General features: G+C 41.9%; 3 protein-coding genes and 2 pseudogenes across 5 annotated transcripts; 2 read left to right on the top strand and 3 right to left on the bottom strand.

The window, feature by feature from the left end:
- Positions 1 to 33,022: 33,022 nt before the first annotated feature.
- Positions 33,023 to 44,232, bottom strand: LOC131192477 (zinc finger protein 420-like). Of its 3 annotated transcripts, XM_058171655.1 has the most exons (5): positions 43,788 to 44,232; positions 43,010 to 43,123; positions 41,981 to 42,107; positions 40,573 to 41,620; positions 33,023 to 34,433 (listed from the first exon to the last, which is right to left on the bottom strand). In XM_058171655.1, the coding sequence occupies exons 1-5, from the start codon at positions 44,103 to 44,105 to the stop codon at positions 33,500 to 33,502; spliced, it is 2,541 nt and encodes an 846-aa protein (XP_058027638.1). In that variant the 5' UTR covers positions 44,106 to 44,232; the 3' UTR covers positions 33,023 to 33,499. The 3 variants fall into 3 exon arrangements, with proteins under 3 accessions (XP_058027638.1, XP_058027635.1, XP_058027637.1); XM_058171652.1 differs by lacking the exons at positions 40,573 to 41,620; positions 41,981 to 42,107; positions 43,010 to 43,123; positions 43,788 to 44,232 and adding exons at positions 35,214 to 35,340; positions 36,862 to 36,969; positions 37,775 to 40,528 and having other exon boundaries at positions 33,023 to 34,818; XM_058171654.1 differs by lacking the exons at positions 40,573 to 41,620; positions 41,981 to 42,107; positions 43,010 to 43,123; positions 43,788 to 44,232 and adding exons at positions 35,214 to 35,340; positions 36,862 to 36,969; positions 37,775 to 40,528 and having other exon boundaries at positions 33,023 to 34,815.
- A 4,968-nt stretch (positions 44,233 to 49,200) lies between these two features.
- On the bottom strand, positions 49,201 to 57,194 carry LOC131192484 (zinc finger protein with KRAB and SCAN domains 7-like; annotated as a pseudogene).
- A 3,228-nt stretch (positions 57,195 to 60,422) lies between these two features.
- LOC131190368 (zinc finger and SCAN domain-containing protein 21-like) lies at positions 60,423 to 69,429 on the bottom strand. Its single transcript, XM_058167687.1, has 5 exons — positions 69,421 to 69,429; positions 68,161 to 69,171; positions 63,585 to 63,698; positions 62,734 to 62,860; positions 60,423 to 62,421 (listed from the first exon to the last, which is right to left on the bottom strand). The coding sequence occupies exons 1-5, from the start codon at positions 69,427 to 69,429 to the stop codon at positions 61,448 to 61,450; spliced, it is 2,235 nt and encodes a 744-aa protein (XP_058023670.1). The 3' UTR covers positions 60,423 to 61,447.
- Positions 69,430 to 72,878: 3,449 nt separating this feature from the next.
- On the top strand, positions 72,879 to 92,673 carry LOC131192524 (zinc finger protein 883-like). The gene is made up of 4 exons (XM_058171730.1): positions 72,879 to 73,018; positions 76,962 to 77,071; positions 80,002 to 80,928; positions 90,918 to 92,673. Exons 2-4 carry the CDS (start codon positions 76,996 to 76,998, stop codon positions 91,886 to 91,888), a joined length of 1,974 nt encoding a protein of 657 aa, XP_058027713.1. The 5' UTR covers positions 72,879 to 73,018; positions 76,962 to 76,995; the 3' UTR covers positions 91,889 to 92,673.
- On the top strand, positions 72,886 to 124,573 carry LOC131192522 (zinc finger protein 850-like; annotated as a pseudogene).
- Positions 124,574 to 128,353: the final 3,780 nt, after the last annotated feature.

The following is a 128,353-nucleotide window of genomic DNA, read 5'->3' as shown; positions in this document are numbered from 1 at the left end:
GGAAAAGGGGAGGAGGGAGAAATGCTTGCAAGATTCTGTATTGTCCTCTTACAGTGAGAGATGGAGCTCCTATTAATTCTCCTGATGTCGTCTGGACCGCCTTGAAGGGCTGACCAAGGTCTCCTCCCATCAGGATTCCCAGATCAGGGATGGAGCACACCTAGCCCCCTAATCCAAAGGGCTTCTGTACCCACCGAAGGCCTTTGCCTGTTGTGGTCAGTCAACAGCCTACGGAGCTGGCAACGCAGTCAGACAGCCAGCGATTTATTTATTTATTTATTTATTATTTAAATTTTTATACCGCCCTTCTCCCGAAGGACTCAGGGCGGTTCACAGCCAATTAAAATACACAATGATACAATAAATACAATTAAAATACAGTTAAAAAACTTATTGAATTGGCCAAGATTAAAATTTAGAATAAAAACCCATTAAAAAACCCATAAATTTAAAACTAACCCAGTCCAGCGCAGATGAATAAGTGAGTTTTAAGCTCGCGACGAAAGGTTCGGAGGTCCGGAAGTTGACGGAGTCCTGGGGGGAGTTTGTTCCAGAGGGCGGGAGCCCCCACAGAGAAGGCCCTTCCCCTGGGCGTCGCCAGACGACACTGTCGCGCCGACGGCACCCTGAGGAGTCCCTCTCTGTGAGAGCGCACGGGTCGGTGAGAGGTATCCGGTAGCAGCAGGCGGTCCCGTAAATAGCCCGGCCCTATGCCATGAGGCTGCAGTGAGTCCAGGGCCATTGGGAAGTGAGGTGCGGACTCCAGAGTCTCCAGAGCCTGATAATAGTGAGGCAGAGGCAGAGGAGGAGCCTTTTCCTAATGCATGCGTGAGAAGAGCTGGCAGAAGGCAAGAGCAGCTCAAGCAGAAAGGACAACTCGGGAGTAGGACCAAGAGATGTTTGGCCCCTTCCATAAGGCTTAAAACAGACCAGATTTGCTGGAAAACAACGTCGTAGGTGCATCTTCTGCTTCGTCTTCTACTTCTGGATGTTTGCCAGAAAGGGCCTTTGGCAGTTTGCCTAATTGGATTTGGTGGACCCCAGTTCTGTGATTATTTAGAAATGTTAACGACAAATTAACACACCTTTTTATGGACAGAAGGTGACTCAATGACTCCAGATTTTGTCCATTGGGATCTTTTAGTTTTTTTCAATATTTCATTGAACAAGTGCTGAAAATTGGTCTTCCAAAGAGCTCTGCTATAACATGTCCCATGATAATCCTGAGTCCCTCCTTCAATATTTTAACAAGTTTCCTAAGGTTAGAAAGAAGCAAATACAAATTTATGTGTGCTCCGGAACTAAAATAATTAAAATTTAATTCTACTAAGCTTTCATCAGCCATCTGCTGACATCGTCAGAGTATTAAAATACCATTACAGAGATCTCTGTCTTTATATGCCATCAATCAATTTGCCCTATTGTTTCCTCCCTCCTAGCCTGCTTATCAGTAAGGGATGATGTTAGCCTGTCAATTGGGGCAATTTGCTGTATTATCCATGATCTTGTGGTAAGTCCAGTTTGTTTCACATTAATCCTGAGATAACCCTTTGAGATAACCCTGCCGGGTTGCTTTGTGTTTGGTCAGGGCTGAATGTGCCTTCACAGGCTGAGTCTGCATGGTCAGGGGGAGCGTGCCACTGGCCTCTGCTCTCTGATGGGAAGCCATCTCATCCTGCAGGGTCTTTCCTGGTGTTCCAATGCCTAGTAGACCAGGCATTATAAATATATAATAATAATTCGTAGGTTTTCACGAGTATAGGTATGTAGGTCTTGGCATATTCAGGCCTTTTCTGTGTAAGGTTGAGAGTAAGATTTTGGCGACATTTCGAAGAGGTCTCACTCATCATCTTCAGGCTGGTGCTTTCGGCTTCGTGCTTGTGCGAGCAAAGCAACAAAGCAGCAAAGCGTGGTCAGAGCTGCCATCTCTCTATAAATACTGGTGGGGAGTGTTGCTGTGAACGGGTTGGTTGGCTGTGTGGTTGCATCTTGATTGGTAGATGGAGTGGGTGTTTGCTCAAGACATCACATCACAGAACTCCAGAGGCCACAACACCAAAACTCAGGAACAAAAGACTAGGACCACACCCAGACAGGATGCTACAAAACAGCCGTACCTCCCCACCTCCCCACCAGTATTTAGAGAGAGACGGCAGCTCTGACCACACTTTGCTCGCACAAATACGAAGCCGAAAGCACCAGCCTGACGATGATGAGTGAGACCTCATTGAAAGGTCCCCAAGATACTCTCAACCTTACAGGGGAAAAGACACGAATAGAATAGAATAGAATAGAATTTTTATTGGCCAAGTGTGATTGGACACACAAGGAATTTGTCTTGGTGCATATGCTCTCAGTGTACATAAAAGAAAAGATACGTTCATCAAGGTACAACATTTACCACACAATTGATGGTCAATATATCAATATAAATCATAAGGATTGCCAGCAACAAGTTATAGTCATACAGTCATAAATGGAAAGAGATTGGTGATGGGAACTATGAGAAGATTAATAGTAGTGCAGATTTAGTAAATAGTTTGACCGTGTTGATGGAATGATTTGTTTAGCAGAGTGATGGCCTTCGGGGAAAAACTGTTCTTGTGTCTAGTTGTTCTGGTGTGCAGTGCTCTATAGCGTCGTTTGGAGGGTAGGAGTTGAAACAGTTTATGTCCTGGATGCGAGGAGTCTGTAAATATTTTCACGGCCCTCTTCTTGATTCGTGCAGTATACAGGTCCTCAATGGAAGGCAGGTTGGTAGCAATTATTTTTTCTGCAGTTCTAATTATCCTCTGAAGTCTGTGTCTTTCTTGTTGGGTTTCAGAACCGAACCAGACAGTTATAGAGGTGCAAATGAAAGACTCAATAATTCCTCTGTAGAACTGAATCAGCAGCTCCTTGGGCAGTTTGAGCTTACTGAGTTGGCGCAGAAAGAACATTCTTTGCTGTCCTTTTTTAATATGCCAAGACCTACATACAGGGTGTGTGTGTGTGTGTGTGTGTGTGTGCATGTGTGTGTGTGTGTGTGTGTGTGTGTGTTCTGAGGTTTTCGCGGGTGTTTGTATGTTGGTCTTTGGTTATTCGGGTTTTCTCCCACGTAAAATTGGAAGTGTCTTGGCGACTTCAATGAAGTCTCATTCGTCATCTTCAGGCTTCAGCTTCATGCTTCTGGGAGCAATGTGTGATTGCAGCTGTTTCTTCCAAGGAATTCCAAGGATTGCAGCTGTTTCTTCCTTTCTTCCAAAGGAAGAAACAGCTGCAATCACACATTGCTCCCAGAAGCACGAAGCTGAAGCCTAAAGATGACGAATGAGACTTCATCTATCTATCTATCTATCTATCTATCTATCTATCTATCTATCTATCTATCTATCTATCTATCTTTGTTTGTTTTCTTAGGTTTTCGCGGGTGTTTGTATGTAGGTCTTTGGTGATTCAGGGTTTCTCCCACGTAAAATTGGAAGTGTCTTGGCGACTTCAATGAAGTCTCATTCGTCATCTTCAGGCTTCAGCTTCATGCTTCTGGGAGCAATGTGTGATTGCAGCTGTTTCTTCCAAGGAATTCCAAGGATTGCAGCTGTTTCTTCCTTTCTTCCAAAGGAAGAAACAGCTGCAATCACACATTGCTCCCAGAAGCACGAAGCTGAAGCCTAAAGATGACGAATGAGACTTCATCTATCTATCTATCTATCTATCTATCTATCTATCTATCTATCTATCTATCTATCTATCTTTGTTTGTTTTCTTAGGTTTTCGCGGGTGTTTGTATGTAGGTCTTTGGTGATTCAGGTTTTCTCCCACGTAAAATTGGAAGTGTCTTGGTGACGTTTCAATGAAGTCCCATTCGTCATCTTCTGGGTGTTTACAGCTTCCTGCTTCTAGGAGAAATGTGATCATATTTCTCCTAGAAGCACAAAGCTGTAAACACCCAGCCTGAAGATGATGAATGGGACTTGAACCTGCACTATTGCAAGCAGTTGCTGTTAATAAAGGCTGCATTAGCCTGTTGAGCCACCAGAGGCCCACCAGTTTATTTATTTATTTTATTTATTTATTTATTTTATTTGCATTTATATCCCGCCCTTCTCCGAAGACTCAGGGCGGCTTACACTATGTCGGGCAATAGTCTTCATCCTATTTGTATATTTATATAAAAAGTCAACTTATTGCCCCCAACAATCTGGGTCCTCATTTTACCTACCTTATAAAGGATGGAAGGCTGAGTCAACCTTGGGCCTGGTGGGACTTGAACCTGCACTATTGCAAGCAGTTGCTGTTAATAAAAGGCTGCATTAGCCTGTTGAGCCACCAGAGGGCCACCAGTTTATTTATTTTATTTGATTTTTATACCGCCCTTCTCCCGAAGGACTCAGGGCGGTGTACAGGCAGGATAAAACCAGCAATACAAATATACAGGTTAAAATACCATTTAAAAAACTTATTTAAAAATTAGCCTGAAATTAAAATTACCGTAAACTAAAAACCCCGTTTAAAAATTAATAAAATTTCACATTAAAAATCCAATTTAAGCCAGCCCCGCGCGAATAAAGAGATGTGTCTTCAGTTCGCGACGGAATGTCCGAAGGTCAGGTATTTGATGCGATCTTGCTTAGCTTCACCTGCTGCTTCCTGTTTGTTAGGAAGCTTGTGATCCACTTACAAGTCTGTTCTGGTACCTGTAGCTGGTTTAGCTTAGTTAGAAGAATGTTTGGAATGATGGTATTGAATGCTGAACTAAAGTCTACAAAAAGGACCCTTGCATAGGTCTTTGGAGACTCAAGATGTTGTAGGATGTAGTGCAGAGCCATATTAACAGCATCATCTGTTGATCTGTTTGCTCGGTATGCAAATTGCAAGGGGTCTAACAGCGGATCTGTGGTGGTTTTCAGGTAGGAAAGCACTAGCCTTTCAAAGGTTTTCATGACTACAGATGTTAAAGCAACTGGTCTGTAGTCATTCAGTTCCTTGATGGTGGGCTTCTTCGGCACTGGGATGATGGTAGAGCGTTTGAAGCAAGAAGGAGTTATCTTGTCTGGGCCTGGAGCTTTTCCTGGCTTTTGTCTGTGAAATAGGTCCTGCACTTCTTTTCTGTGATCACTAGGGTTGTGAACCCAATGAAATGGGGTCAGTTGTAGGAGGCTTGGCTGTTGTTGTTGTGTCTGAGATGGGGTTGTGGAGATAGGTGGCTGTAGTTTCCTTTCAAACCTGCAGTAAAACTCATTCAGGTCATCTGCCAGTTGTTGATTACCTTCAGCCTGGGAAGGAGGTTTGCCATAGCGGTGATATTTTTAAGAGTTTTCCACATGTTTGCTGGTTCATTTGCTGAAAACTGATTCTTTAGCTTTTCAGAGTAGCTTCTTTTGCTGCTCTGATCTCCTTGTTAGTGCATTTCTGGCCTGATTGTACAGCATTTTATCACCTTTTCTGTAGGCCTCCTCTTTGGAGTGTCGAGCTGCTTAAGTTTAGGTGTGAACCAAGGTTTGTTGTTGCTGTATATTCGCAAGTTCCTTGTAGGTACATAGGTCTTTGGAGACTCAAGATGTTGTAGGATGTAGTGCAGAGCCATATTAACAACATCATCTGTTGATCTATTTGCTTGGTATGCAAATTGCAAGGGGTCTAACAGCGGATCCGTGATGGTTTTCAGGTAGGAAAGCACTAGCCTTTCAAAGGTTTTCATGACGACAGCTGTTAGAGCAACTGGTCTGTAGTCATTCAGTTCCTTGATGGTGGGCTTCTTGGCACTGGGATGATGGTAGGCGTTTGAAGCAAGAAGGAGTTATCTTGTCTGGGCCTGGAGCTTTTCCTGGCTTTTGTCTGTGAAATAGGTCCTGCACTTCTTTTTCTGTGATCACTAGGGGTTGTGAACCCAATGAAATGGGATCAGTTGTAGGAGGCTTGGCTGTTGTTGGTGTGTCTGAGATGGGGGTTGTGGAGATAGGTGGCTGTAGTTTCCTTTCAAACCTGCAGTAAAACTCATTCAGGTCATCTGCCAGTTGTTGATTACCTTCAGCCTGGGAAGGAGGTTTGCCATAGCCGGTGATATTTTTAAGAGTTTTCCACATGTTTGCTGGTTCATTTGCTGAAAACTGATTCTTTAGCTTTTCAGAGTAGCTTCTTTTTGCTGCTCTGATCTCCCTTGTTAGTGCATTTCTGGCCTGATTGTACAGCATTTTATCACCTTTTCTGTAGGCCTCCTCTTTGGAGTGTCGTAGCTGCTTAAGTTTAGGTGTGAACCAAGGTTTGTTGTTGCTGTATATTCGCAAGTTCCTTGTAGGTACACATAGGTCTTCACAGAAGCTGACATATGATGTTACAGTATCTGTGAGTTCATCCAGGTCTGCAGGGCACCGCAACCATCATCAAGTCGAGTTCATTTTGAAGCACCTGAATTTTCATCAGGCGACCCTGAGGATGCTGCAAACGCTGTATGTCGTAATTCGCTTTTTTTGTTTTCAGTGCCATTGAAACATTGAATGGTCACTAAGGCAGTCATTGTCTTAGTCCTTATTCCAGGGTGACCTGTATAGGAAACTTCTCAGAGAGGAAAGTATGAAGGTGGACGGGATTTTGTCTCCGCTGATAAAAAACATTGCTGTTTGTTCCCTTGAGTGTCCAGGAGAGTCCTGAAGAAACCTAGTTAGTGTTTTGACCCAGGCCCAAGTAGGTAGTATTAGACAGAATTTATTTATTTTATTTTATTTTATTTTATTTGCATTTATATCCCGCCCTTCTCCGAAGACTCAGGGCGGCTTACACTATGTCGGGCAATAGTCTTCATCCTATTTGTATATTTATATAAAAAGTCAACTTATTGCCCCCAACAATCTGGGTCCTCATTTTACCTACCTTATAAAGGATGGAAGGCTGAGTCAACCTTGGGCCTGGTGGGACTTGAACCTGCACTATTGCAAGCAGTTGCTGTTAATAAAAGGCTGCATTAGCCTGTTGAGCCACCAGAGGCCCACCAGTTTATTTATTTTATTTGATTTTATACCGCCTTCTCCGAAGACTCAGGGCGGCTTACACTATGTCGGGCAATAGTCTTCATCCTATTTGTATATTTATATAAAAGTCAACTTATTGCCCCAACAATCTGGGTCCTCATTTTACCTACCTTATAAAGGATGGAAGGCTGAGTCAGCAGCTCCTTGGGCAGTTTGAGCTTACTGAGTTGGCAGAAAGAACATTCTTTGTTGTCCTTTTTTGATGATATTTTTGATGTTAGCTGTCCATTTTAGATCTTGCGATATGATAGAACCTAGAAATTTGAAGGTTTCTACTGTTGATACTGTGTTGTCTAGTATTGTGAGAGGTGGAAGTATGGAAGGGTTTCTCCTAAAGTCTACCACCATTTCTACGGTTTTGAGTGTGTTCAGTTCCAGATTGTTTTGGTTGCACCACAAGGCTAGTCGTTCGACCTCTCGTCTATATGCGGATTCATCATTGTCTCGAATGAGACCAATCACTGTTGTGTCATCTGCGAACTTCAGTAGCTTAACAGATGGATCATTGGAGATGCAGTCATTGGTATACAGAGAGAAGAGAAGTGGGGAGAGCACACAGCCTTGGGGGGCCCCTGTGCTAATTGTACAGGTATTTGATGTGATCTTGCTTAGCTTCACCTGCTGCTTCCTGTTTGTTAGGAAGCTTGTGATCCACTTACAAGTCTGTTCCGGTACCTGTAGCTGGTTTAGCTTAGTTAGAAGAATGTCTGGAATGATGGTATTGAATGCTGAACTAAAGTCTACAAAAAGGACCCTTGCATAGGTCTTTGGAGACTCAAGATGCTGTAGGATGTAGTGCAGAGCCATATTAACAGCATCATCTGTTGATCTGTTTGCTCGGTATGCAAATTGCAAGGGGTCTAACAGCGGATCTGTGATGGTTTTCAAGTAGGAAAGCACTAGCCTTTCAAAGGTTTTCATGACTACAGATGTTAGAGCAACTGGTCTGTAGTCATTCAGTTCCTTGATGGTGGGCTTCTTCGGCACTGGGATGATGGTAGAGCGTTTGAAGCAAGAAGGAACATAACACATCTCTAGTGATTTATTGAAAATATGGGTGAAGATGGGGGCCAATTGGTCAGCACAGACTTTTAAGCAAGGAGTTATCTTGTCTGGGCCTGGAGCTTTTCCTGGCTTTTGTCTGTGAAATAGGTCCTGCACTTCTTTTTCTGTGATCACTAGGGGTTGTGAACCCAATGAAATGGGATCAGTTGTAGGAGGCTTGGCTGTTGTTGTTGTGTCTGAGATGGGGGCTGTGGAGATAGGTGGCTGTAGTTTCCTTTCAAACCTGCAGTAAAACTCATTCAGGTCATCTGCCAGTTGTTGATTACCTTCAGCCTGGGAAGGAGGTTTGCCATAGCCGGTGATATTTTTAAGAGTTTTCCACATGTTTGCTGGTTCATTTGCTGAAAACTGATTCTTTAGCTTTTCAGAGTAGCTTCTTTTTGCTGCTCTGATCTCCCTTGTTAGTGCATTTCTGGCCTGATTGTACAGCATTTTATCACCTTTTCTGTAGGCCTCCTCTTTGGAGTGTCGTAGCTGCTTAAGTTTAGGTGTGAACCAAGGTTTGTTGTTGCTGTATATTCGCAAGTTCCTTGTAGGTACACATAGGTCTTCACAGAAGCTGACATATGATGTTACAGTATCTGTGAGTTCATCCAGGTCTGCAGGGCACCGCAGGGCACCGCAACCATCATCAAGTCGAGTTCATTTTGAAGCACCTGAATTTTCATCAGGCGACCCTGAGGATGCTGCAAACGCTGTATGTCGTAATTCGCTTTTTTTGTTTTCAGTGCCATTGAAACATTGAATGGTCACTAAGGCAGTCATTGTCTTAGTCCTTATTCCAGGGTGACCTGTATAGGAAACTTCTCAGAGAGGAAAGTATGAAGGTGGACGGGATTTTGTCTCCGCTGATAAAAAACATTGCTGTTTGTTCCCTTGAGTGTCCAGGAGAGTCCTGAAGAAACCTAGTTAGTGTTTTGACCCAGGCCCAAGTAGGTAGTATTAGACAGAATTTATTTATTTTATTTTATTTTATTTTATTTGCATTTATATCCCGCCCTTCTCCGAAGACTCAGGGCGGCTTACACTATGTCGGGCAATAGTCTTCATCCTATTTGTATATTTATATAAAAAGTCAACTTATTGCCCCCAACAATCTGGGTCCTCATTTTACCTACCTTATAAAGGATGGAAGGCTGAGTCAACCTTGGGCCTGGTGGGACTTGAACCTGCACTATTGCAAGCAGTTGCTGTTAATAAAAGGCTGCATTAGCCTGTTGAGCCACCAGAGGCCCACCAGTTTATTTATTTATTTATTTTATTTATTTTATTTGATTTTTATACCGCCCTTCTCCCGAAGGACTCAGGGCGGTGTACAGGCAGGATAAAACCAGCAATACAAATATACAGGTTAAAATACCATTTAAAAAACTTATTTAAAAATTAGCCTGAAATTAAAATTACCGTAAACTAAAAACCCCGTTTAAAAATTAATAAAATTTCACATTAAAAATCCAATTTAAGCCAGCCCCGCGCGAATAAAGAGATGTGTCTTCAGTTCGCGACGGAATGTCCGAAGGTCAGGTATTTGACGTAAACCCGGGGGAAGCTCGTTCCAGAGTGTGGGAGCCCCCACAGAGAAGGCCCTTCCCCTGGGGGCCGCCAGCCGACATTGTTTGGCGGACGGCACCCTGAGAAGTCCCTCTCTGTGAGAGCGTACGGGTCAGTGGGAGGCATGTGGTAACAGCAGGCGGTCCCGTAAGTACCCAGGTCCTAAGCCATGGAGCGCTTTAAAGGTCGTAACCAACACCTTAAAGTGCACTCGGAAGGCCACAGGCAGCCAGTGCAGTCTGCGCAGGAGCGGTGTTACGTGGGAGCTACGCGTAGCTCCCTCTATCACCCGCGCAGCTGCATTCTGGACTAACTGAAGCCTCCGAGTGCACTTCAAGGGGAGCCCCATGTAGAGAGCATTACAGTAATCCAAGCGAGAGGTAACGAGCGCATGAGTGACTGTGCATAAGGCATCCCGATCAAGGAAGGGGCGCAGCTGCCGAACCAGGCGAACCTGGTGGAAGGCCCTCCTGGAGACGGCCGTCAGATGATCTTCAAACGACAGCCGATCATCCAGGAGGACACCTAAGTTGCGCACCCTATCCTTTGGGGCCAATAACTCGCCTCCAACAGCCAGCTGCGGCTGCAGCTGACTGAATCGGGGTGCCGGCATCCACAGCCACTCCGTCTTGGAGGGATTAAGCTTGAGCCTGTTTCTCCCCATCCAGACCCGTACGGCTTCCAAACACCGGGACAGCACTTCAACAACTTCATTGGGGTGGCCCGGGGTGGAAAAGTACAGTTGGGTGTCATCAGCGTACTGCTGGTATCTCACCCCGAAACCACTGATGATCTCACCCAGCGGCTTCATGTAGATGTTGAACAGCAGGGGCGAGAGAATCGACCCCTGAGGGACCCCACAAGTGAGGCCCCTCGCGGTCGACCTCTGCCCCCCTGTCAACACCGTCTGCGACTGGTCGGAGAGATAGGAGGAGAACCACCGATATACGGTGCCTCCCACTCCCAATCCCCCCAACCGGTGCAGCAAGATACCATGGTCGATGGTATCGAACGCCGCTGAGAGGTCTAATAGGACCAGGGCAGAGGAATAACCCCTGTCCCTAGCCCTCCAGAGATCATCCACCAATGCGACCAAAGCTGTCTCCGTGCTGTATCCGGGTCGGAAGCCAGACTGGAACGGGTCTAGATAGACGTCTTCATCCAGGTATTGGGGTAGCTGTCGCGCCACGGCACTCTCTACAACCTTCGCAACAAAGCGAAGGTTGGAGACTGGACGATAATTACCCAAAATAGCTGGGTCCAGGGAGGGCTTCTTAAGGAGGGGTCTCACCACCGCCTCTTTCAAGGCGGCAGGGAAAACCCCTTCCAACAAAGAAGCGTTGATAATCCTCTGGAGCCAGCCTCGTGTCACCGCCTGAGTGGCCAGTACCAGCCAGGAAGGGCACGGGTCCAGTAAACATGTCGTGCCGTGCAGCCTCCCCAACAACCTGTCGACGTCCTCGAGAGCCACAGGGTCAAACTCATCCCAAATGGGCTCAACAAGACGTGCCTCCTCTCCCTCGCTTGGATCATCCCAAATTCGGTCCAGACCGTCCCTCAGCTGAGCGATTTTATCGTATAGATAACCACTAAACTCCTCGGCTCGTCCCTGCAAAGGGTCATCCCGCACCTCCTGATGTAGGAGAGAGCGGGTCACCCGAAACAGGGCGGCCGGGCGGTTATCTGCCGACGCAATGAGGGTGGAGGCGTAAGAACGCCTCGCTTCCCTCATTGCCACTAGGTAGGTCCTAGAATAGGACCTAACTAGTGTCCGATCAGCTTCGGAGCGACTGGACCTCCAGGTGCTCTCCAGGCGTCTTCTCCGGCGTTTCATCTCCCTCAGCCCCTCGGAGAACCAAGGGGCCGGACGAGACCTCCGCCGGGTCAGAGGCCGCAAAGGCGCGACACGGTCCAAGGCCCCGGCCGCGGCCTGTTCCCAGTTCAAAAACAAACAGACTTTATTAGAACAGCTGAGAATTAACTCATTAGCCTAAACTAAATCAAAACAAACTCTTCATAACACAATTCCTCAGTCTTATCACCAACCTTGGTCTAATTAGGCAAACTGCCAAATGTAGAAATGACACAGGAGACTGTTTCCAGTTAAAATCAAGATCTGATGATGATTCTTTATTGACCATGACACAGGGTATATATAAAGCTTCATAGTGCAGCTAACATATGTGTCACTTCATCATTGGCTAATATCATCTCCAAGACACAACAATTGGTTAGTTATTAGCTTCTGCTTTCAGGTGGATATGCATACGTGCAAGGAGAATAAGAAAAATGGATGTTCCATTCTATCATGTACATACTTTGGTTATCTATAGATTTAGGAGCTTGTCTTTGTAAGCTTACTTCTTTGCACTTTGCTTGCATCTTGTACTCTGCTGGGAACATCACTTATCTGAGGTTTGCCATCTAAGATAAGAAATATAGGTAAGATATATTTATATATAGATAAGATAAGATAAGATAAGATATATAAATAAGAAAAGAAATAACACTATAGAGTTTTCCTACTTGAACTCAACAGTCATTAAACTTTACATACCACAATCTACCACCAAAAAACAAACAAACAAACAAACAAACAAATTACCCATATCAATAAAAAAGCTTCAATCCAAAAAAAATCCCTCTGGAGAAGAAACAAAAAGGGCTATGTAGCAAATTTCAAAAAACACTACAGAAATATATGCAACCAAATAAAAACTGAATGCACCAATTACCACACCAAGCAAGACCACCTCCTATGCACAAATTCCAATCGTGCTTTTTATAATTTTGTGAACAACAAACTTAAAGACTCGAGATTCATCCCACCATTAAAAGAATCTAACAGCAAAGTACATAATGATGAAGCAGTTAAAGCAAACCTCTTTAACATATTCTTTGGCTCAGTCTTTGTCAACAGTAATGGCTCATACCCGACATTCCCCAATCGTACCAACAATGAGTACAACGACCTAACACATATTGATTTCACAGAAGATAATGTTGAAAAAGTTCTTTGTAAACTGAAACCATCCCTATCTATTGGACCTGATAGACTATGTGCATACTTCTTAAAAAAGCTTTCCACTAACATAGCAGAAGCCCTAAGCATAATCTTTGAAAAAGCTTTCACGACCAGTTCCCTTCCCAAACTTTAGTCACTAGCCACGGTCATCCCTGTCTTCAAAAAAGGAGACCCCGGCCTAGTTGAAAATTACAGACCAATCTCTCTATGCTGCGTCACCTGCAAAGTAACAGAATCTATCATCAACCGATCCATTACCCTCCACCTAGAAACAAACAACCTACTCTCTAACAAACAATTTGGTTTCAGAAAAAAATTATCATGTAATTTACAACTTGTTCATTGCAAAAACATATGGACTGCAAATCTTGATCAGGGCAAAACAATAGATGCAATCTACATAGACTTCTGTAAAAGTTTTGACTCAGTAGTACATGATAAACGTTTCCTAAAACTAAAATCCTACAGCATCTCAGGACCCCTCCACAATTGTATAACAGCTTTCCTGTCAAACAGACAAGAAGTGGTCAAAATTGGCAGTGCTCTATCAAATCCTGTTCCTGTCAAAAGTGGCGTTCCCCAAGGCAGCGTTCTTGGACCAACACTCTTCATATTATACATTAATGATCTCTGTGTGACCGTATTACAAGTAATTGTGTTCTCTTTGCTGAGGATGTCAAACTATTTAACACCAAAATACAGCTACCCTTCAAAAAGACCTTGACTTTTTATCTGAATGGTCTAAAACTTGGCAACTCCAAATCTCAACCAGCAAATGCTCAGTCTTACACATCGGAAAAAAGAACCCAAACACTAAGTACAAGCTTGATGAACATTAACTTACAGATGACCCCCACCCTGTTAAAGACCTTGGAGTTTTCATATCAAATGATCTAAGTGCCAAAGCCCACTGCAACTACATCACTACATCGCAAAAAAGGCTTTAAGAGTTGTAAACCTAATCTTGCGCAGCTTCTTCTCCAAAAACACTACACTACTAACCAGAGCATATAAAACATTAGACTCACAAGCTTAATGTTTCCCAAGAGTTCTCTTTTTGGACTGATGGAATATATGGCAGTAATTTTTGGATTCTTGGACATAAGAAATTACTAGGAAATATTGTGATTGACTTTTTAAAAGGAGCAACGAAGGAAAGACAGAGATTAATGCACCAAAAAAAATGGCAAGAGACAAAAGTATTATTCTTGAAACAAGGTTTTTTTAAAATATTAATAGACAAAAATATTAGTGTCCCGGAAAGACAATTTGTGAGGAATCTGGAAGAAATGGGTTGATTATATGTTTTATATCTATCATAAAAGACTAGATATTTGGATCTATACTGGATTTTGATGAGGAAGGACTAAAGTTGAATAGATATTGTAATTTTCTGTATTGAAATTTTATAAGGTGTTGCACTAAATTTTAAATAGAATATTTTCAAAAGATCTTATGTAAGAAAGACATGGGGGAAAAATTATATGGTTATAGAAGTTATAAGGGACATATTTTTTGAATTGGATTGGATTTTTATGCTTTAGTTGGTTTTAAATACTTTAGGATTAATTTGTTCTATTGATTTATATATTTTACTATTGTTAATTCTTAATTTTTATTTTTATTTTTTATTTTTTTTGAAGGACTTTGGTTATGTTAGGAGGAAGTCAGAGCTAGAGAGGGAAAATTGGTATAATAGTTTTGGGAGAAAATTTTCTTATGTTTGTTTTATTTTTAACTATACCTTGTGCTTGTTCCGGGAAGCCAGGGGGGAGGGGGGACGGTATTAGTGAAGGGAGGGGGGTTGGGGGAAAAGGGGGGGGAAATTTTTTTCTGTAAAACTTTTTGAATAAAAAAAAATAAAAAAAATAAAAACATTTGCTAGACCAATTCTTGAATACAGCTCAACTGTCTGGAACGCATACCACATTTCTGACATCAATACAATTGAAAGTGTCTAGAAATATTTTACAAGAGTTCTGCATTCCTTTGAATACAACAAAATACCTTATGCCACCAGACTTGAAATCCTGGGTTTAGAAAATTTAGAACTACTTCGCCTTCCCTTCCACATGACCTGAGTTAAACTCATAGAATCATCTATTACAATGTCCTTCCTGTCAAAGACTACTTCAGCTTCAATTGCAACAATACATGAGCAAACAATAGATTTAAGTTTACTGCTCCAATCTTGACTGCAGGAAATATGACTTCGATAACAGAATTGTTAATGTTTGGAATACACTACCTGACTCTGTGGTCTCTTCCCAAAATCCCCAAAGCTTCAACCAAAAACTGTCTACTATTGACTTCACCCCATTCCTAAGAGGTCTGTAAGGGGTGTGCATAAGAGCTATCCAATTAATATAGTTATTACATACTCATATATATGCTTATATATTGTATAATTATCTCATGCTTATGTATATATATACTGTGTGACAAATTAAAAAAAAATGCCTCCCGCATTCCAACACGTACAAGAGGTACAAAGTACAAACCCTACAGCCAAAGGCTTTACAAAGTAAAGAGTAAAGTCCACCTCATCCTCCTCTGAAAAGCAGCTGATTTCTCTCTTCGCCCTCAATGGGGGGGGGGAGGTTTCACATCGGTTTACAAAGTAAAGAGGTTAATGTAATCCACCACGGAAAAACGGTTGATTTCTCGTAGTCCTCTATGGGGCCGTGTTTCAGATCGTTTAACAAGCAAATTGGACGCGGTAACCCTCCAGGGAAAAACGGTTGATTTCTCGGAATCCTTTATTGGTGACGGGATTTCAGATCGTTAACAAAGTAAAGAGGTCAATGTAATCCACCACGGAAAAACGGTTGATTTCTCGGAGTCCTCTCTGGGGCGGTGTTTCAGATCGCAAATTGAACGCCGTAATTCTCCAGGGAAAAACGGTTGATTTCTCGTAGTGGTCTATGGGGCGGTGTTTCGTTTAACGAAGCAAGTTGAACGCTATAATTCTCCAGGGGAAAATGATTGATTTCTCGGATGTTGCAATATAGCCGTATGAATTCCATCTGAGAGATTGCCTATGTGCTAGATTGGCGTGGGAAGCTCCCAGCTAGTTGAATCACATAGGTAAAAACTTATTTGATGTGAAAGTCACATCAAAGGAGCAGGATATTTACCTCTATAGTGTGAAAATGCATTTACAGTTTTACATCCTTCTTCCTTTCCCCTGATAAGATCCTCCTCACAAAGATCTAAGAAATCCCTTTATGTGAAGATCAATTAGTATGCAAGGTTAGGATGTCACAGGATGTATTGCTATGTTTTGCTACATGATCTATACACAAGATTTTGTTTGATGTGTACGCTTTCTGATAGACTCTCTTTGATGTGTGTGCCTTCTGATGTTATTGTCTTTGATGCAAATGTTTTTCCTGTAAGAATCCTAATAAAAGGAGAGGCTTAGATTCTGTTCTGAGCTCTCATCCCGACGAAAACTTTGCTTTTGGCTCATTGGTTCATGAGAGACCACTCATAGTCCTCTATGGGGCGGTGTTTCAGATCGTTTAACAAAGCAAATTGGACGCTGTAACCCTCCAGGGAAAAACGTTTGATTTTTTAGTAGTCCTTTATGGGGCAGGTGATTTCAGATCGGATAACAAAGTAACGAGGTCTACCTAATCCACCACGTAAAAAACGGTTTTCAGATCGAAGGGTCGCTCCCTTCGCTGCCACCTTGCGATGCTCAAACTGGGGGGGGGCGCGTTCACAGCCCTCTTTTTGATTCATGCAGTATACAGGTCCTCAATGGAAGGCAGGTTGGTAGCCACTGTTTTTTCTGCAGTTCTAATTATCCTCTGAAGTCTGTGTCTGCCTTGCTGGCTTGCAGAACCAAACCAGACAGCTATAGAGGTGCAACAGTAACAGACGAAGTAAGAATTTAAATGTATATCGCTCATAAAAGAAAGTTGGAAGTTATTTCTTTGTGTGTCCTTTTCTTTCCTTGGCTCTGCTTTTTCTTTTTTGACCTTTTTTTTCTAGTTCCTATTATAATGATTAGTTTTTGTTGGCTTTTATCTTCCTAGATAAAAAAAAACATCTAATAAAGCTCTTTCTTTAAAAAGAAGAAGGAAACACTCCAACCCAATAGGACTCCTCCTCACCCCTCCCCACATATGAAGGCTGCGGTGGGGGCTGGAGAGGATGCAGCAAAGACCCCCAGAGGATCAGTGCCTCCCCCCCACACACAGAGCGGAGGCAGCACTGGAACTGCTTAGCTGGGAGAAAACAGGGAGTTATAAGAGGGGGTTCTAAGAAGTTGAGGGAGATGCTGCCGGATCCTAGAAGGATAAAGGAGGAGGAACTTTTCTCCTTCTGCACAAAAGGGGACTATTCTCCCCTCTCCCAAATAGCCGAGCATATTTTTCCGGGGGGGGAAAACAGCCTGTGGAATAAGCTGCCATGAGAAGGGCTAAGCATGCCTTTGGTGGGCTGCAGAAGACCCCAGCAAAATCCCCCACCGCCTGAGGACTGAGAAGTGGGACGGTCTCTGTTCTCGTGAATAAATAAATAAAAAATATCTGATTTTACACATCATAACAGCTGCACGAATAACATATGCACAAAACTGGAAACATGGAAGGACACCAACAGATGAAGAAGTGATAGAAAAAGTTTTAGAATGTGCCGAGATGGACAAATTAACGAAAGAAATTAAAGAAAAAGAAGAGACAGATTATTACATAGTTTGGAATAAATGGTATGAATGGCTTGAGACTAGAAATAAAGAACAATATGTATAGGGGAGAATCTAAAAATGTAAAATATGTATATAAGAAATCTATAGAAATGTATAAAAGTAAGGCTATTAGTGTTAAAAAATACCATGTAACCAAAGAAAAAGGGATAATGAAGAAAATAAAACAGTAAGAGAGATATGGTGGGGAAAGGTATAAAAAGGAAAGAAGACCACTAAGAAACATTGGTTAAAAAAGAGGATATATTTATATGTTTTTTTTTATTTGCATTTATACCCCGCCCTTCTCCGAAGACTCAGGGCGGCTTACACTAAGTTAGCAATAGTCGTCATTCATTTTGCATATTATATACAACGTCAACTTATTGCCCCCAACAATCTGGGTCCTCATTTTACCTACCTTATAAAGGATGGAAGGCTGAGTCAACCTTGGGCCTGGTGGGACTCGAACCTGCAGTAATTGCAAGCAGCTGTGTTTTAATAACAGGCTATCTTACAGCCTGAGCCACCAAGGCCCTTATGTTGTATGTTATGTGTTTGTCATATTGTGTCATAATAAAATATTTTTAAAATTTTTTAAAAAAGAGAAGGGGACGGTGGGTCAGTTGTCAAACTGTGGAAGCAAGAAGAAGAAGGGGGTCTCCTCAGTGGGACCCATCTGTCTCAGGGGCCAGTGGATGGATGCCTTTGGGCAACTCTCAGCCCAAAGAGTGAGAAGCTCATCTGGATCAAAGGAAGGCTTAGCTGTTCTCTGCCCCTTTACCTGCGTGCCTTATTCTGATGTTCGTAATAGTTTGGGTAATGAAGCATCTGCAAGAAAACAACTTAAGTTCAAAAAGTACCAAGGACACCTCAGTTCAAACCTGAGCTACAAATATTCTCCTTTATTGCATCAGAAAGATCTTCTGCAGTCAAGACATAAAGCCTAAGGTTGAAAATCAGGCTTGTCAGATGCTACAGTTTTTTTATACTTCTCTACAGAGTGGAGAGTTGGTCTCTGACAGAAAGCCCCTTGAAGAGACTAGAAGCATTTGAAATGTGGATTTACAGGCGGCGGGTGCGAATAAAGTGGATTGACAAAATCAGAAATGAGGAGGGGATAAGCCGCCTGGGAAAACCAAGGGAAATAATCGAAACCACACAAAAAAGCGAAAGTTAGAATATGTTGGACATGTGATGTGACACCCAGAAAAATACGCCATCCTTCTCCAGGAAAAGATTGAAGGCAAACAAGGTAAGGGCAGAAGAAGAACATAGTGGCTTCAAAATCTAAGGGACTGGTTTGGACAAAACTCAGCACTTTTTCCTGTTGATAAAGTTAGGTTCCCCAATATGATGGTTGCACATGAAGAAAAAAGATTGATGCCTTACAGTCACTCTCTTCTTGGGGAGGAGCGCCATCTAGAGCACAGTAGAGCAGTGCGCTCTCTATAGACACCTTGGAGAATTAATGCACTTTCTTCAAGTCTATGGAGATTCTCGATCATGGTTGTCTCAAAGATGCTTTTTTTTTTTTTTAAGGTAACTAGAGTTTCTTGTTTTTTTCTTTTCTAACTGAAGAAGCGAAACGTTTGCAAAGAAAAAAAGCTAAGAAAGTCCAGTTGCCTTTTGAAAAAGCAAAACAAAACACTTTTGGGACACTTGCTTTCTCCCCTAAGTAAAGATTGATGCAAAATCTATGCTCCAGTTTCCAAAATTGCATGGATAGAACACACTAAACCTTCAATTAGAGACCTTTCGGATTGCATCGATGAATTGTTTCAGGAGCTGGGGTTTCTTCAGTCCAACTGTCTCTGAAAAAATGTTTAAAAGATTGCTGGATTTTGGAGCTCGGAGAGATAGGACCACCCTCTATAACAGGGGTAGTCAACCTTTTTATACCTACCGCCCACTTTTGTATCTCTGTTAGTAGTAAAATTTTCTAACCACCCACCGGTTCCCCAGTAATGGTGATTTATAAAGTGTATCGTTGTCTGCGCATGCCTCTCGCGCATCGTGGATTGGGTTGGGGGGGGCACCAGCTACCAGCTCTGCTTGTCTGTTACAGCTGGGTGGTGTGGGGGGAGATGCGCGAGCTATTCTGGGACGAGGCTCTTTTGTTTGCGGTCGCACTAGAGCGCCATTTAGTTTCACATACGTAACGTGAACTAAACTTATGCGCGGGCGATACAAATAGTATATTTTCATAAATTTAAATTGTCACAGGGAATTTTATGAAAACCTAATGAAAATGTTTTTAAATAATGCTATGAATTTTTTTTAAAAAGTCAATTAAATTAAAAAAAAGGAAAGTGCTTCAGTATCGGACAAAACCCCTACCGCCCACCACAAAAGCTGGAATGCCCACTAGTGGGCGGTAGGGACCAGGTTGACTACCACTGCTGTAAAGTATCATCATTGGTGGTGCAGACATCCTCCTGCTCTGTCACTGGCTGATGCTTCAAGGCCAGATATTGATGCTGCTTGCATTATTTATAGGTGATTCTGGGCTACCTGCTTAGGGAAGGTCAATTGACGGGATGCACTGCATCAAAAAATTATATAACTAAAAGTGGCAACTCAAGATAAATAGGGATGGTGGAAATAAAAGTGCAATATTGTTTACTCTAGAAAGAGTGCAGAGAAGAGCAACAAAGATGATTAGGGGGCTGGAGGCTAAAACATATGAAGAACAGTTGCAGGAACTGGGTATGTCTAGTTTAATAAAAAGAAGGACTAGGGGAGACATGATAGCTGTGTTCCAATATCTCAGGGATATTGGGAGAGGAAGAGGGAGTCGGGCTGTTCTCCAAAGCACCTGAGGGTAGAACAAGAAGCAATGGGTGGAAACTGATCAAGGAAAGAAGCAAGTAAGAACTAAGGAGAAATTTCCCGACAGTTAGAACAATTAATAAGTGGAACGACTTGCCTGCAGAAGTTGTGAATGCTCCAACACTGGAAATTTTTAAGAAAATGTTGGATAACCATCTGACTGAAATGGTGTAGGGTTTCCTGCCTGGGCAGGGGGTTGGACTAGAAGGCCTCCAAGGTCCCTTCCAACTCTGTTGTTATATTATATAAAAACCATTTGTGGAAGGACCTGTCACCAGTAGTGGTGTTGGGTGCACCTCGGGAAAGCTGCAGAAGAGCCCAGTGAACCACAAGTCACTCACTGGCTAGGAGCCCAGAAGATTGGCAGGCTGAGGCAGTCAGTACAGCTAGTCCTCGACTTAAGACCACAATTGAGCCCAGAATTGGTTGTTGATAAATTTGTTAAGTGATTTTTCCCATTTTACAACTTTTCTTGTCACATTTGCTAAATGAATCACCATAGTTGTTAAATTAGCAGCACGGTTGTTAAATGAATCTGGCTTCCCCATTGACTTTGCTTGTCAGAAGTTTGCAAAGCAGGATCACATGACTCCAGGACATTACAACTGTCATAAATAAGAGTCATTTGCCAAGCATCTGGATTGTGATCATGAGACGGGGATGCTGCACGGGTCACTTGTCTGAAAAACGGTCATCGGTCACTTTTTTCAGCGCCATTGTAACTTCAAAAGGTCACTAAACAAATTGTTTTAATACGAGGATTACCTGTACAGAAAATCCCGAGGTAGCAAAAGGAGGAGAGATGAGGAGGGCATTCTCCACGCCTGTTTGAACCCCTGAGAGAGCAGTGCTGGCTGGTTAGGACGGTGCTCATGGTCACAGCATGGTGAGCGGGTGCTGCAAAATAGCTACCAGCGCCCCACCCCACTCCTCATTACAATATTAGACCACACAGTATGAACTGTAGTGACCTTCAAATTGCTAGGTTCTACCCTATCTAAAAGCAAAGTCCTAAAATGGACACCTAACATCAAAAACATCATCAAAAAAGCACAACAAAGAATGTTCTTTCTGCGCCAACTCAGAAAGCTCAAACTGCCCAAGGAGCTGCTGATACAGTTCTCTTTTTTTTTGAAATTTTTATTTTATTTTATACACAAGCAAACACATAATACATCAGTCATTCCTTCCATGTGACATCTCGGTGTTTTCTCCGCATCTTCATCTTTTTGTTGTTTCTTCTGTCTTCATTCATGCTTAATCTATTACAACATTTCTTCAAACATGCACTATTCTAATTATACCATTTTCTTACATAACTATTAATTAGTTTATCTATATCTCTTTTCCAGCCAATGGTAAAATTGATCCCACATCTTAAAATATTCTGAATCCTCTCTTTCTTTAATGATCAAAGTTAATATATTCATTTCTGCACATTCTAAAATTTTTTAAATTACGTCTTCTTCTAAATGTTGCAAGAGAACTGTTACACTGTTATATTATTTCCCTAGGGCTTTATCCTTGAGATACAGTGTTGTTTTTTGAGATACTGAGAGAGAATACTGAAGATCGTTTATTCAGGTGTTCTATTATATACTGTCAATTGAAAAAGCCTGTAAGGGAAGGGAAAAAGCCTCTTCTGTTTTTCTTTTTTTGAATGAGATTTTAGAAAGAGCTTAAAGATAGCTTCAAAAAAAAATTTTTTACCCTCCCTTCTATCTCCTTTTTATTTTTTGTTTTTCCCTCACATCCTCACTCTCTTTTCTTTCAAATTCTTTCAAATTTTTGTTTATTTGTTTTTTTTCCTCTTTTTTTCAATTTTTTCTCCTTTGGGGACTAACTCAATTTGGATTAAGACATGGAAGAGTCTGAAGACATTTTTCCTATAATCTTGGTGACTTGGATTACAATTCGGATCTTTCTTGTTTGCACTCCTACACATAAAAAATGAGTAGAAAAGATATAACATATGGTACAGCAATTCCAGCCCCCTCCTCCTCACCATCAGGATCTCAAAGAACAATACAATCGATCCTTACACAGGAAAAAGAAAGGGAGAAAGACGAAGCTTCTCTTCAGCTTATTTTACAGGGGATCCAGAAATTGCAAGTGGAAGTAGAACAGATTAAGCAAAGAACAGAAAAAACAGAAGAAAAGGCGGAAGATATTCAACAGATGTTGAAAAACTATGAGGATAGACTTCAAAAAGTAGAGGAGAGAGAGGAACAAAGAGATAAAAAAATTCAAATTATTGACAGTAGACTGGAAGAGATGGAAAAAGATAAAAGTGGTGCTTAGGTTTGGAGATTGATAGAGCAGAATTTTTTCTTAGATTTCAAAATATAGAGGAAGAGAAAAGTGAGAACTTGGCAGATAAAATGACAGAAATTTTGGCTGAACTGCTAGAAATTAGCAAGGAAAAGGCATTTGATGGCATCAATGAGATTTTTAGAGTAAATACAAGATATGCAACAAGAAATAATCTTCCTAGAGAAGTCCATGTAAAATTTACCAAAAAATCAACTAAAGCACAAATCTTACAAGCAGCAAGAGACAAAACACTGAAATATAAAGGCAAAGTAATCATTGTACTGAAACAAGTCCCAAGAAGGGTAAGAGAATTAAGAAGAGAATATCAATTTCTGTCCAAGATTTTATTGCAGAAAGGCGTGAATTACAGATGGCTGGCACCAGAGGGCTTACTGTTTACATGGCAACAGCAAAAATATAGAATAGACACAATAGATAAAGCAAAGAATTTTTATGCAGAATTCTTTAAAGAGAAAGGAGATGCAAGTGCTGAAGTTTCATTGATTGAATTACAGGAGTCAGAGCTATTAGTTTTGCTCGAGAAAGAAGGAGGTGCTGTGGGTGATGAGGTTGAAGTTAAGCCACGTTGTGAACCTAGATCGACAAGATCGATAAATCCTAATTATAAAGTATAGAAATGGAAGAGAGAAAGTGGATATCAATAAATGTAAATGGATTAAATTCGGCTATTAAGAGGAGGAAAATATTTTTTTATGTTGCAAATTTGTTGCAAATTTCAAAAACCGCTATAGAAATATATGCAACCAAATAAAAACTGAATGCACAAATTACCACACCAAGCAAGAAGAGAACCTTCTGTGCACAAATTCCAATCATGCCTTTTATAATTTTGTTAACAATAAACTTAAAGACTCAAGATCCATCCCACCACTAAAAGATTCTAACAGCAAAGAATGCAATGACGAAACAGTTAAAGCAAACCTCTTCAACATTTTCTTTGGCTCAGTTTTTGTTAACTCCGATAACACATATCCGACAATCCACAAACGTACCAGCAATGATTATGATGACTTAACTCATATAGATTTCACAGAAGATAACGTTGGAAAAGCTCTTCATAACTTAAAACCATCGCTATGTATTGGACCCGATGGACTATGTGCATACTTCTTAAACTTTCCATTAATATAGCAGAACCCCTAAGCATAATCTTTGATAAAGCTTTCACTACCAGTTCCCTTCCCAAACTTTGGTCACTAGCCACAGTCATCCCTATCTTCAAAAAAGGAGAGCCCAGCTTAGTCGAAAATTACAGACCGATCTCTCTGTGCTGCGTCACCTGCAAAGTCATGGAATCAATCATCAGCCAATCCATTACCTCACACTTAGAAACTAACAACCTACTCTCCAATAAACAATTTGGTTTCAGGAAAAAATTATCATGTAACTTACAACTTCTCCACTGTAAAAACATATGGACTACAAATCTTGATCAATGCAAAACAATAGATGCAATCTACATAGATTTCTGCAAAGCTTTTGACTCAGTAGTACACGATAAACTTCTCCTAAAACTAAAATCCTATGGCATCTCAGGACCCCTTCACAAATGGATATCTGCTTTTCTGTCTAACAGACAACAAGTGGTCAAAATTGGCAGTGCTCTATCAAATCCTGTTCCTGTCAAAAGTGGCATTCCCCAAGGCAGCTTCCTTGGACCAACACTCTTCATACTATACATTAATGATCTTTGTGACCATATCTCAAGTAATTGTGTTCTCTTTGCCGACGATGTCAAACTATTTAACACCACAGACAATACATCTATCATTCAAAAAGACCTTGATCATTTAACCGCTTGGTCTAAAAATTGGCAACTCCAAATCTCAACCAGCAAATGTTCAGTCTTACATATAGGAAAAAAGAACCCAAATACTAAGTACTTACTAGATGGACATTACCTTACAGACGACCCCCATCCTGTTAAAGACCTTGGAGTTTTCATGTCAAATGATCTAAGTGCCAAAGCCCACTGCAATTACATAGCAAAAAAAGCTCTAAGAGTTGTAAACCTAATCTTGCATAGCTTCTTTTCCAAAAACACTACACTACTAACCAGAGCATATAAAACATTTGCTAGACCAATTCTAGAATACAGCTCGCCTGTTTGGAACCCTCACCACATCTCTGACATCAATACAATTGAACGTGTCCAGAAATATTTTACAAGAAGAGTTCTCCATTCCTCTGAAAACAATAGAATACCCTATCCCACCAGACTTGAAATCCTAGGCTTAGAAAACTTGGAACTCCATCGCCTTCGACAAGACCTAAGTTTAACTCACAGAATCATCTATTGTAATGTCCTTCCTGTTAAAGACTACTTCAGCTTTAATTGCAATAATACTAGAGCAACCCATAGATTTAAACTTAATGTCAACCGCTTTAATCTAGATTGCAGAAAATATGACTTCTGTAACAGAATCATCAGTGCTTGGAACACTTTACCTGACTCTGTGGTCTCTTCCCATAATCCTAAAAGCTTTAACCAAAAACTTTTTACTATTGACCTTACCCCATTCCTAAGAGGACCATAAGGGGCGTGCATAAGCACACAAATGTGCCTACCGTTCCTGTCCTATTGTTTTTCTTTTCTTCTTCCTATATATATATATGCTTATACCTCCTAACATTTACTCATATGTTTTTATATACTATATAATCTTTTTGTATGATACCTACATATATTGTTGTGACAAAATAAATAAATAAATAAATAAATTAATTAATTAATTAATTAATTAATTCAGCTTTTTTTTTTCCCCTGCAGCACAAAGCCAGCCCTACACATCCAGGAACATGATGGAAAGGGGCATTTGGTGCACTCTAGCCCAGGGGTCTCCAACCTTGGCAACTTTTAAGACTTGTGGACTTCAACTCCCAGAATTCCTCAGCCAGCAAAGTTGAAGTCCACAAGTCTTAACGTTGCCAAGTTTGGAGACCCCTGCTCTAGCTCAATGTTTCTCAACTTTGGCAACTTTTAAGAGGAGTGGACTTCAACTCCCAGGATTCCCCAGCCAGCATGGCACTTGGAAGTCCCACACCTCTTAAGATTAAGATCACCTCCAAGATTAAGACACACTGCTTTAGCCTGATTAAAGTGGAAAACCAGCCTTGTACAGCCCAGGAGCGTGACACAAAGGGGCATTTTGGCACACTCTAGTTTAACCTGTTAACACTGCTTTTATTTCCACACACAAAGCCAGCCCCAAAATGGCCCAACTGATAGGGTAGGCACATTTTAACAGAATCAGGAGCAACAATATGGCAGCAGATGGGGCAACAGAACACAGGATGGCATGGATCTTGGAGTGCCGGTTAGCAAAGGCAATCTGGAGTGGAGCAGCCGTATGGTAAAGATACTGGGCCAGAAATCAGGAGATCAGGGGTTCTAGTTCTGTCTTAAGCATAGTGGCCTTGAGCCAGCCACACCCTCTCAGTCCTAGGAAGCAAGCAACGGCAAACCACTTCCAAAATCTTGCAAAGAAAACTGTAGGGTACAGTCCAGGCCATCATATGGACTCCACAATGATTTGAAGACACAGACAGAAAGTCAGAAAAGTTCAGACATTTCTCTGAATTTAGGGGAATTAGCACCCAAGCACAGAATGTCTTTTCTGCAGCTATTTTAACCAGCTCTTTCACCTTGCATTAAAGGAAGGCAGCACTTAACAACAGTTCATATAAGGACTGTTTGAACTTACAATAGCACTCAAAAAAGTGGCTTATGACCATTTGTCACTGTTGCAGTATCCCTGTGGGTCACGTGATCAGAATTCAAATGCTTGGCAATTAGAAGGAAAGAGTATTAGATACAGTTGCTATGTTGAGCTATTTATAAAAATAATAAAAGCAGGATTAAACTGGGTTAGGAATTCAGATTGGAAGAGAAAGGGAATGGAAAGAATCTCTAGGGATAATGGTAGCCCAGGTCTGTCATAAGCACCTTTTTTGGAGTTCTCCAATCTGCATGGCTTCCTCCATGTAATCTCTGGATATTGCCTAAGCAGCCTCTAACTGAGGTAAAGGTAAAGGTTCCCCTCGCACATACGTGCTAGTCGTTGCTGACTCTAGGGGGCGGTGCTCATCTCCATTTCAAAGCCGAAGAGCCAGCGCTGTCCGAAGAGGTCTCCGTGGTCATGTGGTCGGCATGACTCAACGCCAAAGGCGCACGGAACGCTGTTACCTTCCCACCTAGGTGGTCCCTATTTTTTCTACTTGCATTTTTACGTGCTTTCGAAACTGCTAGGTTGGCAGAAGCTGGGACAAGTAACAGGAGCTCACCCCGTTACACGGCAGCACTAGGGATTTGAACTGCTGACCTTTCAATTGACAAGCTCAACGTCCTAGCCCCTGAGCCACCGCTCAGGGGCCTCATTAAATTCAAATTTCACACAGATTGGATACAGGTAGTCCTCGACTTAAGACCACAATTAAAATTTATGTTGCTAAGCGAGACAGATGATAAATGAGTTTGCCCCATTTTACAACCTTTCTTGCCACGGTTGTTAAGTGAATCATCGCAGTTGTTAGTAACACGGTTGTTAAGCGAAACTGGTTTCCCCATTGACTTTGCTTGTCAGGTCACAAAAGGTGATCACATGACCACGGGATACTGCAACCATCATAAATATAAATTATTTTTCCCATAACAGCCACCTTGCGAAAGTGAATTAGGTTGCCCGAATGACTGGTCCAAAATCACCCAGTCGGCTTTCATTGCTAAATTGAGACCAGAACTCACAATCCCCACGTTGCTAATTGAGTGCCTTAATCACTAGACCAACCTGGCCCTCTAGTATTTTTTTTTTCTCCTACTGTCAACAGCCCAGGAGAGATGCTTTTAAGAAAACATGGAACAAATTCATTTATACAATTGGAAAACTGTTTACAAAAAAAGGGTTTACAAAAAAACCCATGCAGTTTATAGTTATGTAGGCCTTCACATATACCTAACACAGCAGCCCTAGGCAGATCCTCTCTGAAGAAATTCAGGACTTACAAGAAGATGAAAAATTAAAAATTTCCTTTTCCACTCACTTTTTTCTTTAGCTATGCAGTGTGACTTTTCTTCTTCTTCCACCTCTCTTGACTGCCACATCACACCCAGCTTGATTCTGATTTTGCTTTTGCTTTTCTTTCTTTCTCTTTCTCTCCCTCCCTCCCTCTCTCTCTTCGCCACCCATATTACTATAAGGTAACCCTGGGTGTCTTACAGACATAAAAATACATCTACATTAAATCCTGAATAAATTAAAACCAAAGATTAAGGTCAGGGACAAGGTGGGGGCGAAATGGGGTCTGTTGTTACTTGATCAATCTCCTCCACTATGCTGTTCTCCCATTAGGCCCCCAGGACAACTGACATTAGGCTCTTATGAGAGGAGGATTGGGCTAACCCAGTGGGGAAATTCAAATTTTTTTACTACTGGTTCTGTGGGCGTGGCTTGGTAGGCATGGTGTGGCTTGGGGGGCATGGCAGGGGTAGGATATTGCAAAATCTCCATTCCCACCCCATTCTGGGGCCAGCCAGAGGTGGCATTTACCGGTTCTCCGAACTACTCAAAATTTCCGCTACCAGTTCTCCAGAACCTGTCAGAACCTACTGGATTTCACCCAGGGGTGAAACCTAACATTTTCCCCTACCGGTTCTGTGGGCATGGCTTAGTGGGCGTGGCAGAGGAAGGATACTGCAAAATCTCCACTCCCACCCCACTCCAGGGGAAGGACACTGCAAAATCCCCATTCCTGCCCCTCTCCTAGGGGAAGGATATTGCAAAATCTCCATTCCCACCCCAATTTGGGGCCAGCCAGAGGCGGCATTTGCCGGTTCTCTGAACTACTCAAAATTTTCGCTATCTGTCAGAACCTGCTGGATTTCACCCCTGGGCTAACCTCACATTGATCGGGGGTTAGGGTTAGGGGGGGAAGATGTTCGAGAGAGCAGGAGCAACAGCAGAGAAGGCCCTCCTCCTGGACCCTACCAGTCGGAATAATCAGGCTGACAGGACTCGCAGCACGCCTCCGCTGCTGGCCCGAGTGGGGCAGGTCAGTCCCAGTGGGGTGAGACGGTACCTCAAGGTAACCTGGACCCACACCATGAAGGAGTTTTAAAGATGATCACCAACGCCTTAAATTACACCCTGAAGTACACTGGCAACCAATGTAGCTCGCAGAACAATAGTGTTATAGACGCCATTTTGGGGGCTCCCAAAACTGCCCATGCCATCTCACTCTGCACCGGCTGTAGCCTCCAAATACTCCTTGAGGGTACTCGTGTAGAATGCATTACAATAGTCCACCCGTGAGATGATTAGGGACCGAACCGCTGAGTGGATCACACGCCCAGCACTAAAACAATACCAAGGTAACCAACTTTCAAAGCGATTCTACGTTATGTGCCCCCATCTGAGAATAAGTGCAGAAAGTATAAGGTGAGTGAGACAATAGTGCATTTTCACTAACTCGCCCACCCTCTTTTACATCTCTATGGTGACTCTCTTGAATGGGTCATCCAATGAAAAATTAGCCCATTGATCCATCTTCAGTTCTTTCCGTATTTGAGTGCTTATACCTCTCTTGTGTGTGGCTGCTTGGATGGTAAAGAAGATTCAGGCGCAAGCCAGAGGGCCTGTTTTTTACATGGCAACAGCAAAAATATAGAATTGATACAATAGATAAAGCCAAGGATTTTTACAAGAATTCTTCAACGACAAAGGAAAGACAAGCGCTGAAGTTTCACTGATTGAACTTCAAGAGTCAGAGTTAGCGGCTTTATTACAAAAAGAAGAAGGAGCTGTAGGTGGCACGATTGAAGTTAAGCCTCATCGTGAACCAAGATCGACAAGAGCGATAAACCCTAAATATAAAACATAGAAATGGAGGAGAGGAAATTGATATCAATAAACATTAATGGATTAAATTTGGCAATTAAGAGGAGGAAAATATTTCATAAATTAGAAAAATTGAAATTGGATACAATATGCTTGCAAGAAGTTCATATTAAAAAACAACATGAACAAATATTAACACAATCAAAATTGGGGGAAGTATATACATCATTACCACAATGTAAGAAAAAAGGTATAGCCATATATGTAAAAGAGCCTATTAGGGCAAATTTAGTATATTCTGACGAGAATGGTAGAATTTTGGTACTGGAAACAATTGATGACAATAAAAAAATACTTTTAGTAGCAATATATGCTCCAAATGACAATCAAGAAGAGTTCTACAGGAAACTCCACAGATTGTTGAATTGGATTATGAAACTATATGTATCCTTAGTGATTGGAATGGCGTTGTTGATGTAAAGATGGATTATAAAACTCAGAAAACAACTAGGCAAAATAGAAAGACCCTCCCAAAGTCCTTTTTTTACAATGGTGGAAGAAATGAATTTGAAAGATGTATGGAGAGAAAGGAATCAGCAGAGTAGACAATATACCTTTTACTCAAGTAGACATTTATCCTGGTCTAGAATAGATATGGTATGGATGACAACAGAAATGAGCTTTAATATAAGAAAAATTGATATAGAAGCTAATACCTGGGCAGACCACAGCCCTATGGTGTTGATATGGAAAGGCCAAAGGAAAAGATCTAAATACTTTAAATACGATGATTCTAAAAGAGAGAGAATTTACACAAAAAATAGAGAAGGAACTGACCTTTTTCTTCAAAGAAAACAAAAAAGAAGATACCTCAATACAAAACCGTTGGGATGCGATGAAAACATATGTAAGAGGTTTGTTCATAGATTATGTAGGGAAAAGGAACTGTAAGAAAAAACAAACCTTTAAAATATTAGAAAATTACTTTAAAAAATGGGAAGAAAAATTACAAAGATTTCCAGAGAAGATAGATATTAAGATGAGAATGGATTTAATTAAACGCAAAATGGCTTTGCTTGAAAAGGAAGAGTTAGCACAAAAAATCAAAGGGGCAAAACAGAATTATTTTGAAAATGCTAACAAACCAGGTAGATGGCTAGCTCATAAACTTAAAAAAGAGAAAGAAAAACATAGAATTTCACATTTAGAAGATTGTAACGGCCAGATTCAATTTATGAACGAAGAGAAGAAAAGAATTGTTCAGAACTTTTATACGCAATTATATAAAGAAGAGGGAATCGATAAGGAAAATGTGAAACAATATTTGAATTAAGCAAATTTACCTCAGATTCCTAAAGATATTGAAGTTATGTTGGAGGGAAATGTAACAATGATGGAATTAATGCAAGCGCTGAAAAAAACAAAAAAAAAGGGAAAGCTCCAGGCCCAGATGGATTGCCAGTTGAATACTATGTGACATTTCAAGAACAACTGGGTCTCCCATTTTTAGAGATTATGAATGAAGTGATGCAGAAAGGGAAAATACCTGAGACCTGGTCAGAGGCTTATATTACTTTGATTCCAAAAGAGGACTCTTGACTTAAATCAAGTTAAAAATTACAGACCTATATTCCTGTTGAACTCAGACTATAAAATATTTGCTTTAATACTTGCAGAACATCTAAAAAGATATTTGAATGAATTTATACATTCAGATCAAAATGGATTTCTGCCTAAAAGACAAATTAGGAATAATATGAGAGTCGTCTGGGATACTTTAGAAAACAGATGGCGTTGATCTTTTTAGACGCACAAAAAGCATTTGACAACGTTAATTGACATTTTATCTTCCTACAATTGAAGCAAATGGGCTTTGGTGAAAGATTTATTAAAGCAATAGAAACTATATACTATAAACAATCAGCTAAGATAATGATAAACGGTGAATTGATGGATGCGATTCAAATTGGAAAAGATAGAAGACAAGGCTATCCACTGTCACCGCTGCTGTTTGTGTTGATCTTGGAAGTATTAAATAGAAATATTAGAGAGGAAAGGGGAATAAAAGGCATAAAAATTCAGAAGGAAGAATACAAACTTCAAGCTTTTGCTGATGATTTGGTTTTTATTATTGAGGATCCTTTGGAATCTATAATTTGTTTGTTAGAAAGAATTGATGAATATGGGAAAGTGGCAGGCTTGAAAATTAACAGAGACAAAACGAAAATTTTGACAAAAAATATGTTGATGAAGCAAAAAAATGAGTTGGTAGAATATTCTGGGATGCAGATTGCAAATAAAGTTAAATATTTGGGGATATATCTTACTCTAAGGTGAGCACTTTAAAAGAAAATAACTATGGTAAACTCAAACAGCAGATTGTGGCAGATTTGACTAAGTGGGAACATCTAATTGTCTTTGTTGGGAAGAATATCAACAATTAAGATGAATATATTACCTAGAATTCTGTATTTGTTTCAGACTATACCTATTAAATTGACCAGAGGGTACTTTGAGGAGCTGAATAAAGCGATGCTGAAGTATATTTGGCAAGGGAAAAAAGCAAGGATAAAAATAAAAATATTACAAGATAAGAGAGTTAGAGGTGGTTTTGGGCTACCCAATTGGGAACTATTTTATCAAGCAGCGAATATGTGGATTAAAGAATGGATAACCCTAAAAAATAATAGAATATTAATTCTGGAAGGCCATGATTTGTTGTTGGGATGGCACGCCTTTTTATGGTATGGACAAACTAAATCACAGGGCTATTGTAGAAGACATATAGTCAGAGAAACGTTGTTATTAAATTGGGAAAAGATTAAGAAAAGTCACTTCTTAAAAATTCCAATGTGGGTTTCACCCATTGAGGCATTCTCTTACTCAATAACATATAAAAAGGAACATATTGTTAGATATAATGAATTGCTGAATGAAAAGGGTGAGTTAAAATCCAAATTAGAATTAGAGGCAGAGGGTATAACAATGAATTGGTTTGCATACTTGCAAATACAATCCAGATATGATAATGATGTTAAAACAGAAGGCTTTTATAATAACCTAACGAGTTTTGATGAGATTTTAACAGGTTCAGATGACAACCTGATAAAGAAATTGTATGGATACTTACTAGAGGTGAAGTTAGAGGAAGAACAGGTTAAAGAGACAATGATTGCTTGGGGGAGGAATTTTGGTCATGGGATAGATCTAGATGACTGGCAAATTGTGGATGTATAATTATAAAATGACGATGTCGACAGCATTTAAAGAGAATTTGTATAAGATGTTTTACAGGTGGCATCTACCCCCGACAAGAATTGCTAGAATGTCTAAGGACAAATCTGAAAAATGTTGGAGATGTCATCAAATACCTGGATCATATTACCACATGTGGTGGACATGCATTGAAGCTAAAAGATATTGGACTAAAACACACACGTGGCTGGAAAAAATGATTAAAAAGCATATTGACTTTAAACCAGAAATCTTTCTGTTGGGAATTATACCGGAGATATATACTAGAGATATAAAATATTTGATTGTGAATATTACTACAGCAGCTAGGGTTGTATTTGCAAAAAATTGGAAAAATGAAAAGTTACCTTTGCAAGATGAAATATAGAAAAATGTTGGAATGTGCAGAGATGAGTAAATTAACATTTGAAATTAGAGAACAAGAAGATAAACAACATGGGATTTATTCTATAATTGGTTAAATGGAAAGATATGTTAGGAAAAATGAGTATAAGATATATGTATGGAAGAGATTATTATTTTGTGAATGCACAGGAAGATATGTTAATACCCTTACAGCACGTTGTAATGGAATTGATTTGATGAGGTTTTTTATTTTATGTTTAAAAATAAATAATTAAAAAAAAAAGATTCAGGCGCAAGAAAAACACCTTTGCACATTCTGTGCATTAATAAGCTGCCTGCCATGTCTGGATCCTTCGATGATCAATACGTTGACTGTTACAAATAAAGAGCAGTCTATGGATTTGTACAGCTTTTCCTGTGTGCATCCTTTTATGAGAGGTGAGCACCTACACTCCGTCAAGCTTGATCCACTTTCCATTTATTTCTAATTTTCCTGCCTGCACACAATCTGACAACTAAAGGTGCTGTACTCATTAAGATTTCTTCACACTCAAGGCATCTATATGTTCTCTCCTGCGTGGATCCTTTGGTGACGAGTAGCAGTTGTCTTGTCATAAAAGCTCTTTCCACATTCCAGGCATTTGTAAGGTCTCTCCCCTGTGTGGATCCTTTCATGAGAAATGAGATATCCTTTCCGAGTAAAGCCCTTTCCACATTCCCGGCATTTATATGGTCTCTCCCCTCTGTGGATTCTTTCATGACAATTAAGTTGTCCTTTCTGGATAAAGCTCTTTCCACACTCCATGCATTGATATGGCCTCTCTCCTGTGTGGATCCTTTCATGAGAAATAAGTGGTCCTTTCTGAGTAAAGCTCTTTCCACATTCCAGACATTTATATTGTCTCTCCCCTGTGTGGATCCTTTGGTGGCGAGTAACTTCTTTCTTATCGGAAAAGCTCTTTCCGCACTCGGTGCATTTATATGGTCTCTCCCCTGTGTGGCTCCTTTCATGAGAAATGAGATATCCTTTCCGAGTAAAGCCCTTTCCACATTCCAGGCATTTATATGGCCTCTCCCCTCTGTGGATCCTTTCATGACAATTAAGTTGTCCTTTCTGGATAAAGCTCTTTCCACACTCCATGCACTGATATGGCCTCTCTCCTGTGTGGATCCTTTCATGCGAAATAAGTGGTCCTTTCTGAGTAAAGCTCTTTCCACATTCCAGGCATTTATATGGTCTCTCCCCTGTGTGGATCCTTTGGTGGCGAGTAACTTCTTTCTTCTCGGAAAAGCTCTTTCCGCACTCGGTGCATTTATATGGTCTCTCCCCTGTGTGGATCTTGTTATGAGAATTCAGATGCCCTTTCTGGGTAAAACTTTTTCCACACTCCATGCATTTATGTGGCCTCTCCCCAGTGTGGATCCTTTGGTGGAGAATAAGTTTACTCTTGCTAATGAATCTCTTTCCACATTCCATGCATAGTTTCATCTCTCTGCTCTGACTGGAATCCCTCCCAGATTTTAAAAAGGGATGTGGTTTGCTTTCGCTGTATAGTTCCTTTAGTAAAGTAAGAGATAAAGAATGACTGACATATTTTTCATACATTTCATACATTTCCCCTTCAATCTGGTTTATGCCACATTCATCTAAAACAAATTGATTTTTCTCTTTTCCCCCATATTTTTCCTTTTTCTTTCCTTCCAGGTCTTCCTGGGATAGGAAGCTAGGGATTCCAACTGGATCAGAAGTGGATGATCTCTCCTCTCCATTCTCCATTCTTATGTCCTCTTCATGGCCAAATATCACTTCTTCAACATCACGCTTCACTGTTTGTAATCTTGCTTGCTTGCTATTCTCGTTTTCTAGCCCATCATCTCCTTGGAAAAAAGAAAAGAAATATTTCTCTTACAATTAGAATGGTGAAAAGGGGGGGTCTCCCCCCACCGTCCCAAAAACACGTGTTCTAGGTTTGGTACCAGCTATGTATCTAGCTAGGATGTGAAGGCTGCAAATTGTTATCTAGGACATCCTGATGGTATACAAAGAATTTTTTGGCCAACAAATATATGAAGGCTTTGGTGCTGATTGGTCAATCAGTTCAGCCACTGCCATGGAACGTCTACGCCATTTTCAGAGTTTATGGTGATTATTTCTGACAAGGCCTTAAGGAGGGACAATCTTAAGCTTCTGTGTATAAATAGCTATTCATCCTCCACTGGAAAAATACCTCCCCCAATGACTGGAAGCCAGAGCAGACAGAGCCTGGCCTTACCCAGGGCAGCCATATTCTTCAAATTTTCCCACATGACTTCTCTGCACAAGGTCTTCTGACCAGAATCTAGCAGCTCCCACTCCTCCAGCGTGAAGTCCACGGTCACCTCCTCAAATGGACCAGATCCCTAGTAGAGAAAGAAAATGTTCCTTGGCAGACATTACCAGCAAAGACATGGACGTTTTCTCTCTTACTGCACAAAATGGGAACAGAACTTCACAAGGAACTAAATGGACATTTTCTTGCCGGAAGCAGATTTATGCCTGCATCTCCCCGTAGTCTTTGGGGCTGGGAAGCCGTAGCTCCACAAATCATAGCTTAGGTACATCCAGGCATTGCGGAACTTCCCACTGGGCCAGAATAACTCATCAAGGAGGTTTCGGGGAGCAGAGTCCCCTAGGCTACCAAATTCCTAAGTAAACATGACACATCCACTTTTTAAACCTATTTTAAAACATTAGCAATGAGCCTAGAGATCCCAAATCACTTAGCTAACAGTCTTACTGTTGTACCTATTTAACATTCACTTAGGATTTTATCTTCATCGGATCCATGTGGTTTTTAATCTTATCTGACGGCCGTCTCCAGGAGAGCTTTCCACCAGGTTCGCCTGGTGCGCCAGTTGCGCCCCTTTCTAGACCGGGATGCCTTGTGCACAGTCACTCACGCCCTTGTGACGTCTCGTCTGGATTACTGCAATGCTCTCTACATGGGGCTCCCCTTGAGGGGCATCCGGAGGCTTCAGTTAGTCCAGAATGCGGCTGCGCGGGTGATAGAGGGAGCCCCTCGTGGCTCCCGTGTGACACCTATCCTGCGCAGACTGCACTGGCTACCTGTGGCCTTCCGGGTGCGCTTCAAGGTTTTGGTGAACGTCTTCAAAGCGCTCCATGGCATAGGGCCGGGCTATTTACGGGACCGCCTACTGCTACCGAATACCTCTCACCGACCCGTGCGCTCTCACAGAGAGGGACTCCTCAGGGTGCCGTCAGCGAGACAGTGTCGTCTGGCGACGCCCAGAGGAAGGGCCTTCTCTGTGGGGGCTCCCACCCTCTGGAACGAACTCCCCCCAGGACTTCGTCAACTTCCAGACCTCCGAATCTTTCGTCGTGAGCTTAAAACACACTTATTCATCTGCGCAGGACTGGATTAGTTTTTAAATTTGTGGGTTTTTTAATGGGTTTTTATCATTTATTCTAAATTTTTAATCTCGGCCAATTGAATAAGTCTTTTAATTGTATTTTAATAGTATTTATATTGTAATATTATTGTTTATTTTATCTGGCTGTGAACCGCCCTGAGTCCTTCGGGAGAAGGGCGGTATAAAAATTTAAATAATAATAATAATAATTATTATTATTATTTCTATTGTTTAAATTCTTGGGTTTCATTTCTAACTAGTTTTCAGCACTCTTCTGAAAAATATTAAGTTCTTTCCATCAAACAAAGTTCATTGCCTAATACAATGAAGCCTACAAATTTTCTCTTGTTTGCAACTCAAGAACAATCTTGAATGCTGAGTGTGATTCAGCAGGACATTCTGGGGAGACACTGAGTTCAAATGGTCACAGATTCAGCATTTGATGGTAAAAGCAGCTCATGAATGGATGGAGTTTGCATTCCAGTGCTCTCAGAAGAAACCTGCACTTACCTGGCAAGGAGACCCGAGTTGGATCCTCTTAAACGGCAGTTCCTGAGAAGGACTGGATGGATCTCCTCTTTCCTGGAGCTCTGTGGAGATCTCCCCCATGGACAGCTCCTGCACTTGACAGAAGAGTCTGGTTAATGATCCACTTTCAGAGAACCATAACCAAAGTAGTTTGCTTGCCTTACTTTTGCCTCTGTCCCTGTATTTCCCCATCCCAAGTCAAAGTAAGAGAACTTGGGGACCCTCCTCCATGTGGCTGCTATTTCTGGGTAAATGCTGGCCATTTTAGATAGATATTGGACTTAAGGAGCCCTGTTGCAATAACTAACTGAACTGCTATGAAAACCATAAGGACTCCCATAATGAAGAACTGTTCAGGGAGACACTATTGTTTCATTAACTTTAAAAAACAATATTCTGTGAAATGACTGAAAAAACCCCTAAAGGTTACCACCTAACATTTTAGGTAATAAAGTCAGAAATATAGGAGTGATTGAGAATTAATCATTTGAATATCATCAGCTGAACTGGAAAAAGTGCCCCAATTAATTCCTGTACACGAGGAAGAAAAAGAGATGTTGAAGAAGAAATTGTGGCCACTTCCTCAAATTCAGGACCCCCTTATATCCCTCAGGAGTGTCGGTGGTTGAAACAGGGTTGAATTCTCTTTTCTCTCACAATTATCTCCAAGAGGAAACAAGCATTTCAAGAAACCAAAAGATTCAAAGAAGAAATTAGTTCTCCAAATACTGGCAAGTCAGCTGGCTAATTCTGAGGATTGCCACAGCAAGCAGTTCAAGATTGACAGCCTTCAATCTGCCAGTGCTATCATCAGTTCATTGCAGGCATTGCAAGATCCCCGCTTCTCCCCTCCTCTGCCCGTTGAGTTGCCAGGGTGAGACCCTCCCTTCCTCACCTGCTGCCCCTTTCCCGGCTCTTCCCTCTGGGCTTGGCTGAGCAGGAAGCCTTCGGCCAGGGCCACCGCCTGGGAGCAGCTCTGGGCTCCGCACTCCCTCACCCAGCTCGCCATCTCCGGAGGCAGCAGGGCCAGCAGCTGCTCCAGCACCACCAGGTCCAGCATCTCCCCTTTGCTGCTCCTCTCCGGCCGCAGCCACCGACGGCACAGCCGGTGCAGGCGGCTGCAAAGCTCTCGGGGCCCCTCGGCCTCCTGGCGGCAGCCCTCCAGAGCGCGGAAGCGGCGGCGGTGGGTCTCTGGGCTGAGGGCGCCCTCCATCCTTGGAGATTTCTCGTCCTCCATCGCGTCTCCTGCTCGTGAGCTGCCAAAAGAAGGCCAAGACAGTCCGAAACGTCCCCCGGGCCCTCCGCACTCGCTCCTCCGCTTTCCAGGAGGGGAGAAATGAGTCTCGGCTCCCTCGGGCCTTCTGCGCCTGAGGAGAGCAACGGACAATCGTTCCCGCCACTCTTTCCCCCTCCCCAAGACCCGGCTTGCAGAGCCTCCACCAACGAGTGCGCCTTCCTAGAGGGGCCAAACGCTACAGCCGCCCGTCCTTTCCTATCACCGGCTAGAGAGTTTTTTTCCCTGGGAAACTCCGCCCCCTTCCTTCTTCTCCGCTGGGAGAGTACCGACAACGGTCTTATTGCGCATGCTCCTTTCCTGCCCAATGATGTTGGAAAGCTGCTCAGAGCCCAGGAGAGAGAAGCTGGGTGGGGAAGGGTAGAGAGAGGGTTGATATTTGCTTCTGGGCACCTGGGATTGATTGATTGCGTTTTATTTATTTTTATTTATTTCATCAAGCATGTATTAGATAACAGATAGAAGTATAAACATGATTATGAATACATTTCTCTTGCTCTTTGTCCGAATGTTCTTGGAAATGCGGATGTGTTTTTGGGACAGATGCAGTTCTGGAGAAGCGGTAGCGGAAATTTTGAGTAGTTCTGAGAAATGGTAGTAAAAATTCTGACTGGCCCCGCCCACATCTATTCTCTGCCTCCCAAGTCTCACCTGATCGGGAGGAAATGGGGATTTTGCAGTAACTTTCCCCTGGAGAATTTTTTTTTTTTTTATATTGGCCAAGTGTGATTGGACACACAAGGAATTTGTCTTGGTGCATATGCTCTCAAGGTACATACAAGTGGGGTGGGAATGGAGATTTTACAGTATCCTTCTCCTGCCACGCCCACCAAGCCACGCCCACAGAACCGGTAGTAAATATTTTTGAAACCCACCACTGAAGCATACCCACTCTTTCAAGCTAGAAAGATGTGCACATGGATTAGAGTAGGGGTCCCCAACTTGTGGGCTGCAGCCCAGTACCAGGAAGTTCCTGTTGGCCAGCAGCCCGCGCAAGTGGCTGGTCAATGCACATATGTGCGTGCATGCAACCCCCCCCCCGGCGCTAGCGTTGCCAGAAGTGTGGGGCGCTTTTTTTCGGCCAAAGAAAAAATGCTATTAAAAGAAAAAAAAAATACACCTCTGGTGATCGTGCAGCTCAGCTGGGCTTGGGGAGGGGGCAGGGATTTTTCCTACCGGTTCTCTGAACCACCCACCGCCATTGCTACTGGATCGAGTGATCCAGTCCAAACCAGGAGCATTTCACCCCTGGGTAAGACCCCCCCACCCAGGAATTACAGCTAGATGAGTCTTCACTTCTTTGAATCTTTTCTTTGTGGTTTCACTAATATGTGGTGTAAACTGGTCGAGCACTAACAAAGCAGGTTTTTTCAGAAGCCCTCCTGGACGTTTGGACCACATTTTTTCAATCCATACTTTCATTCCATGTTCGTCCATCCATCCTTTCTCATGGATATGCAAAACACCACCTCTTGGAATCACTTCTTTTGGGAAGATTTTCCTTTTGAATATTAACAATGGTGGCAATTTGGTGCCGTCTGCACAGCAGGAGAACACAACCGTGGAATGTATTTTCTCATGTCCTGAGGTTTTCACAGAGGTGGGTTTTAGCAGATTCTGACCAGTTCTGGAGAACTGGTAGAAGAAACTGAGTAGTTCGGAGAACCGGTAGTAAAAATTCTGACTGGTCCCGCCCCCATCTATTCACTGCCTCCAAATTCCCAGCTGATTGGAGCCGTGACAGGGACGGGAGCAGCCCAGTAAGCTGGGCGCCCGAAAATGGCGCAAAGGCATGGGCGAAGGCTGGGAGTGGGGTGCAACACGCAGGAGACTCCCCACAGTTCCTTGGCTGGTCTGGGATGCAACTGAGTCCGCTGCCCTGAGCCGTCGGAGGCTGCGCAAGGCACGGCTGGGAGCATGCTAACCTTGCCCTCCCTGAGTGCCAGATTCTGCTGTTGCCATCGCCCCTGGCCTGCCTGCTCCGGCTGCAACCATGGGGAAGGTCCATCAGAGGTGAGAGGGGGCCCTTTTCAGCCAGGAAGGGCAAAAAAGGGAAAGCCGAGACGACCATTGCCACCCCACCACGTCCCGCCCTGGATATGGGGCTGGAGTGTGAAAAACACAAGTGTCAAAAAGTCTCAAATATTTTTGGTGCCGTTTCGGTAGGCATGGCTTGGTGGGGGTCATGTGACTGAGTGCATGAGTGATGTCAGATTGGCCACGCCCACTCAATCATCCCCCCCCACCTAGCCACACCCACAGAACCGGTAGTAAAAAAGTTTAGAACCCACCCCTGGCGGTTGCCACTGTAACAATCAAAGATGCTGTAGCCATTATAGCTCATTTGAACACTTGGTGCTCAGTACTTTAAAAGAAAAAAACTGGCAGAGCCCAGTGACTCCCCAGTGTGTATCTTTTCATGAAAACTAAGTTTTTCTTTCTGAGTAAAGGTCTTTTCACACTCCTTGCATTTATATGGTTTCTCTCTAGTATGGATCCTTTTATGACGATTAAGATTTCCTTTTCGTGAATAGGTCTTTCCACATTCCAGGCATTTATATGGTTTCTCTCCAGTATGGATTCTTTCATGAAGATTAAGATGTCCTTTTCGTGTGTAAGTCTTTCCGCATTCCATGCATTTATATGGTCGCTCTCCTGTGTGAATTCTTTCGTGACAATTAAGTTGTCCTTTGCTTGTAAAGGTCTTTCCACATTTCATGCATTTATGTGGTCTCTCCCCTATGTGGCTCATTTGATGGCAAATAAGACAAGCGTTGGTAATGAAGCTCTTTCCACATTCCGTGCATTTATGTGGTCTCTCCCCAGTGTGGATCCTTTCGTGATAATTAAGATTTCCTTTCCGGGTAAAAGTCTTTCCACATTTGAGGCATTTATGTGGTTTCTCTCCCGTGTGGATTCTTTCGTGACGATTAAGATGTCCTTTTCGTTTATAGGTCGTTCCACATTCCATGCATTTATAGGGTCTCTCCGCAGTGTGGATCCGTTCATGAAGACTAAGATGTCCCTTCTGTGTAAAAGTCGTTCCACATTCCATGCATTTATGTGGCCTCTCCCCAGTGTGGATCCTTTGGTGGAGAATAAGTTTACTCTTGCTAGTGAATCTCTTTCCACATTCCATGCATAGTTTCATGGAGAAAGAATGACTGACATATTTTTCATACATTTTCCCTTCAGTCTGATTTATGCCACATTTATCTAAATCAAATTGATTTTTCTCCTTTCCCCCATATTTTTCCTTTTTCTTTCCTTCCAGGTCTTGCTGGGACAGGAAGCTAGGGATTCCAACAGGAACAGAAGTGGATGACCTCTCCCCTCCATCCTCCATTCTCATGTCCTCTTCATGGCCAAATATCACTTCTTCAACGTCACGCTTCACTTTCTTTAATCTTGCTTGCTTGCTATTCTCATTTTCCAGCCCATCATCTCCTTGGAAAAATGAAAAGAAATATTTATGTTACAATTTGAAAGTGAGGTGTTCTCCTCCCACTCAAAAACATGTGTTCTAGATTTGCCACCAGATACGTGTCTAGCTAAGAAGTGAAGGCTGCAAATTGTTATCTAGGACATCCTTTCAGCCAAGAAATATATGAAGGCTTTGGTGCTGATTGGTCAATCTGTTCAGCCACTGCCATGGAACATCTACACCATTTTCAGAGTTTATGGTGATTATTTCTGACAAGGCCGTAAGGAGGGACAATCTTAAGCTTCTGTGGATAAATAGCTATTCATCCTCCACTGAAAAAAACTCCCCCAATGAATGAAAGCCAGAGCAGAGCCTGGCCTTACCCAGGGCAGCCATATTCTTCAAATTTTCCCACATGACTTCTCTGCACAAGGTCTTCTGACCAGAATCTAGCAGCTCCCACTCCTCCAGCGTGAAGTCCACGGTCACCTCCTCAAATGGACCAGATCCCTGATAGAGAAAGAAAATGTTCCTGGGCAGACATTACCAGCAAAGACTTGGATGTTTTCTCTCTTATCACACAACATGGGAACAAAAGTTCACAAGGAACTAAATGAGGGGTGTCCAAAGTTGGCAACTTTAAGACTTGTGGACTGCAACTCCCAGACCTCCAGAACTCCATTCTGGGAGTTGAAGTCCACAAGTCTTAAAGTTGCCAACTTTGGACACCCCTGAACTAAATGGACATTTTCTTCCCAGAAACAAATTTATGCCTGCATGTCCATATAGTCTTTGGGCCTGGGAAGCCATAGTTCCACAAATCATGGCTTAGGTGCATCCAGGCTGTGGAATGGCAACACAGCCACCATTGCAGAACTTCCCACTGGGCCAGAATAACTCAGCAAGGAGGTTTGGGGGAGCAGAGTCCCCTTGGCTAGCAAACTCCTAAGTAAACATGACACATTCACTAGAAATTTTTCTTAATCTATTTTAAAATGTTGGCAATGAGCCTAGAAATCCCAAATTACTTAGCTGACAGTCTTACTGTTGCACCTATTTAACATTCACTTAGGGTTTTATCTTCATGGGATTCATGCAGTTTTTAACCTTATTCCTATTGTTTACATTCTTGGGCTTCATTTCTAACTAGTTTTCAGCAGTCTTCTGAAAAATATTACACACTTTCCACCAAACAATTTTTCTAATAATTTCTAATTCTCAAATTGTACAATAATAGAATGAAGCCTACAAACTTGTTTGCAACTCAAGAACAATCTTGAATGCTGATTCAGCAGGACATTCTGGGGGGACACTGAGTTCAAATGGTCACAGATTCAGCATTTGGTGGTGAAAGCAGCTCATGAACAGATGGAGTTTTTACTCCACTGCTCTCAGAAGAAACCTGCACTTACCTGGCAAGGAGACCCGAGTTGGATCCTCCTAAAAAGCAGCTCCTGACAAGGGCTGGATGGATCTCCTCTTTCCTGGAGCTCTGTGGAGATCTCCCCCATGAACGGCTCCTGCACCTGATAGAAGAGTATGATTTATGATCCACTTTCAGAGAACCATAACCATATTAGTTTCCTTGCCTTACTTTTTGCCTCTGTCCCTGAATTTCCCCAACCCAAGTCAAAGTAACAGAACTTGGGGACTCTATCTCCATGTGGCTGCTATTTCTGGGTAAGTGCTGGTCATTTTAGATAGATACTGGAATTAAGGAGCCCTGTTGCAATAACTAACAGAACTGCTATGAAAACCACAAGGACTTCCATAATGAAGAACTGTTCAGGGAGACATTAAAAAGTGCCCCAATGAACTCCTGCACCTGAGGAAAGAAAGAGAGATATTGAAGAAGAAATTGTGGCCACATCCTCAAATTCAGGACCCTCTTATATCCCTCAGGAGTGTGGGTGGTTGAAACAGGGTTGAATTCTCAGAATTATCTCCAAGAGGAAACAAGCATTTCAAGAAACCAAAAGATTCAAAGAAGAAATTAGTTCTCCAAATACTGGCAGTCAGCAAGTTAATTCTGCCACTGCAAGCAGTTCTCCAGTTTGATCCTGACCGGCTCAAGATTGACAGCCTTCAATCTGCCATTGCTATCAGCAGTTCATTGCAGGCATTGCAAGATCCCCGATTCTCCCCTCCTCTGCCCGTTGAGTTGCCAGGGTGAGACCCTCCCCTCCTCACCTGCTGCCCCTTTCCCGGCTCTTCCCTCTGGGCTTGGCTGAGCAGGAAGCCTTCGGCCAGGGCCACCGCCTGCGAACAGCTCTGGGCTCCGCACTCCCTCACCCAGCTCGCCATCTCCGGGGGAAGCAGGGCCAGCAGCTGCTCCAGCACCACCAGGTCCAGCATCTCCCCTTTGCTGCTCCTCTCCGGCCGCAGCCACCGACGGCACAGCCGGTGCAGGCGGCTGCAAAGCTCCCGGGGCCCCTCGGCCTCCTGGCGGCAGCCCTCCAGAGCGCGGAAGCGGCGGCGGTGGATCTCTGGGCTGAGGGCGCCCTCCATCCCTGGAGACCCTGTGCCTGGATGGGGTTCCTGCTCAGACCTTCTGCGCCTGGCAAGAGCAGCTGCCAATCGCTCCGCCACCCTTTCCCCCTTGGAGAGCCTCCACCAACGAGTGCTCCTTCCTAGAGGGGCCCCTCCTTTCCTATCGCTGGCTATAGCTTTTCCCTGGGAAACTCTCCCCCCGCCCCTCCTTCTTCTCCCCTCGGAGAGTACCGGCAACGGTCTTATTGCGCATGCTCCTTTCCTTGCCAATGAGGTTGGAAAGCTGCTCAGAGCCGAGAGCTGGGCTAGCCTTTTGATGGGGAACGAGAGAAGGTGCCGGGAGGGGGGGGGGAGTAGAGAAGGGTTGATGTTTGCTTCTGGGCACTTGGGATTTATTTATTTATTTTAATTTATTTCGTCAAGCATTAGATAACAGGTGGAAGTATAAATGCGATTAGAATAGAATAGAATAGAATTTTATTGGCCAAGTGTGATTGGACACACAAGGAATTTGTCTTGGTGCATATGCTCTCAGTGTACATAAAAGAAAAGATACCTTCATCAAGGTACAACATTTACAACACAATTGATGATCAATATATCAATATAAATCATAAGGATTGCCAGCAACAAGTTATAGTCATACTGTCATAAGTGGAAAGAGATTGGTGATGGGAACTATGAAACGATTAATAGTAGTGCAGCTTCAGTAAATAGTCTGACAGTGTTGAGGGAATTATTTGTTTAGCAGAGTGATGGCCTTCGGGAAAAAACTGTTCTTGTGTCTAGTTGTTCTGGTGTGCAGTGCTCTATAGCGTCATTTTGAGGGTAGGAGTTGAAACAGTTTATGTCCAGGATGCGAGGGATCTGCAAATATGAATTATGAATACATTTCTCTTGCTCTGTGCCCAAATCTTCTTGGAAATGCAGCTGCGTTCCTGGGACAGATGCAGAGGTGGCATTCGGCAGATTCTGACCAGTTCTGGAGAAATGACAGCGGAAATTTTGAGTAGTTTGGAGAACCGGTAAACACCACCTTTGACTGACCCCAGAATGGGGTGGGAATGGAGATTTTGCAATATCCTTCCTATGCCATGCCCAGCAAGCCACACCCACCAAGCCATGCCATATTCACAAAGCCACACCCCCAGAACCGGCAGTAAAAAATTTTGAAACCCACCACTGGACAAATGGAAGTAATTGGGGGGTGGAGGGGAGACTTGATGGAGGATGCTGGAAATGACAACAATGGCAAGGAGTCCTAAGACAGATGTCCCGTCAAGTCAATGTATCCATTTATTACTAAATCATCATCTTTTTTTAAGGACCCCATAATCCTTTGTAGGGTGGAGTCTGGGCAACTGAATGGAGCTAGTAGAATGTTTACTGACTGGATGCCCTTCCCAACCCACCAACGTTCAGGTGGCTGCAAAGCCCATAGTGGGGGGCGGGGGCTGGCAGCAATAGCACCTGCAGAAACACCAGCACTGAATCTCTGGGCTGAAGGTGCCCTCCATCCCTTAAGATCGCTAGGCCTCCATTGGCTCTCCTGCTCGAGAATGGACAACAGGAACCCAAGGCAGTGGTGGGTTCCAAAAATTTTTACTACCGGTTCTGTGGTCGTGGCTTGGTGGGCATGGCTTGGTGGGCGTGGCAGGGGAAGGATACTGTAAAATCTCCGTTCCCTCTCCAATCCAGGGAGAGGTTACTGCAAAATCCCATTTCCTCCCGATCAACTGGGTCTTGGGAGGCAGAGACTAGATGGGGGCAGGGCCAGTCAGAATTTTTACTATTGGTTCTCTGAACTACTCAAAATTTCCGCTACTGATTCTCCAGAACTGGTCAGAACCTGCTGAAACCCACCTCTGGCCCAAAGCAATCCGAGGTGCTTCCCCGGCTCTTCCACATCCCCTTCTCCAGTCTGGAGGAGGGGAGAAATGGCTGTCGGGTTCCTCAGGTCTTCTGCGCCTTGGGAAAAGCAATGGCAATTTTTTCACACCAATTTCCTGTGTGCTCCTGGGCTTCTGTGCCTCGTCAATGAGTTCAAACGATACATACGTGCTTACTAGAAGGACCTTGATTTTCCCACCCACCGTGTCTTACAGCTGAGAAGCCACGATAATAGGGGTTTTTTTTCTGGCTGGCCAGCGCTGTCACAATCATAAAATATTCTACCTAGATGTTGTGACTCCAGCCCCCGAACCTCGCCCCATGCCTGAAAGTGACTCCGAGAGTGAGGGGGAAGGGCCGGTAAGGCTTACCTCGGGAGCACCGATTCCTTTGGCTCGGCTCCAGGAGCCTGAACCAGACTAGTCGGAGGACATAATGAGGCTGTCATCCCCCGATTCCTCCCTTCCCCAGGCTACGCCTTCACACCCAGCTGATAATAATAATAATCAAGCTTGGATTGACCCGCGCTTCAGAAGATTAGAGAGGCGGCGTCCTCAAAGGGAAGGGTGGGGCAGGAGCCCCACCCCACAGGATATATAAGGAGTTTTGGGACTGCTTTCACTCCACGGGAAGCAAAAGTTTAGCTGAACCATTTCAAAAAGAGCTAAAAGTCTTGCTCTGTGTCATTTGTTTGAACTTTGGCAGGCAGCCGCGATTTCTCTGCCAAGACTGATAAGAGCCGTGAATCCACTGGCTGAAGGCCAGCTTGTTAATCCAAAGTGGGGAAAGAGACAGAACACTAGAGCTCTTCTCATATGGTGAATAGAAATGAATAGTTGAAAGCACACCCCACTCTTTCAAGCTAGAAAGACGTACACATGGATTAGAGTAGGGATCTTCAACTTGTGGGCTGTGGGCTCCAGCCCAGGACCAGGAAGTTCCCTGTTGGCCAGAATGCTGCGCAAGTGGCTGGTCAGTGCACATATGTGCGTGTGCACCGCCCACTTGCGCTAGTGTTGCCATGAGTGTGGGGCACTGGGGACACTGTGTGTCTTGGGGCACTGAGGATGCAGCAAGTGTCATCCAGGTGCTACCATCACCATGAGTATCATGTGGGCGCTAGCGTCACTACAAGCCTTGCATGGGCGCCAGCCTTGTTTACTTGCGTGCCTCTTTGCTCATGCATACATGGCTGCCCCTCCATCTCACTAGGCTGCCAACCCAGAAAATTTGAGCAACTCTGGATTAGAGAACAACGAAAGTATACAATATCATCCAGAGTGGAAAAGAATTGAAATGGAAATGTGCTGGGGGCATAGCAAGAAGAACTGATGGCAGGTGGACTAAGGCAGTTATAGAATAGATCCCACTTGATAAAAAGCATCCATGAAAGAAATCTAAAACAAAGTGGAGTGATGACATCAAGTATTATGGGCCTAATTCGCAAAAGAAAGCTCAGGACCGTATTGGTTGGAAACATGCGGAAGAGGCCTTTGTCTTCCAGTGGATAGACAATGGCTAAAATGATGATGCCGAGGACAAAGAAACCAAAGCATTTCCAGAAATAACTCAGACTGTAGAGACAAACCAGGGGGGATTGGCAATAGAGGAAGCAAGCATAGCTATAGAAATGATTTCATTCAGAAACAAGGCATCCTCTCCTCTGCCTCAGAAATAAAAAAAACTCTCTAACAAATATATTGAAGAATTGAAACAATAAATAACTGAGCATGTAGAAAAACATACTAAATATCTAGGATGGAAAATTAACAAAGAAGAAAAAAATCCAAACAGTTCCCACCAAAATAGAAGTTCAGACTGGAAAATAAGATCGGCAAGCTGAGATCAGATGCAAGCAAGCAAAAACATGAAAAAACAAGATGCTGAGGAATAAGAAGACTACACATTACCTAATAAAGAAATACCGCATAGAAGCAAGGAAGATCAAGGAAGAATTGGAAACAAAGCAGAAAATAACACCTTCGGTGGCTGGGGAGTTTTATATTTTGACCAAAACAAAAAACAAAAAAACACCTGCCATTGCCTCTGAGCTTTTGGCTCCACTGCTTAAAAGGTTCTTTTTTTAAAGCCACAGGGCTCTGCCAGTTTTTGTTTTCTAAAGTGCTGAGGCTCTGCAAGGTTTTTAAAAGCCCCGTAGCTTTCTAAAAAAACCATGCATAGGTTCGGCACTTTAGGGAAAAAAAACAAAACTGCAGAGCCCTATCGTTTTGTACCTTGGCATTCTTTAAGCTGACAATATCAAGCACATTGAAGTCAAGAGGAAGGTTAGAAGTGAATACATCAAGAGTGAAAAAGATCTTGAAGTCCAAGCTCAGTAGAGAAAATGCATCAAGGCAATTAACACCTTGGCAATTAAAGTCATTAGTTACACAGCTGAAATAGTGGACTGGACTCAAAGGAAGAGGACTGACTGAAAGAGCCACTCCTCAGCCTTCTCCAAATATGAAGGCCACCACATTTTCCTTCATACATTCAGCAATACCACAGGGGGAGTTTCTTCTGCAATTCTTCCAGTGCCCCACTCTCTCTGTCTTCTTCTGGGGATGAAGATATCTTTTAAATGGTGGTTGTCCAGTCTGCGACTCTTCCCCGTCTCCCAAAGTCATTTCCACATCCCTATCCGTGTTCCACAGAAGTCTTTTCTGACTGTAAAGAAGAGAGACAGAGCCTGTTCTGACCACACTGCAGGTTAGCCTGTGTGCAGCTTGACAGGCAGCTCAACCCACCAATCCTCCAATAGAACAGATCTACGTGTGCGTAGATCTGAATGCTTTATTGGAAGAACAGGGTATGGTGAAAGTGAGGGAAATAGGAATACATATAGTGAAAATCAAATGTAAAATAGACTGCAGTTTGAATCTCACCAGCCACACTCTGTGTGTGGCATGTGAGTTTGTTCTGGGATGACCATGTGCTACAGATTAAAATGGCTTCTTCTGCCTTGTCCAAATGCCAAAGGAAATGAAGTTTGGCTTCCCGGCATGCACTTGGCTTGAGGGCAAGCTGATGGGTAAATGAGCAGTCAGCTTCAGACAATATAATTGGGGCATATTTGTCTCTCCGGCCACTAGGTGGGGATAGAGAGCAACAGCAATAATATAAAGTTACCGTATTTTTTGGAGTATAAGACGCACTTGACTATAAAACACACCTAGATTTTGGAGGAGGAAAACAAGGGGGGAAAATATTCTGAACCAAATGGTGTAGGAATATATTTAATAAAATATAGCAGAATAATTTTTACAACTATGTAAAGTCAACAGCGGTATTAAGAACCGTCATCACGGTCATCAACAAATGAGGAGAGACTTTAAGGTTCAGGCACTCCTCTAATTTTCTGGAAACCCCAAGAACTCCCCATCTCTGGTGTCAGAACTTAGGAAGCTCATTTACTCACAATCACTGATCTCACTTTCTTCGTTATCTTCATAAATGATATCATCTTCAGTTTCATCTAAGGCGGGGATGTCCAAACCTGGCCCCTTGAAGAGTGGTGGACTTCAACTCCCAGAATTCCCCAGCCAGCATGAGCTATAAATATGAGCAAGTTGCTGGCTGGGGAATCTGGGAGTTGAAATCCACCACTCTTCAAGGGGCCAAGTTTGGACATCCCTGATCGAAGGCATTGCTAATGCCACATTTTTTGAAGGACCCTGTAACAATTTCGTCCTTCACTGAGTTCCATGATGTTTTCACCGATTCACAAACTTGACTGATGGTGGGCCTCCTCATTCGGCCAGTAGGTGTCAGATCATGATTACCAGCAGCCATCCATTTGTTCCACTCTTCTCGCATGTACACTTTGAATGGTTTGTTGATGAAAATGTCAAGAGGTTGCAACTGGCTGGTAAGACCCCCTCAGGAATTACAGCTAGATGAGTTTTCACTTCTTTGAATCTTTTCTTTGTGGTTTCACTAATATGTGCTGTAAACTGGTCGAGCACTAACAAAGCAGGTTTTTTCAGAAGCCCTCCTGGACGTTTGGACCACACTTTTTCAATCCATACTTTCATTCCATGTTCGTCCATCCATCCTTTCTCATGGACATGCACAACACCTCTTGGAATCACTTCTTTTGGGAAGTTTTTTCTTTTGAATATTAACATTAGTGGTAATTTGGTGCCGTCTGCATGGCAGGACAACACAACCGTGTAATGTATTTTCTCATGTCCTGAAGTTTTCACCAGAGGTGACCCGTTCTGGAGAACCGGTAGCAGAAATTCTGACTGGCCCCACCCCCATCTATTCTCTACCTCCCAATTCCCAGCTGATTGGGAGGAAATGGGGATTTTGCAGTAACCTTCCCCTGGAGTGGGGTGGGAATGGAGATTTTATGGTATCCTTCCCCTGCCACGCCCACCAAGCCACACCCACAGAACCGGTAGTAAAAAACTTTGAAACCCACCACTGGTTTTCAAAGTTATGCTTTTGGCACGTTTCACATCAACAGTCTTATTGGGTGGCACATCAAAGGTTAGCAAGACTTCATCCATATTCCCAATCTGGCCAGTTTCAAAATTATTTGTTTTCCTGGAGTCTTATCACAAAAGTATGAAAAGGCAAAATCTTAGATTCATACTCTCTTGGCACTCTTTGCGCAATTCTAGTTTTGGTGCGCATGGCAAGGCCATATCTCCTCATAAATCTGAAGCACCATGATGGTGATCCAATAAAATCCCAAATGCCTTTCTGTGCAGCAATGCGTTTGGCTTCATATATCACCATTTTTATGGAAACTGCGAAGCCACTGTTCCGCTCACATCTGGTCCAGTCTCTCATGTCCTCCTCTAACTGTGGCCCCTTTGCAGGAAACCTACGAAAGTTGTGCTTGCTTTTATCCTTTACATTTTGCAGCTGATCCACCTGTTTTCTCCACTTTCTTATCATTTTTTCAGTTGGAGGTGGTCCAAAATGTTTCTCCGCTGCTCTGTTTCCATGTTCCTCAGCATATTTCATGACTTGAAAGAGATTTTATATGCTTGCCTTTTTTGCTTTGACATCCTTATACCAGTATGTACTGTCTTTTTCTTTTTCTGTGGGAAAGAACAGTCAATATTCATCCACAAGATACCGGTATACCATATACGGTACCCGTACATACCACACTAACTCATTACGCCCCTGCCATAATTTAGAAAGCTGAGAATTTTAGGACATTGGTGATTCTTTCCTCCAGGAAAAAGTAATTTAGCCATGTTATCTTTATAAAGACAAACAGGCACCAACCCTAAACCCTAACCCTTGCCCGCCCTCTCCCACACTGGAAGCCAAGCCATACTTCTCTCTGATGGGGTCCAGCGGCGATGAAATGGCAGGTCTGGCGGCAGCAACAGAGAGGTAGGTCTGGTGGAAGGTGTGCTGGCGGCAATCTGGCGACAGGTCCGGTGGTGAGGTGGCAGATCCAGCGGTGTGGCAGGGTGCCCTCAGCTAATGGCGATAGGGCAGCAGGTCCAGTGGCAGGTCAGCTGGCAGTTCAGGTGGCAGCGATAGGGTGACAGGTCAGGGAGCAGATCTGGCAGCAGCGATCAGACAGCAGATCCAGTGGTGAGGCAGAAGGTCCGGTGGTGTGGCAAGGCATCCTCGGCTAATAGCGATCGGGCAGCAGTGTCCTTGGCTAACAACGATGGGGCAGCGGTGATGGGGCGGCAGGTCTGGTGGCAGGTCAGGCAGCAGTTCCATCAGTAATGGCACAGTGGCGATGGGGCGGTGGTGGTTGGGCAGCAGGTCAGATGGTGATGAGGCAGCAGCGATCGGGTGGCAGGTCAGGTGGCAGTTCTGGTGGCGAGGTGGCAGGTCCAGTGGTGAGGTGTGTCTGAATATTCATGAACACGGATAGACATGGCAACAGGTCAGCCATTGGGGATTGGCTGGAATAGGACATGGTAACAAGGTCAGCAATGTATAGGCATAGCAACTAAGTCAGCCAATGAGGGCTGTTTGGGAGCTGAAACAGCTTGGAGCCTGGGTGTGGCTTAGCCTTAGTTTAACTGCCCTGTACAGAGGAGGTTCTCTCTGTCTGTATTAAATTCTTTGCTAAGAACTAAACAAGTCTGGTCTTGTCTGCCTCTCTGAACTGAAACTGATCTCTCCTCTCTACCACGTTGGAAGAATCAGCCATTGGTATTGTACATTTATCTTCATGTGTTATATTGTATATAAAGAGAAGTTAATGAATCCTGCTGCATCAGTTACCTGTGTGTGCTTTCTGAATTTGATTTTCTGCAACAAACTCTGACAAGGGGGCAGTCCTGGCAGTGTGGCAGGGCGGCCTTGGCGAATGATTCAATTGGTGGAATCAGCTGATTCTCCTCAATTTAACTAACAGTTCATCCGAACAGTTTGAATCCCACCTCTCCGATTGGTGTGGTTGGATCAGTCTCCCAGAATACCGCCAATCAACTTCCTGCTGCCGCTGCCTCCCCAACTCCCTCCCTCCAGGTATGGCTGATACAATGTTCAGAGTGTAAAACGCACTCAGATTTTCACCCCCCTTTTTTGGGGGAGAAAACTGCATCTTATACTCTAAAAAATACATGACAGAGCCATGTTGTATGGCTTGTTGTATGACAGAGCCACATAAGACTTTAATAAGGTTTGCTATATTGTCAATGAGCATGAATACTTTGAAGAATATCAGCTAAAATGGCAAAAGGGCCTCAAATTTCTGCACTAGAGAAAAGAAAGGATGGGTAGAGAAACCCTTAATCTCTGTAGCTTCTTACATCCCTCAGGGAGGTGGGAGTTGAACATAGGTTTGAATTTCATGAATTATCTCAGAGAGGAAACAGAAGCGTTTTCCTCAAGAAGAAAGGCATCATCCTATGATCAATAACGTCACTTGATCCACCATCAGCAATTTTCAAATTCCACTGCTTCTACTTTTTCTCCTGTGTAGCTACATGGAAGGTAAATAAGATTCCAATACAAACCAAAGATTTGATATCTGCACATTCCATGACTTAATAAGCTTCCTGCCAAGACTGGTTCCTTGGATGATGATTAAGTTGACTCTTGAGAATAAACCTCAATCCACGGATTTCATTTATTTTTCCTGTGTGGATCCTTTTATGAGAAGAAAGCACACTTAGTGATGGTGTTTCCACTTCTCATGTATTTTCAATTTTCTCTTGTGCAGATGCCACTGTAACAATCAAAGGTGCTGTAGCCATTACAGCTCATTTGAACACTTGGTGCTCAATACTTTAAAAGAAAAAAAATGGCAGAGCCCAGTGACTCCCCAGTGTGTATCTTTTCATGACAACTAAGTTTTTCTTTCTGAGTAAAAGTCTTTTCACATTCCTTGCATTTATATGGTTTCTCTCTAGTATGGATCCTTTTATGACGATTAAGATTTGCTTTTCGTGAATAGGTCTTTCCACATTCCAGGCATTTATATGGTTTCTCTCCAGTATGGATTCTTTCATAAAAATTAAGATGTCCTTTTCATCTATAAGTCTTTCCGCATTCCATGCATTTATATGGTTTCTCTCCAGTATGGATTCTTTCACGAAGATTAAGATGTCCTTTTCGTGTGTAAGTCTTTCCGCATTCCATGCATTTATATGGTCGCTCTCCTGTGTGAATTCTTTCATGACAATTAAGTTGTCCTTTGCTTGTAAAGGTCTTTCCACATTTCATGCATTTATGTGGTCTCTCCCCTATATGGCTCATTTGATGGCAAATAAGACAAGCGTTGGTAATGAAGCTCTTTCCACATTCCGTGCATTTATGTGGTCTCTCCCCAGTGTGGATCCTTTCGTGACAATTAAGATTTCCTTTCCAGGTAAAAGTCTTTCCACATTTGAGGCATTTATGTGGTTTCTCTCCAGTGTGGATTCTTTCGTGACGATTAAGATGTCCTTTTCGTTTATAGGTCGTTCCACATTCCATGCATTTATAGGGTCTCTCCGCAGTGTGGATCCGTTCATGAAGACTAAGATGTCCCTTCTGTGTAAAGGTCGTTCCACATTCCATGCATTTATGTGGCCTCTCCCCAGTGTGGATCCTTTGGTGGAGAATAAGTTTACTCTTGCTAGTGAATCTCTTTTCACATTCCATGCATAGTTTCATGGAGAAAGAATGACTGACATATTTTTCATACATTTTCCCTTCAGTCTGATTTATGCCACATTCATCTAAAACAAATTGATTTTTCTCCTTTCCCCCATATTTTTCCTTTTTCTTTCCTTCCAAGTCTTGCTGGGACAGGAAGCTAGGCATTCCAACAGGAACAGAAGTGGATGACCTCTCCCCTCCATTCTCCATTCTCATGTCCTCTTCATGGCCAAATATCACTTCTTCAATGTCACGCTTCACTGTCTTTAATCTTGCTTGCTTGCTATTCTCATTTTCCAGCCCATCATCTCCTTGGGAAAATGAAAAGAAATATTTATGTTACAATTTGAAAGTGAGGTATCCTCCTCCCACTCAAAAACATGTGTTCTAGGTTTGCCACCAGATACGTGTCTAGCTAAGAAGTGAAGGCTGCAAATTGTTATCTAGGACATCCTTTCAGCCAAGAAATATATGAAGGCTTTGGTGCTAATTGGTCAATCTGTTCAGCCACTGCCATGGAACATCTACACCATTTTCAGAGTTTATGGTGATTATTTCTGACAAGGCCGTAAGGAGGGACAATCTTAAGCTTCTGTGGATAAATAGCTATTCATCCTCCACTGAAAAAAACTCCCCCAATGAATGAAAGCCAGAGCAGAGCCTGGCCTTACCCAGGGCAGCCATATTCTTCAAATTTTCCCACATGACTTCTCTGCACAAGGTCTTCTGACCAGAATCTAGCAGCTCCCACTCCTCCAGCATGAAGTCCACAGTCACCTCCTCAAATGGACCAGATCCCTGATAGAGAAAGAAAATGTTCTTGGGCAGACATTACCAGCAAAGACTTGGATGTTTTCTCTCTTATCACACAACATGGGAACAAAAGTTCACAAGGAACTAAATGAGGGGTGTCCAAAGTTGGCAACTTTAAGACTTGTGGACTGCAACTCCCAGACCTCCAGAACTCTATTCTGGGAGATGAAGTCCACAAGTCTTAAAGTTGCCAACTTTGGACACCCCTGAACTAAATGGACATTTTCTTCCCAGAAACAAATTTATGCCTGCATGTCCATATAGTCTTTGGGCCTGGGAAGCCATAGTTCCACAAATCATGGCTTAGGTGCATCCAGGCTGTGGAATGGCAACACAGCCACCATTGCAGAACTTCCCACTGGGCCAGAATAACTCAGCAAGGAGGTTTGGGGGAGCAGAGTCCCCTTGGCTAGCAAACTCCTAAGTAAACATGACACATTCACTAGAAATTTTCTGAAAAATATTAAACTCTTTCCACCAAACAATTTTTCTAATAATTTCTAATTTTCAAATTGTACAATAATACAATGAAGCCTACAAACTTGTTTGCAACTCAAGAACAATCTTGAATGCTGATTCAGCAGGACATTCTGGGGGGACACTGAGTTCAAATGGTCACAGATTCAGCATTTGGTGGTGAAAGCAGCTCATGAACAGATGGAGTTTGTACTCCACTGCTCTCAGAAGAAACCTGCACTTACCTGGCAAGGAGACCCGAGTTGGATCCTCCTAAAAAGCAGCTCCTGACAAGGGCTGGATGGATCTCCTCTTTCCTGGAGCACTGTGGAGATCTCCCCCATGAACGGCTCCTGCACCTGACAGAAGAGTATGATTTATGATCCACTTTCAGAGAACCATAACCATATTAGTTTCCTTGCCTTACTTTTTGCCTCTGTACCTGAATTTCCCCAACCCAAGTCAAAGTAACAGAACTTGGAGATTCTATCTCGATGTGGCTGCTATTTCTGGGTAAGTGCTGGTCATTTTAAATAGATACTGGAATTAAGGAGCCCTGTTGCAATAACTAACAGAACTGCTATGAAAACCACAAGGACTTCCATAATGAAGAACTGTTCAGGGAGACATTAAAAAGTGCCCAAATGAATTCCTGCACCTGAGGAAAGAAAGAGAGATATTGAAGAAGAAATTGTATCCACGTCCTCAAATTCAGGACCCACTTATATCCCTCAGGAGTGTCGGTGGTTGAAACAGGGTTGAATTCTCTTTTCTCTCAGAATTATCTCCAAGAGGAAACAAGCATTTCAAGAAACCAAAAGATTCAAAGAAGAAATTAGTTCTTCAAATACTGGCAGTCAGCAGGCTAATTCTGCCACTGCAAGCAGTTCTCCAGTTTGGAGATTGACAGCCTTCAATCTGCCATTGCTATCAGCAGTTCATTGCAGACATTGCAAGATCCCCGATTCTCCCCTCTTCACCTGCTGCCCCTTTCCCGGCTCTTCCCTCTGGGCTTGGCTGAGCAGGAAGCCTTCGGCCAGGGCCACCGCCTGCGAACAGCTCTGGGCTCCGCACTCCCTCACCCAGCTCGCCATCTCCGGGGGAAGCAGGGCCAGCAGCTGCTCCAGCACCACAAGGTCCAGCATCTCCCCTTTGCTGCTCCTCTCCGGCCGCAGCCACTGACGGCACAGCCGGTGCAGGCGGCTGCAAAGATCTCGGGACCCCTCGGCCTCCTGGCGGCAGCCCTCCAGAGCGCGGAAGCGGCGGCGGTGGGTCTCTGGGCTGAGGGCGCCCTCCATCCCTGGAGATTTCTCGTCCTCCATCGCGTCTCCTGCTCGTGAGCTGCCAAAAGAAGCCCAAGACAGTCCGAAACGTCCCCCGGGCCCTCCGCACTCGCTCCTCCGCTTCCCAGGAGGGGAGAAATGAGTCTCGGCTCCCTCGGGCCTTCTGCGCCTGAGGAGAGCAACGGACAATCGTTCCCGCCAATTTCTTGCGCGCTCCTGGCCTCACGTGCTTCACCAAGGATTCCGAACGATAGATAGATGCTTCCTAGAGAGGGGATCTCGTAGGAAGTAAACGAAAGACTTTCGTTTTCTGAGAAAGTAGTAGAGCGGCTGTTGAAAAGCGGAGATGCTTTAATTTTGCTGGCTGGGGAATTCTGGGAGTTGAAGTCCGCCAGGCTTCAAGTTGCCAAGGTTGGAGACCCCTGCTTTAGAGCGGCGATGAATTTAAAACGCGGGGAAAGGAGCGATGTTCTCGCCGTCGCCTTGCTAAAATATGCAGTATTTTATATTTATATTATATATAATATTGCAGGAAATATGACTTCAGTAACAGAGTGGTCAATGCCTGGAATGCACTACCTGACTCTGTAGTTTCTTCCCCAAACCCCCAAAACTTTAACCTTAGACTGTCTACTGTTCACCTCACCCCATTCCTAAGAGGTCTGTAAGGGGCGTGCATAAATACACCTGCGTGCCTACTGTCCCTGTCCTAATATTCCTTTTTACTCTTTTCATGTATCCAAATTATGTTTATACTTTTTTTATCTGTAATCTTATATATGCTTTACAAATAAATACAAATAAAATATTTATGCATTTATTTAATCAAGCATATATAAGATTACAGATAAAAAAAGTATAAACATAATTTGGATACATGAAATGTATAGATCTGATTATAAATAAATGAGATGGTTATGAATGAAAGGGGTCATTAGGACAGGGACGGTACGTTGGTGTGCTTATGCACACCCCTTACAGACCTCTTAGGATCCCTTTTCTTTTTCTTTTTTTTATAAAAAGATTTTTATTTTTCAATTACAAAGATAAACATTCCATCTTTCCTTTTCAGGGTAGACGCATCTCTGTGCAACATCGTTCCTCATTTGCCACATCTTTTATATTCACATGAACATTATTTCTCTAAGGATAGTTAGAACTGCAGAAAGACAATTGCTACCAACCTACCTTCCATTGACCCGTATACTGCACAAGTCAAAAAGAGGGATGTGAAAATATTTACAGACCCCTCACATCCTGAACATAAACTGTTTCAACTCCTATCCTCAAAACGACGCTGTAGAGCACTGCACACCAGAACAAATAGACACAAAAACAGTTTCTTCCCGAACGCCATCACTTTGCTAAACAAATAATTCCCTGAACACTGTCAAAATAGTTACTAAGTCTGCACTACTATTAATCTTCTCATAGAATAGAATAGAATAGAATAGAATTTTTTATTGGCCATCTGTCCTATCACCCATCTCCTTCCACTTATGACTGTATGACTGTAACTTTGTTGCTTGTATCCTTACGATTTATATGGATATTGTTTCCTGATTGCTTATTTGTATTCTATGACTATCAACAAGTGTTGTACTTTATGATTCTTGATGAACATATCTTTTCTTTTATGTACACTGAACATATGCACCAAGACAAATTCCTTGTGTGTCCAATCATACTTGGCCAATAAAAAAAATTATATTAATATTATAATATATTAAACCTTTAAACATTGTAAAGCTCTCTTTTAATTAACCTTTCTTCTTAATATCTTCTAGTGGTGATACCATATTAACACTAAACATCATTATTCTCATAATACATATATTAACAATTTTCATCTTATTTATATATCTATTTTAATATATTTATTTATTATTTATTCTTTAGCTTTCTTCATTTCCCAACTCCTTTTTTATTCTCTAACCATTAATAAAATACTTTTCATATAATATAATATTCAGTTTGCTCTTTCTCCTTAATTGCTAGTGTTAATCTGTTCATTTCTGCACATTCTAATATTTTCCTTATCACTTTTTCATCTATGGGAATCTCTCCACTGTTCCAATGTTGTGCAAATACAATTCTAGCTGCAGTTAATACATAATTAAATAGACATTCTCTTTATTACACATTTCTGATAAAATTCCTAGCAGAAATATTTCTGGTTTCAACTCAATACATTGTTGTATCATCTCTTCCAACCATATCTTAATCTTTGTCCAATACTTCTTTGCTTCTGTGATGCCTGTGCTTTTTCATGTCTCTGTTTAAATGCTGATCTTTGGAAGTAGTGAAAAACCAGGTGAAGGACAGATTATCTTCTTGGAGAAAATCTTACTAAGATTTACTAAGACTCTCATTAAGAGTCCACACTGATTTGATAGCCCATAATCAATTTAAATATTAGTTTATTTTAATAATAGAAGCTATGTGACTAAACTTTAGGAACAATCTAAAAAAAAAATCCTCCAATGCCAATATGGTAACAATAGACTTCTCAGAGTAGCAGTTTGTATATGTTTTGTGCAGGAATTATTCTTTTCTATAACTTTTGAATTTACAATTCAAAAATACCTACCATTATATTTAAATGAATGGAAGAACTGGATTGATTATATTCAAAATAGATATCGGATTAAGAAATTTCGGATTGCTTTTGAATGAAGGATGTTATTTTTGATTTTAATGGAAGAAGTCAGGATATGTGAGAGAGAAAGATTATAATTGTGTTAGATTTTAAAAAGTTTAATGTATGACTGTTTTGTTTAAGGAACTATACCTTGTGTTTGCTCCGGGAAGTCCAGGGGGGGGGGTTTAGGAGGGAGGGGGGGAGGGGGAAAATTTAATTGTTGTAAAACTTTTTTAATAAAAAAAAAAAATACCTACCATTTAACATCCAAAGTGCTTCAAAAATTTTCAGTTTAGGTCCTCTAATAAAAGACTACCACACACACACTCTCACGGTAAGGAGCTCCCAAGCTCCACCGTGCACCTCTGCACGCTGTGATTAGAATGCAATATTGCAGGCTACTTCTGCTGATCACTGGCTGCCAGCAGTTTGGCAGTTCAAATCTCACCAGGCTCAAGGTTGACTCAGCCTTCCATCCTTCCAAGGTGGGTAAAATGAGGACCCAGAATGTTGGGGGCAATAGGCTGACTCTGTAAACCGCTTAGAAAGGTCTGACAAGCACTGTGAAGCGGTATATAAGTCTAAGTGCTCTTGTTATTTTCCACCCGCTCTTCCTTCTGCTGGCATGGACTCAACAGGTGTGCACTTTAAGGTTTTGGTTATGACCTTTAAAGCGCTCCATGGCTTAGGGCCTGGGTACTTACGGGACCGCCTGCTGTTACCACATGCCTCCCACTGACCCGTACGCTCTCACAGAGAGGGACTTCTCAGGGTGCCGTCCGCCAATGTCGGCTGGCGGCCCCCAGGGGAAGGTCCTTCTCTGTGGGGGCTCCCACACTCTGGAACGAACTTCACCCGGGTTTACGTCAAATACCTGACCTTCGGACCTTTCGCCGCGAACTGAAGACACATCTTTTCATTCGCGCGGGGCTGGCTTAAATTTTAAATTCTATTGATTTTATAATTTTTATTACTAATTTTAAATGGGGTTTTAGTTTTCTATACATTTTAAATTTTTAGGCTAATTATAATAAGTTTTTTAATTTTGCATTTTATATTGTATATTGTCTTGTCTGTTTTTATTTGCCTGTACACTGCCCTGAGTCCTTCGGGAGAAGGGCGGTATAAAAATCAAATAAATAAATAAATAAATAAATAAAATAAACAGGGCCAGCAAAGACAAGTCTGTTTTAAGAACAGACACCCACTAGCCATCAGTGCCAGGAGGGAGGCATGTGGCATCCAGGGTAAGATGCAGAAGAAGAGGGTCTACTGCCCAACTCATCTTAATTGGCCAAGAGAGATTTTATGGGTCTGGATCCTGAGGGCTGCAGCTGTCTTGCAGTGAGGATTTTCACCGTGTCCCCTTTGCTGCCTGAGCCATTCTGGCCAGGCATTCCCTGTTGTAGCCCTCCTAGGTCTGTATATCTTGGCTGTATATACAGACAGTGTTAAGCAACAGTTCTATTTCCAGTTTTTCCATATAACTTCAAGTCGTCCATGTAAAGGAAGTGGGGTAAACTGGCAGATTTTTTTTAATGTTTGATAATCATGGCCTGAGTCGTTTAGTATGGTTCACAGAGGAATCAGTGCAATGGCAAATAGTATTGGTGATAGTGAGACTCCTTGGAAGAATCTCTTGTGACCCAGGCCCAAGTAGGCAGTAGGAAACTCAAGTCAGTGAAAAAACAAACAAACTTTATTCAAACAGCTGAAAATTACTTCATTCCCAGCGTAGTTCAACTAAATTAAAGCAAATTCCTCCCAACACAAATTCCTCAGTCCTATCGCAAACCTTGGTCCAATTAGGCAAACTGCCAGAGGCCTTTCTTGGCAAACATTCAGAAGTCACAAATACAAAAATAAATGCAAGAAGATGAAGGTACCAACGTTGTTTTCCGGCAAAGCCCAAACGCCGTTGCTGGTCTGTTTTAAGCCTTATGGGAGGGGCCAATCATCTCTTGGCTCTACTCCTGAGCCATCCTCTTTACTTGAGCTACTCTTGCCTTCTGGCAGCTCTTCTCATGCGTGCATTAGGAACAGGCTCCTCCTGTTCCTCTGCCTCACTACTGTCAGGCTCTGGAGGCTCTGGAGGCCGCACCTTACTCCCCGATGGCCTTGGTCCCACCTCAGCCTCATCGCTGTCCGACTCTTTTGCCAGCTCCGCAGGCTGCTGACGGACCACAACAGGGTATATAAGTCTAAGTGCTATTGCTATCCCTGTTGGACGGTCCCAGTTCTTCTTCCTCCTCCTCCTCCGAACTAGGCTCTGATGGGGCCATGACATTCTCCCCTCTGTGGATACTTTCATGACGATGAAGATGTCCTTTCCGGGTGAAGCTCTTTCCACACTCCAGGCATTTATATGGTCTTTCCCCAGTGTGGGTCTTTTGGTGGCGGTTCAATTTCCCCTTGGTAATTAACCTCATTCCACATTCCTTGCATTTAAACGGTCTCTCTCCCGTGTGGATCCTCTGGTGAAGAGTAAGGGCACTTTTGATTAAGAAGCTCTTGCCACACTCCAGGCATTTGTACGGTTTCTCCCCTACGTGACTCCTTTGGTGGCGACTAAAACTACTTTTGATACCGAACCTCTTTCCGCATTCCTTGCATTTATACAGTTTTTCCCCCGTGTGGATCCTTTCATGAAGAACAAGCTGGTCTTTCCGGATGAAGGTCTTTCCACATTCGAAGCATTTATACGGTTTCTCTCCTGTGTGGGTCTTTAGATGAAGATTAAAATGTCCACTCCGGCTAAAGATCTTTCCACAATACTGACATTTATGTGGTGTCTTCGCGGTGTGGATCTTTTGGTGGTTATTAAGATCACTTTCACTGCTGAAATCCTTTCCACTCTGCTTGCCAAGTTCCCTCTTTCTGCTCAGACGGGAATCCCTCCCAGATTTATTAACAGAGGTATGTAATTTGCGTTTCCTATACAGTTCCTTTGGTGAAGTAGGAGCGAAGGAGTTATTCTCCAGTGTGTCCAGAGGCATGCAGTTTTTCTTTAGTCTGGTTTCTGCCATATCTATGTAATCCAAATGCATGTTTTCTTTTTTTCTGTATTTCCCTTTTCTCTTTTCTTTCTGATCTTGCTGGGACAGGAAGCCACGAACAACAACAGGAAGAGACGTGGACGATTGCTCTCCTCCATTCTCATTCACAGACACATCAGCTGTTTGGGGGAAAAAAAAGAAAATGAACATTCCGATTAGAATTTAGAAGGGTGAAGGTGGGGGGTGTCTCCCCCCTCAAAAACATGCCAATCTGTGTTCCACTTGTCTAGCCAGGATGTAATATCTGCAAATTCTTATCCGGGAGACTCTGATGGGATTCAAGGAATTTTTCAGCCAAGAAACATATTAAGGCTTTGGTGTTGATCAGTCAATCTGCTCAGCCACTTCCATGGAGCATCTAGGATATTTCCCAAATCTATGGCGAGTATTTCTGCCATGGCCTTATGGAGAAATGAACAGCCTGGCCTTACCCAGAGCAGCCAGATTCCTAGAAAACTCCTGCATGACTTCCCAGCACAAGGCCTTCTGGTCAAGATCTAGCAGCCTCCACTCCTCCTTCGTGAAATCCACAGTCACCTCTTCAAAGGCATCAGAGCTCTAGAAAGAGAAAAAAAGGGTTCTTTAGCAGACAATCACAGGAAACAGTTAAAAGTTTTCTCTCTTCCTGCACAAAACAGACATTTGAAATAGACCAAATGGACATCTACTTTCAGGACAGCTTCATGTCTTCCTGTCCATAATAGTCCTTGGGGCTGGGAAGCTATAGCTGCCCAAATCACGGTTTAGGTCTGTGATGGCACGCGTGCTAGAGGTGGCACTCAGAGCTGTCTCTGTGGGCACGTCACCAGCTGCTCTTCCAGGTTCCGTCGTGTACATGTATGCCAGCCAGCTGGTCTGGCATGCATCCATGCAGCGGCCAGCTGCTCTTCTGGGTTCATGCCGGCGCTCATGCGCACGCCAGAACCCGGAAGAGAGCAGCTAGCCAGTGTGCATGCACATGACGGAACCCGGGAGAGCATCTGGCCACTGCACGCATGTGCACTTTTATTTCTGTCTTATTCAGACACTCTTCTGAATAGCATTAAGAAATATTAAATTCTTTCTACAAATAAATTACATTTCTAATACAAGATGCCCTGCCTGTGAATTGTCCCTTGTTTGCAACTCCAGAACAATCTTGAAAGTCAAATGTGTGACTCATCAGGATATTCTGTGGGGACCCTCTATTCAAATACATACAGATTCAGCATTTGTTGTTAAAAGCAGCTCATGAGTGGGTGGAGCTGAAACTCCACTGCTCTCAGGAGAAACCTGTGCTTACCTGGGAAAGTGGCCCAAATTGGATCCTCCTGAAAAACAGGTCCTGAATAGAACTGGATCCATCTCCTCTTTCCCGGAGCTCAGCTGAAATCTCCTCTGGGAATGGCTCCTGCACCTGAAGAACAACCTGATTCATGATCCACTTTCAGAGGATGGTATCTGTCAACCCTGAAGCTGACCTGACCGAAGCCATTTTGAAGCTTCAGTGTTGCTGAAATGGAGCTGAGGGATAGGGAGTGGAGAATAGAAATAGTTGGGATGTTGTAGCCAAAACGAAATATTTTCTCCTGGGAACCAAGGACATTCCCATAGGTGGCCAGAGAGAGAGGAGGAGTGGAATTACCAGGCAACCGGACAGCACCTTGATTGGACCATGTGACTGATTGTTTGGGAAAGGGGGAAAACTTTTACTTTTAATTAGGTGAAAACCACGGGAATTTTCAGAGTCAGTTTATATCCAATAAAACTATTCTTTGAGGAATCTACCTGCCTCAGAGTTTTGCTTGCTATGGATGTATTACTTGGAACCCTAACAGTATCAATGTTAGTTTGCATTCCTTACCTCTTGCTTCCCTAATCCAAATTCAGAGAGAATTCAGGGACTCTGCTCTGTATATAACTTATATTTCTGAGTAAGTGATGAACAGAGGAGAGTTAAGAGCATCAGGCTGTGTTTTTATGTACATAAAATGTAAGGATGTGTTAGGGTTTTTTTCTTACTATTGTGGTATTACAGAGCTTGTTAAATGTGGCTCTGTACCAGAGGCAATTCACATAATCCAGATGCTTCCCATATCTAGGTTTAGATCACAACAGATCACAACATAAACACTGATTATTATGAGGCATGTGGATAACACCAGGAAGCATACAGAGGTGTAAAGGAAGAGAAAGGTCAATTTAGGAAACAGAAGCATTTGCCTCAAGAAAAAAATAGTTCTTCAAATATGAGGAATTCCAGAAAAGGCTGTAGACTCATATTTTTAATCTCGTTGACTTCTTGCAGATGTGGCTAGATCCCTGATTTCCCAATTTGAGCAGCATTTGCCTCAAGAAGAAATTAGTTCTCCAAATGTGAGGAATTCCTGAAAAGGCTCCACAGACATATTTTTAATCTCTTCAACTTCTTGGAGACATGGATAGATGAAGGGTCCTTGGTGCTCTCTGAGCTTGTTTGTTTTCCTGCAGATGTTTCATTAATCAAACTAGGTAACATATTCAGTGCTAGTAAGGAATGGGGCTTGCTCTCAGTTTATAGACTTAGACTTAGAACTTAGAATAACTTTATTGTCATTTTGAATGTACACTAATCAGCATACATTAAAATGAAATGTTGGTGCATACAGCTCTCAAAGGGTCACAACCTCCAATATACACTACATAAACATGACAAAATAAATAATAAATAAATATGCATGTACCCACATATATTATATGACACAGAGAACCACCACAGTCTAGTTCGGATGTATACATGTACATCGTGAGAAAAACGAATCTTTACCAGATGGATGGCATAGGGAACAAAACTGTTACAGAATCTGGTAGTCCTGCTAGAAATACTTCGAAACCTCCTCCCAGAGGGGAGCAACATAAACAGACCATGAAGTGGGTGTATCCAGGCCTGCCCCTCCCTTCCTTTTGCTGACGTCGCCTCTCTACTCTCCAGAAGCACGGATCTCTCCAGCCTCCAGCTGTTGGTAATCTTAGCTCATGACTGGCTTCACATTCTTCAGGTTCACATGCTGTGGGGGAGGGGTTTAGTTGCTCCGTTTGCCTGGGCATGGTGCCAGGACTGGGGGCTGAAGGCACGTCAGGCCCTTCGTCTTGCTTGGCCTGTCCAGGCATGGTGCCAGGGCTGGGGGCTGGAGGCATTCCAGGACATTCTTCCGAACTATCAGCGTCTGGCAGGAGATAAGAGGGGCCCGGCTGCGGCAGGGGGAGCGAGCGAGACACAACAATAAGCAGTATGCTGAATAACAGGAAGTGAGCTTCCTATAATCTTGTCGGCTGTCCTCACCACTCTCTGTATGGACATTTTTCTGGGGCACTGCTGCCACCAAACCAAACAGGGATGCAGTTTGTTAAAACATTCTCAATCCTGCCTCTGTAAAAAGTGGCCAGGACAGAAGGAGAGAGATGAACTCTCCTCATCCGATGCAGGAAATGCAGTTGCTGGTGACTTGCCATTTCAGTGTTGGTGGGGGTAGTCTAAATTAAAGGGACAACTATGGGATTACCACTTTCAGGACTTATAGCGAAGGTCATCATGCAACGTCTTGTAGCCATAGCACTTCCACAAATACAACCAAAAATATGGATCATATATGTAGACGACACCTTCACCATAATAAAAAGGACCAATTAGAGAACATCCACAGGACCATCAATAACATTTTTAAAGAAATCCAGTTTACTAAAGAAGAAAACAACTCGCTACCCATCCTGGATATCCTGATCAGCAGAGGTCACAGTGGCAAACTAGAATGCGAGTGTACAGAAAAGCCACTCATTCTAACCAGTGCTTTGCTTCCAAACAACCCAACCTCCCCCAAGAGAAGCTGTGTAAGAATTTTATTTAAGTAAGTCCAAACTCACTGCAGCAACCCCAAACAGTAGAAAAAGGAAATGGAGCATCTATACAACATATTCCAACAAAGTGGATATCCATGAAACATTATCAGAAAGTCCCTGACCATCAAACCAATACAGCACAACTGACACAAACTCAAAAAAGAATTACTCTGCCATACATCAAGAATATCTCAGAAACCACCAACTACAACCACATGGAATCAGCATAGCACACAAACCAACTAAAGCCCTTCAAAACATCCTAAGCAAACCAAAAGACCCAACATCTCAGAAGAAGAAAAAACAGGAGTCATCTACAATACACAATGTAAGGACTGCAACCACCAGTATGGAGGACAAACAGGCAGAAGACTGGCAGAACGCATCCACAAACACCAACTAGCAGTCAGAAGGCATGATGAAAATTCTTTAATTTCACAATTTATGGACAGATTTAACCATAGTTTCAATTGGGAAAAATGTGACCATCCTAGACCAGGCCAAGTTCCAAAAACACCAGAGAATTTCTAGAAGCCTGGCACTCTTACACTTAAGGGTAAACACACATTTACCCTCAAAACGATGCTACAGAGCACTGCACAACAGAACAACTAGACACAAGAACAGTTTTTTCCCAAACACCATCACTCTGCTAAACAAATAATTCCCGCAACACTGTCAAATTATTTACTAAATCTGCACTATTAAACTTCTCATTGTTCCCATCACCCATCTCCTTCCACTTATGACTGTATGTCTGTAACTTTGTTGCTTGTATCCTTATGATTTATATGGATATTGATTGTTTCCTGATTGCTTATTTGTACCCTATGACTATCATTAAGTGTTGTACCTTATGATTCTTGATAAAGATATCTTTTCTTTTATGTATTCCGAGAGCATGTGCACCAAGGCAAATTTCTTGTGTGTCCAATCACACTTGGCCAATAAAAATTCTATTCTATTCTATTCTCTGACAAATTAGCCATCAACAGACACATAGACACTAATGACATCTGTAGACTGTGCAAAAGAGACAATCAACCAGCCGAAAACGGAACAAAATGACCCAAGCACCTCTCCACCAGCAATCAGCACCCAGATAAGCATTGACTAACTCCAAAATTAACATCAGACCAACAATTGAGAAGTAAACACTACCCCAATCAAGAAACTGCCAATGAGTTAACAGTAAACAGCCCAATCAAAGAATATTTAACCCACCCTCAGCAACCATGACAGCCACCAAGAATATAAACTGACAGCAAACTGCACTCCTTACTAGCACTGAGGATATTACCTAATTTGGTAATGAAACCTCTACAAGAAAACAAGAAAACTCTTGATGGGCTGGCTGCTAAAACAAAGCAAGGTTACACTTGAAAGGAGACCATGAAGCCTGTAATTGTGAGGTCTCTCTGGCAAGAACAAAGAATACTTGTTCACAGAGAATATGCACAAATAACACTTGTAGCAATTCTAGGTAGTTAGAGGACCGATAACAGTAATGAAGAGTTAGACATCCTGCATAGCTGAGCTAAACGTTAGGAATAAGGATGGCCTGCGGGAAATAAAATGTGTATTAGATAACTCCCGGAGCATTCATTAGCCAAGGATTAGGAATAGGTCCGGCTAGAGACCAATAGAACCAATTCTTAGATCATTACTAAAATGTTTATTAGACGATACCTTTTATTATCCTGCCTTCCGCTTTAATGAAAACGTCTAAAGCTTTCTTAATCTTTTGTTCTTGGTTCTTGACATTTTGGCTGGGACCCCTTTTCCTTAGAGCACTCCAATAAAAAGGCAATCAAAATCTGCACCTCGTGTCTGGCGTCCTTCATTGGCCTCGGCACCAGGCTCAGACCCGAATTGGGAACGCCAAGGACACCCCCCCTCCCCATGTCATCCCCAAGCTACAAATATTCTCCTTTATTGGTACATGGGTGGATCTTTGATCCTCCCCTCCATTCTCAGTTCCCAGGATGAGCACCCTTCCTCACCTGCCCGTTTCCGAACTCTTCCCTCTGGGCTTGGCTGAGCAGGAAGCCTTCGGCCAGGGCCACCGCCTGCGAACAGCTCTGGGCTCCGCACTCCCTCACCCAGCTCGCCATCTCCGGGGGCAGCAGGGCCAGCAGCTGCTCCAGCACCACCAGGTCCAGTATCTCCGCTTTGCTGCTCCTCTCCGGCCGCAGCCACCGACGGCACAGCCGGTGCAGGCGGCTGCAAAGCTCCCGGGGCTCCTCGGCCACTTGGCAGCGATCGCGATCGCCTGGAGCCTCTGGGACGAGGGTGCTCTCCATCCCTGGAGATCTCCTGGCTTCCAGTGGCTCTCCTGCCCCAAGGCAATCCGAGGGGGCTCCCACCAGCCTTTTCTCCGCTTTCCAGGTGGGGACAAATGGGCGGCGGCTGCTTCGGGGCTCCTGCGCCCGAGAAGAGAAACTGAGGATCGTTTCCGCCACAATTTCCCTTCCTAGTTCTGCGCGGTGCAATGAATGAGTCCGAACGATAGATACGCGCCGTGTAGAGCGGCCCTGTGGTAGCAAGAGAACAAAGGGGCACGGAGTCCGAATGATAGACACGCGCCGTCTAGAGCGGCCCTGTGGTAGCAAGAGAACGAAAGGGGAACCGGCCTCTTCCGGCCTAATTGGAGATTCTGTGCCGCTGTTCTTCTTCCCAGAGTTGGTGGGGGGGGGGAGCAGGAGCGGGGAGGGGGGAGGTCCGCGGCGGAAACGGAGGCTGGGACGGCCTTGCGTGCAAAAGGCAGGGAAGGACCGATGATCTCGGGGTCGCCCCTCTAAATCAGGCGCTTGCCGCCTTCCTGGGTCCTGCGCCGTGCAGGGAAGTCGGGGAGCCCCTCGGATTGTCCAAGATGAGGATTTTTTTTCCCGTACTATGTCGGTGAATCCAGGTGAAGGTGAAGGGAAAGGCGCCCGGTAGCACCTTTTGTTGCGTCGTTGCCGTCTAGGGTGGGTTTTCTTCGTTGACTCGTAGGATCCCCGCAGGGATGCTGTCTGCAGATGGATCAGGCCCTCGCAAGGGTGCGTGTTAGAAACACGGGCTACCTTCCCAATAAGGACTCAGACACCATTGTTCTCTCGGGATGGGGTGAGCCCAGATTGCTCTGAGCGCACGCCTTTTATTGGGGAAGCAAAGCATGATAACACAACTGCCACGTAGCAGGAACTATTATCTTAAGTTTCGTTTCTTACAACAGTATCTGTTTCCCCAAACAGGTGAGTTAAGTTATGTTTTCCTCTTACTGTGTTCATGTACTAGAAACTGCTGACAGTTGGCTCAGTTGTTTCCTTGACCAAAAATTTATAGGGCCGAATTACAGCTTATACCTCGCAATATGCACTGATTCCACAACCTTTGCCATTTATAACACGTTTCCTTATCTCGCAAGATTCGTTTCTCTCGCCAGGTACTTGTGTATCCGAATTACACTGTTGTTTCTCCGTGTCATATAATATATGTGGGTACATGCATAATTTTGTATTTATTTATCTACCTACATGTCTGTCTGTCTGTCTATCTATCTATCATCTATCTATCTATTTATCATCTATCTATCTATCTATCTATCTATCTATCTATCTATCTATCTATCTATCTATCTATCCATCCCAGTGGTAGTCAACCTGGTCCCTACCGCCCACTAGTGGGCGTTCCAGCTTTCATGGTGGGCGGTAGGGGTTTTGTCAGATACTGAAGCACTTTCCTTTTTTTGGACTTTTTAAAATTTTTTCCATAGCATTATTTAAAAACATTTTCATTAGGTTTTCATAAAATTCCCCATGACAATTTAAATTTCTGAAAATATACTATATGTATCGCCCGCGCATAAGTTTAGTTCACGTTATGTAAGTAAAACTAAATGGCGCTATAGTGTGACCGCAAACAAAAGAGCCTCGTCCCAGAATAGCTCACGCATATCCCACCAAACCACCCAACTGCAACAGACAAGCAGAGCTGGTAGCCGGCACCCCCACCCCACCCCACCCCACCCCAATCCACGATGCGCAAGAGGCATGCACAGACAACAATACACAGTGCATTACTGTGGAACCGGTGGGCGGTTAGAAAATTTTACTACTAACAGAGATGCAAAAGTGGGTGGTAGGTATAAAAAGGTTGACTACCCCTGATCTATCCTATCATCTATCTCTCTATCTATCTATCTACCATCTATCGATTCTATCTATTATCTATCTATCTATCCATCTATCTATCTTTCTTGTCATGTTTATGTAGTGTATATTGGAGGGGGAGACCCTTTTGAGAGCTGTATGCAATGAAATTTCATTTTAATGTATGCCGATTAAGGCACAATCAAAGTGACAAAGTTATTCTAAGTCTTAAATCTATGGAACAAGGGGTTTGTGAGCGCATAGAGTGGCTAGACTGATGTGGGAGTGAAATCGGGGAGGGGGATGTTGGAGGGGAAGGCAGGTTGGATTTGGGGAGCTGCAAAACAGAAGGGAAGCCTTGCGCCTCTGCCTCGCCCTTGAAGTTCGCAGTAGTGGCTGGATCAGTGGCTTTCCTTGTATCAGCAGGTTCCTCTTCTCCCAAAAGTGCTTTTTCAAGAGGCAACTGGGCTTTCTGGTTTTTCTTTGAAGATGTTTCACTTCTCATCCAAGAAGGTTCTTCAGCTCTGACTGGATGGTAGTGTTGTGACCCAGGCCCCCGGACTCGGACTCCTGGAGGAGGATGATTCAGAGAATGAGGAGGAGGACCTGGCAAGGCGTGCTTCCCCTGGGCCCTCTTCCTCCCTGGCACCGACCCAGGAGGAGGAGGAGGGGCTGGCAAGGCCTGATTTCCCCGGGCCTTCTTCTGATTTGGCAACGCCCCAAGACCAATCTTGGCTCGATGCGAGACCGCGAAGACGTGACCGGCGCGTGCAGCAGAGGAAATTTTGGGGCAGGCCCAGGGAATGATGAGTCACGGAGCGACACCCACAGGGGATAAAAGCAGGAGGAGGAGCTTCTTGGCTTTTTGTGTTGGACAAAGCTGCAAATTTGCGCGGGCAATCTGTTTCATGGATGAAAGAATCTCTTTGTGAGTGACTCTTGCTTTATCTGTAATTTTCTAGTTACCTTGATAACAGACCTTTTCAGAGATTTTGGCAGGCGCATGGGGAGACGTGGCCAGAACATTTCTGTGCCAAAAGGAATCCAGCCAAGTGTAAATAAACTGTTGGCAGAAGGCCTTTGACTGACTTTTTGTTGGGAGTGTTGGGGGGGGGGGAACAGAACAGGTGGGGAATGGAAGGGTTTATATTCTTTCCAGACAGCTGGACATTTGCATTCTTTTAGCAAGTTGTTAAGGTCACCTGGAGATTTATCTGTGTCATCAGGGTCACCTGTGTGGTGCAAATGGGTATGGAGCCTTCTTCGAACTGTTGAAAGTACTGTGGTGTAGATGATCATATCATATCCCTGCCCCCCTGTCAATTGAACACCAGTCTCTCAACAGAGGGGGATGGGGATATAACATCTATTTCTAGTCTGCAACACAGTCCTTTCAACAGTTCCAAGATGGTTGCACACCCATTTGCACCACTCAGGTGCCCCTATGACACAGATAAATCTTCAAGTGACCTTAATGGCTCACAAATGTTAACATTTGTTGTAGGAGGGCTTTATCTTGCTGGTCAAGTATTATAGGTATTGTGACTCTTCCAATGGCCTTTGGGTGTAGGCTTGCTAGGAAAAGGGAAGCCCCCTGCTAAATTGTGTATTTGCAATTTTATTATGCTTCTGGGATGGATTTTAATTTGTTTTTATTATTTCAGAGACAACGTTTTAATGGTCTTATTGCAATGTTGTTTGCGATCCACTCGGCGCCTTTATGAATTAGAGCAACAGGCAACTTCTAAAACAAATAAGCTCCTGGAAGAAAGCTCTGTGTGCATGCTAAAAATAAATAAATAATTAAATTGTATTGGTAGTTTCACATTGATTTGTTTGTCTGTCTGTCTGTTTAAATTGGGCTTCTTCAACTGTAGAATTCTAGGCCTTTTATCCAACTGTGGGTGGTCAGGGTATGAATGACTCCCAAGATTATATACTAATATTGGCTGGGAAGTTACGTTGCGGTAATTCTCAGTTTGCTTTGTTTGACTTTCCTTTAGAGAAGATACAGTCATGGCCGAAATTGTTGGCACCCCAGAAATTTTTCCAGAAAATCAAGTATTTCTCACAGAAAAGTATTGCAGTAACACGTTTTGCTATACACATGTTTATTCCCTTTATGTGTATTGGAACAAAACAAAAAAAGGCAGGAAAAAAAGCAAATTGGAAAAATTTCTGGAGTGCCAACCATTTCGGCCATGACTGTATGTGAACGCAAACAGTGAATCATGTATCTGTAGCTTAGTCCACAAGTCATGGTTAAAATGAGCTTTTTCTGTGAATTGTAAAGCCCGTTTCATCTGGAAGAGCGTGGTGTTGTTGTTGTTTCTGCTTTAATTTGTACTTTTAATTTGCTTTTATAAATTATTTTCCAGACAAGGTCTAGAGGGAACAATGCAGGATGGCGTTAGAAGCCATGTGGAAAGAAAACTGGTGGCAGAAGGAAGACAAAAGAAGTAGCTCCATTGGAAGGCTTCTGACTGGAACAAATCCAGAAGAATTTGAGAAGGGGTCAGAGGCCGGAGGCAGGCAGGGGCTGAGTGAGAAGATGGTGTCCCAAAGCTTGCTGGATCTCAGGGGAAGACCTCCAGAGGTCACTGGCAGCTTGGAGTCGTCGGTGGAAGTGAAGGAGGGGGCTTTGTATGAGGAAGAAGGACCGGATCGGAAGAGGAAATTTTGGCATTCTTGGGAATTCTGGTGCCAGAATGACAAGGGAGCTCAAAAGGTAATCGGGCAAAATGTCAGATTCCAACAGCAGCAGGAAATACAAGAGGTAGATCAGGAGGCAGGTCAGTGGATGGCCTTCCTAAGGTGCCTCAACTTACAACTGTTCATTTAGTGACCATTCAGAGTTAAACAGCACTACAAAGTGACTTATGATAATTTTTCACACTTAACGATCGTTGCCGCATTCCCCGATCATATGATCAAAATTCCAATGCAGGCAACAGACTCCTATTTATGACGCTTGTAGTGTCCAGGGGTTATGTGATCCCCTTTTGCGACAAGCAAAGTCAGTAGGGAAGCCTGATCCACTTAACGACCATGTTACTTACTTGACAGCTGCAAGGATTCCCTTAACAGTGGTGGCAAGGAAGGTCGTAAAATGGGGCAAAATTCATTTATCAGCTGTCTTGCTTAGCGAAAGAAATGTTGGGCTCAGTTGTGGTTGTAAGTTGAGGACTACATGTATTATTGGGGTAGTAATTCCCCTGTTTGGGACCGATGGAAGTCCACTGCTTTGAGAAGGACACAAGTTGCCCATCCCACTTCTAGATTCTTGTACAGGCCACTTGATCCTTGTATCAAAGTCTTTCGGAGGAGGAGCCAGATTGGGCTTCTCAGATGGGTTGCCCAAGAATGGGGAGCAGGAATAAAGGCACCTGGGAACATCATACGAATCCTGCCTGGCATTCCTTCTGCACCTAATCTTACTAGAATTAGAACAGAATAGAGCTGGAAGGGACCTTGGAGGTCTTTTAGTCCAGCCCCCTGTTCAGATAGGAGATCCTATACCAGTGATGGCTATGTCAGTTCTGGAAGGCAATTTTCTTTTTGCTTCTTAACTGCCACATATTTTAGCAGGGGAAGTTGGGAGGGGATTGTTGTTGGAGTGGTAGAAAGTTAGTCATAACAACATTCCGTATTCAAAGACGTCCTGCGTCTGATGTAGACTGCCTGAAGATTGTATCCAATTGAGTGTGAAAAGTTGATTGGACAATGTGATGAACTTGTGGGTTTGGGGCAGGGCTGTGAACTGTCAACTGGGTGTGGAAAACCTGGAAGCTTTCAGTTTTGGGTTTTCCCAGCCGTGCCAACATGACAACTCTAATAAATTGGAACACTGAGGAACCTCAAGCCTCAGAGCTTTATTTCGTTGGGGGTGTTCCTTGGAACCCTGACAGGCTAATAACCTTTTTGCTATTGTGTGCCAAAAGTGGGGGGAGCGGGGGGGCGTCGCACATGTGCGCATGCCCACACCCATAATTCACCCCGCCCTCCTGCGCATGTGCACACGACCCCCACTTTTGGCAGGCGATGGCACAGTGGACCCAGTAGGCCCGCTTTTCGCTCTCCCCAGGCACCAGAGGCTTTCTAGGAGCCTGGGAAGGGCAAAAACAGACTTCTCCACCCCTCTGGAGGCTGGAAACAACCCATTTCCTGACTTCCGGTGGGCCCGGAAGGCCCGAAAATCAGCTGGCGCTGAGCTAGGGCAATGCTTGCATGCCCACAGATATGGCTCTGGGTGCCACCTGTGCCATAGGTTCACCATCACAGTTCTATACCATTTCAGACAAGTGACTGTCCAGTCTCTTCTTAAAAACCTCCAGTGATGGAGCGCCCATGATTTCTGAAGGCAAGCTGTTCCACTGGTTTATTGTCCTCACTATTAGGCAGGTTCTTCTTCAGATCTCTCTTTCATTATTTTCCAACCATTATTTCCTATCCTGCCCTCTGCTTTGAAGAATAATTTGATCCCCTCTTCTTTGTGGCAGCCTCTCAAATACTGGAAGACTGCTATCATGTCCTCCCTAATTCTTCTTTTCTCTAAACTAGCCAAACTCAAATCCAATCGTTCTTCATATGTTTTACTCTCCAGGCCTTTGATCGTCTTAGTTGCTCTTCTCTGAAATTTTTCTAAAGTCTCAACACCTTTTTTGTAGCCTGGTGACCAAAAGTGGTTGCAGTATTCCAGGTGTGGTCTTACTAAGGGCTTTATAAAATGGTACTAATACTCATGTGATTTTGATTCTATGCCTCTGTTTATACAACCCAGGATTGTATTAGCTTTTTTGGCTGCTGCTGCACACACTGCTGGGTCATATTCAAGTGATCATCCACTAAGACTCCAAGGTCCGTGCCAATCTGAATGTGCAGATATATGTACTGCTGCTTCTATGGGTACACATGGCAACTTGCACACACTCAAAAAAGAATTGCCTAAAAAAATGTGAGGCACCTCTTATGCCACGGGTGTCCAAACTTGCAAAGCTGGCTGAGGAATTCTGGGAGTTGAAGTCCACAAGTCTTAAAGTTGCCAAGTTTGGACACCCCTGCTGTTCTGTCCCCCCCCCCCACCTCAGTCTGGGAGACACGTGAACTGACTCAGTTAGCCAGCAATTTAATCCATGGCAGCTATCAGCTCTGGCAGCAAACCAGCAATCATCTGCCAAGGTTTTCTTTATCTTCCCTGATGCCGGCGTCACAGAAGCTCGTTACTGGAGCAACCAGGAAGTCAGGAACAAACAGCAATCCAGGCCAAATGCTCAGTCAAATAGTTCAGCTCAAGTTTTCTCCAGTCAGTTTGTTTTGTCCGTCATGAAGTAGTAGAGCACCCCTCCTGCTTTTATATCCTGTGGGGTGTGGCTCCGTGACTCAGCACTCTCTAGGCCTGCCTCACCCCTTCTTTTGTTGTTCCCGCCTCTCTTGTCTACGAAACCTGGGATCTAACCAGGACTGATTGTCCACAGCTGGGTCTGGAAGTGTTGCCTGGGCGGGGGGAGATACAGGAGACAGAGGCCTCATCACCTCCTCCACCTGGCCTGCCTCTGGGACCGGGAGCTGAGGCCGGCCCTGCAGAGGGGAGCCCTGACGGCCCTTCCGCCTCACTCTGAGTCACTTTCTGGCAGGGGGCCAGGCCCGGTGGGGGGGGGGCTGGAGCCACAACACCTGCCTTAGTCTTTTAGAAATACGAATTCCCTCAACATGACCCCATGGGAGAGTACAGGTGGTCCTCAATTTACGACCACAATTGAGCCCAAAATCTCTGTTGCTAAGCAAGAAAGCTGTTACATGAGTTTTGCCCTGTTTTATGACCTTTTTTTGCCACAGTTGAATCACTGCAGCTGTTAAGTTAAGCAACAGGGTTGTTAAGCGAATCTGGTTTCCCTGTTGACTTTGCTTGTCAGACAGTCACAAACCGTGATCTCCTGACCCCGGGACATACTAAAACCGTCATCAATACATGGCCAATTGCCAAGTATCTGAATTTTGATCACGAGACCACAGGGATGCCGCTACGGTCGTAAGTGCGAAAAACGGTCATCGGTAAGTTTTTTCCAGGGCTGTTATAACTTCGAACTGTCACTAAATGAATTTGTTATAAATCAAGGCGTACCTGTAACTGCTAAAGGATCGTATGAATGACTGACAGAAATTGGGTGATACCATTCAAGTTCCATCTATCTTCATTCAATGACCTTTTGCTTCAGGCCCATGATACGCTGTGTTGAATTCGTGTAGGGCTTGACACTGTGTAGCTGTAAACTTGACAGCCAGTTTGGTTAAGTGTTTAAGGCACCAGGCTAGAATTTGGGAGAGTGTGAGTTCTAGTCCTGCCATTGGCATGAAGCCAGTTGGGCCTCTCAGTCCAAGGAAGAAGAAAGCCAGGGCAAACCACTTTTGTACCTTGATGAATGTATCTTTTCTTCTAATTCTAATTCTAATCTAATTCTTATTCTATTCTATTCCCCAAAAAAACCTTATTCTGGCAGGAGTCAACAGACGCACACGCAAAAGCTTGACAAAAATTTTCATTTCCATAAATCACCACAGGGGGATTAACTATGAGAACATCATATGAAAGAGTGCTGTCAACGTAGGATTTGAACTGGGGACTTGGTAGAGTTATAGCCCTGTGCGTTTTGCTTTCATTTTTATTTTTATAGCAAGTCCAGGTATTTTTCTCCAACTTGAAAAAGGATGTGGGAGAATCAGAGAAGATGCAGCCACCTGACAAAACTCAATCAAGAAGGAAACAGAAAGACCACCGTTTCGGGTAAGTGTTCTTGGATTTCTCGTGTTATCTTAATGTAAAATTAGGACAGCTGCAGGAATGGATGAAGGTAAACAAACCTAATGAGTTTTTAAACACATTATACAGGTAGTCCTCATCTTACGAACGAAATGTACGGTGCTGAAACATTTGGTCAGTGACTCTTGCCCCAGTTTCCAACTTTTCTTGCCCCTCTTGGTTAAGTGAATCATTGCCATTGTTCATTCAGTAACGCGGTTGTTAAGTGAACCTTGCTTCCCCATTGACTTTGGTTGTCAGAAGGTCGCACAAGGGCAGTGGTCCTCAACCTTTATAGTGCTGCGACCCCTTTAATACAATTCCCCACGATGTGGCGACCCCAACCATAAAATTATTTTCGTTTTGAATTTATCGCGCCTGAAGTCAGACATAGCGATCTGAACTGCTTCATTGCCTTGAGGACAGAGGCATTAAAGCGGAGACTCCTCCTCCCTATTAAATTTATCACGCCTGAAGCCAGATTAGGCTAGCGATCGGGAGTGTTTGCAGCTGGCTTGAGAGGGAGACATCAGAGCAAAGATTTCTCTCTTTTTAAATTCATCGCGCCTGAAGCCGAATTTGGCTAGCGATTTGAAGACCCTGCAGCTGGCTTGTGGAGTCAACCATTGGAGCGCGATTCTTCGACTCGCAAGTATACTTCCCATATTTCTGATGGTCTTAAGCGACCCCTGGCAAATCTTCATTCGACCCCCAACGGGGTCGCGACCCACAGGTTGAGAACCCCTGCACAAGGGGATCGCGTGACCTTGGGACACAGCAACCGTTATCAATAGGAACCGGTTGCCAAGTGTCTGAATTTTGATCACGAGACTACAAGGATGCTGCAATGGTTGTAAGTGTGAAAAATGGTCGTAAGTCACTTTTTCCAGTGCTGTTGTAACTTTGAACGGTCATTAAATGAGCTGTTGTAAATTGTAGATTACCTCAATTTACAACATTACATGAGGTATTTGTAACTTGCCTCAATTTTACGTGTAACAGAAAATAAGCATTCTGTTTCCCCCTTTTACCAGGCCTCCAGTGGCACCACTACAATGTGGCTAGGTGGGTATGCCTTATGGAGGATGGGTGGGCGGGGGTGTGTGGGGGCTGCAGACACGCATACATTGTGGAACATGAGTTATCTGGGATCTTGTACTTTGTAGCTGTTCCGTAGGAGAAGAAGTGGTGGGGGTGGCAGCGAGTTACAGGACCAATCTGCAACCTTCTTTGTTGCTTCCCCATTGACTTTGTTTGTGGGAAACCAGCAGGGAAGGTCCCAAATGATGATCACATGATTACCAGACTGTACAACATTTGTGAACTGGTTGCCAAGTACCCGGATTGCAATCACGTGAACCTGGGCTTGCTAGGACAGCCGGAACATCAGTTATTACGGACTTTCTATCTGAGGCAGCAATGCCTCAGATAGAAAGTCCATACAGAGAGTGTTGAGGACAGCCGAGAAGATCATAGGAAACTCGCTTCCTGTCATTGAGGATACTGCTTATGAACGCTATGTGCTTATCACTCAAAGCATTGTTAGGGACCCCACACACCCACTTCACGATCTGTTTCTGTTGCTCCCCTCTGGGAGGAGGTTTTAAAGTGTTTCTAGCAGGACTACCAGAGTCTGTAACAGCTTTGTTCCCTATGCCATCCGTCTGGTAAACTCGCAAGATTCGTTTTTCTCACCATGTACATGTATACATCCGAATTAGACTCTGTGTTTCTCTGTGTCATATAATATATGTGGGTATATGCATGATATTTATTTATTTATTTAATTATTTTATCATGTTTCTGTAGTGTATATTGGAGGTGGTGACCCTTTGAGAGATGTATGCAATGAAATTTCATGTTAATCTATGCCGATTAGTGTACATTCAAAGTGTATAATAAGTCCCCTCGTTTGGCCCCATTGTAATTTTGAACAGCCAGAACATGTGTGGTCATTAACTACCTGTATGAGTGCCTTCTACTTTATTTAAAGGTTAGGCAATGTTTTCTCCCACTGTTAACAAAGGATCAATTACAGGTAGTCCTCGATTTACAACAGTTTACTCAGTGATTGTTCAAAGTTACAAGAAGCACTGAAAAAATGTGATTTATGACCATGTTTCACAGTTACAACCTTTGTAGCATCCCTCTGGTCACATGGTCAAAAGTCAGACACTTGGCAACTGTTTCATATATATGATGGGTTGCACAACGGTGTCCCTGGGTCATGTGATCCCTTTTTGCGACCTTCTGACCAGCAAAGTCAATGGGGAAGACTGATTCACTTAACAACCTTGTTACTAGCTGAACAACTACAATGATTTACTTAAAAACTGTGGCAGTAATGGGTTTCAAAATTTTTTACTACCGTTTCTGTGGGTGTGGCTTGGTGGGCATGGTGCGGCTTGGTGGGTGTGGTTTGGTGGGCGTGGCAGGGGAAGGGTACTGTAAAACCTCCATTCCCTCCCCACTCCAAGGGAAGGATACTGTAAAATCCCCATTTCCTCCAGATCACCTTGGACTTGGGAGACAGAGAATAGATGGGGGCAGGACCAGTCAGAGGTGGTATTTACCGGTTCTCCAAACTACTCAAAATTTCCGCTACCGGTTTTCCAGAACTGGTCAGAACCTGCTGAATCCCACTTCTGAACTGTGGCCAGAAAGGTCGTAACGTGGAGCCAAACTCACTTAACAAATGTCTCACTTAACCACAGAAATGTTGGGCTCAAATGTGGCCGTAAGTCAAGGACCTCCTGTACAGTTGCGGGCAATATGAAATTAAATATTTCGATCGATTATAAAGTTAGTATAATAAAAGCCATTCTGATCAAAACAGGGAAAGGTTGCCCTATTTTTTTTTAAAAAAAAAAATCATAACGTTATCTTCCCTCCCCCCCCCCCCCTCTACAAATCAGGTATCAGACGAGGGAAGGCAACCCTGGGAAGAAGTATTGAGTTGAAGAGTTTGGGTGATTTGGAACTCCATGAAGCTGTACAGGAGAAAGCCCAAATTAATTGTTTTCGATTTCATGAGAAGGAAGAGACACCTGGACATCGCCAGAGAGGCAAAGCTGATTTGGACTGTAAATTAAGCCTGGTAGGAAAGCAGTCCCCATTTTGGGAGGAAGGAAACCGTGGTTTGGATGAAAGCGCCATTCAGCAGGGGATCAAGCAGATCTTTGATCTCCTTGGGAATCCCAGAAGGCCAGTGGTGCCGAAGCCCCACAGATGCTCCTATTGTGGGAAAAACACAAGCTGCCAATCGCAGCTGATTATGCACGAGAGGATCCACACGGGAGAAAAACCATACAGGTGCTCCGAGTGTGGCAAAAGTTTTGGTCGAAACAGCTCCCTGGCGGTTCACCGAAGGACCCACACGGGAGAGAAGCCGTACGAGTGCTCCGAGTGTGGGAAGGTCTTTCGCTGCAGCTCCAACCTTTTTATCCATAAGAGGACCCACACGGGAGAGAAACCCTATCAGTGCTGTCGGTGCGGCAAAAGGTTTAGCGAGCACACCACCCTTGTGGTTCATAAGAGGACTCACACGGGAGAGAAACCGTTTGAATGTCCGGAATGCGGGAAAAGCTTCAACACTAGTTCAAACCTTACGAGTCATGTGAAGTTGCACACGGGAGAGAAACCCCACAAATGTTTGCAGTGTGGGAAAAGTTTCAGTCGGAATTCCAACCTGGTGATACACCAGAGGACTCACACGGGGGAGAAACCATATGAGTGTCCCGATTGTGGGAAAGGTTTCACAACGAGCTCGAATCTAATAAGTCATGTCAGTTTACACACGGGCGAGAAGCCGTTCAGATGCCCAAAATGTAGTCAGTGTTTCAGCCACAACTCCACTCTTATTAAACACAAGAGGACTCATACAGGGGAAAAGACCATTAGCATTCTGATTGCAAGAAAAACTTGATGCTCTCTCTGGGAAACTTCCAAGAGTTCATCAGAATGCAAACCATTGTTTGTTTCCAGCTTGCCAGGTTACTTTCAGCCAAAACAACAACTTTATTAAACGCGAGAGACTCAACCAGAAGAAATGCTCAGGGCACAAGAAGAGGATTTGCTTGCAAAAATCAATGAATCAGTAAGTGAGAATTAGGATTTCAACAGGAGCTGACTGAAAGTAAAGTAAGACTCTGAAAATAACAGTGCAGAATAAAAATATTCCTAAAGTGTCATGCCCCTGTCGGAGTCTGATTCTGAGATGGAAGAGGAACAGCTGACAGAGAGTGAGAGTGGACCCATTGGCTGTGGAGGAAACTGGGGAAGGGCAAAGTGAGGCTAGGCAGAGCAGGGGAGAGTTAACAAGGGAGAGGGGGTTCTGATGGAGACCAAAGCCCACCCCCTCCTCATCCTAGGGCACGCAGGGAAGAATGGAGAAGAGAGTAACATGGGTTGCGGATTGTGTGGCTTACAAGGAAGGAAAGGGCCCTGATCCCCTTCACAAGATACACCTGGAACTGGAGTTTAAAAGGAGGCAAATGGGAGGGGCGGTTGTTGGGAACAAAAGCTGAGTTCATGTTCGTGTTGACTGCTTTATCTGAGTTCCTGGCATCGTCCTGACTGGTTTAATTTACACTGGGCTACTTCAATTCTGGAATTCTTTATCTTGCTTGCCCTGCCGGATTAATTAACTTTTCTGGCCCTGTTGGATTTATGGGTGGAAGTTTTGTCTGCTTACAGGTTTATGGAAGGGTTTTTCTCCAGACTGGAGCGTAAAGAGACGTTGGGTGCAAAGTTTGGAGTTAATAAAAGGACTTGTACTTATTTTCTGGCTGCGTTGCCTTTGTGCCACGCCCCGGGTCATCACATAAGGCATCAAAACTATTCTTATTGTTCTTATCAATTTAATATATTACAGAAAGATACAGTAGAAGTCCTGGTGGCACAGTGGTTAGAATGCAGTATTGCAGGCGCCCATGGTCTGGAATTCAATCTCAAGAGGCTCAAGGTTGACTCAGCCATCCTTCCAAGGTTGGTAAAATGACCCAGATTGTTGAGGGCAATGTATTGACATTATAAATTACCCAGAGAGTGCTGTAAATCATTATGGGACCGTGTTTCCCTGAAAATAAGACCGGATCTTATATTAATTTTTGCTCCAAAAGACACATTAGGGCTTCTTTTCTGGTTAGGGCTTATTTTGGGGAAAATACGGTACTAAATGCATCCATTTGGCTGACAACCTTAACGGGGGCTTATTTGGGGGGTACGGCTTATATTACAAAAAAACATGCTAGGACTTATTTTCCAGTTGGGTCTTATTTTCGGGAAAACAGGGTAAATCTAAGCGCTATTACTATACACAGAAGGAACAAGTGATAATTTTGGTCTAATTGCAGCCAAAGCTATAAGCAGCGATTGTGACTAATTAAATGCAACAGAACCTTTTGGGGAGGAAATATAACATAATCAATTGGAGAGCTGTGAGCAATCTCCAAATCATCCAGTCCAAGGGTCTGCAAACTTGACTTGTGAACTTCAACTACCAGGATTCCCCAGCATGGGTGACTGAGGAATTCTGGGCATTGAAGTCCACAAATCTTAAGGTTGCCATGTTTGGAGACCCCTGATCTAAACTAAAGGGGGTTCTTTCAAGGCAGAAAGGACACTGCTTCAGTATTTTTGTTCAGAACATGAAAAAAATATGGAGCGTGAATTTGGAGCTGCTGAAATAGAAGCAAGATTGCCAAGATGATAGAATTTGCTGTGAACATGACAGGAAGTGAGTGCAAACAAAGCTTGTTTTGGACAGAAGCCACTGAAATTCAAGAAATGAGTAACAAAAGTCTAGAGTTAGCCCTTGCTAAATGACCCCTCTTTCACCAACCGTTTGGAATTAAGGCTGCTGAATGAGGAGACTTATGGCCATTGCTCATACTTGTGACTGTTAAGAGCATCCCATTGTCACATGAGAGCAATTTGTAGTTTTCACTGCCTGCTTCCGACAAGCAGACTCAGTGGAAAAGTAAGCAGGGGAATTGCAAGTCACAGTCATGGGCTATCATACTTAACAGCCGGTAGTGATTCGCTCAACAAACATGCCTTCAACTGAGGTCACAAGTTGGTGTGGACCCGTGAGATTTCACTTTACTACTGCAATGCTTACTGATGGAATTGTTGGTTCCCATTGTGGATGGTGTCCAAGGACTTCCTTTTTTATATTTGTAATATAGTTGTGGGAATTTTTTTTTTTTTTGGCTAAGAAAGTAGCACAACAGTAAAGAGAAATGGCCAAAATATGTTCAGCAACCATTGGGTGGCCGGCTTTCCAATCCTACTTTATTTTTATACCATCTTTATTAGTTCTACTTCAACTTAACCATTCTACAGGCATCCTTTAGATTATTTGCACATAAATGAACTGTGCATAGACCTGCCCACCTCTCAGTTTACCAAAAGCAAAGGTAGGCAGTATATAACAATCAGACTGAAAATCACAAGCATATAAATGACATATATAAAAATGTCAACATTTATATTAAGAAATAAGTAATATAAAAACAACTATACAACTCCCTAGACTAGTGATGGCGAACCTTTTTGGCTCTGAGTGCCCAAACTGGAACGTGCATATGCATGCACATGAACATGTGCACTGAAACTGCCGACCAGCTGCTCTTCCGGTTTTCGATGCGTGCATGCGCACCGGCCAGCTGGTTTTCGAGTTTCCAGCGCTCACGCGCAACTGGACGGTGCGCAGGTGCATGCCGGAAACCAGAAGAGCAGCTGGCGACAGGCGCGTGCCCATAGAGAGGGCTCTGCGTGCTACCTGTGGCACGCATGCCGTAGGTTTGCCATCACGGCCCGGATGCAAATGGTCACCTGAGCAATGGAACTATCTGAGCATATCTCAGATTGCCTTAGAGCCCCAGGCCTGAGGATGAAGGGAGAGCCTTCCAGAAGCTCAAAAGGGGTGATCTCATTTCAGGGGAATAGATATTCCATAAGATGGGGGCCACAGCTGAGAAGGCATGTCTCCTTGGACCCACCAAAAGAAGATCCCAAGCTGATGATTCCCGCCACTTGTCTTCTTTGCCAGGTCTCATCAGGCAGGAGGCTCAGTTCCATGCCAGGAGGGCTTTCAAAGGCAAAACCAGCACCGTGAACGGTATCCACAAGCAAACCGACAAGCAAGGATCATGGAGCAGAGGTGTGACATGTGCTGCTTCAGAAACACATAGCTTATCCGGCCACTGCATCCTCTACCAGCTAAAACTTTTGAATGCTCTTCAAGGACAGCTGATGCAGAATTTATTGACGTCATCCAGTAGGCAGGTGATTAGGGCATGATTGACCGTAACCAGGGCCTGCAGATCCAGGAACAGCCACAACTGGCTTTCTATTGAATCAGTAATAAAAATGTTAGGATGTAGAGAGTTTTTGATCTCCAGTGACAGGCAAACCCTGCTAAAATGGAGGAATCTTTAGATCAGCTTCCAGCCTGCAAACTAGCTTTGCCCAAGCAGCCTGGGAATTCTCAAGGCTGAAATCTTAGCACTGGAAATTGGGAAGGCTGCTCTAGTGAGCAGCATAATTGAGAGAAGATGATAGTATCTCCTATCAAAATGTCATTGGAAACAACGTGGGAGACACTTCCAGGTTTTGTCCTGTTGCTGTTGATCATTTCGGGGCTGCCCCCCAAATCAAGAACTTTATAAACTTTTAGGAGCCTGGAAGCACCCAGGATATCCGATGAAGCTAGAGTTCGGACGATCTAGCTATTGGTGGCTAGATGGCGCTCTATGGTTAGGCAATAAGCGCGCAAATACAGTAGGAAACGCCTGTACCTGAACTGAAAGGAATTGAGACCATAGAGTCGCGGATGGCTAGAGAGACTATGGAAAGGCGGAGCCCCGAGAAACCTCGTCTTCCGGCTTCCTGATGGAGTCTGGCGGTGGCTGTTGTAGTTTTTCCTGGGTCGAAGCGGCAGCTGGCAGGTGAGTGGAGGGCAGGTGGGAGGAGAGGCCGGGAGCAAGTCGGGCTCTTCGGTTTGCTCCACGTTGTAGTAGCAGAGAAACAACGAGGCTGATCGATTCCGCGTGTTTCTTATGAGGCTGTCGTGTTGTTTGCAAGGGAGGAAGTTCACAGGCAACAGCGGGGCTTTAAATCTCGCAGAGGCTTTACCGTTTGAGAACCAGAATAGAGCTGGGAGGGACCTTGGAGGTCTTCTAGTCCAGCCCCCTGCTCAAGCAGGAGATCCTATATAGCATTTCAGACCAGTGACTGTCCAGTCTCTCCTTCAAAGCCTCCAGTGATGAAGGACCCACAACTTCTTTTTTTAAAAATAAATTTTATTATACAATTTTCTTCTTTTTACATTACAATTTCATCTTTGCAACCGCTCTGTACCCGTATATAGCCACAGTTTTTATACATATATATGCTAATATGTATACATTATATATTTATCATTTCTAACTTTTTTTTTACCTCTTACATTTTTGTTACCTCTCACCATAATATACTAATATATGTAATAAATAATCTTCTACCCATACTTATTTCTAATTCTTTCAATCTTGATGTTCTAATCTCTGCATCTACTGTCTAACCATTTGTACCATACATCCCAGTGGTGAAATCCAATTTTTTTTACTACTGGTTCTGTGGGCGTGGCTTGGTGGGTGTGATGTGGTGTGGTGGGCGTGGCTTGGTAAGGATATTATAAAATCTCCATTTACACCCAATTCCTAGGGGAAGGATATTGCAAAATCTCCATTCCCACCCCACTGTGGGGCCAGCCAGAGATGGTATTTGCTGGTTCTTTGAACTACTCAAAATTTCCGCTACCGGTTCTCCGAACTGCTCAAAATTTTTACTACTGGTTCTTGAGAACCTTTCAGAACCTGCTGGATTTCCCCCCTGATACATCCCATATTACATAGCATTCTGTTTCCCCTTTGTCCTTAATTTCCATTGTTAACCTGTCCATCTCAGCGCAATCTAGTATCTTCTTTATTATCATTTCCTCAGAGGGTATATTTCCATTTTTCCAACTTTGAGTATATACAATTCTGGCCGCCATTATTACATGTAATATTAAATATTAGGTTGTTTTATTATATTTCCCTGTTAATATATCTAGTAGGAACAGCTCCAGCTTTAACTTTATTTGCTCTTTTAGCATTTCCTCTAGCCACTGTTTATCCTTATCCAATGTTTTGTGCCAGTGGGCATGACTGCCACGTGGTAATATGTTCCCAGTGTTTGCTTACAGTTCCAGCATTCCGATGATCTATGTGGGAACATTTTTGCTAATCTTGCTGGTGGTAGGTGCCATCTGTAGAACATTTTATAAAGATTTTCTCCATATGCTGCCAACACTGTCAATTTGTAATTTCCCCCCCATAATTTTCTCTAATTATCCAATTCTTTAGTATAACCGAATTTTTTTGCCCATGTTATCATTGTTTCTTTTACTGTTTCTTCCTCCGTTTTAACCTCAATAAGTAATTGTACAGTTTTTAAATCAACTTTGTAGTATTTGTCCCCTGTAATATTCTATCCAATTCTTGTGTTTCCTTATAGAACCCATAGTTTTCCGCATCTTTCTTATATCTCATCTGAATTTGCATATAGAGCCACCAATCCAACTCAATTCCTTGTTTTTATAATTCCTCTTTTGTTTTTAACTTTCCTTGTTCATCCAATATCTCTTTGGGTATTAATGTGATATATGCCTCTGACCAAGATTTAGGTAATTTGGCCTCTTATTAGTGCCTCATTATATACCTCCAACAATAAGGTTTCCAGCAGTTCTTGTATGATTTTGTATAGTTCTGCGGGGAGTCCATCTAGACCAGGAATTTTGTTAATTTTTTTTGTTTCTTAATTGCTTATTTCCATTATTGTTATTTTTTTATTTATGTTCGTTCTCATTGTATCAGATATTTTCATCTTTTCTAAATATTGTTTGGTAATGTCTTCTGATATGTTTTCTTGGCTATATAGATTCATTCCGGTGATGGAGGATTCCTTTCTTGTCCTGCAGTTGGTGTATTATTTTTTTCTCTTTTTCCTTTTCTAGTTTATAAGCTAACCATCTTCCCGGTTTATTTCCACATTCAAAAAAAAAAATAGTTTTGCCATTTTGACTTTTTGTGCCATTTCCTCTTGTAACATTAAATTTAATCTGTGCTTTATCAGGTCCCTTTTTTCTTTTCTTTTTTGGGGGGATATTTTTGTATGTCTAATTCCAATTTTTTCAGTTCCCCCTGTAACATATTTTGCTGTTGTTTCTTTTTCTTATTTCTCCTTGCCATGTATGATATTGTTTTTTTTTAAAATTTATTTACATTTATATCCCGCCCTTCTCCGAAGACTCAGGGCGGCTTACAGTGTATAAGGCAATAGTCTCATTCTATTTGTATATTTACAAAGTCAACTTATTGCCCCCCCAACAGTCTGGGTCCTCATTTTACCTACCTTATAAAGGATGGAAGGCTGAGTCAACCTTGGGCCTGGTGGGACTAGAACCTGCAGTAATTGCAGGCAGCTGTGTTTTAATAATAGGCTATCTTACAGCCTGAGCCACCACGGCCCTGGTGGATCCTTGTTGATCCTCGAATGTATGCTTTTGCCATATCCCACACATTTTGTAATGATGTTTCTTCTTTTTTATTTTCCTTGAAAAAGAGTTTCATTTCTTTTTCCACTCCTTATGTATATATCTCCTTATGTATATAACTCCTTATCTTTTAGAATCTTTTGATTCATAGTCGATCTCCACCTCTTCTTCTGTCCTCTCCATATCACTTTTATCAGATTATGGTCTGCCCATATATTTGTTGCTATATCCACCTCTTGGGTGTCTCTTCTCAATTCTGGGGTCATCTATACCATGTCTATCCTTGACCATGATTGGTGTGTATTTGAGTAGAATGTGTATTGATTGTTTTTTAAATTTAATTCTCTCCATACATCTTGTAATTCTAATTCTTGTACCATTTCAAAAAATGTGCTTGGGAGTGTTCTTCGTTTTTCCTTGTTTCTTTTGCTACTTTTGTAATCTTTTTTCACATCTACAACTGCATTGAAATCCCCTGTTAAGCATTCGGGGTTTTTTAATCTATCTATTTTTTGTGTGTGCAGTCTTCTGTAAAATTCTCCCTGTTTATTATTTGGGGCATATATTGCAATAAGGAGCAATTGTTTCTGATTTGTAGATATCTACATCATTAATATTCTTCTTTCCTTATCCACATTATATTTGGCTTGGGTTTTAACCATTCTTTTATATACAGAGCTATTCCCCTCTTCTTTTGGTGTGCTAATAATGTGTATAGCTTCCCAATTTTGGGGTATTCTAATATTTTAACATATTGTTCCTTAATATGGACTTCTTGAAGGCAAGCTATATCCAAATTGAATCTTTGTAGTTCTATCAACGTTGTTTTCTTTTTGTAGGGGAGTTCAATCCATTGATATTAATTGATAACATCCTAACTTCCTCTTCCATCTCTTACTTGTATATAAGTCTCGCCCTTTTGGTTGTCCTTATCCCTTGGTGTGTTTTGATTCTTGCGCCTTCTCGTTCCACTCAGTCCTTTTCCCCCCTCGTTCTTTCTTCTTGTTCAACCACTTTTTCTTCTGATTGCTGTTCTCTTGACTCTTGCTTTCTATTTCCTCTCTACTTTCGTGATCTTCATCTGCCATAATATGATGCTCAAAAATTCTTGTGCTTTGTCAAGTGTATCAATCCTGAATTTTTTATCCTGCCATGAGATCAGGATTCCTTCTGGTATCAACTATTTAAATATCACGTTATATTTTATCAACTGCGTGGTCACGAATTGATATTGTCTCCTCTGATTCCTGATTCTACTAGGTATCTGTTTTAGCGTTTGGATTTCTCTTCCTTTATGCATCATGGTTTCTTCCCTCGTTTTTTTATATATCTCGTTGTCTTCTTGGTGAACCTCATATGGACTTCCCTTGGCAATTTGTATCTTCTTGTGTAGTTTGTTTGTATTCTGTAGACTTTGTCAATATCTTCTTGTACGTCTTGCTTGTCTCTCTGTAATGTGATTGCTAGGAAGTTTGTCATGACCATGACAAGGTCTTCTTTGTTTTTGTTGTGACTCTGGCCCCGAAACCTCAGGAAGAACGCTGCCTTTTCCATTTCTATAAAAACAATAGTCTCTTCCAGTTCCTTATTGGCCAGGGTGAGTTTTTGTTCCATCATTTCCATCTTCTTTTCTGTTTGTTCTGCTTTTATTTCTAGCATTTGTATTCTCTGTTTGTTCTTAGTTATTGTTTGTTGAATCTTTCCTATTTTGTCCTCGATCTTTCGAATCTCCCCCTTCACCTCTCCTGTCTCATTTTTTTAATCTCCTCATGATTTCTCGATATCATCTCCTGTGTCTTTGTCATGGTTTCCTGTATCGTCAGTAACATTGCCTGCAGACTTTGCATATTTTGCATCGAACTTTATTTCTCCACGCTGAGCATACTGTCTATTCAGTGTTGACTTGACAGGGACAGTGCTGCTGACACTGGGGTCGATGATGCTTTCTTCCCTATTTTTGTAATCGTTGCTGTACTTGTCATCTTCAAAAATCTAACAGTATTTTTCCACAATAGCATACAGTAATTACTTATTTCCTTTGGGGTCTCCCCACTTTCTCTGCTATGGTTCCTCCGCACTTGTTGTTATATTATTCTATAATGCTGTTATAATGATATTTGTATGTATTAATATGAACATAAATTAATGTAAATATATATTTAAGTATATAGATACATAATGCAAATTAATATAATTATACTATAATATGAGCTTGCTATAATATAGTACAATCCTTGGTGGGGTGAGCAACATTTATCAAAGCAAATTGTGTGTGTGTGTGTGTGTGTGTGTGTGTGTGTGTCATTTCTTCAGTGGTGTCACATGAAAAGATATACTTAAATATTTACAAAATATGAGGGTGTGTACTCACTTCTGTGATATACTGTATATCCTAATACTTCAAGTTCACCCTGTTTGTTCCCTAAACTTTCAGCATTAGTGTATGGTCATTTCTTCTGTTAATGGTCACATACTTTACCTATTTCATTTTGTAGACAGAAAATACACATGGATTTTCTGTTTTTTTTGTGAATATATGTGTATCCGTGTTCCTATCCTCAGCATTTCCAGGTATCTATAGGATTATAATGATTTGCAGTGCTGACAATCTGTGATTTGCATGAGTCAACATTAGAATTTAATGATTGTGTGAAGTTTTGAACTTAGTCTTTTATGTGTCATAGTGAATGGCAATGATTAATCTAGCATTTTGGCATGTTTGCTTTTTCATTGTTATGAATGTTTTTTCACATCTTGCAACCATATTGTAAAGAGTAATTGAAGTATCTATTTCATGTGAATCTTATAGGCAAAGAGAATCCCAAGAAGAGCCTTCTGGACGACAGAGAATCAGAAGCAGCTTTAAAAAGGAAAACGAATCTGCAACATCTGGTAAACGTCTTTTCCCTTTCCTCCAGTAAACCTCAAAACTCTTCTCTTTCCCCAACCAGTAAGAGGCAAGAGATATTTGGAAAAGAGTTTTGAACTGATAAACAAGCATTGTATGTAGAACTCAAGGAAACTTTATATAAAAAATAAAGATAGAACATTTCCAGATTCAGAAAAAGAGGAAATATCTGTGGGGAGGAAGTGCTCATTCCAGACAATAATGCAGGCCTCAACAGGTGAGGAAACAAACAGCTTGAACCATCCAACAAGAGATCACAAATATTTTTGACCTCCTCAAGAATCTAAGACAAACAGTGGTGGAAAAGCCCCACAGATTTGCATATGGTGAGAAAAGCACAGATTGCAAAGTACAGCTGATTATGCATCAGAGGATCCACACTGGTAAAAAACCATACAAATGCTGTGAATGTAGCAAAGCCTTTCCCTACAGGTCCCAACTTACTGAGCATAAAAGAACCCATACTGGAGAAAAGCCCTACCAGTGCCCACAGTGTGCCAAAAAATTTAGTAAGCATGCCAACCTGGTGAGACATAAAAAGACTCACACTGGGGAGAAACCATATGAGTGTCCAGATTGTGGGAAAAGTTTCACTCAGAATTCTGACCTGGCAAAACACCAGAGGACTCACACAGGAGAGAAACCATATGAGTGTCCAGATTGTGGGAAAAGTTTCAGTCACAACTCTTACTTGGTGATACACAAGAGGACACATACTGGAGAGAAACCATATAAGTGTCCAGAGTGTGGGAAAAGTTTCAGTCGGAATTCCAACCTGGTGATACACCAGAGCACTCACACTGGGGAGAAACAATATGAATGTTCAGATTGTAGGAAAAGTTTCAGTCGGAATTCTAGCCTTGTGAAACACCAGAGAACTCACACAGGAGAGAAACCATATGAGTGTTCGGATTGTGGGAAAAGTTTCAAAAATAATTCTAAGCTTGTGGTACACCAGAGGAGTCACACAGGAGAGAAACCATATGAGTGTCTATACTGTGGGAAAGCTTTCCGTTGGAATTTTTACCTGGTGATACACCAGAGGAGTCACACAGGAGAGAAACCATATGACTGTCCAGATTGTGGGAAAAGCTTTAGTCGTAATTCCTACTTGGTTATACACCAGAGAACTCACACTGGGGAGAAACCGTATGTGTGTCCAGATTGTGGGAAAAGTTTCAGTAATAAATCTAACCTTCTGAAACACCAGAGGATTCACACAGGAGAGAAACCCTATGAATGTCCAAATTGTGGGAAAGCTTTCAGTTGGAATTCTGACCTGGTGAGACACCAGAGGATTCACACAGGATGAGTTACTGGATTGTGGGAAGACTTTCAGTTGGAATTCCCACCTGGTGGAATAATAGGGATCTGACATAAAAAGGAGCCCTTTGAATGTCCCAATTGTGGGAAAGCTGGTGAAATAGTTGAAGAAGATGGAATTTTCAGAGACAACTATATTGATTTCCTCAGTCAGGGAAAAGACATTCTCTACATTCATTACTGATTGGAAGTTTGTTAGAGATTTGCTTGAAACAAAAAAAAATTAAAGTTATCATTTACAGTTGTTATAAAAAAACAAACTAGGTAATAGAAAAGAGAGTTTTTGTAACTATAGAAAATAAGAAGTAATTTTGTATTTCTAATTATAATTACTGTAAAGGAATTTGGAAGTAACTTCTCTCTATTTGTTTTTTTTTTCACTTTTAATTTTTTTCTTCTTCTTTTTGATGTATTTGTTCGTGTTAGTTTTTTATCTTCTATTTAAAATTATTAATATAAATTATATTTAAATATCCAGTGTGAGAATCAGAGACACTGGATGGAAACCACAAGTTCCAGTGATAGGTTAAACAGGAAGGTGGCTGCCAGGTGCTATGACATCCTAATTTAAGATGCCAATTGAGAGGCCGAAAATATGCCGCTGCAGATCGGTTGACTGGCAGGGGGGTTTTAAATGAGAAAAGCTTCTTTCTTGGCTCAGGATGCCAGCCAGAGACCACTTTATATGCCGTCTTGAGTTCCTGAATAAAAAGGGAATCAATAAAATGTATTTATTTTAATTTATTAAATGTATATGCCTCCTATCTGATTATTGCAATGTCATAAATAGCAGTATAAAACTATAAGGTTAAAAACATCAAAACATCGGGCGCATATGTTGGGGTTATTTTATTCCAGATTCCTCCATACAGCAGAGCTCAGATCCAATAGCTGAAATGGCCACTATCACCATCCATACCTTATTAGATCTGGATTGAAAATGGTAGTTTAGGGCAGAGGTCTCCAACCTTGGCAACTTTAAGACTTGTGGACTTCAACTCCCAGAATCTGGGAGTTGAAGTCCCAACTCTGGGAGTTGAAGTCCACAAGTGTTAAAGTTGTCAAGATTGGAGATCCCTGGTTTAGGGTGTCTCTCTAAAATGGTCAGCCTGGTGATCAGTCGGCCATGTGCTTTGGTGGGAGTGTCAGGGTTCCAAGTAACATACCCATAGCAAAAAAAACTTTAAGGCAGGCAATAGGTTTATTGAATATGTCATATTGGCACAGGCTGGTGAAAACTGACTCTAAATATTCTCATGGTTTTCACCTAATTAAAAGTAAAACATTTGTCACTTTCTCAAAACAGTCACATTATCCAATCAGGATACTGTCCAGTTGCTAGGTGACCCCAGTCCCTCCTGAGCACCTGCAGGAATGTCCTTGGTTCCCACGAGAAAGTATTTTGCTTTGACTACAACACCCCAACTATCTCTATTTCCTTCTCCCTATCCCTCTTCTCCAGTGTGTCAGCACTGAAGTCTTAAAATGGCCTCAGTCAAGTTATAACAGCAATGAAAAAAGTGACTTATGACCATTATTCACATATGCTTGAATGCTTGACCACTGGTACGTATTTATGACGGTTGCAGTGTCCCAGGGTCATGCGATCATCTTTTGTGATCTTCTGACAAGCACGGTCAATGGGGATGACAGATTCACTTAGCTTAGTGTTACTAACTTATCAACTGCAGTCATTTCTTAACAAATATGGCAAGAAAAGTCGTAAAATGGTGGAATTACTCACTTAACAAATTTCTAACTTAGCAACATAAATTTTGGGCTCGGTCATGGTCATGGTCGTAAATCAATGACTACATGCATGCAGATGACATAATTGACTATAACCAGGATCTGCAGCAAGGGTGAAATCCAGCAGGTTCTGGAGAACCGGTAGCAGAAATTTTGAATAGTTCGGAGAACCGGAAAATACCACCTTTGGCTGACCCCAGAGTGGAGTGGGAATGGAGATTTTGCAATATCCTTTCCCAAGGAGGGGGGAGGGAATGGGGATTTTGCAGTATCCTTCCCCTGCCACACCCAAGCCACGCCCAAAGAACCGGTAGTAAAAAAATTGGATTTTACCACTGGTCTGCAGATCCAGGAACAGCCACAACTGGCTCTCAAGTGAATCAGTAATAAAAATGTTAGGATGTAGAGAGTATTTTGATCTCCACTGACAGGCAAACCCTCCTAAAATGCTGGAATCTTTAGATCAGCTTTCAGCCTGCAAACTAGTTTTGCCCAAGCAGCCTGGGAATTCTCAAGGCTGAAATCTTAGTACTCTGGAAATTGGGAAGACTGCTCGAGGGAGCAGGGAGCATAATAGACAGAAGATGATAGTATAGTATAGATAGTATGATGATAGTATCATAGTATGATACTATGATAATATGATAGTACCTCCTATCTAAATGTCATTGGAAACAACGCGGGAGACACTTCCAAGTTTTGTCCCGTATTATGAATAAGATGAATAAGATGAAGATGACAGGCTGTTAATCATTTAGGGGCTGCGCCCAAAAACAAGAGCTTTATGAACTTTTAGGAGCCAGGAGGCACCCAATAAATCTAGCTATTGCTGGCTGGCTCGTACTGTATGGTTAGGCAATAAGCGCGCAAATACAGTAGGAAACGCCTGTAGCTGTACGGAAAGGAATTGAGACCATAGAGTCGCGGGTGGCTAGAGAGACTGGAAGGGCGGAGCCCCGAGAAACCTCGTCTTCCGGCTTCCTGATGGAGTCTGGCGGTGGCTGTTGTAGTTTTTCCTGGGTCGAAGCGGCAGCTGGCAGGTGAGTGGAGGGCAGGTGGGAGGAGAGGCCGGGAGCAAGTCGGGCTCTTCGGTTTGCTCCACGTTGTAGTAGCAGAGAAACAACGAGGCTGATCGATTCCGCGTGTTTCTTATGAGGCTGTTGAGTTGTTTGCAAGGGAGGAAGTTCACAGGCAACACCGGGGCTTTAAATCTCGCAGAGGCTTTACCGTTTGAGAATCAGAATAGAGCTGGGAGGGACCTTGGAGGTCTTCTAGTCCAGCCCCCTGCTCAAGCAGGAGATCCTATATACCATGTCAGGCAAGTGACTGTCCAGTCTCTCCTTCAAAGCCTCCAGTGATGAAGGACCCACAACTTCTGAGTCAAAGCTCTTCCACTGGTTAATTGTCCTCACTGTTAGGCAGGTTCTCCTTAATTCCAGGTTGATTCTCTCCTTGGTTAGTTTCCACCCATTGTTTCTACATTTTTCTAGCTTAGGAAGAAGTAGCTTGTGGTCTACCTTGTTGCTGGTCTACTAATTTAGTCACTTTATCAAAGAATGAAATAAGATTTGTTTGGCATGATCTGTTTCTAACAAACCCATGCTGGCTGCTAGTTATAACTTTATTTCTTTCTAGATGTACACAGATTTGTTTTTTGATTGTTTTTTCCAGTATCTTTTCAGGTGTTGATGTTAGACTGATTGGTCTGTTTTTTTGCAGATGGGAACCACATCAGCTCCTTTCCAATCCTCTGGTAGTTCCCCAGTGCTCCAAGATTTTTTAAAGTTATGATACACTGGTTCTGAGATAACATCTGCCAGCTTTGAGACGACTTCCGGTGTCCGGTGGCAACGGACGTCTGGAAGGCTTCTCCTGCCTCCAGTGTCTGAATCCGGCCGCCGCCGAGGCCCTTAGGGGCCAGGTGTTCCGAAAAGGACACCTGCCGTACGGACGGCTCGCCAGGGGTCTCCCAGCCGACATACAGGACTGGGGGGACCGATGCTGGCGCGTCCTAGGCTCGGCGGGGTTCGGAGGCCACAGGCCGCGCATTACTTTGGTCAGTCGCTGTGCCCGTGACACCGGGCTTTGGATTTATAATTGCAGCAGCCTGGTGGTGAACAGGAACGGAGAAGAATTGAGGAATGAAGAAGGAAGGGATATCGGCAACGTGAGTGGAGTACTGGAGTGCGGGGGTTTTTTCTCCCCTGCGACTGGAAGGAGTACGAATCACTTTGGAGAGAGGAGAACTTAAAATAACAAGATTACCGGTTTTGTGGAGCTCTGGAGAAGAGGTGATGGAGAAATTTAGGAGGGAGGGTTTGAGGCCCCTCCTCTGGGGAACAATGGTGGCGTCCAGCTTCCGCCTTCACTATGAGAATCTTGATGACATCACTTCCCTTGACTTCCTGGTTGACTAACTGTACTCTGGACTCGTTGCTCCTGTGAGTGCCCCTGGTGGATCCGGAGGAAATTATAAGGATACTGTGCTTGCCTGAGGATTTTGAAAATTTTTTTAAATGGCAAAAGGTCAGAGACCAACTGCTGGAGAAATGGAGAGAATTCTGGAAAAGTTATCTAATATGGACAAGAAACTGATGAAATAAGAGCAGAAATTGTGACTATCCAAAAGGATTTAAAGGATACTCAACAAGTCTCAGCAGAAAATAAGCAGAAAGTGGAAGGTCTGAGGGTGAGATGCGGGCAGTGCAGAAAAGAGGGGAGACGACAAGCAATGCTGTGCTTGGACTACAGATGGATAAAATGTCTTATTTCCTTAGGTTTCAAAATTTGGAAGAAGTGGACCAAGAAGACTTGAGAGATGTTGTGACTAAACTGTTGGGAGAATTTCTTGGGAGAGGTGTTGATTTTATGAATTGGGATGTGGATCGAGTTTATAGAGTTAATTCACAATATGCACGCACGCATGCAGTTCCTAGAGAGGTTCATGTCAAATTTGTGAAAGAGAGGCGAGATGAAATTCTTAGAAAACATAGGAGTGGGGCACTGACTTATAGGGGCAGGGAGATAGCCATTCTGAGGCAGATTCCCAGACAGGTACGTGAAATGAGAAAGAAATATTACTTTTATCAAGCAAATTGTACCAGAAGGGAGGGCTTCAGATGGCTGATGCCAGAGGGATTGATGATTTTCCGGGAGGGCATTACGAAAAAATTAGTACAATTATGGAGGCTGCGGCCTACGTGGAGGAACACAAAGCCCTCCTGGATTTAGATGACCCAGGAATTGAAGAAGGGGAGGTTATAGACCATGGGGCGGAGGCGGCTGCCGCTGTTGCGGCCCTGGAGTTGGGTCAGGCTGAACCCAGAGTTCTGAGATCCAAAACTAGGAAGTGACAAAGATATTTGGTATTGTGTTGGTTTTCCTTATTTTCTTTCGTATGATATTCTGATTATTCTTGACCCTTCCTTATTGTGTACGTAAGATTGAAACTTAGCTACTTCGTATCACCTGCTTGCCATATGGCTGTTGTATGTGTTTAAAATTTTGAGTAAAATTCTTATCATGTATAAGAAAAATGAAAATTTACCATACCTGATATGTATTTGCATAAATTTTTTTTTGACCAATAAAAACTTTTTATATATAAAAAACATCTGCCAGCTTTTTCAGAACTCTGGGATGTAATCCATCAGGTGATTTATATTCATCAATGTCAGACAGGGATTCTCTTACCATTTTCTTACTTATTTTAATTTTATTTCTAGTCTGTCTTTTACAGTTATATTTTTGGTAGGTTGGGCAATAGTTTCATTTTGTGTGAAGATTTATGCAAAGAATGCTGCTCTACTTTCTCTCTTTGACTTTTGTTGCAAGTCTTTGTTCATTCTGAGCCTTTCTTTCCTGAGTTCATCTTTGCAAATTCGAGCTATCTGCTGATATTCTGCCTCAGTTATGTGTCCAGCTTTCCATTTCTTGTACTTATCCTTTTTGTTTTTCTGTTTATCAGAGAGATCATTATTCAATCATGCTGGTTCCTTCTTGGATTTCTTGTTTTCCTTTTTTAGTGGTATTGTATTGGACTGGGCTGATCATATTTTTCAGTGTTTCCCTTTTTTCTTGAGTTGTTTTCCCTTTCAGGATTTTTATCCATGAAATTTTGCTTAGGGTCTCTCTAAGTTTGTTAAAATCATCTGTTCTAAAGTTTAAAACACCGGTTGGATTATATTCTATTCCTTGTGTTTGCATTCTATTGAATTCCAATAAGATGTGGTCACTTTCACCCAAGGTTCCAGCAGCTTTAACTCCTTCTATCACTTCTTCTCTATTAATAAGAATTAGGTTCAGTATACTTTTTCCTCTAGTTCCCTCCTCTACCTTTTGGATGACAAAGTTGTCAGTCAAATTGGTTAGGACTCTGTTCGATCTCCCATTTGCTGCTGAGATTGTCTCCCAGTTGATATCAGGGTAGTTAAAGTCTCCCATTACTACTGTGATATGTTTCCTACATACATTGTTAATTGATTAGCAAAGAGTTCATATATTTCTTCTGCTTGGTTGGGTGGCCTTTGGTATATTCCTATAGCAATGTCATTTTTCTTTCCTTTTATATTGACCCATATGGATTCTAGGAGGTTTTCATCCTTAGTTTTGCGTATTTCTGAAGAGATGTAGTGATCTTTTATATGTAATGCAACTCCACCTCCTCTTTTGTTAGGTCTGTTTCTTTTGAATGGTTTATATCCCTCTATCAGGACATTCCAGTCATGAGTTTCATTATCAGCAAGTTTCAGTAATGGCAACTATATCATATTGGCCTATACAGTATATCACAGAAGTGGATGATTCTCACATTTTGTAAATATTTAAGTATATCTTTTCATGTGACAACACTGAAGAAATGACACTTGGCTACAATGTAAAGTAGTGAGTATACAGCTTGTATAACAGTGTAAATGTGCTGTCCCCTCAAAATAACGCAACACACAGCCATTAATGTCTAAGCCACTGGCAACAAAAATGAGTACAAACCTAAGTCATTATGTCCAAATGGGGCCCAAAGTGTCAGTATTCTGTGTGGCCACCATTATTTTCCAGCACTGCCTTAAACCTCTTGGGCGTAGAGTTCACCAGAACCTCTCAGGTTGCCACTGGAGTCCTCTTCCACTCCTCCATGATGACATCATGGAGCTGTTGGATGTTAGAGACTTTGTGCACCTCCACCTTCCGTTTCAGGATGCCCCACAGATATTCAATAGGGTTTAGTTCTGGAGACGTGCTTGGTCAGTTCATCATCTTGACCCTCAGCTTCTTTAGCAAGGCAGTGGTTGTCTTGGAGGTGTGTTTGGGGTCGTTATCATGTTGGAATACTGCCCTGCCCAGCCTAGTCTCCAAAGGGAGGCGATCATGCTTTGCTTCAGTATTTCACAGTACATGTTGGCATTCATGGTTCCCTCAATGAATTGTATGCTCCCCAGTGCCGGCAGCATTCATGCAGCCCCAGACCATGCTTCACTGTAGGCAAAACACACTTTTCTTTGTAATCCTCACCTGGTTGCCGCAACACACACACACTTGACACCATCTGAACCAAATAAAGTTCATCTTGGTCTCAGCGGACCACAGGACACGGTTCCAGAAATCCATGTCCTTAGTCTGTTTGTCTGCAGCAAACCGTTTGCGGGCTTTTTTGTGCATCGTCTTTAAAAGAGACTTCCTTCTGGGACAACAGCCCCACAGACCAATTTGCAGCATGCAGCGTGCGGCGTATGGTCTGAGCACTGACAGGCTGACCCTTCACCCTTTCAACCTCTGCAGAAATACTTGCAGCACTCATGCGTCTATTTCCCAAAGCCAACCTCTGGAAATGACGCCGAGCACGGGCATTCCATTTCTTTGCTTGACCATGGTTAGGCCTATTCTGAGTAGAACCTGTCCTGTTAAACCGCTGTATGTTCATACATACATTTTCTACATACATACATATGTAAACAGAGTTAGAATAGAAGAATAGAATAGAATAGAATAGAATTTTATTGGCCAAGTGTGATTGGACACACAAGGAATTTGTCTTGGTGCATATGCTCTCAGTGTACATAAAAGAAAAGATACGTTCATCAAGGTACAACATTTACAACACAATTGATGGTCAATATATCAATATAAATCATAAGGATTGCCAGCAACAAGTTATAGTCATACAGTCATAAGTGGAAAGGGGTGTCTTTCTGTATTTTTTGTGAATGTATGTGTATCCGTGTTCCTATCCTCAGTCTTTCCAAACATCTGTATTATTATAACAATTTGCAGTGCTGACAATCTGTAATTTGCATGAGTCAACATTAGAATGTCATGATTGTGTGAAGATTTGAACTTAATCTTTTATGTCTCATAGTGAATGGCAGTGGTTAATCTAGCATTTTGGCATGTTTGCTTTTTCATTGTTATATATGCCTTTTTCCTTGTTTTCACATCTTGCAACCATATTATAAAGAGTAATTAAAGTATCTCTTTTATGTGAATCTTACAGGCAAAGAGAATGTCAAGAAGAGCCTTCTGGACGACAGAGAAATAGAAGCAGCTTTAAAAAGGAAAGTGAATCTGTATAAACATTATATGTGGAACTCAAGGAAGCATTATATAAAAAAATAAAGGTGGAACATTTCCAGATTCAGAAAAAGAGGAAATATCTAGAAGTCTGTGAGGAGGAAGCACTCATTCCAGACAATAATGCAGGCCTTACCCTGTGAGGAAACAAACAGCTTGAACCATCCAAGAACAGATCAGAAATCAGCGGTGGAAAAGCTCCACAAATATGTATATTGTGGGAAAAGCACAGATTGCAAATCAGAGCTGATTATGCATAAGAGGATCCACACTGGTGAAAAACCATACAAATGCCCCGAATGTGACAAAGTGTTTTGCTACACTTCCCAACTTATTCAGCATAAAAGAACTCATTCTGGAGAAAAGCCCTACCAGTGCCCACAGTGTGCCCAAAAGTTTAGTAAGCATGCCAACCTGGTGATACACCAGAGGACACACACAGGAGAGAAACCATATGAGTGTTTGGATTGTGGGAAATGTTTCAGTAAAAATTACAACCTGGTGATACACCAGAGAACTCACACAGGAGAGAAACCATATGAGTGTTCGGATTGTGAGAAAAGTTTCAATAATAAATCTAACCTTCTGAAACACCAGAGGACTCACACGGGTGAGACACCATATGAGTGTCCAGATTGTGGGAAAAGTTTCAAAAATAATTCTAACCTTGTGATACACCAAAGGACTCACACTGGAGAGAAACCACATGAGTGTTCGGATTGTGGGAAAAGTTTCAAAAATAATTCTAACCTTGTGATACACCAAAGAACTCACACAGGAGAGAAACCATATGAGTGTTTGGATTGTGGGAAAAGTTTCAGTCAGAACTCTAAACTTGTGATACACCGGAGGAGTCACACAGGAGAGAAACCATATGAGTGTTTGGATTGTGGGAAAAGTTTCAGTCAGAACTCTAAACTTGTGATACACCGGAGGAGTCACACAGGAGAGAAACCATATGAGTGTTCGGATTGTGGGAAAAGTTTCAAAAACAATTCTAACCTTTTGATACACTGGAGGAGTCACACAGGAGAGAAACCATATGAATGTCTATATTGTGGGAAAAGTTTCAGTCAGAACTCTTACCTGGTGATACATCAGAGAACTCACACGGGCGAGAAACCATATGAGTGTTCTGATTGTGGGAAAAGTTTCAGTCAGAACTCTTACCTGGTGATACACCAGAGGACTCACACGGGTGAGAAACCATATGAGTGTCCGGATTGTGGGAAAAGTTTCCAGAAGAATTCCAATCTGGTCATACACCAGAAGACTCATACAGGAGAGAAACCATATGAGTGCCCAGATTGTGGGAAAGCTTTCAGTTGCCATTTTTACATGGTGAGACACCAGAGAACTCACACAGGAGAGAAACCATATGAATGTCCAGTTTGTGGGAAAAGTTTCAATCAAAATGGTAACCTTGTGCAACACCAAAGTACTCACACAGGAGAGAAACCATATCAGTGTCCAGATTGTGGGAAAGCTTTCAGTTGGAATTCTGACCTGGTGAAACACCAGAGGACTCACACAGGAGAGAAGCCATATGAGTGTCCAGATTGTGGGAAAAGCTTTAGTCTTAATTCCTACTTGGTTATACACCAGAGAATTCACACTGGGGAGAAGCCATATGAGTGTCCGGATTGTGGGAAAGGTTTCAGTAATAATTCTAACCTTCTGAAACACCAGAGAACTCATACTGGGGAAAAACCATATAAGTGTCCAGATTGTGGGAAAAGTTTCAGTCAGAACGGTAGCCTGGTGATACACCAGAGGACTCACACGGGCAAGAAACCATATCAGTGTCCAGATTGTGGGAAAGGTTTCCAGCAGAACTCTAGCCTGGTGATACACCAGAGGTCTCACACGGGGGAGAAACCATATGAGTGTCTGGACTGTGGGAAAAGTTTCCAGCAGAATTCCAATCTGGTTATACACCAGAGGACTCACACAGGAGAGAAACCATATGGGTGTCCAGACTGTGGGAAAAGTTTTAGCCGAAATTCTGCCCTAGTGACGCACATGAGGACTCACACAGGAGAGAAACCATATGTGTGTCCAGATTGTGGGAAAGGTTTCAGTTGCAATTTTTACCTGGTGAGACACCAGAGAACTCACACAGGAGAGAAACCCTATGAATGTCCAGTTTGTGGGAAAAGTTTCAGTTGGAATTCTGACCTGGTGAGACACCAGAAAACTCACACTGACGAGAAACCATATGAATGTGCAGATTGTGGGAAAAGCTTTAGTCATAATTGCTACTTGATTATACACCAGAGAACTCACACTGGGGAGAAACCATATGAGTGTCTATACTGTGGGAAAAGTTTCAGTCAGAACGGTAGCCTGGTGATACACCAGAGGACTCACACGGGCAAGAAACCATATGAGTGTCCAGATTGTGGGAAAAGTTTCAGTAATTATTCTAACCTTCTGAAACACCAGAGGACTCACACGGGAGAGAAACCATATGAGTGTCTATATTGTGGGAAAAGGTTCAGTCAGAGTTCTAGCCTGGTGATACACCAGAGGATTCACACGGGCAAGAAACCATATGAGTGTCCAGATTGTGGAAAAAGTTTCCAGCAGAATTCCAATCTGGTCATACACCAGAGGACTCACATGGGACAGTAACTGTATGAGTGTCCAGACTGTGGGAAATTTTTTAATCAAAATTCCAACCTGCTATTTACACCAGGGGACTCACACAGGAGATAAACCCTATGAGTGTCGAAACTGGGAAAGTTTTCATTTTGAATTCCCACCTACTGGAATAATAGGGAGCTGACAGAAAAGAGGAGCCCTTTGAATGTCCCAATTGTGGGAAAGCTTTCACAAGTAGGTCTAATCTAATAAATCATGTCAGTTTACACACAGATCAGAAGCCATTCATATGCCCAAACTGTGGTCAGTGTTTCAGTACAAACTCAACAATTATTAAAGATAAGAGGACTCGGAGCAGAAAAACCAACAGCTTTCTGATTGGAAGGAAAGCTTGATGGGATCTTAGAAAACTTTCAAGAGTTCACAAGGATATACTTTGCTTGTTTTCAGTTTGCTGGATTATTTTCAGCAGAGGCAAGTTTATTTAGACTCTAGCTGAATACCTGTGCTTCGCTACGAAACTGTAATGGGGCTTGATAAATTGACACTTAAAACTTGAAAATTAATGAGTTATTACGATCGGCCTCTCTTTTCCCCTTCTCTCCTTCAGTCTTGCCCCATAGAAGCCTATCCTATCCTATCCCCCCCTCTCTCCCTTAGCCTTGCCCCTAAGAAACTTATCGTATCTTATCCCCTTCTCTCTTTCAGTCTTGCCCCACAGAAGCTTGTCCTATCCTATCCCCTCTCTCTTAGCCTTGCCCCACAGAAGCCTGTCCTATCCCCTCTCCCTCAGGTTTGCCCCACAGAAGCCTCCCTTATCCTATCCCCTGCTTGCTGCTGTGAAAGTAAAACTGAAAGTGAAACTCCTCTGCTTGTGTTTTGCATTTGGAACAGCATCAGAGTGTGGAACAGATTTCTTTTCAGGTGGGGAGGGGGAGTAGAACCACTTAGCATCAGAGGGCTGTTTGGAAAGTGAAACAGTATTTGCTGTGTGAGCAAGAAGGCGACAGGTAGGAGCCTGACCTACCTGTCATTAAAACTGCTTGCTGCTGTGAAAGTAAAACTGAAAGTGAAACTCCTCTCCTCTGCTTGTGTTTTGCATTTGGAACAGATTTCAGGTGGGGAGGGGGAATAGAACTCCTTAGCATCAGAGCGTGTTAATTATAATATTGGAAATATACTAATGCTCTGATGGACATTTTGAAAAATCCTTTCTTAGTGAGCACCTAGAAGCCAAGAGGAACATAGGTGGCACATTTCAAGTTTGTAGACTTTACGGTTCTGGAGGTTTTGCAATTATGGTATGAGTTGTTTTCACTTTTATATATATACCTGAGAGACTCAACCGGAAGAAATGCTCAGACACAAGAGGATTTGCTTGCAAAAATCAATGAATTAAGATTTGAAGAAGAATTTTCTGAAAGCATAGTAAGAAATTAAATATAACTATGTATAATTAGAATATTCCTAAAACGTCAAAGCCATTCTTATTGTATCCAATTTGATATATTAAATAAAGCCATTCTTATTGTATTGGAGTCCTGGAAACATAGTGGTTAGAATGTACTATTGCAGAGACAGTAACCATTCCAAGATACTGGTAGTCCTTGACTTACAACCATTCATTTAGTGAACAATCAAAGTTAGAACATCAATGAAAAAACTGACTTATGACCCCTTTTCGTACTTAGGACCATTGCAGCGTCAACATTCACATGCTTAGCAACTGATGGGTGCAATGTCCTGGGGTTATGGGATCCCCTTTTGTGATCTTCTGACAAGGCAATTCAGTGGGATACCCAGATTCACTTAACAACTGTGTTACTAATTTAACAGCTGCAGTGATTCAGTTAACAAATGTGGGACAAAACTCACTTAACTGTCTCATTTAGTAACATAAATTTTGGGCTGTAATGGTCGTAAGTCGAGGACTACCTGTATGCAGGTAACGGGGCATGATTGACCGTAACCAGGGTCTGCAGATCCAGGAACAGCCACAACTGGCTCTCAAGTGAATCAGTAAAAATGTTAGGATGTAGAGAGTATTTTGATCTCCACTGACAGGCAAACCCTCCTAAAATGCAGAAAACTTTAGATCAGCTTCCAGCCTGCAAACTAGTTTGCACCAAGCAGCCTGGGAATTCTCAAGGCTGAAATCTTAGTACTCTGGAAATTGGGAAGGCTGCTCTAGTGAGCAGAGAGCATAATAGACAGAGAGGATGGTAGTATCTCCTATCTAAATGTCATTGGAAACAACGCAGGAGACACTTCCAAGCTTTCTCCCGTATTATTCTATCAATAAGATGAAGATGGCAGGCGGTATATCATTTAGGGGCTGCTCCACAAAACAAGAACTTTATGAACTTTTAGGAGCCAGGAAGCACCCAATAAATCCGATGAAGCTAGAGCTCGGACGATCTAGCTATTGCTGGCTGGTGCTCTATGGTTAGGCAATAAGCGCGAAAATACAGTAGGAAGCGCCTGTAGCTGAACGGAAAGGAATTGAGACCATAGAGTCGCAGATGGCTAGAGAGACTATGGAAAGGCGAAGCCCCGAGAAACCTCGTCTTCCGGCTTCCTGATGGAGTCCGGCGGTGGCTGTTGTAGTTTTTCCTGGGTCGAAGCGGCAGCTGGCAGGTGAGTGGAGGGCAGGTGGGAGGAGAGGCCGGGAGCAAGTCGGGCTCTTCGGTTTGCTCCACGTTGTAGTAGCAGAGAAACAACGAGGCTGATCGATTCCGCGTGTTTCTTATGAGGCTGTCGTGTTGTTTGCAAGGGAGGAAGTTCACAGGCAACACCGGGGCTTTAAATCTCGCAGAGGCTTTACCGTTTGAGAATCAGAATAGAGCTGGGAGGGACCTTGGAGGTCTTCTAGTCCAGCCCCCTGCTCAAGCAGGAGATCCTATATAGCATTTCAGGCCAGTGACTATCCAGTCTCTCCTTCAAAGCCTCCAGTGATGAAGGACCCACAACCTCTGAGTCAAAGCTCTTCCACTGGTTAATTGTCCTCACTGTTAGGCACATTCTCCTTAGTTGTAAGACTAGAATAGAATAGAATTTTTTATTGGCCAAGTGTGATTGGACACGCAAAGAATTTGTTTTGGTGCGTATGCTCTCAGTTTACATAAAAGAAAAGATACGTTCGTCAAGAATCATAAAGCACAACACTGTAGTTGTCATAGGGTTGTGATAGCCATAGGGTTCAAATAAGCAATCAAATCATACTAGGAGTACAATACTAGGAAACAATCAATATAAATCATAAGGATACAAACAACAAATTTACAGTCATAAAGTCATCAGTGGGAGGAGATGGGTGATGGGAAGGATGAGAAGATTAATAGTAGTGCAGACTTAGTAATAGTTTGACAGTGTTGAGGGAATTATTTGTTTAGCAGACTGATGACGTTCGGAAAAAACTATTCTTGTGTCTAGTTGCTCTGGTGTGCAGTGCTCTGTAGCGTCATTTTGAGGGTAGGAGTTGAAACAGTTTATGTCCAGGATGTGAGGGATCTGTAAATATTTTCACAGCCCTCTTTTTGACTCGTGCAGTGTACAGGTCCTCAATGGAAGGCAGGTTGGTAGCCATTGTTTTGTCTGTACTTCTAATTATCCTCTGCCATCTGTGTCTGATGTATTTCTGCTAGCATCACCTGCTGCTTCCTGTCCATTAGGAAAGCTTATGATCCACTTATAAGCCTGTTCAGGTACCTCTAGCTGCTTTAGCTTAGTTAGAAGAGTGTCAATATTGAATACTGAACTAAAGTGTACAAAGAGGACCCTTGTGTAGGTCTTTGGAGATTCAAGATGTTGTAGGATGTAGTGAAGAGCCATATTAACAGCATCATCTGTTCATCTATTTGCTTGGTATGCAAATTGCAAGGGGTCTAACAGCGGATCCATGATGGTTTTCAAATGGGACAGCACTAGCCTTTCAAAGGTTTTCATGACTACAGATGTTCCCATCACCAATCTCTTTCCACTTATGACTGTATGACTATAACTTATTACTGGCAATCCTTATGATTTATATTGATATATTGACCATCAATTGTGTTGTAAATGTTGTACCTTGATGAACGTATCTTTTCTTTTATGTACACTGAGAGCATATGCACCAAGACAAATTCCTTGTGTGTCCAATCACACTTGGCCAATAAAATTCTATTCTATTCTAGAGCAACTGGTCTGTAGTCATTCAGTTCCTTGATGATGGGCTTCTTCGGCACTGGGATGATGGTAGTTTGAAGCAAGAAGGAACATAGCACATCTCTAGCGATTTATTGAAGATATGGATGAAGATGGGGGTCAATTGGTCAGCACAGACTTTTAAGCAAGAAGGACTTATCTTGTCTAGGCCTGGAGCTTTTCCTGGCTTTTTTCTGTGAAATAGGTCTTGCACTTCCTTTTCTGTGATCACTAGGGCTTGTGAACCCAATGGGATGGGGTCAGTTGTAGGAGGCTTGGCTGTTGTTGGTGTGTCTGAGATGGGAATTGTGGAGATAGGTGGTTGTAGTTTCCTTTCAAATCTGCAGTGAAACTCATTCAGGTCATCTGCCAGTTGCTGATTACCTTCAGCCTGGGAAGGAGATTTGCCATAGCCGATGATATTTTTAAGAGTTTTCCACATGTTTGAATAGAATAGAATAGAATTTTATTGGCCAAGTGTAATTGGACACACAAGGAATTTGTCTTGGTGCATATGCTCTCAGTGTACATAAAAGAAAAGATACGTTCATCAAGGTACAACATTTACAACACAATTGATGGTCAATATATCAATATAAATCATAAGGATTGCCAGCAACAAGTTATAGTCATACAGTCATAAGTGGAAAGAGATTGGTGATGGGAACTATGAAACGATTAATAGTAGTGCAGATTCAGTAAATAGTCTGACAGTGTTGATGGGATTATTTGTTTAGCAGAGTGATGGCCTTGGGAAAAACTGTTCTTGTGTCTAGTTGTTCTGGTGTGCAGTGCTCTATAGCTGCTTTGAGGGTAGGAGTTGAAACAGTTTATGACCAGGATGCGAGGGATCTGCAAATATTGTCACGGCCCTGTTCTTGATTCGTGCAGTATACAGGTCCTCAATGGAAGGCAGGTTGGTAGCAATTTTTTTTCTGCAGTTCTAATTATCCTCTGAAGTCTGTGTTTTTCTTGTTGGGTTGCAGAACCGAACCAGACAGTTATAGAGGTGCAAATGACAGACTCAATAATTCCTCTGTAGAATTGGATCAGCAGCTCCTTGGGCAGTTTGAGCTTACTGAGTTGGCGAGAAAGAACATTCTTTGTTGTCCTTTTTAATGATGTTTTGATGTTAGCTGTCCATTTGAGATCTTGCGATATGATAGAACCCAGAAATTTGAAGGTTTCTACTGTTGATACTGTGTTGTCAAGTATTGTGAGAGGTGGAAGTATGGAAGGGTTTTCCTAAAGTCTACCACCATTTCTACGGTTTTGAGTGTGTTCAGTTCCAGATTGTTTTGGTTGCACCACAAGGCTAGTGGTCGCACCTCTGGTCTATATGCGGATTCGCCATTGTCTCGAATGAGACCAATCACTGTTGTGTCATCTGCGAACTTCAGCAGCTTAACAGATGGATCGTTGGAGATGCAGTCATTGGTATACAGAGAGAAGAGAAGTGGGAGAGCACACAGCCTTGGGGGCCCCTGTGCTAATTGTACAGGTATTTGATGTGATCTTGCTTAGCTTCACCTGCTGCTTCCTGTTTGTTAGGAAGCTTGTGATCCACTTACAAGTCTGTTCCGTACCTGTAGCTGGTTTAGCTTAGTTAGAAGAATGTCTGGAATGATGGTATTGAATGCTGAACTAAAGTCTACAAAAAGGATCCTTGCATAGGTCTTTGGAGACTCAAGATCTTGTAGGATGTAGTGCAGAGCCATATTAACAGCATCATCTGTTGATCTATTTGCTCGGTATGCAAATTGCAAGGGGTCTAAGAGCGGATTCGTGATGGTTTTCAGGTAGGAAAGCACTAGCCTTTCAAAGGTTTTCATGACTACAGATGTTAGAGCAACTGGTCTGTAGTCATTCAGTTCCTTGATGGTGGGCTTCTTCGGCACTGGGATGATGGTAGAGCGTTTGAAGCAAGAAGGAACATAGCACATCTCTAGTGATTTATTGAAAATATGGGTGAAGATGGGGGCCAATTGGTCAGCACAGACTTTTAAGCCAGAAGGAGTTATCTTGTCTGGGCCTGGAGCTTTTCCTGGCTTTGGTCTGTGAAATAGGTCCTGCACTTCCTTTTCTGTGATCACTAGGGGTTGTGAACCCAATGAAATGGGGTCAGTTGTAGGAGGCTTGGCTGTTGTTGGTGTGTCTGAGATGGGGGTTGTAGTTTCCTTTCAAACCTGCAGTAAAACTCATTCAGGTCATCTGCCAGTTGTTGATTACCTTCAGCCTGGGAAGGAGGTTTGCCATAGCCGGTGATATTTTTAAGAGTTTTCCACATGTTTGCTGGTTCATTTGCTGAAAATTGATTCTTTAGCTTTTCAGAGTAGCTTCTTTTTGCTGCTCTTATCTCCCTTGTTAGTGCATTTCTGGCCTGATTGTACAGATTTTATCACCTTTTCTGTAGGCTTCTCTTGAATGTCGAGCTGCTTAAGTTTAGGTGTAAACCAACGTTTGTTATTTCTGTGTATTCGCAAGTTCCTTGTAGGTACACATAGGTCTTCACAGAAGCTGATATATGATTTTACAGTATCTGTGAGTTCATCCAGGTCTGCAGAGGATCTTTAAAAATATTCCAATCAGTGCAGTCAAAACATGCCTGTAGCTTTAATTTTGATTCCTCCGTCCAGGTTTTCACTGATTTAATTATTGGTTTTATGGCTTTAAGTCTTTGCCTGTAAGCAGGTACAAGGTGAATCATGCAATGATCAGAGTGTCCTACAGCTGCACGTGGTAAAGACCGATAGGCATCTTTTAGTGTTGTGTAGCAATGGTCTAGAGTATTCTTGCCTCTGGTGGGACAATTGACATGCTGAAAGTATTTTGGTAGCTCTTTCCTTAAGTTTGCCTTGTTTAGATCTCCCAAAACAATGGCCAGTGAATCAGGGTGTTTGGCTTCAGCCTCCATGATTTGGTCAGCTAGAGTTCGTAATGCCTTGTTTACACAGGCTTGTGGTGGGACATAAACAGCAATTAGAAGAAATGAGGAAAATTCACGAGGCGAATGGTAAGGTTTGCAGTTGATAATTAGAGTCTCTAAATTGTTGTCACAGAATTTGTAAATTATATTAAAATCTTGACACCAGTTTCTATTAATATATAGGCATAAGCCGCCTCCTTTCTTTTTACCAGATGTTTCTGGAATCGTGTCTGATCGTTCAATCTGAAACCCTGGAATGTTCAGGCTGCTATTTTCAATTGATTCATTTAACCAGGTTTCAGAGAAGCATAGGACTGCTGAATTGCGAAAATCAGAATAGTATTTGTTTAAGAGGAGTATTGCTGGTTCATTTGTTGAGAACTGATTCTTTAGCTTTTCAGAGTAGCTTCTTTTTGCTGCTCTGATCTCCCTTGTTAATACATTTCTGGCCTGATTTTATCACCTTTTCTGTAGGCTTCCTCTTGTTGTTTCTCTCCTTGATTAGTTTCCATCCATTGTTTCTTGTCCTGCCCTCTGGCGCTTTGGAGAATAAGTTGACCCCCCACACACACACTCTTTGTGGCAGTCCCTCAAATACTGGAATACTGCTATCATGTTATTCCTAGTCCTTTTTTCCTCTAGACTAACCATATCCAAATCGTCCACCCGTTTTCATGTTTTAGCCTCTGGGCTTTTAATCATCTTAGTTGCTCTTCTTTGCACTTTTCCCCCCCAAAGTTTCAATATCTTTTATGTAATGTGATGGCCAAAACTGGATGCAGTATTCCAGGTATGGTTCTACCAAGGCTTTATGGTACTAAATTGGTACTAAATTTTTCACGTGATTTTGACTCTGTGCCTCTGTTTATACAACCAAGGATTGTGTTAGCTTTTTTGGTTGTTGCCACACACACTGCTGACTCAGGGTTAAGTGATTGTCCACTAAGACTCCAAGGTCCCTCTCACAGTTACTGTTTTGGAACCAGGTTTCACTTAATCTGTACTTGTACCTTTGGTTTTTTCTGCCCAGATGTAAAACTTTGCTGTTCTCTTCATTAAATTTCATTTTGTTGGATAGGGCCCACAAAGGGTTCAAGTCTTTCAAGCTCTTTGGATCTTGAGTTTGTCTTCTGGGGTGTTGGCTATTCCTTCCAGTTTAGTGTCATCTGCAAATTTGATGAGTTCTCCTTCTATTCCCTCATCTAAGTCATTTATGAAGATATTGAAGAGTACTGGGCCTAAGACAGAACCTTGTCGTACCCCACTGGTTACTTCCCTTCATGCGGATGTACCATTAAGGACTAACCGTTAAGTATGGTTTTTCAGTCAGTTACAAATTCATCTAGTGGTGATGCTGTCTACCCTAAATTTTTCTGGCTTAGCAAGAAGTAGGTTGTGGTCTACCTTGTTGCTGGTCTACTAATTTAGTCACTTTATCAAAGAATGAAATAAGATTGATTTGGCATGATCTGTTTTTAACAAACCCATGCTGGCTACTGGTTATAACTTTATTTGTTTCAAGATGTTCACAGATTTGTTTTTTGATTATGTTTTTCCAGTATCTCTCCTGATATTGATGTTAGACTGATTGGTCTTTTGTTTCCTGGTTGTGTTTTTTTTTCCACTTTTATGAAGATGGGAACCACATCAGCTCTTTTCCAATCCTCTGGTGGTTTCCCAGTGCTCCAAGATTCTTTAAATGGTTCTGAGATAACATCTGCCAGCTTTTTCAGAACTCTGGTATGTAATCCATCAGGTGATTTATATTCATCAATGTCAGACAGAGGTTCTCTTACTATTTTCTTATTTTAATTTTTATTTTGAGTCTGTCTTTTACAGTTATATTTTGGTAGGTGGGCAATATTTTCTTTTTGTGTGAAGACTTATGCAAAGAATGCTGCTTTACTTTCTCTCTTTGACTTTTCTTGCAAGTCTTTGTTCATTCTGAGCCTTTCTTTCCTGAGTTCATCTTTGCAGATTCGGGCTATCTGCTAATATTGTCTTAATTATCTGTCCTCTTTCCATTTCTTGTACTTATCCTTTTTGTCTTTCAGTTTATCAGAGAGATCTTTATGCATTCATGCTGGTTCCTTCTTGGATTTCTTGTTTTTCTTTTTTAGTGGTATTGTGTTGGACTGGGCTGATCATATTTTTCAGTGTTTCCCTTTTTTCTTGAGTTGTTTTCCCCTTCAGGATTTTTATCCATGAAATTTTGCCTAGGGTCTCTCTGAGTTTGTTAAAATCAGCTCTTCTAAAGTTTAAGACACCGGTTCGATTATATTCTGTTCCTTGTGTTTGCTTTCTATTGAATTCCAGTATGATGTGGTCACTTTCACCCAAGGTTCTTCTGGTTACTGGAGAGCATGCGTGCGGGCCGATCAGCGGGCCGGCTGATCTTCTGGTTTCTGGCACAGCCACATGCATGAAGGCCTGCTGATATTTGCACATTCATGCGCACAAGTAAGCAAAAGACTAGCTGGGCGGCGCACATGCACGCGCCGGAAACCCAGAAGAGGAATGGGCGCCCTTGCGCATGGCAGGTGACATTGCTCCGCGTGCCACTTATTACACACATGCCATACGTTCGCCATCACGGGCCTAGGCCATCTTTATGTAGAGCAACAATTTGTTTTTTTAGGTCCTCAGAGAGTTCATTGCCATGCGGTGCCATGTTTTGTTTTTTTTAGAACAAGTTTTTATTGATTTTTTAGTTTCCTCCCCCTACAGACATACACAATTCATGAACAAAGTATTGGCCATATCATATTTTATACAATTCAATATATTCAAATATATTTTACTTAGTTACAGTTTTTGCCAAAATATTCTTTTTTCATAGTTTATTTATTTCCTAATATTTCTGTGCTCATTTTATTAAATCACATCTTCTTTCGCCCTCAAGTTCTAATTTCTCCATTTTTATTTATATTTATTCCCTTTCATTCTTTTTTTTAATCTATTTCAATTTTTATTCTAATATATTCAAATATATTCGGGGTTGTCTTTCTTCCATTTCCTTTTCACCCCAGTTCTTTCTCCTCCTCTCACTCCTTTCTTCCTTCCCCCTTTCTTCTCTCCTCTCCTACTCCTTCTCTACTTCCCCTTCCTTTCTCCCCCTCCACCCTATTTCCTCCCTATCTAACCTTCTCTCCTCCTCTTATTTCCCCTACCTTACCTCCTCTCCTGTTCCCTTTCTTCTTTCTCTCTCCCTCCTTCTCCCTTTCCATCTCTCTCCTTCTTCTTATCTCTCTCCATTGCTGTATTTATTTTCAATATTTCTAGTGTCCAGACAACCCCATAGACATTGTCATCTTATAGTTTTGCATCTACAATTTCTGCCATATTTCTAAATCAATCCCATGCCCAAAGATTTTCCCCCAAGCAGTCATAGTCTCTTTAACTTGTTGTTCTTCTAGTTTAACCGCTAATAAGTATCCATATAGTTTTCTAATTAAATTATTATCCATACCTGTTAAAATTTTATCTAAATTAGTCAAGTTATTATAAAAACCTTCTATTTTGAAATGTTTATCATATCTGCAGCGTATTTGCAAATATGAAAACCAATTCATTTTTATACCTTGTCTTTCTAATTCTTGCATTGTTTTTAGTTCACCCTTTTCATTCAACAATTCATTATACCTAACAATTTGTTCCTTTCTAAATATTATTGAATATGAGAATGCCTCAATAGTTGATACCCAGACTGGGATTTTAAATTTTTTATTTATTTATTAATTTATTTATTTACATTTATATCCCGCCTTCTCCGAAGACTCAGGGCGGCTTACAATGTGTAAGGCAATAGTCTCATTCTATTTGTATATTTACAAAGTCAACTTATTGTCCCCCCAACAATCTGGGTCCTCATTTTACCTACCTTATAAAGGATGAAAGGCTGAGTCAACCTTGGGCCTGGTGGGATTCGAGCCTGCAATAATTGCAGGCTGCTGTGTTTTAATAACAGGCTATCTTACAGCCTGAGCCACTAAATAATAGTTTTTCTTAATCCTTTCCCAATTTAATAACAAAGCCTCTCTTATCAGGTGTCTTCTAAAATACCCCTGTGTTTTAGCTTCCCCGCATCATAAAAATGCCTGCCATCCCAATAGTAAGTCATGTCCTTCTAAAATCAATATTCTAATATTTCTTAAAGTTACCCATTCTTTTATCCACGTTAAACTTGCGGCTTGGTAGTATAGTTCCCAATTTGGCAGACCAAAGCCACCTCTTGACCTTGCATCTTGCAGTAGTTTTAATTTTATCCTCGCTTTTTTACCCTGCCAAATATATTTCAACATTATCTTATTCAGTTCTTCAAAATATCCTTTCCCCAATTTAATTGGGATAGTCTGGAACAAAAATAAGATTCTAGGCAATATATTCATCTTAATCGTTGATATTCTTCCAATCAATGATAATTGTAAATTCTCCCATTTTGCCAAATCTGACACAATCTGTTGTTTAAGTTTGCTATAGTTATTTCCTTTAAGTGTACTGCATCTTGCTGTCAGATATATTCCCAAATATTTAACTTTATTTGTGATCTGCATCTCCGATCGTTCTGCCAGTTCAGCTTTTTGTTTTATTAACATGTTTTTTGTTAAAATCTTCATTTTGTCTTTGTTTATTTTCAATCCTGCCACTTTTCCATATTCTCCTATCTTGTCTATCAATTTAGTTATAGATTCTAATGGATCTTCAATAATAAAAACCAGATCATCCGCAAAGGCTTGTAATTTGTATTCTTCCTTTTGAATTTTCATGCCTTTTATTTCTTCTTTTTCTCTTATATTTCTATTTAACATAACATAACATAATACTTCCAATTTAATACTTACTTCCAATGTTTATTTAATACTTCCAATTTAATAACAAGCCTCTCTTATCAGGTGTCTTCTAAAATACCCTGTGTTTTAGCTTCCCGCATCATAAAAATGCCTGCCATCCCAATAGTAAGTCATGTCCTTCTAAAATCAATATTCTAATATTTCTGTGCTCATTTTATTAAATCACATCTTCTTTCGCCCTCAAGTTCTAATTTCTCCATTTTTATTTATTTATTTATTTATTTATTTATTTATTTCCTAATATTTCCTTGCTCATTTTATTAAATCACATCTTCTTTCGCCCTCAAGTTCTAATTTCTCCATTTTTATTTATTTCCTAATATTTCTGTGCTCATTTTATTAAATCACATCTTCTTTCGCCCTCAAGTTCTAATTTCTCCATTTTTATTTATATTTATTCCCTGTCATTCTTTTTTTAATCTATTTCAATTTTATCCTAATATATTCAAATATATTTCAACATTATCTTATTCAGTTCTTCAAAATATCCTTTCCCAATTTAATTGGGATAGTCTGGAACAAAATAAGATTCTAGGCAATATATTCAAATATATTTCAACATTATCTTATTCAGTTCTTCAAAATATCCTTTCCCAATTTAATTGGGATAGTCTGGAACAAAATAAGATTCTAGGCAATATATTCAAATATATTTCAACATTATCTTATTCAGTTCTTCAAAATATCCTTTCCCAATTTAATTGGGATAGTCTGGAACAAAATAAGATTCTAGGCAATATATTCAAATATATTTTACTTAGTTACAGTTTTTGCCAAAATATTCTTTTTCATAGTTTATTTATTTAATTTTATCCTAATATATTCAAATATATTTTACTTAGTTACAGTTTTTGCCAAAATATTCTTTTTCATAGTTTATTTATTTAATTTTATCCTAATATATTCAAATATATTTTACTTAGTTACAGTTTTTGCCAAAATATTCTTTTTCATAGTTTATTTATTTCCTAATATTTCTGTGCTCATTTTATTAAATCACATCTTCTTTCGCCCTCAAGTTCTAATTTCTCCATTTTTATTTATATTTATTCCCTTTCATTCTTTTTTTTAATCTATTTCAATTTTTATTCTAATATATTCAAATATATTCGGGGTTGTCTTTCTTCCATTTCCTTTTCACCGCAGTTCTTTCTCCTCCTCTCACTCCTTTCTTCCTACCTCCTTTCTTCTCTCCTCTCCTACTCCTTCTCTACTTCCCCTTCCTTTCTCCCCCTCCACCCCATCTCCTCCCTATCTAACCTTCTCTCCCCCTCTTTTTTCCCCTCCCTTACCTCCTCTCCTGTTCCTTTCTTCTTTCTCTCTCTCCTTCTCCCTTTCCATCTCTCTCCTTCTTCTTATCTCTCCATTGCTGTATTTATTTTCAATATTTCTAGTGTCCAGACAACCCCATAGACATTGTCATCTTATAGTTTTGCATCTACAATTTCTGCCATATTTCTAAATCAATCCCATGCCCAAAGATTTTCCCCCAAGCAGTCATAGTCTCTTTAACTTGTTGTTCTTCTAGTTTAACCGCTAATAAGTATCCATATAGTTTTCTAATTAAATTATTATCCATACCTGTTAAAATTTTATCTAAATTAGTCAAGTTATTATAAAAACCTTCTATTTTGAAATGTTTATCATATCTGCAGCGTATTTGCAAATATGAAAACCAATTCATTTTTATACCTTGTCTTTCTAATTCTTGCATTGTTTTTAGTTCACCCTTTTCATTCAACAATTCATTATACCTAACAATTTGTTCCTTTCTAAATATTATTGAATATGAGAATGCCTCAATAGTTGATACCCAGACTGGGATTTTTAAATTTTTTTATTTATTTATTTAATTTATTTATTTACATTTATATCCCGCCCTTCTCCGAAGACTCAGGGCGGCTTACAATGTGTAAGGCAATAGTCTCATTCTATTTGTATATTTACAAAGTCAACTTATTGTCCCCCCAACAATCTGGGTCCTCATTTTACCTACCTTATAAAGGATGAAAGGCTGAGTCAACCTTGGGCCTGGTGGGATTCGAGCCTGCAATAATTGCAGGCTGCTGTGTTTTAATAACAGGCTATCTTACAGCCTGAGCCACTAAATAATAGTTTTTCTTAATCCTTTCCCAATTTAATAACAAGGCCTCTCTTATCAAGTGTCTTCTAAAATACCCCTGTGTTTTAGCTTCTCCGCATCATAAAAATGCATGCCATCCCAATAGTAAGTCATGTCCTTCTAAAGTCAATATTCTAATATTTCTTAAAGTTATCCATTCTTTCATCCACATTAAACTTGTGGCTTGGTAGTATAGTTCCCAATTTGGCAGACCAAAGCCACCTCTTGACCTTGCATCTTGCAGTAGTTTTAATTTTATCCTCGCTTTTTTACCCTGCCAAATATATTTCAACATTATCTTATTCAGTTCTTCAAAATATCCTTTCCCCAATTTAATTGGGATAGTCTGGAACAAAAATAAGATTCTAGGCAATATATTCATCTTAATCGTTGATATTCTTCCAATCAATGATAATTGTAAATTCTCACATTTTGCCAAATCTGACGCAATCTGTTTAAGTTTGCTATAGTTATTCTCTTTAAGTGTACTGCATCTTGCTGTCAGATATATTCCCAAATATTTAACTTTATTTGTGATCTGCATCTCCGATCGTTCTGCCAGTTCAGCTTTTTGTTTTATTAACATGTTTTTTGTTAAAATCTTCGTTTTGTCTTTGTTTATTTTCAATCCTGCCACTTTTCCATATTCTCCTATCTTGTCTATCAATTTAGTTATAGATTCTAATGGATCTTCAATAATAAAAACCAGATCATCCACAAAGGCTTGTAATTTGTATTCTTCCTTTTGAATTTTCATGCCTTTTATTTCTTCTTTTTCTCTTATATTTCTATTTAATACTTCCAATGTTAAAACATACAATAGGGGTAACGGGGCAACCTTGTCTTGTACCTTTTTTTATTTGAATCGATTCTGTCAATTCTTCATTTATCATTACTTTGGCTGTTTGTTTATGGTATATGGCTTCTATAGCCTTAATGAACTTTCTACCAAAGCCCATCTGTTCCAGTTGTAAAAGCATAAAACTCCAGTTCGTGTTATCAAAGGCTTTCTGTGCATCAAGAAAAATCAAAGCCATCTGTTTTTCAGGATGGGCCTCATAGTATTCCAGGGTATTCAAAACTATCCTCGTATTGTCTTTAATGTGTCTCTTAGGCAGAAATTCATTTTGATCAGAATGTATAAAGTTATTTAAGTATCTTTTAAGTCTTTCTGCCAGTACTAAAGCAAAAATTTTATAATCTGAATTTAACAAAGATATAGGTCTGTAATTCTTAATTTGCTGCAAATCAGTATCCTCTTTTGGAATAAGTGTAATATAAGCATCTGTCCATGTCTCAGGTAGTTTCTTCTTTATCATCATTCATGACTTCCAATAATGGGAGACCCAACAACTCCTGAAATGTCTTATAGTCAGTCAGTGGTGCCTTCCCACTTTTTGATTTTTTAAAGTGCTTCGATTAGTTCCATCATTGTTATATTTCCTTCCAACATCGTTTCAGTATCTTTAGGAATCTGTGGTAGGTTCGCTTTCTGTACATATTGCTTAACTTTTTCCTTTTCTATGCTTTCTTGCTCATATAATTTCCTGTAATATTCTTGTACAATTTTTTTCTTTTCTTCATTCCCATAACCAAGGCCTGACCTTGGTTATCCACTAGCCGTGTTATTTTCCGGGATTCTTTCTCTTTTTTCAATTTATAAGTTAACCATCTACCTGGTTTGTTGGCATTTTCAAAATAATTCTGTTTCGCACCTCTAATTTTTTGTGCTAAGTCTTCTTTTTGAATTAAACCCATTTTGTGTTTAATTAATTCCATTTTCATTTTTTCCCTGGAGATTTCTGTAGGTCTTCCTCAAGTTTCTTGTGACTGATTTCTAATGTTTTATAAGCTTGCCTTTTTTTTTTTTGCATTTCTTTTCCTTATATAATCTATCATCAGGCCTCTTATATAGGCCTTCATTGTATCCCAACTGTTTTGTATTGTTGTATCTTCTTTTTTGTTTTCTTTGAAGAAAAAGATCAATTCCTTCTCCATTTTCTGTACAAATTCCTTATCTTTTAGTATTGTAGTATTTAAAGTCTATCTAGTTCTTTCCTTTGTCCTTTCCATTTCATTATCATGGGATGATGATCCGCCCAGGTATTGGTTTCTATGTCAATTTCTTCAATATTAAGAGTCAATTCCATTGTCATCCATATCTTATCTATTCTAGACCATGATAGGTGTCTATTTGAGTAACAAGTATATTGTCTATTTACTGGATTTCTTTCTCTCCATGCATCTTTTAGGTTTATTTCCTCTACCAGCCTAAAAAAGAATTTTGGAAGGATTTTCCTACTTTGTTTCGTTGCCTTTTGCATTTTATAATCAACATTTCCATTAACTACACCATTAAAATCTCTCATCATGCAGATATATTCATAGTCCAACTATAATTTTCATGTGTAATTTTCTATAGAAGTCTTTTTGGTAATCACTTGGAGCATATACTGCTATTATGAGTATTTTCATATTATTATCTATTATTTCCACTATCAAAATTCTGCCATTTTCATCTGTCTATATTAATCTCGCCTCAATTATATCTCTTATATATAAAGCTATTCCCCTTTTCTTACATTGTGGCAGTGAAGTATATATTTTTGCCAATTTTGAATATATTAATAAATGTTCTTGGTTTTTTTTAATATGTACTTCTTGTAAACAAATTATATCTAATTTTAATTTCTCTAATTTATGGAACGTTTTTCTTCTTTTGGCAGCAGAATTAAGCCCGTTTATATTTATCGTTATCCATTTTCTCTCTTCCATATTCAGACTTAATAGGATTTATAGGTATAGTTGATCTTGGTTCACGTTGTGGTCTAGCTTCCACCTTGCCAGCCACCACGCCTTGTTCTTTTTCAATCACCGCTAGCAGTTCTGTCTCCTGTAGCTCAATCAGTGTGACTTCTCCACTTGTATCCATTTCTGTCTCTAAGATATTCTGCATGAAATTCTCTAGCTTTGTCTAATGAGTCAATTCTGTATTTTTGTTGTTGCCATGTAAACACCAGTCCTTCTGGTGCCAGCCATCTATAATTCACGCCTTTCTGTAATAGAATTTTGGTCAAAAAGTGGTATTTTCTTCTCATCTCTCTCACTCTCCTCGGAACTTGCTTCAACACCACAATTTCCTTGTCTTCATATTTCAATGTTTTGTCTCTCGCGGTCTGCAATATTTGCACTTTAATGGACTTTTTGGTGAATCTGATGTGAACTTCCCTTGGAAGATTATGTCTTGTTGTGTATCTTGTATGTACTCTAAAAATCTCGTCAATACTGTCAATCATCTTTTCTTTATTAATTTCCAAAGCTTCAGCCAAGATTTCTGTCATTTTCTCTGCCAAGTCTTCTCCTCTTCTATATTTTGAAACCTGAGGTAAAATTCTGCTTTATCTATCTCCCATCCCAATGCTCCACTTTTATCTTTTTCAACCTCTTCCAGCCTACTATCAATATTTCTAATTTTTTGTCTCTTTACTCTTCTCTTTCCTCAATCGTTTGAAGTCTATCTTCATATTTTTTCATCATTTGATTTATATCCTCAACCTTTTCATCTGTATTTTTCATTCTTTGCTCAATTGTTTGTGTTCTTTGTTCAATTTTCTCTGATTGCGATTCAATATTTTCCATATCTGTTTGCAGTTTTTGAATTCCCTGCCAAATCAGCTGTAGAGTAATTTCCTTGTCTTTGACCTTGTCCTTCTCCTTCTCCTGTTGAAGCATTGTTTGTATCGACCTTTGACTATCTGGTGGTGAAGAAGCAGGGGTTGAAGTAGCTGATCCAAATGTTGTTCCTTTTCTATTCATTATAGTATAGAAAAGATCAAAAACAACTCCAAAAGACAGGAACAGGCACAGCAAAAGAAAAAGAAAAAAAGAAAAAATGCAAAAAATCTAACAGAAGTTCTTCAGACTTTTGTATGTCTTAATCCAATAATCCAAAGCAGTCCCTAAAAAAAAACATGGGTGGGGAGACAAAAAAGGGGGGGGAAAGAAAAACTTGCTCTCTTTCTTTCTTTTTTCCTTCTCTTTCCCAATCAAAAAGCAAAAAGAAAAGGGATGGGGGAGAAAAATGTCTCTCTTTTATCAATTCACCAATATTTGTTTAACGGCTCTCTTTCCAGAGTCACTGTAATCTTTTCAAAAAATGTCCCCTTTTTTCAGGCTCTTTTAGCTGATAGTACCCGGTAGAGCACCTGTGTAAACGATGTTGCAAAGTCTCTTTGATGCTCTCACCCACTATCTAACTGAAACAAAATATTGAGCCCTTGAAGGGTACAAGATAACAGTTTTCTTAACTCAGGCAAATAAAAAAAATAAGAAAAAGGAAAATAATATTTTTCAAACCAGTAGCTGGCAGTGTTGGTTCATCTTAAAATCTTAAAATCCCCCTTAAAAAGGATTTTTAATTCAATAAAAGGCCGAAAAAATATATATATAAAAATAAAGTTTTTCCAAAGAGAGAATTAAGAGCTTTTAATTCCAAAGAGGATAAACTATAACTTTCAATCCAATCCAGTCCAGTCTCAATGTCTAAATCAGTTATGGGCATCCTCCCGAACTAAAAAGTTTTTAAAAGGCAGATAAAGATAGTCTTTAATTTTGCTGCTCAACTTCTTTTTCCCTCTATTTTATCTTCTCTTTAAATCTCAGGGTGATTTCTAAAAAATTTTTTTAAGAAAAGAGTCTCTCACCACACCAGCACATTTCCTTACCAATCTTTCTGTTCCGGAGCTGTCCCAACTTCAGCAGCTTCTTGGCCGAATCTTCCTCACTAGAAAAAAGGGCTTTTCCTGGATCAACCAGGGCTACTCACTACTTTACATTGTAGCCAAGTGTCATTTCTTCAGTGCTGTCACATGAAAAGATGCATTTAAATATTTGCAAAATGTGACAGGGTGTATTCACTTCTGTGATATACTAATTAGAACACTAATTCTATGTGTACTAATACTTTTAAGTTCACCCTGTTTGCTCCTTAAACTTTCAGCATTAATGTATGAGCGTTTCTTCTGTTAATGCTCACATACTATACCTATTTCATTTTGTAGACAAAAAATACACATGGATACATATGGTACACACAGATAGAGGGGTGTGTTTCTGTATTTTTGGTGAATATATGTGTATCCATGTTCCTATCCTCAGTATTTCCAAGTATCTATATGATTATAACAATTTGCAGTGCTGACAATCTGTGATTTGCACGAGTCAACATTAGAATTTCATGATTGTGTGAAGATTTGAACTTAGTCTTTTATGTCTCATAGTGAATGGGAGTGGTTAATCAAGCAGTCTGGGCATGTTTGCTCTCAATAATAATAATTACTACTACTACTACTACTACAACAACAACAACAACAGAGTTGTAAGGGACCTTGGAGGTCTTCTAGTCCAACCTCCTGCCCAGGCAGGAAACCCTACACCATCTCAGTCAGATGGTTATCCAACATTTTCTTAAAAATTTCCAGTGTTGGAGCCTTCACAACTTCTGCAGGCAAGTTGTTCCATTGATTAATTGTTCTAACTGTCAGGAAATTTCTCTTTAGTTCTAAGTTGCATCTCTCCTTGATTAGTTTCCACCCATTGCTTCTTGTTCTAGCCTCAGTTGCTTTGGAGAATAGTTTGACTCCCTCTTCTTTGTGGCAACCCCTGAGATATTGCAACATTGTTATATATGCTTTTTTTCTTGTTTTCACATCTTGCAACCATATTATAAAGAGTAATTAAAGTATCTTTTTTATGTGAATCTTACAGGCAAAGGGAATGCCAAGAAGAGCCTTCTGTATGACAGAGAATCAGAAGCAGCTTTAAAAAGGAAAGCGAACCTGTGTAAACAGATTCTGAATAAACAAGCATTGTATGTGGAACTGAAGGAAACATTATATAAAAAAAATTAAGGTGGAACATTTCCAGATTCAGAAAAAGAGGAAATATCTAGAAGTCTGTGAGGAGGAAGCGCTTATTCTAGACAATAATGCAGGCCTTACCCTGTGAGGAATCAAACAGCTTGAACCATCCAAGAACAAATCAGAAATCAGTGGTGGAAAAGCTCCACAGATTTGCATATGGTGGGAAAAGCACAGATTGCAAATCAGAGCTGATTATGCATCAGAGGATCCACACTGGTGAAAAACCATACAAATGCCCCGAATGTGACAAAGTCTTTTGCTACACTTCCCAACTTATTCGGCATAAAAGAACCCATACTGGAGAAAAACCCTACCAGTGCCCACAGTGTGCCCAAAAGTTTAGTAAGCATGCCAACCTGGTGATACACCAGAGGACACACACAGGAGAGAAACCATATGGATGTTTGGATTGTGGGAAATGTTTCAGTAAGAATTATAATCTGGTGATACATCAGAGAACACACACAGGAGAGAAACCATATGAGTGTTTGAATTGTGAGAAAAGTTTCAGTAATAAATCTAACCTTCTGAAACACCAGAGGACTCACATGGGTGAGACATCATATGAGTGTCCAGATTGTAAGAAAAGTTTCAAAAATAATTCTAAACTTGTGATACACCAGAGGACTCACACTGGAGAGAAACCACATGAGAGTTTGGATTGTGGGAAAAGTTTTAAAAATAATTCTAACCTTGTGATACACCAGAGAACTCACACAGGAGAGAAATCATATGTGTGTTCAGATTGTGGGAAAAGTTTCAAAAATAATTCTAACCTTGTGATACACCAGAGGAGTCACACAGGAGAGAAACCATATGAATGTCCAGATTGTGGGAAAGCTTTCAGTTGCCATTTTTACATGGTGAGACACCAGAGAACTCACACAGGAGAGAAACCATATGAATGTCCAGTTTGTGGGAAAAGTTTCAATCAAAATGGTAACCTTGTGCAACACCAAAGTACTCACACAGGAGAGAAACCATATCAGTGTCCAGATTGTGGGAAAGCTTTCAGTTGGAATTCTGATCTGGTGAAACACCAGAGGATTCACACAGGAGAGAAGCCATATGAGTGTCCAGATTGTGGGAAAAGCTTTAGTCTTAATTCCTACTTGGTTATACACCAGAGAATTCACACTGGGGAGAAACCGTATGAGTGTCCGGATTGTGGGAAAAGTTTTAGCAACAATTCTAACCTTCTGAAACACCAGAGGACTCACACAGGAGAGAAACCATATGAGTGTCCAGATTGTGGGAAAAGCTTTAGTCATAATTCCTACTTGGTTATACACCAGAGAATTCACACTGGGGAGAAACCATATGAGTGTCCAGATTGTGGGAAAAGTTTCAGTCAGAACTGTAGCCTGGTGATACACCAGAGGACTCACACGGGTGAGAAACCATATCGATGTCCAGATTGTGGGAAAAGTTTCCAGCAGAACTCAAGCCTGATGATACACCAGAGGACTCATACTGGGGAAAAACCATATGAGTGCCCGGATTGTGGGAAAAGTTTCCAGCAGAATTCCAATCTGGTCATACACCAGAGGACTCACACAGGAGAGAAACCATATGTGTGTCCAGATTGTGGGAAAGCTTTCAGTTGCAATTTTTACCTGGTGAGACACCAGAGAACTCACACAGGAGAGAAACCCTATGAATGTCCAGTTTGTGGGAAAAGTTTCTGTTGGAATTCTGACCTGGTGAGACACCAGAGAACTCACACTGAAGAGAAACCATATGAATGTGCAGATTGTGGGAAAAGCTTTAGTCATAATTGCTACTTGATTATACACCGGAGAACTCACACTGGGGAGAAACCGTATGAGTGTCTATACTGTGGGAAAAGTTTCAGTCAGAAATGTAGCCTGGTGATACACCAGAGGACTCACACAGGAGAGAAACCTTATGTGTGTCCAGATTGTGGAAAAGGTTTCAGTTGCAATTTTTACCTGGTGAGACACCAGAGAACTCACACAGGAGAGAAACCCTATGAATGTCCAGTTTGTGGGAAAAGTTTCTGTTGGAATTCTGACCTGGTGAGACACCAGAGAACTCACACTGAAGAGAAACCATATGAATGTCCAGATTGTGGGAAAAGCTTTAGTCATAATTGCTACTTGATTATACACCGGAGAACTCACACTGGGGAGAAACCATATGAGTGTCTATACTGTGGGAAAAGTTTCAGTCAGAAATGTAGCCTGGTGATACACCAGAGGACTCACACGGGCAAGAAACCATACGAGTGTCCAGATTGTGGGAAAAGTTTCAGTAATTATTCTAACCTTCTGAAACACCAGAGGACTCACACAAGAGAGACACCCTATGTGTGTCTATACTGTGGGAAAAGGTTCGGTCAGAGCTCTAGCCTGGTGATACACCAGAGGACTCAACACAAGCAAGAAACCATGTGAGTATCCGGAGTGTGGGAAAAGTTTCCAGCAGAATTCCAATCTGGTCCTACACCAGAGGACTCACACGGGACAGTAACTGTATGAGTGTCCAGACTGTGCGAAAATTTTTAGTCAAAATTCTAAGCTGCTGACTCACACAGGAGACAAATTATATGACTGTCCAGATTGTCGGAAAAGTTTCAGTCGTAATTCTGCCCTAGTGACGCACATGAGGACTCACACAGGAGAGAAACCATATGAGTGTCCAGATTGTGGGAAGACTTTCAGTTGGAATTCCCATCTGGTGGACTAATAGGGAACTGACACAGAAGACGAGCCCTTTGAACGTCCCAATTGTGGGAAAGATTTCACAAGTAGGTCTAATCTAATAAATCATGTCAGTTTACACACAGATCAGAAGTCATTCAAATGCCCAAACTGGTCAGTGTTTCAGTCACAATTCTACTATTATTAAAGGCAAGAGGACTCGTACAGGAGAAAAACTATCAGCTTTCTGATTGAAAGGAAAGCTTGATGGGATCTTTCAAGAGTTCACAAGGATATACATTGCTTGTTTTCAGCTTGCTGAATTATTTTCAGCCATGTTTATTTAGACATGAGAGACTCAACCATTTCTTCTACCAGAAGAAATGCTCAGTCACAAGAGGATTTGCTTGCAAAAATCAGTGAATAGGATTTGAACAAGAGTTTTCTGAACACATAAAAGGTAAAGGTAAAGGTTCCCCTTGCGCATATGTGCTAGTCGTTCCTGACTCTAGGGATGGTGCTCATCTCCGTTTCATAGCCGAAGAGCCAGCGCTGTCCAAAGACGTCTCCGTGGTCATGTGGCCGGCATGACTCAACGCTCACGGAATGCTGTTACCTTCCCACCAAAGGTGGTCCCTATTTTTTTCTACTTGCATTTTTACGTGCTTTCGAAACTGTAGGTTGGCAGAAGCTGGGACAAGTAACGGGAGCTCACCCAGTTACACCGCATAGTAAATATTAAATAATAATAATATTATTTAATAGTAAATAGTAAACTAAATAAAACTATGTATAATTAGAATATTCCTAAGGCAACAAAGCATTCTTATTGTATCCAATTTGATATATTAAATAAAGTTTGAAGTCCTGGAGGCGCAGTGATTAGAATGTACTATTGCAGAGACAGTAACAGTTCCAAGATACTGGTAGTCCTTGACTTATGTAAGGTCCCACAATATACTTGAGTCACCAGAATGTCAAAGAGGGAGACTCAAGATGAGGCTTGCAAAAAGATGATTTTATTTACGGCCAAAAACAAAATACTATCTCCAGAACATACAGATACAATGCATGTGAGGAGATAGCTACCCCTTGGGGAAGACATGGCGTCCTTTTTATACCCTTAGAGACATCAGCTTAGTACCCAATTCTGGTGTTCTAGTTTAGGTCTGTGTATTCCTTGTTTCCCTGCAAAGGAATAGAAGCCTCCAAATTAGCATCTCTTCCTTGAGCGTCCCTTTGTTCTCCCAATTGCTCATTTGGCCTCCTGGGCTGCAGGGAACAGATCAAAGGTGTAAATTATGGCTGAAGTGCAAATAATCTCCCTGAAGATGTCTGCCGTTCCAACTGAGATAGGTACCATTCTCTTAGATGGCAGGAGAACAACAGGAAGAAGATAGATATGGGTTCAGATCAAATGACAGGAACATTCGTTTGACAAATACCAGATACATTATAGAGGCCTAACAGCATATGTTTGTTACAGGAGACACAAATATAAAAGCATAATATATGTGATACAAATACAAAGGCATAATATATCATATTGTGTTACAGATATAAAGGTACAATATATGTGTGTTATACAAATACAAAGGCTATATATGTATTATAGGAATCTAATGGTTACAGAATAACAAGTTTCTACTAATTCTAGTATACCAGTACATTATATTCTAATATTATTTATTATATCCTTATTACTGTTTCCCTTCATTTACAACCATTCATTTAGTGAACAGTCAAAGTTAGAACATCACTGAAAAAACTGACTTATGACCTGTTTTCGTACTTGGGACCATTGCAGCGTCAGCATTCAGATGCTTGGCAACTGATGGGTGCAATTTCCTGGGGCCATGGGATCCCCTTTTGTGACCTTCTGACAAGCCAAATCAATGGGGAAGCCAGATTCACTTAACAACTGTGTTATTAATTTAACAGCTGCAGTGATTCAGTTAACAAATGTGGAACAAAACTCACAACTGTCTCACTTAGCAACATAAATTTTGGGCTCAGTCATGGTCGTAAGTCGAGGACTACCTGTATGCAGGTAACAAGGGCTTGATTGACCGTAACCAGGGTCTGCAGATCCAGGAACAGCCACAACTGGCTCTCAAGTAAATCAGTAATAAAAACGTTAGGATGTAGAGAGTTTGATCTCCAGTGACAGGCAAACCCTGCTAAAATGGAGGAAACTTTAGATCAGCTTCCAGCCTGCAAACTAGTTTTGCCCAAGCACCCTGGGAATTCTCAAGGCTGAAATCTTGGTACTCTGGAAATTGGGAAGGCTGCTCTAGTGAGCAGAGCATAATAGACAAGAGAGGATGGTAGTATCTCCTATATAAATGTCATTGGAAACAACGCGGGAGACACTTCTAAGTTTTATCCCTTATTATTCTATGAATAAGATGAAGATGACAGGCTGTTAATCATTTAGGGGCTGCGCCCAAAAACAAGAACTTTATGAAATTTTAGGAGCCAGGAAGCACCCAATAAGTCCGATGAAGCTACAGCTCGGACGATCTAGCTATTGCTGGCTGGCTGGTGCTCTATGGTTAGGCAATAAGCGCGCCTGTAGCTGAAGGGAAAAGAATAGAGACCATAGAGTCGCGGATGGCTAGAGAGACTGGAAAGGCGAAGCCCCGAGAAACCTCGTCTTCCGGCTTCCTGATGGAGTCCGGCGGTGGCTGTTGTAGTTTTTCCTGGGTCGAAGCGGCAGCTGGCAGGTGAGTGGAGGGCAGGTGGGAGGAGAGGCCGGGAGCAAGTCGGGCTCTTCGGTTTGCTCCACGTTGTAGTAGCAGAGAAACAACGAGGCTGATCGATTCTGCGTGTTTCTTATGAGGCTGTCGTGTTGTTTGCAAGGGAGGAAG

This window comes from Ahaetulla prasina, chromosome 2 (genome assembly GCF_028640845.1).
Source record: "Ahaetulla prasina isolate Xishuangbanna chromosome 2, ASM2864084v1, whole genome shotgun sequence".
Taxonomy (NCBI): Eukaryota; Metazoa; Chordata; class Lepidosauria; order Squamata; family Colubridae; genus Ahaetulla; species Ahaetulla prasina.
Note: the sequence above shows the minus strand (reverse complement) of the source record. Positions and strands in the feature narration are given on the sequence as shown.

Coding starts and splice junctions, on each gene's coding strand:
- LOC131192477 (XM_058171655.1), bottom strand. CDS start 44,105: ATGGAGGGCGCCCTCAGCCCAGAGATCCACCGCCGCCGCTTCCGCGCT. Junction 42,108..43,009: donor AACTCGGGTCTCCTTGCCAG/GTAAGTGCAGGT, acceptor TTTCTCTATCAG/GGATCTGGTCCATTTGAGGA. Junction 41,621..41,980: donor GAAGAATATGGCTGCCCTGG/GTAAGGCCAGGC, acceptor CATTTTTCCAAG/GAGATGATGGGCTGGAAAAT.
- LOC131190368 (XM_058167687.1), bottom strand. Junction 63,699..68,160: donor AAGAGTTCGGAAACGGGCAG/GTGAGGAAGGGT, acceptor GTTGTTCTTCAG/GTGCAGGAGCCATTCCCAGA. Junction 62,861..63,584: donor AATTTGGGCCACTTTCCCAG/GTAAGCACAGGT, acceptor TTCTCTTTCTAG/AGCTCTGATGCCTTTGAAGA.
- LOC131192524 (XM_058171730.1), top strand. CDS start 76,996: ATGTGGGAGAATCAGAGAAGATGCAGCCACCTGACAAAACTCAATCAA. Junction 77,072..80,001: donor CAGAAAGACCACCGTTTCGG/GTAAGTGTTCTT, acceptor TCTACAAATCAG/GTATCAGACGAGGGAAGGCA. Junction 80,929..90,917: donor AAAATGTAGTCAGTGTTTCA/GCCACAACTCCA, acceptor AGAAAAGCACAG/ATTGCAAAGTACAGCTGATT.